At 42.7% G+C, this 144,179-nt stretch overlaps 1 protein-coding gene across 6 annotated transcripts; it reads left to right on the forward strand.

The window, feature by feature from the left end:
- Positions 1 to 7,902: 7,902 nt before the first annotated feature.
- Positions 7,903 to 117,804, forward strand: LOC121538214 (voltage-gated potassium channel subunit beta-2). 6 transcript variants are annotated; one of them, XM_041846040.2, is made up of 16 exons: positions 7,903 to 8,103; positions 18,732 to 18,884; positions 20,680 to 20,733; positions 99,573 to 99,616; positions 99,982 to 100,019; positions 100,676 to 100,755; positions 101,384 to 101,428; positions 106,666 to 106,710; positions 107,560 to 107,603; positions 107,995 to 108,081; positions 112,335 to 112,420; positions 112,562 to 112,682; positions 113,199 to 113,293; positions 114,339 to 114,459; positions 114,906 to 114,994; positions 117,109 to 117,804. In XM_041846040.2, the coding sequence occupies exons 2-16, from the start codon at positions 18,808 to 18,810 to the stop codon at positions 117,196 to 117,198; spliced, it is 1,116 nt and encodes a 371-aa protein (XP_041701974.1). In that variant the 5' UTR covers positions 7,903 to 8,103; positions 18,732 to 18,807; the 3' UTR covers positions 117,199 to 117,804. The 6 variants fall into 6 exon arrangements, with proteins under 6 accessions (XP_041701974.1, XP_041701971.2, XP_041701969.2 ...); XM_041846037.2 differs by lacking the exons at positions 7,903 to 8,103; positions 18,732 to 18,884; positions 20,680 to 20,733 and adding exons at positions 43,079 to 43,229; positions 47,547 to 47,920; positions 108,661 to 108,705; XM_041846035.2 differs by lacking the exons at positions 7,903 to 8,103; positions 18,732 to 18,884; positions 20,680 to 20,733 and adding exons at positions 47,227 to 47,920; positions 108,661 to 108,705.
- The last annotated feature ends 26,375 nt before the right edge of the window (positions 117,805 to 144,179 follow it).

A 144,179-nucleotide genomic window follows, 5' to 3' on the forward strand; every position in this document is an offset into this window, starting at 1 on the left:
ACACATGGTCAGACGAGGAGAGAGCAGTAGGAGTAGCAGTGTTTTCAATGGTAATCCATGTTTCCGTCAGCGCCAGGTAGTCGAGGGACTGGAGGGTAGCATAGGCTGGGATGAAGTCAGCCTTGTTGGCAGCAGAACGGCAGTTCCAGAGGCTGCCTGAGACCTGGAACTCCAGGTGTGGGGTGCGTGCAGGGACCACCAGGTTAGAGAGGCAGCAGCCACGCGGTGTGAGGCGTTTGTGTAGCCTGTGCGGAGAGGAGAGAACAGGGATAGGCAGAGGCATAGTTGACAGGCTGTAGCAAATGGCTACAATAATGCAGAGGAGATCGGAATGAAATGAACTAAACATCTGGGAAAGGAGAGAGTAAAAACCAAAACTCCCAAATATAACTCTCCCAACTTCACCTCAGAAACTATAATTGTTTCACTGAACCACCCGAATAAAACTCTCCCAACTTCCACTTTAGAAATTAGAATTGTTGTGAACTACAGCGGTTCAATGTTTCAAGGAATAGACTCAACTTACTTTATTCAGCTAGCTAACTATGACGCTATAGCTAACTAGCATGCTAGCATCCAATAACACACAGTTTAGCACCAATACTTGGTTACAACAAACTACCAATAGTGTGTTAACACACTAAACAGATAATTCGTGTCCGTGTCTAGTTCCTTTCATAACGCAGCAATAATTAAACGTTGGCTAGCTAGCACAAATATATTGTATTTAGCTGCTACAGTACAGCTAGCTGGTCGTGTTGGCTAGCTAGCAATGGCTGCTGTGTTGACTTTGTTTGAAAAACGGCGGCACTGCGAACAAATGTAGCTGGCTAAAAGGATATTGTATTTAGTTGCTACCGTTGCTAATAGCTACTCGCCAGCTAGTCCAGGAGGTGAGTTAGCTAGCTAGCTAGCTTCGTGCTACACCCGGCACCGCCGAATACAATGCTAACCTACAATAACTACCCACAACAGCCCACGATGCCTACCTATAGTACCTAATAATATACAGCCCACGATGCCTACCTATAATACCTAACTACAATCTAAATACTGAATACATAGTTTAAGCCTTACTCGACAAAGCCCAAGCTATGTATAAAGCCAAACTTACCCGACGCCAGCTGTCTGGGTGGCAGACAAGAAGACATCGGTCTTCTGCAATCAGTAGCTGTAATTAAGTACAGTAGGTACTAACTACCTAACGTTAATGCCTCGGATAATGAGGTTAGAAAAACAGCTGAATGGTAGGTAGCTAGCTCGCTTAATTACAGGTACTCTTAAGCGTGAAATAACATTCCAGTGCTAATGTGCGGCATTGACCTTTGTTGGTCTCAGTTCAATGTGATGCCATGGTCTCAGGGAAGATTATCAGGTAAGATGTTAATGTCAGGGTGATTGTTAGTGTGTTAAGTATGTTGCGCTCAAGAGGCCCTGAAGCAATATCTTGGAATATCAACACCAAAATGAAAACCTGAAAAGCCTCTGCATGTTCGTCAGGCATCTCTATTACTAGCTAGATAGCAGATTGGCCAAACCTATGAGTCTTGTTCTCAGCCAAGCAGAGCCCATGCTGCCAGCACTGCCCAACATACCCTGCACCAGATGCTCTCACCACATGATCTGCCACCTCAGCATCAGTGGCGGTCTGTGCCTTTTAAGATGAGGGAGGACGATCAAATAATTGTTGGCCTTATTTCTATTACAGCACATTGGTTGATTGTCATTCATATTCCATTCACCCAGCTCAATGTAACATTGATAGGTTTAGGCTACTACAGTGGGGGAAAAAAGTATTTAGTCAGCCACCAATTGTGCAAGTTCTCCCACTTAAAAAGATGAGAGAGGCCTGTAATTTTCATCATAGGTACACGTCAACTATGACAGACAAATTGAGGAAAAAAAATCCAGAAAATCACATTGTAGGATTTTTAATGAATTTATTTGCAAAATATGGTGGAAAATAAGTATTTGGTCACCTACAAACAAGCAAGATTTCTGGCTCTCACCGACCTGTAACTTCTTCTTTAAGAGGCTCCTCTGTCCTCCACTCGTTACCTGTATTAATGGCACCTGTTTGAACTTGTTATCAGTATAAAAGACACCTGTCCACAACCTCAAACAGTCACACTCCAAACTCCAAACTCCACTATGGCCAAGACCAAAGAGCTGTCAAAGGACACCAGAAACAAAATTGTAGACCTGCACCAGGCTGGGAAGACTGAAATAGGTAAGCAGCTTGGTTTGAAGAAATCAACTGTGGGAGCAATTATTAGGAAATGGAAGACCACTGATAATCTCCCTCGATCTGGGGCTCCACGCAAGATCTCACCCCGTGGGGTCAAAATGATCACAAGAACGGTGAGCAAAAATCCCAGAACCACACAGGGGGACCTAGTGAATGACCTGCAGAGAGCTGGGACCAAAGTAACAAAGCCTACCTTCAGTAACACACTACGCCGCCAGGGACTCAAATCCTGCAGTGGCAGACGTGTCCCCCTGCTTAAGCCAGTACATGTCCAGGCCTGTCTGAAGTTTGCTAGAGTGCATTTGGATGATCCAGAAGAGGATTGGAAGAATGTCATATGGTCAGATGAAACCAAAATAGAACTTTTTGGTAAAAACTCAACTCGTCGTGTTTGGAGGACAAAGAATGCTGAGTTGCATCCAAAGAACACCATACCTACTGTGAAGCATGGGGGTGGAAACATCATGCTTTGGGGCTGTTTTTCTGCAAAGGGACCAGGACGACTGGTCCGTGTAAAGGAAAGAATGAATGGGGCCATGTATCGTGAGATTTTTTGAGAAAACCTCCTTCCATCAGCAAGGGCATTGAAGATGAAACGTGGCTGGGTCTTTCAGTATGACAATGATCCCAAACACACCGCCCGGGCAACGAAGGAGTGGCTTCGTAAGAAGCATTTCAAGGTCCTGGAGTGGCCTAGCCAGTCTCCAGATCTCAACCCCATAGAAAATCTTTGGAGGGAGTTGAAAGTCCGTGTTGCCCAGCGACAGCCCCAAAACATCACTGCTCTAGAGGAGATCTGCATGGAGGAATGGGCCAAAATACCAGCAACAGTGTGTGAAAACCTTGTGAAGACTTACAGAAAACGTTTGACCTGTGTCATTGCAAACAAAGGGTATATAACAAAGTATTGAGAAACTTTTTATTTGATCTAACGTGTAATCATTAGTCCAACAGTTGCAAACAAGAGTTTCTATTGGAAGAATGTAGGTATGTTTCTCCCCGTTCCGTTTTGTTTGCTTCCGTTTAAGAAATGTTTTTCAACAGAATCGGCAGAACGAATACACCGCTAATCACACGCAAACACAGTTAACTTTCATAGCAGCCACATACAAACAGCATGATCACTTTGCTCCGTCTCACATCTATGCGCTCTCCTCCTCTCTCACCTTTTCCCTTCGCTTGTGGACTTCAGTGCACAATACATCAGCTGTCTGTGACCAGGCGAAAAAACCTTTCAAAGCCCAACCTTCATATCATAACTGCTAACGCTACACTCAGCCTATATCGTTGTCACCATATTATCTAACGTCTTATTCAACATAGCTATTAGAACTAACGCATTAGTAAACCCTCTACAATCATGCAGTACAGTGTACAGTTAGCAAGCAGTTTAGCAATAAATTAATAAAACCAAAAGCTTACCTTGACTTGGAAAAGTTCCAGTATTGGATAGCCATATATCCATTTAGGTAACATACACTACATGACCAAAAGTATGTGGACACCTGCTCCTCGAACATTAATTCTGCCAGAGGGTGAAGCGTGATTCATCACTCCAGAGAATGCGTATCCACTGCTCCAGAGTCCAATGGCGGCAAGCTTTACACCACTCCAGCCGGCGTTTGGCATTGCGCATGGCGATCTTAGGCTTGTGCTCCCGACAAACAAATATTGTGCTGATGTTGCTTCCAGAGGCCGTTTGGAACGCAGTACTGAGTGTTGCTACGCGCATCAGCACTCGGCGGTCCCATTCTGTGAGTTTGTGTGGCTTACCACTTCGCGGCTGAGCCGTTGTTGCTCCTAGACGTTTCCACTTCACAATAACAGTACTTACAGTTGACCGGGCAGCTCTAGCAGGGCAGACATTTTGACTTGTTGGAAAAGTGGCATTCTATGACGGTGCCACATTGAAAGTCACTGAGCTCTTCAGTAAGGTTATTCTACTGCCAATGTTTGTCTATGGAGATTGCATGGCTGTGTGCTCGATTTTATATACCTGTCAGCAACGTTTGTGGCTGAAATGGCCAAATTCACTAATTTGAAGGGGTGTCCACATACTTTTGTATATATAGTGTAGCATCCCTCTCTGTTTGAGCCGGGTGTTTGAGTAGGCTAAACTAGCTAGCTAGCTAAGTTAGTTAAGTAAGTGAAAGTGAAAGTGAAAAAAATTATACTAAATATAGCTAGCTCTCTCACTCTCTCCCTCACTCTCACTTTTCCTTCATTTTTGAAGAAATGCATTTGAAAAAAAAAATTCTGCTATTGTTTGTCTCTCTCTTTGAGTCAACTTACCACATGTTATGCACTGCAGTGCTAGCTAGCTGTAGCTGTAGCTTTCAGTACTAGATTCATTATTAGTTCCTTTGATTGGGTGGAGAAAATGTCAGTTCATGCTGCAAGAGCTCTGATAGGTTGGAGGACATCCGCCGGAAGTAATTACTGTGTAAGTCTATGGAAGGGGATGAGAACCATGAGCCTCCTAGGTTTTGTATTGAAGTCAATGTACCCAGATGAGGACGGAAACTAGCTGTCCTCCGGCTACACCATGGTGCTACCCTGCAGAGTGCTGTTGAGATTACTGCAGACCTTTATTGCAAAACAGTGTGTATTAATAAATTATTTGGTGACGTGAATATACACTGCTCAAAAAAATAAAGGGAACACTTAAACAACACAATGTAACTCCAAGTCAATCACACTTCTGTGAAATCAAACTGTCCACTTAGGAATCAACACTGATTGACAATACATTTCACATGCTGTTGTGCAAATGGAATAGATAACAGGTGGAAATTATAGGCAATTAGCAAGACACCCCCAATAAAGAAGTGGTTCTGCAGGTGGTGACCACAGACCAGTTCTCAGTTCCTATGCTTCCTGGCTGATGTTTTGGTCACTTTTGAATGCTGGCGGTGCTTTCACTCTAGTGGTAGCATGAGACGGAGTCTACAACCCACACAAGTGGCTCAGGTAGTGCAGCTCATCCAGGATGGCAAATCAATGCGAGCTGTGGCAAGAAGGTTTGCTGTGTCTGTCAGCGTAGTGTCCAGAGCATGGAGGCGCTACCAGGAGACAGGCCAGTACATCAGGAGACGTGGAGGAGGCCGTAGGAGGGCAACAACCCAGCAGGAGGACCGCTACCTCCGCCTTTGTGCAAGGAGGAGCAGGAGGAGCACTGCCAGAGCCCTGCAAAATGACCTCCAGCAGGCCACAAATGTGCATGTGTCTGCTCAAACGGTCCTCTGTAGCTCAATTGGTAGAGCATGGCGCTTGTAACGCCAGGGTAGTGGGTTCGATCCCCGGGACCACCCATACGTAAAAATGTATGCACAGATGACTGTAAGTCGCTTTGGATAAAAGCGTCTGCTAAATGGCATATTATTATTATTATTATTAGAAACAGACTCCATGAGAGTGGTATGAGGTCCCGACGTCCACAGGTGGGGGTTGTGCTTACAGCCCAACACCGTGCAGGACGTTTGGCATTTGCCAGAGAACACCAAGATTGGCAAATTCGCCACTGGCGCCCTGTGCTCTTCACAGATGAAAGCAGGTTCACACTGAGCACATGTGACAGACGTGACAGAGTCTGGAGACGCCGTGGAGAACGTTCTGCTGCCTGCAACATCCTCCAGCATGACCGGTTTGGCGGTGGGTCAGTCATGGTGTGGGGTGGCATTTCTTTGGGGGGCCGCACAGCCCTCCATGTGCTCGCCAGAGGTAGCCTGACTGCCATTAGGTACCGAGATGAGATCCTCAGACCCCTTGTGAGACCATATGCTGGTGCGGTTGGCCCTGGGTTCCTCCTAATGCAAGACAATGCTAGACCTCATGTGGCTGGAGTGTGTCAGCAGTTCCTGCAAGAGGAAGGCATTGATGCTATGGACTGGCCCGCCCGTTCCCCAGACCTGAATCCAATTGAGCACATCTGGGACATCATGTCTCACTCCATCCACCAACGCCACGTTGCACCACAGACTGTCCAGGAGTTGGTGGATGCTTTAGTCCAGGTCTGGGAGGAGATCCCTCAGGAGACCATCCACCACCTCATCAGGAGCATGCCCAGGCGTTGTAGGGAGGTCATACAGGCACGTGGAGGCCACACACACTACTGAGCCTAATTTTGACTTGTTTTAATGACATTACATCAAAGTTGGATCAGCCTGTAGTGTGGTTTTCCACTTTAATTTATAAATTTGATTTCCATTGATAATTTCTGTGTGATTTTGTTGTCAGCACATTCAACTATGTAAAGAAAAAAGTATTTAATAAGATTATTTCATTCATTCAGATCTAGGATGTGTTGTTTAAGTGTTCCCTTTATTTTTTTGAGCAGTGTATTTAGTGTTGTTTTATCTAAAAAAGTATAGCTTTTTTTATGTTTCACTATTTTTATGAAATTCACTGAGGAGGCTGGTCCTTCCCTTCCTCCTCTGAGGAGCCTCCACTGCTCAGCATGCTGAGACTTTTACACTGCAGGTTGTGACGTCTGTCCCCCGACACATGGTCTAGTCTTCTTTCACCAGACTATAGTATCGCTACATCCTGGAAAGCAAGGGTAACCAATTACTTTCTTGACTCATGGCATGTGCCCAGTTTAGTTATAAACCCACTATCAGAGCTATAAACAAACAATTAGAAATACGTTTGCAAATTAATTATTGCGCAACAGAGATAGACACCCTTGAGGTGTCAAACGTTCATTATTGGTGCATACTTTTTTGAGGGAATGGCCAAGCTAGTGTTTTTCCTCATGGCAGCAGTCCTTTCCTTTGACAATGATGACCTTGGGGCAGAGTTTCAGCAAAGTGCTGAATGTTTGAGTCTGATGGAAAAAAACCTACAATGCAGTGTGACCATATACACCTCTGTGACAGAAACCTGAGCCTCTCTAGAAGAAGTGCTCCTCTCCCTTTTTGTGACCCTGCTTTGAGAGGTGACAGGTTCCATTCAAACCTCCAGTCACTTTGTGTGGCAAGACTAACTTTGCTTTGAGCCAGTGTGTCAGAGTGGAGGGATCTGAGGAGAGGAACTAGCATGATGAGCAACCTTGTCTGAGACCTGAATACTTGTGTTAGCTCGCGAAGCTTAAGCTCAGTAGGCTAACACAGTGTGCAGAAGACCTGGGTTTGATACCTTGTCCGTCAAACAAGGAACAAAATTAGAGCAATCACTTGAGGTTCAAGATACTATCCAGTCAAAAGGTTCCCACTGGGCACATATGTCAGTTTAACCTCTAGTTTTGATTTACATTTGGTTGAGTTGTCAACTAACGTGAATTCAACTTAAAATCAACAAAATAATTCATTTATGTGAAAGAAATATGAAATTGTTGTTTCAACGTCATCATATTTAATTTATTTGTTGAAATGACGTGGAAACAACATTGATTCAACCAGTTTTTGCCCAGTGGGTAATGTGTATTGTATCATTTGATTGAATATCTTGTTAGGTTAATGTATTTCTAGTTTCTATAGTAGATCTGATATTCCTGAAGTGTGTGCACGTGTCGGTAAGTGCTCCATGGAGTAAGAGGGAATGCTCCTCCTCTATGAATCTCAGTTTCTCTCTGAGCTTCTCATCTCATTACCCCCCCATACACACACACACACACACATACACACACACACTGACTCCAGATATGCTGTTGCGCAAAGGCAGACTCTGCAGGGAAGAATACAGCAAGTGAAGGCTAGCCACCGGCATCCCTCTGCTGACATCCCCCCTTTTTCTCTCCTTTTGTCCCTCTCTCACTCTCTAAAAGAGATCTCCGCTTACCCTTCCATCACCACCCCTCATCTCCACCATCTGAGCCAGGTTGGGGTTAGCTAAACTGGGCATTGGCAAAGACAGAGGTGGGTACTGAAGCTCAATGACATTGCTCAATAACTAGTGTTCTGTTTTAGTCTAATAGCTTGCAGTAGCACTGTGCTGGAGGACGGAGCAGAACAGATATCGGTGTGCTGAATGTGCGTATGGCTGGTTGCTGTATAGGATCTTTGCAGGGCTGCAGTGGTCTCTAGTAGACGATGATATCATCTTAACACATTTATCTTTTCTTGCTGTGCAAACCAGACTTGAAAGTTAACTGTGTGATTGCCTCACTAGAGATGGTCTGCCACCAGTAGAAATCAATAATCTTCAGTGAATGTCCTCTTTGAGATATCTCTTAATTATGATGAACTATTTGTTTGATATTTCTGCATATGGTTTAGGTGTCAATTTGATGCATGCTAGAGGACACTTTTAGTTTCCGTGGCTATGAAACTAGTTTTTTTTGTGCAGAGTATATAGCCTCCCTACTGTATATAGTCTCCCTACAGTTGTTATATTTTACTGCTGCTCTTCAATAATTTGTCATTTTTACTTATCTATTTTTTACTTAACACTTATTTTTCTTAAAACTGCATTGTTTGTTAAGGGCTTGTAAGTAAGCATTTCACTGTAAGGTCTACCTACACCTGTTGTATTCGGCATACATTTTGATTTGATTTTAGTCTTAAACATGCAGTTTAATACTGCAATCTGCTCTTGCCAAATTACTGAAGGGTTTAGCTAGAGTATTTTGTTTTTGCGCATTCAATGGGGGGCATTGCATGTAAGATTGAGATTCAGTCCAAAGCTGGGTTTAAGACTGTTGCATTGTTTGGTGCAGTAAGGTGTTGAATACAAGCGAGTGTCCTGGATCTGTGAGTTTGAATACGCTTTTAGAGAACAACATTTATCCATTGATCACAAATCTCAGTTTATACCATTGTCCAAATTCTTGACTCAGCAATTATAGACCAGGCATTAGCAATATATTTTAAAATACCAGTAGAAGAATGACTACTAGTCATACACAACTTTGTACCATACATGCTCCTGTTTTGTCAACGAGATGCTTGTGTATCTACTGTTTGATAATACTTAAATAATTTAATCCTGGGGCAAGCGTATTTGGCACAGCTGTCAGTGGTATCCTCAGTTCAGCTAAGAAATTGATCTTTATGCTCTGCACACTTACAGCGCTGTTCTCTGAACATTGACACGATGTGTCCAGCGATGATGTCAGGAAGTGGGGATTTGACTTGTTGCAAGGCGTTGCTCCCTCCCTCTCTTGATCGTATATTAAGTGCCCTCTGACCTGGGGCGCTATAGACCCATTGGGTTATGACAAATATTAGATGATGGATCTGTCCTTTGAAGGAGCAACCATTTACTATAGGCTATTTGGGTCATAGAATTATCAGGACATTATTTTACCTCAGTAATAGTAGAAAACGCTGTGTTGTCTGCTGAAGTTATTGCTTGTGAATTATGTATGTATTTATGCACTTACAGTGAGGGAAAAAAGTATTTGATCCCCTGCTGATTTTGTACGTTTGCCCACTGACAAAGAAATGATCAGTCTATAATTTCAATGGTAGGTTTATTTGAACAGTGAGAGACAGAATAACAACAAAATCATCCAGAAAAACGCATGTCAAAAATGTTATAAATTGATTAGCATTTTAATGAGGGAAATAAGTATATGACCCCTCTGCAAAACATGACTTAGTACTTGGTGGCAAAACCCTTGTTGGCAATCACAGAGGTCAGACATTTCTTGTAGTTGGCCACCAGGTTTGCACACATCTCAGGAGGGATTTTGTCCCACTCCTCTTTGCAGATCTTCTCCAAGTCATTAAGGTTTCGAGGCTGACGTTTGGCAACTCGAACCTTCAGCTCCCTCCACAGATTTCCTATGGGATTAAGGTCTGGAGACTGGCTAGGCCACTCCAGGACCTTAATGTGCTTCTTCTTTTTCGTTGTTATTCTGTCTCTCACTGTTCAAATAAACCTACCATTAAAATTATAGATTGATCATTTCTTTGTCAGTGGGCAAACGTACAAAATCAGCAGGGGATCAAATACTTTTTTCCCTCACTGTATGTGGTGATGCTGTGCTGTGTTTTGTTGAGATGCAAGACACATTTCCCGAAAGGGACTAAATAATTATAGTAATTATTCCTGGAAGTAGGAACTGAGTAATAATAATAATAATATGCCATTTAGCAGACGCTTTTATCCAAAGCGACTTACAGTCATGTGTGCATTCATTTTGTTACGTATGGGTGGTCCCGGGGATCGAACCCACTACCCTGGCGTTACAAGCGCCATGCTCTACCAATTGAGCTACAGAGGACCACAATACAATTTGGATCAATGGATTTGTATCTGAAGCAACCTACATTCTCAAAATGTTCTGTTCTTAGAGGGAATATTAGCCATGCTTTGGTAATTTGGCAATTTTGTTAAACTCCATGATAGCAAACTTCTAACTTCATAGAAACCTTCTAACAGCCATTTCAGAATTGTTACTAATCCAAGTAGTTAATGATAAATGCCCGTCCTCTGTTGATAATAACCTCCCATCCCTCAGAGCATTGCCTCTGGTAACTGCAGTTTCCATCTGAGTTAACACCATTAAATATTGATGATTGTGAAACGGAATCACGCTCTGTATTTAATAGTCACAACGGTTTACTCAGTCAGAGCAAGGATATTGATGGTCCAAGGAACATTGGAGAAAGAGGATGATACAAAAACATAGTCCAATTCAAAATGGGTGGAGAGCTTCAGTCAAGCTTAGTGTTTTGGTCTTCTCTTTACCAAATCTAAAAGTCAAAATCACATCTGGATTTACATATTTTGTTCTAAATGTTTAGTTACAGAAAGGTAGCACAACTGAACGTCCTCTCCTCTCTGCCTTCATAGTCCAGGAGTTATCTCGCACCTTTGCTGATGCTGATGCTGATACAATGCTGATGCTGATGCTGATTCAGAATGTATACCCCTTGTGATGCTTGTGTAATATCAATCAATCAATCAAATCTATTTATAAAGCCGATGTCACAAAGTGCTATACAGAAACCAAGCCTAAAACCCCAAACAGCAAGCAATGCTGATGTAGAAGCACAGTGTAAAAACTCCCTAGAAAGGCAGGAACCTAGGAAGAAACCTAGAGAGAAACCAGGCTCTGAGGGGTGGCTAGTCCTCTTCTGGCTTTGCCGGGTGGAGATTATAAAAGTACATGGCCATTTAAGGCCAGATTGTTCTTCAAGATGTACAAACGTTCATAGATGACCAACAGGGTTAAATAATAATCACAGTGGATGTAGAGGGTGCAACAGATCAGTACCTCAGGAGTAAATGTCAGTTGGCTTTTCATAGCCGAGCATTCAGAGGTCGAGACAGCAGGTGCGGGACAAGGTAGCACGTCCGGTGCACAGGTCAGGGTTCTCTAGCCGCAGGCAGAACAGTTGAAACTGAAGCAGCAGCACGACCAAGTGGACTGGGCTGATTGCATCTTCCCACAGGCAGATGGTGTAGTACCACTGCACTCTGATTGATTTTGAACTGAGGGAGATAAAAACATATAGAGGTATCTAGAATCTCGAATGAAACGTGGAGTCACTACCACTACCGTGTCCATTCAGGCGCTTTAAACTGCCTCTGGTACCAGTGGACTCAACACACAAAGGACTCACAACATACTCACCGAACACAGACAAAACACACAGTATGTGGAGGATAGATGGATAGATACAGGGGATGTAAAGAAAAATATCTTGGAAGTTCGCTGACAATGCAGATAATGCCGGATGAGGGAATGTTTGCAATACCTTACTAAGTGGTTGCTGCTCCAACAAGCACTCGGGCCGCAGTATGACCTAACATTAACTCCATTCCATTCATATGAGTGCTTAAAATGTCTTCCAAAAGTTGCTTGGAGCAACTGCAGTCAAAACGAGCTTCAGACTTATATGATATACTGAGATAATCTCTGTTAGAGGAGGTTTGAAGAAGATACCTGCAGTATATTATGTAGCAGAAATAGTAACATACTGTAGGGGAGAGTGGGGTAAGTTGAGCCATTTTTTATATTCAGCATCACTCCATCAAGGGAAATATAGTATTCTTTTCAACAAGTAAATATATTGTAGGATGTTGCATATCCCTGGAAATAATCAGGATTCATGTAAACATTACAGTTTTGAAAGCATAGCTTGTCTAAAAAAAGTGGTCGCTTGGCACAACTTATCCCGGGTATGGGGTAAGTTGAGCCACGAGACAAGGTAAATTAAGCTGCCTACAAATTTATTAACTGAATTAAATAGTAACACTACCTTTTTCTTTATTTCCCAAACACAATTCAACACAATCACAATTGCTTTTTTGTCTTTTAATCATTTAAAGAATATTTTAACATATGCTTAACACCTTGCAAACACTTTGTACTTTTTCTTTTACACTTTTAACATAGGCCAGGCCCTGTTGTTACCTCATATCCCCATAGATAATGCCTTGCATTACGCCTGGGAAGAAAACACTTCAATTTACTCAACTTGTCATTGGCTCAACTTACCGCAAGGCAAACATTTTGACTACAGTATATTAGCCCACACAGCTACAAGGATGCACTTTTATGCTAGGTTTAGGACCTCATATTGAAGCTTATAGAGACCCCAACTAATGTATAGCATAATCTTAAAAGTATCTACTTTGGTTTAGATACAAGCATCATGAAACCTCTAACACAATAAATTCATTTGACTTAGTGAAAATAACTTAACTTGGACTTAACGTGCTTAACACTTTTTACATTTGGTTTCTTCCTTCACAGACTCCATGAAATGATGACCTCTTCCTAAATATTTGGTAAAATGATTAATTTTGTGTATGGTTCCCAAGAAACAAGGGTGGCTAAATTTACACCATCGGCTCAACTTACCCCACTCTCCCCTATCGGTGATAAACCCACCATTGAATTGTTAGATACTATTGAATTGTTAGATACTACTGCACTATTGGAGCTAGGAACACAAGCATTTCGCTACACCCGCAATAACATCTGCTAAATATGTGTATGTGTCAAATACCTTTTGATTTGATTTGATTTTATCAAAGTCAGCCGAGCCTCAGGTTTCAATACATTGTGATAGGGCTGGGGGAGATGGAGTTTATAGCCTAACATTAGCCAACCCTCTCCTGTCTCCATGCCAGTCCATCTCCCCCAGGACAGCTCCAGATCTATTTACACATCAAGATAAAACATGCACAGATTTTCTGTCTGATTCCAAACATCCACACATATGACTCAGCCCCTCTACCAACGGCCATGCTACAGACCGTATGTATAGCTGACATGCACTCCATTCTGCTACGTTTTACTACAGTGATATTAGTCTCTTATCACTATTTGAATGTTTCAATGTCTCCTTGTTAATCATGGTAATGCATCATACCCTGTTTGGATTCAATTGGGACAGAAACAGTGCACATAATGCAGGTTCCACAATGACTGGTATAAAGGATTGTGATATGATATTTAAATTATGTCATACATTTATATACAATGTAAGTATTGTGACTCGTAGCCCTCTGGGTTGACTTGACCTGCGATAGGATAGGATAATGTGAACATGTTATATAGTTTATCAGTGCTTATATAGCTTATTTATGACATTTTGGCCTTACCTAGGCCTCCTTGAAGACTCCATAGTTTGTTATCTATAGGTGCTACAATGCAACAATTGGTGTCATATGAAGCTTTACTGCTTGCTCTGGTAATATGAGTAGTGTTTTGATTTCAGTAAAACAATTTTTACATGAATTTATGAATATAGAAAAATATAAAGATGAATATTGAAAAAACAGAATTTTCGATTTGGCACATTTTGTAATATATTGTTGAGCATAATATACTGTACGGGCATATCAAAGTTCCAGAGTGGGATCTCTGCTACTTTAAGAGTTAGGATCCAATTTGTAGGCATTACCAACAGAGAGAATGTGAAAATGAATTCAGAGAGGTCGCCCTCTGCTGGTGATTTTCAGGATATGCAATGATACAAGTAACAGCAGGGCTATGATTGGTTACATTGCCTACTATACCATTTTCTCTTTATAAAATAACTTTTAAACTGTTAGAGATCGCATTCGGAAACTTTGATCTGCCCATAGAGTATATTATGTTCAACAATATATTGAAAAAGAAGCCAAATCTAAAGTTGAGTTTTTTCAATATTCATGTTTATATTTGTCAATATTCATAAATGAATGTATTACTTTTTTTATTGAAATAAAAAAACTACTCATTATCATGGTGTTTTTTTCTCCTCGTTTCATATGGAAACACTCAGTAAACAATTTATTTTCATCACACTAGTATTATTACAATGTTTTACATTTGAGTAATTTAGCAGATGCTCTCATCCAGAGCGACTTACAGCAGTGAACACATACATTTTCGTACGTGTCCCCCGTGGGAATCGAACCCACAACCCTGGCATTGTAAGTGCCATCCTCTACTAACTGAGCCACACAGGACCTGATTATAATTTAGTCGTAGATTGTCTGCTGATTGGTATTGTATCAACTGTCCTCTCTCTAGCTGCATCCCTGTGTGATCCAGGCTCTAGTCTTTCCAATCAGTGTCACCTCCTTAGGCATAGCTGCAAAGTGAGCACTCTCCCTCCCTCCCTCCCTCCCTCCCTCGCTACCTTGCTCCTCTTGTCCCTCCCTCTCTCCTTCTGCTGAAAGCCGATGATGATGGCATGAGACAGCAGAAATGTGAGCTGAGGGTGATACATCAAACGTCCTCCGACGGGCCGACGATCCTCTCGGTTGGAGTTTGTCCCAGATTAGTTGTCATTGGCTGAGAGCAAGCTGCAGAGTCCCCATGTGTTGCTCCACTATATACTGTTAGTCAATGCATTCCTCTTCCCTTTGCCGTCTCTCCTTTATACCTCTTTCTATACCCCTTTTTGTTTGAAAAACCTGCTGATTTCTCACAATGTGTTTACCCCCTGGGGTCTACCTGTTGGAGATTCATTTAGAGTTTTGGTAATCTTGCTCACTTGTTTTTGACATCTGGTTTACGGTTTTTATATGTCATATCACCTCATTCAGCACTGACTTCAGAGAGCAAGCATGCATTTTGTTGACCACATCCAGCAAAGCACTAAGACATGGATACATTGGACTCCTTCCCGTCTCACCTCTTGGTCTCTAGCTCTTGGGAGTTGTTGATCCACTATCATGGCTTGTGTTCGGTTCAAAGGCAGCTGCAGTCGGAGGGCTGTGGTGGGTTGTTTCAGTTGCTCTATAGCAGGGTTCTTCAATCCTGGTCCTGGAGGGCCGAAACACTTCTGTTTTTTATTTCTACCTGGTAGTTAATTGCACTCACCTGGTTTTCCCAGGTCTGAATTAGCCCCTGATTAGAAGGAGAGGATGAAAAACAGAGGTGTTTCGGCCCTCCAGGACCAGGATTGAAGAACCCTGCTCTATAGGCTCAAAGAGCTACAGGAACGGTGGAACGCAGACTCTTCACTTTCTCCGTCACTCCATTCCCTCTTGTTTTATGGCACCATGTCTGTCGTGTTTCATTTGGTGCCAGGAAAATTGTTCTTGGCTCGCTCTCTGCTTCCTTGGCCGGAACAAGGACGGGGGCAAGAGGCAGGAGTAGGTCGGCCTCCCTGGGCTCCTCGTCAGCACAAACACACGCTCACACACACACATACAGACACACACGCACACACAGGGAAAAAATTGAGAGGGCATCTGGGATCTATGTATTTTTAGAGTAGAAACCAGGTTACTGCTTAGTTTAATGCCTACAGCTATGCACTACATTTTAAATACCAAACTCCATGTGTACATTGGCAGTCAATTTCTCTTCATCTGAAAGGATTGGATAGGTATTAGCAATATGGTGAAAATTTCACCCAGCCTATCAGAGGGAACGGTGGAGCAACCCCCATATTGCTTACACTTTTAAATTATTTTATTAAAATTATTTCACATTCTACTCAAGTGCCTAAGGGGCAAGGGGTTCTTTTTGGACGGGGCCATAGTCTGAATTGGTCCATGTCCCTCTTGGTTGCCATCTCCCTGCTCATCCTTCTATGTAATCTGTTATTCTTGGATTCATCAGACCTTTCCATTTTTTAATGAACTTCTATTCTTAGATCGAGGGAGTATACATTTCCAATTACACGAGCGTTTTAGGCTGATTTATCAGACCAAGGGCAAGGGACGGGTTTAACAGTGAAGCTCTATGACAGTGGGAAAACTATGGTTGCATTCATTAGTGCACAGTGGAAAAGGGAAAAAAGTTCAGGTAGTCCCTCCCTGTTTCAGTCTGTTTTCCTCCATTTGCTGTCTGGTGAATACGACCTAAATTATATAATAAAAGAAAGTGCTCCATCTACTGTTTGTACAGCGACATCAACTAATAGGCCTATTTATGTTACATTCAATGGATGGTGATGCCTATGTGTGACACAATGCAGAGTTGTCCGAAAGTACTGTATTACACGGACACCATAGTTCACATATCTATATTAAATTCAGATTCTTCTTGCCAACCGATTCCTCATGACGATTTAGAAAGGAACATTGTCACAGATGACTAATACTGAATCTGAAAAGACTAATGTTGGATGTGTCTGAAATGGCACCCTATTCCATACTGCATATAGTGCACTACTTCTGGTCATGGCTCTGGTAGTGCACCATTTAAAAGGGTGCCATTTCAGTCACATCCAAAATGTGCATTTTCTGATTCAGCATTAGTCATCTGTGACAATGTTCCTTTCTAAATCGTCAAGAAGAATCGGTTGGCAAGAATAATCTGAATTGGATATAGATATGTGAACTATGGTGCCCGTGTAATACAGCACTTTCAGTAGACGGAGCACTTTTTTAATTGTATAGTGTCTCTTTTCCCTCCTAAATACAGAATACCTATTTTTTTATTTATTTTTATTTAACCTTTATTTAACCAGGTAGGCAAGTTGAGAACAAGTTCTCATTTACAACTGCGACCTGGTCAAGATAAAGCAAAGCAGTGCCTGGCTGACGCGACCCACGTGACCACACAGCGAGGAAGAGCTGTGACTCACTGGTCTGGAAAGGAGGCCGTTTGTTAATGCAATATTCGCTCAGAAATTGAGCGGACGCATTGATTGGATCTCTCAAATGTATTTTTTTTCCTGGGGGGTTGAGACCTCTCGTTGTTTAGATTTGAAAATCCAACAGTTGCAATGGAAGGGGGCGGCGCTCGGGGGCTGTGTGTGGCTTTGCCTGTGGGTGTTTGAGTGACAAAGACATGGAGGAGAATCAACCAGTAAAAGCACAGCCCCCTTCATTATCAACGCATCGTGCAGATAACATCAAAACAGGCTTTCCAGACTCTGAAGTCAGGAGGATTTCGAGTTTGGTATCAGCCAGAGTACAGAATATCTACCAGAAACTGCTCAATGGCTAGTAGGCAGCCATTATTCCTGTGGCCAGCCCTGCTCTGCTCTGTATCCCAATGAGTTGGAGGAGGGAGTTGGGAGTCACCTTCACATGATCTGCCCCTGCTTTATCATGACCGCTCCCTTACAATGCTGAGGGTAATGAGTCGTAACATTGATACGCTTCAGCCACAGTCACTGGCACTGAGACCACACCAGAGCATGCAACAGCCCTCCTTTAACAGTGGCTTGAGTCTTATCTATGACCTGGAAGGTGAACGACTCTCTTGGTTTTACAGTGGATTTTAGTTCAACTGTGGGTTTCAGAGTGGCATTTTTTTTTTTATTGTTTATCATACTCAGTGTATGATACTGTAGGACATGACCTTCACTAATGAAAATGTGACTGACCTTTCGAGTTGGCCATTTTATTCAACAGCCATGGCCCACTCCTTGCATTTGGATGAGCATTTTTGGATCTGAACCAAATCTCTAACAGTGATACCACATCATATGCTACATCAGATTGTGTTTATATCAGTGATCCTACAACATAGTTAGGGTAAACAGAATCCAAATGGGGGACAGAATCAGAGAGAACACTGGCCTTTAAAGTAGATTGGATCAGAAAATGTATCTAGGGATGGGGGATGATTGTCACATTTTGGCTGATAGAAATGTGTAAGAAGCAATAATGAAATGGGACTTATAAAGTGATTTGCTTGCTTTGTTCTGATTGAAGATGGTCAGATATTGTTATAGAACAGCACCATCTATTGGAGGGTTTGTCCGTAGAACATTATAAGACTAATGATACTTCTGATGCTTCTAGAAACATTATCAGATGGGCAAACATTTTATTAATATTTGTTCCCCTTTGGCTATGTGCAGAAACCCTTAAAATAACCCGTCTGACTTTAGAAATCATTTCATGAAGGGTTTGGGCTAATGCTTCTCCCCCTCTGAAATTGTGATGCACCCCACATAAACACTATGTGACAGATACAACCCTTCAAAATACCCTACATTGTCATGAAAACCCCTTAGCAGACTCTAGGATGCACTATAGAAAAATATCAAATTGAGAGCGCTGAAGCCTCTGGAAACACTATCTATTTCAGATATTGTATTTATTTAAAGACTTTATGGAAACTCACCACACATTCTCTAAACCCAGCAAGTTCAGTCTTACCATGTTGTTTCTTGTCTGTCCACAGAGGTGAGAGATCATAGGTGAGAGCGTGACCCCACAGCAGGCGTTCCATTCCGCCACGCCCCCCTCCTCGTGACCTCATGTATCCTGAATCCAACCAGGACTCGCCGGCGCGCCTCTCCCATAAACAGCATGCCTCCCCAGGCATGATCTACAGGTACAACACATACACACACTTGTACACACACACACACACACACACATACACACACACACATACACACACACAGACACACACACACACAGCTATGACTTATCATACTTGTGAGGACTTTTTGGGGACCAACAACTGATTCCCATGCAAAATCCTATTTTCTCTAACCCCTAACCCTAACCCTAAACCTAACCTTAACCCTAACCCTAACCCTAACCCTAACCCTAACATTACCCCCTAAACCTAAAACTAACCGCAACTCCTAACCCTCTGAGCTCTCTGCCTCCACTGATATCTCAGGCAAATAACCGCCCAATGTTCTCCCACCCTCTCCAGACCGGACTGATGTGCAATATGCAGACAGAGCAGGAAGTTGCAAAAGGCCAGTGCAAACCAAGGTTTGATACCATTACAAACAGAAACCCTTTTAATCCTAACCCCTAAACCTAACCACTAATCCCTAACCCTAACCCTAAACCCTAATTCAAACCATAACCCTAATTCTAACCCTAACCCTAAACCTAACCCCTAAGCCTAAAATAGCCTTTATACAAGTGAGACCGGCAAAATGTCCTCCCTTCCCTGAATTTGAGTTGGTTTACTATTCTTGTGAGGTCTTTTGGTACTCACAAGTATAGTAAAAAGTACACACGCACACACAAACACACACACACACACACAAACACACACACGTGTTACAATACTTGTGAGGACTTTTTGGGAACCAACAATTGATTCCCATTCAAAATCCTATTTTCCCTAAACCTAACCCTTACCCTAACCCTAACCTTAACTCCTAAACCTAAACCTAACCCCAACTCCTAACCCTAAACCTAACTACTATCCCTAACCCTAACCCTAATTCTAACCCTAACTCCAATTCTAACCCTAAACCGAACCCCTAAGCTTAAAATAGCCTTTTTACAAGTGAGGACCGGCAAAATGTCTTCATTTCTCAGAATATATGTTGGTTTACTATTCTTGTGAGGACTTTTGGTACTCACAAGTATAGTAAAACGTGCGCACACACACACCACAAACACACACGTTTGTTTTACTATCCTTGTGGGGACCAAACAATTGATTCCCATTCAAATCCTATTTTCCCTAACCCCTAACCCTAAACCTAACCCTAACATCTAACCCCTAATCCTAACCATAACCCTCATTCTAACCCTAAACCTAAACCTAACCCCTAAGACTAAAATAGCCTTTTTATAAGTGAGGACCAGCTAAATGTCCTCACTTCCCTGAATTATTATTCTTGTGAGGACTTTTGGTACTCACAAGTATAGTAAAAATACACACACACACACACACACACACACACACACACACACACACACACACAGCTAATTCTAACCCTAACTCCAATTCTAACCCTAAACCTAACCCCTAAGGCTAAAATAGCCTTTTTACAGGTGAGGACTGGCAAAATATCCTAATTTCTCAGAATTTTTGTTGGTTTACTATTCTTGTGAGGACTTTTGGTACTCACCAGTATAGTAAAACGTGTACACACATACACACACACACACACACACACGCACACACACACACACACACACACACACACACACACACACACACACACACACTCACACACAGAATCAACACTAGGTGGAGCCATACACGCATGGCTGAAAGATTAAAACCTCACATCAGCAGAGAAAATTGGCTTAGTGTGTTGTATTGTAGTTCTGTATTTGCTTTACCCTTGTGTTACTTGTAGGTTGCCTTGTATCTTGCTTGCTTGCTTTACAATGCTCTCTCGCTCCTTTTCTCTTTTTCTCTTCAGTGCTCGGTATGGGAGCCATGGGAGTCCCAGCAAGCGACAGCTGCAGTTCTACAGGTACAATTTGACTGTCCTATATCCCTCCTCCCTGGATCTACAGTAATTTGTCTGTCCTATATCCCTCCCCCCTGGATCTACAGTAATTTTTCTGTCCTATATCCCTCCCCCCTGGATCTACAGTAATTTGTCTGTCCTATATCCCTCCCCCCTGGATATACAGTAATTTGTCTGTCCTATATCCCTCCCCCCTGGATATACAGTAATTTGTCTGTCCTATATCCCTCCTCCCTGGATCTACAGTAATTTGTCTGTCCTATATCCCTCCTCCCTGGATCTACAGTAATTTGTCTGTCCTATATCCCTCCCCCCTGGATCTACAGTAATTTGACTGTCATATTCTTGGTCACTCCTCGGTCAATGTACCACAGTGGTATGCCTGTGGAACCAGCTCATAAAATATTAAAGATGCACTATGCAGAAATCGCTCCGAAATTTCCTGGTTGCTTTAATTAATGTCAGTTTATGTGACAAAACAAGCAAGTATAGTGTAGAGAATCATTGTACCATCTTAACCGCTGTGAAATATGTTTTCCATAACCAAAAATGTTGTATTTTCAGTTGTTTGAAGCTCGTGTAAAAAAAACGAAAGTAAAAGACACTTAAGAACGGGAAGCATAGAAAGAGCGCGCATAGAAATGATCTAAAGCTTCTTAGACTTGCTTTCACTGTGAATGACAGATCTATAACACACAGCGTTGTCATGACGTGACTTTCATTAATATGATGACTGTTATTTATCAAATCAACTAACTATGTTTAATTGTTACTCGATTAAATTAATCATGTAACAATTAACTCATTAGGATTTGGGGCACCTCGGAATAAGTTGTTTATAGAGTTACCATCTCCCGAATTAAACTCTAAAGGTCTTTACCTATCAATATGTATAAAACAGTCAACGTATTAATCATTAACTCTCATCAGTCGTCATTCTGAACGGTCGTAGACTTCTTGGATCTGCAGGAACTCCAGCTTTACTTATGACTCAGCACTACGCAAATTGGTTTAATTATTTATTTACTAGCTAACTAAATAATAACACAGAATAGCATACACACTTAATACATGAGAAAAAGCCACTGGCGGACTAACAACAACATGACTGCTTGGTTACCAAAAGAGGGAGGGGTAGCGAGCGAGAGAAAGAAAGAGAGACACAACACTTATCGTACATTTGGAAACTACACTCACAGTAATCATTTACTTTGCACATGAACCACTGCCCGTTTAGAGTAAGAAATCATGAATGTATTTACGTGTTTGAATGCCTTCATTCGCCATTTATCTCTGTCGGACCAAGCCTTCTTGAAAAGGGTTTGGCTGGTTCTCCGGTGGGTCACTTGTAAGGCTCTGATTGTCCACAAGAGGTCACAATGTCCTTTTTCTTAGTTGTCCTGGTCTGTAGTGGAGTCGCTCCAGAACAGCTACTTAGCTGTCCCAGTGATTGTCTGAGAGGGGAGCTTTCTTCTCTAATTCGTGTGGTTAGTCAGAGTTTGAACCACTTTACACGCACAGCTGCAGCCTGGCAAAGTTTGGGTCTAATCTGAGAGTTGATTTTCTTCACCTTGTGTTGAGGTTCAACATTCCAACCATTTTCAGACGTGTAGCGACCACTCCACGTCTTTCTGGTCTGATATGTTAATTCTTAACTCATGCTTTATACACTCTGGTCAAAAGGGCGTTCCATCATGCTGACACGATCTCTGAGCTCACTTGGGGCGTGGCTAGTTACTGGTGCAAAGCATCATCAAAAACTATGATCTCGTTAGAAAACTAAAATCACATTCCTATCTTAACAAAACTACTCTCATCATTTTTCATATACAACGTAAAAGGATGAATATTTGACATATATATTGTGTATACTTTTCAAGTTACAGTATTTTCTTGATGCCATTCTTAATGACATCACAAAATAATTAACAATATGACATGATTATTCTTTAGGTTCCCACTGACTGTTCCCCACATTCTTACCTTAGAAATATTGTTCCAGCGTTTACTTTTTGGACGTTAGAGTTTTGGCGGCAAAAGTCTTCTGGAGACAAAAGGACATTCCAATCACCAATACTGGACGGGTAGAAAGAGATTCCCCTCCTGCCTAATTTACAACAGGGTGTGAGGTGTCAAAACCGGCCCAGTCCCCCCTCCCCTCTTCTGTGGGTGAGAGAGGGTCTGGTTATTGTCAGTCATTGCCAAGTTAATCTGAGCCCTTGGATCCTCACACAGGACAGTCATGACAGCATGAAAAACGCAGCAGTGTTGCAGTTCTTGACAAACCGGTACACCTGGCACCTACTACCATACCCCATTCAAAGGCACTTACATTTTTTGTCTTATCCATTCACCCTCTTAATGGCATGCATGCACAATCCATGTATTATATGTCACAACGCTTAAAGATCCTTCTTTAACCTGTTTCCTCCCCTTCATCTACACTGATTGAAGTGGATTTAACAAGTGACATCAATAAGGGACCATAGCTTTCACCTGGGTTCACCATCTGGTCAGTCTACGTCATGGAAAGAGCAGGTGTTCTTAATATTTTGTATACTCAGTATATATAGGTACAGTGCCTTTGGAAAGTATGCATACCCCTTGACTTATTCCACATTATGTTGTCTAACAGACAGAATTCAAAATTGATTAAATAAAAAAAAATTCTCTCACCGATCTACATGCAATACTCCATAATGACCAAGCAAAAACATGTTTTTCGAAATGTTAGCATTTTAAAAAAATTAAAAATACAGAAATATTAATAGACAGTATTGCTAGACAACCATTTTCAGGTCTTGCCATAGATTTTCAAGTAGATATAAATCACTCTGGAACTTTCACTGTCATCTTGGTAAGCAACTCCACTGTAGATTTGGCCTTGTGTTTTAGATTATTGTCCTGCAGGTTTTCTTCTAGGATTTTGCCTGTGCAGCTCTATTCCGTATTATTATTTTTTAATCCTGAAAAACTCCCCAGACCTTAATGATTACAAGCATACCCATAACATGATGCAGCCATTACTCAAGAGTGGTACTCAGTAATGTGTTGTATTGAATTTGCCCCAAACATAACACTTTGTATTCAGGACAAGAAGTTCATTGCTTTGCCACATTTTTTGCAACATTACTTTAGTGCCTTGTTGCAAACAGGAAGCATGTTTTGGAATATTTGTATTCTGTACAGGCTTCCTTCTTTTCACTCTGTCAATCAGGTTAGTATTATGGAGTAACTACAATGTTGATGATCAATCCTCAGTTTTCTCTTATCACCGCCATTAAACTCTGTAACTGTTTAAAAGTCACAATTGGCCTCATGGTGAAATCCCTGAGTGGTTTCCTTCCTCTCTGGCAACTGAGTTAGGAAGGACGCCTGTATCTTTGTAGTGACTGGGTGTATTGATACACCATCCAAAGTGTAATTAGTAACTTCACCATGCTGAAAGGGATATTCAATGTCTGCTTTTTTTTTACCCATCTACCAATAGATGCCCTTCTTGGTGAGGCATTGGAAAACCTCGCTGGTCTTTGTGGTTGAATCTGTGTTTGAAATTCACTGGTCAACTGAGGGACCTTACAGATAATTGTATGTGTGGGGTACAGAGATGAGGTAGTTATTATTATTGCACACAGAGTGAGTCCATGCAACTTATTATGTGACTTGTTAAGCAAATGTTTACTCCTGAACTTATTTAGGCTTGACATGACAAAGGGGTTGAATACTTATTGACTTAAGACATTTCAGATTTTAATTTTTAATTAATTTGTAAAAATTCGAAAAACATAATTCCCTTTTTACATTATGGGGTATTGTGTGTAGGCCAGTGACAAAAAAAATCTCAATTAAGTTTAGGCTGTAACACAACAAAATGTTGAAAAAGTGAAGGGGGGTGAATACTTTCTGAATGCACTGTGAGCTCCAAAAGTATTGGGACAGTGACAATTTGTTGTTTTTGTTTTGGGTCTGCACTCCAGCACTTTGGATTTGAAATGATACAATGACTATGAGGTTGTAGTGCAGAGAGATTTAATTTGAGGGTATTTTCATCCATATCGGGTGAACCATTTAGAAATTACATCACTTTTTGTGCATAGTGCCCCCATTTTAGGGGACCAAAAGTATTGGGCCAACATTTTTTGGATTAAAGTAGTAAAAAGTTAAGTATTTGGTCCCATATTCATAGCACACAATGACTACATGGAGCTTGTGTGTGACACTCTGGCTCCATGGACTTTGATATTTGAGCCAGGGTTGTTCACTTTCATTTGTTTGGGTGTATTTCATTTGGTGGTGTTGGGGATGGGTGAGTTTCATTTTGTTTGTGTTTAGTGGTGATTGGTCAATGACTCCCAATCGGAGGTAACGAGTGTCAGCTGTCGGCTCGTTATCTCTGATTGGGAGCCATATATATACTGTTGTGTTTCACTGTTTGTTTGTGGGTTTTTGTTCTATGTTCAGTCTATGTACTGAGGACGTTACGGATCGTGTTTTGTTTTGTCGTTATTTCAACATTAAAGTCATGTTCACTCCCAACGCTGCGCTTTGGTCGTATTTCATAGGCGATCGTGACATTGTGGCTCTACCAATTGTTTGGATGCATTTGCTGTTTGTTTTGGTTGTGTTTCAGATTATTTTGTGCCCAATAGAAATTAATGGCAAATAATGTATGGTGTCATTTTGGAGTCAGTTTTATTGTAAATAAGAATATAATATTTTTTAAACACTTCAACATTAATCTGGATGCTACCATGATTACGGATAATCATGAATGAACCGTTAGTAATTATGAGTGAGAAAGTTACAGACCCACAAATATCATACCCCCCTAACCTTCCCTGTTAATGTAATGATGAGAGGTTAGCATGTCTTGGGGGTATGACATTTCAAAGTGCTGGAGTACAGAGTCAAAACAACAAGTATTCAGACCCTTGCTATGAGACTCTAAATTGAGCTCAGGTGCATCCTGTTTCCATTGATCATCCTTGAGATGTTTCTACAACTTGATTGGAGTCCACCTGTGGTAAATTCAATTGATTGGACATGATTTGGAAAGGCGCACACCTGTCTATATAAGGTCCCACAGTTGACAGTGCATGTCAGAGCAAAAAACAAGCCATGAGGTCGAAGGAATTGTCCGTAGAGCTCCGAGACAGGATTGTATTGAGGCACAGATCTGGGGAAGGGTACCAAAACATTTCTGCAGCATTGAAGGTCCCCAAGAACACAGTGGCCTCCATCATTCTTAAATGGAAGAAGTTTGGAATCACCAAGAATCTTCCTAGAGCTGGCCGCCTGTCCAAACAAAGCAATCGGGGGAGAAGGGCCTTGGTCTGGGAGGTGACCAAGAATCCGATGGTCACTCTAACAGAGCTCTAGAGTTCCTCTGTGGAGATGGGAGAACCTTCCAGAAGGAAAACCATCTCTGCAGCACTCGAACAATCAGGCCTTTATGGTAGAGTGGCCAGACGGAACCCACTCCTCATTAAAAGGCACATGACAACCCGCTTGGAGTTTGCCAAAAGGCACCTAAAGGACTCTCAGACCATGAGAAACAAGATTCTCTGGTCTGATGTAACCAAGATTGAACTCTTTAGCCTGAATGCCAAGCAGAGGAAACCTGGCACCATCCCCACGGTGAACATGGGTGGTGGCAGCATCATGCTGTGGGGATGTTTTTCAGTGGCAGGGACTGGGAGACTAGTCAGGATCGAGGGAAAGATGAACGGAGCAAAGTACAGAGAGATCCTTGATGAAAACCTGCTCCAGAGCACTCAGGACCTCAGACTGGTGCAAAGGTTAACCTTCATACAGGACAACAACCCTAAGCACACAGCCAAGTCAATGCAGGAGTGGCTTCGGGACAAGTCTCTGAATGTCCTTAAGTGGCCCAGCCAGAGCCTGGACTTGAACCTGATCGAACATCTCTAGAGACCTGAAAATAGCTGTGCAGCGACGTTTCCCATCCAACCTGACAGAGCATGATAGGATCTGCAGAGAAGAATGGAAGAAACTCCCCAAATACATGTGTGCCAAGCTTGTAGCATCATACCTAAGAAGACTCGAGGTTGTAATAGCTGCCAAAGGTGCTTCAACAAAGTACTGAGTAAAGGGTCTGAATACTTATGTAAATGTAATATTTAAGTTTTTTATTTTATATACATTTGCAAAAATTTATAAAAACCTGTTTTTGCTTTCACATTATGGGGCCAGACTGCAACATTTTAGTGGCCTAGCTAGGACTTTGGCATGTGTCTGTTCACTTTCCCTCCGCTGCACACTGCGAAAGCAGCGCAATTGAAGATTAATTCACTGATGCAAGCGCATCAGGCTGTAATTTCATAAAGTAGATGACTCAACTGTTGACTAATTTATACTCGATTGCAGAGCATATGAGCGGAGTGGAGCGGTGAGAATCTCAGCTCCTCGCTCACGGAGCTGTTCACCCCTCCGCTCCCACCACTCAAAGCCACATCAGGCCAGTCCGCTCATTATCGCTTAGCGCTCAACGCAGTTTGCATCGCACTCCACTCAAATCGCCCCCCGCTCGCTCCAAAAAAGGAAAAAAATCTGCATGTATTTCACTTTTTGCTTAAACCACAGCCTTGCTTTATCTCCCCGAGTTTGTTGCAAACAGACTCATCTCGGATTATCCATTCTGTCTTGAAACGGGGATCTAACACTGATGTTAATCAGTATAGTATATTCCATAGCGAATTGTCACGTTGTTTGCCAATGTTTCTGCAAAAGCAGCGATGCCCATTGGAAGTGCAGCGTGCATCCATTGGAAGTGCATCGGTGAGCAGGGATTTGCCTACCATTCAGCTGTTTTTCTAACCTCATTGTCTGAAGCGTTAACGTTAGGTAGTAAGTAGCTACTGTGCTCGAAATGTAGCTAGCTTGTTGCTACCTGGATAGCTACTAAACAATAGCTGGAACGACCTAGCTAACAGACGCGAACTGGCCGAATCGATTCAGTGGCTAGCTTTGCACTTGGCTAGCTAACAGTAGCTGCTAGGAGTAAGTTATAACCTACATTTGTGTTTTGTTTTTACATACTGGTAGCCAGAGTCGTTCAACCTTTGACTCATTTCTCTCTGCCTCCTTCTTTCCACTCCTCTCCTCTTTTGACCTCACCCTCTCACCGTCCCCCCCTACTCACAAGGCAGGCAATACGCTTGACCTCATCTTTACTAGATGCTGTTCTTCTACTAATCTCACTGCAACTCCCTTCCAAGTCTCCGACCACTACTTTGTATCCTTTTCTCTCTCGCTCTCCTCCAACACTACTCACTCTGCCCCTACTCAGATGGTAATGCGCCGTCGCAACCTTCGCTCTCTCTCTCCCGCTACTCTCTCCTCTTCCATCCTATCATCTCTTCCCTCTGCTCAATCCTTCTCCCTCCAAAATCCTGATTCTGCCTCCTCAATCCTCCTCTCCTCCCTTTCTGCATCCTTTGACTCTCTATGTCCCCTATCCTCCTGGCCGGCTCGGTCCTCCCCTCCTGCTCCGTGGCTTGACGACTCATTGCGAGCTCACAGAACAGGGCTCCGGGCAGCCGAGCGGAAATGGAGGAAAACTAGACTCCCTGCGGACCTGGCATCTTTTCACTCCCTCCTCTCTACATTTTCTTCATCTGTTTCTGCTGCTAAAGCCACTTTCTACCACTCTAAATTCCAAGCATCTGCCTCTAACCCTAGGAAGCTCTTTGCCACCTTCTCCTCCCTGCTGAATCCCCCCCCCTCTCTGTGGATGACTTCATCAACCATTTTGAAAAGAAGGTTGACGACATCCAATCCTAGTTTGATAAGTCAAATGACACTGCTGGTCCTGCTCACACTGCCCTACCCTATGCTTTGACTTCTTTCTCCCCTCTCTCTCCAGATGAAATCTTGCGACTTGTGATGGCCAGCCGCCCAACAACCTGCCCGCTTGACCCTATCCCCTCCTCTCTTCTCCAGACCATCTCCGGTGACCTTCTCCCTTACCTCACCTCGCTCATCAACTCATCCTTGACAGCTGGCTATGTCCCTTCCGTCTTCAAGAGAGCGAGAGTTGCACCCCTTCTCAAAAAACCAACACTCGATCCCTCTGATGTCAACAACTACAGACCAGTATCCCTTCTTTCTTTTCTCTCCAAAACTCTTGAGCGTGCCGTCTTTAGCCAACTCTCTTGCTATCTCTCTCAGAATGACCTTCTTGATCCAAACCAGTCAGGTTTCAAGACTGGTCATTCAACTGAGACTGCTCTTCTTTGTGTCACGGAGGCTCTCCGCACTGCTAAAGCTAACTCTCTCTCCTCTGCTCTTGTCCTTCTAGACCTGTCTGCTGCCTTTGATACTGTGAACCATCAGATCCTCCTCTCCACCCTCTCCGAGTTGGGCATCTCCGGCGCGGCTCACTCTTGGATTGCGTCCTACCTGACCGGTCGCTCCTACCAAGTGGCGTGGCGAGAATCTGTCTCCGCACCACGTGCTCTCACCACTGGTGTCCCCCAGGGCTCAGTTCTAGGCCCTATCCTATTCTTGCTATACACCAAGTCACTTGGCTCTGTCATATCCTCACATGGCCTCTCCTATCATTGCTACGCAGACGACACACAACTAATCTTCTCCTTTCCCCCTTCTGATAACCAGGTGGCGAATCGCATCTCTGCATGTCTGGCAGACATATCAGTGTGGATGACGGATCACCACCTCAAGCTGAACCTCGGCAAGACGGAGCTGCTCTTCCTCCCGGGGAAGGACTGCCCGTTCCATGATCTCACCATCACGGATGACAACTCCGTTGTGTCCTCCTCCCAGAGTGTGAAGAGCCTTGGCGTGACCCTGGACAACACCCTGTCGTTCTCCGCTAACATCAAGGCGGTGACCCGATCCTGTAGGTTCATGCTCTACAACATTCGGAGAGTACGACCCTGCCTTACACAGGGAGCGGCACAGGTCCTAATCCAGGCACTTGTCATCTCCCGTCTGGATTACTGCAACTCGCTGTTGGCTGGGCTCCCTGCCTGTGCCATTAAACCCCTACAACTCATCCAGAATGCCGCAGCCCGTCTGGTGTTCAACCTTCCCAAGTTCTCTCACGTCACCCCGCTCCTCCGCACACTCCACTGGCTTCCAGTTGAAGCTCGCATCTGCTACAAGACCATGGTGCTTGCCTACGGAGCTGTGAGGGGAACGGCACCTCTGTACCTTCAGGCTCTGATCAGTCCCTACACCCAAACGAGGGCATTGCGTTCATCCACCTCTGGCCTGCTGGCCCCCCTACCTCTGCAGAAGCACAGTTCCCGCTCAGCCCAGTCAAAACTGTTCGCTGCTCTGGCACCCCAATGGTGGAACAAGCTCCCTCACGACGCCAGGACAACGGAGTCACTCACCACCTTCCGGAGACACTTGAAACCCCACCTCCTTAAGGAATACCTGGGATAGGATAAAGTAATCCTTCTACACCCCTTACCCCACCCCAAAGAAAAAATAATAATATATATTGTAAAGTGGTTATCCTACTGGCTATAATGTGAATGCGCCAATTTGTAAGTCGCTCTGGATAAGAGCGTCTGCTAAATGACGTAAATGTAAATGTAATTTGATTTCTGTGACAGCAGGGAGGATCATCCCCAGGTTCCCCAGCTTCTTCTGCATTTTGTCTGTGAGGTCTGCCAGTGGTGTCAGCACACTGACAAGGTGCGTCAGCTGCCGTACTTGATTCAAGGTGATGTTAGCAACATTCGACTTGAGTTTGTTTTGCCATAACGGGTATTTTTGGAACAACCGGATGAACGACTGAATCATCCGCAGCTGGCTGCTCCATCGAGTGGTGCAGGCATTTGTGGGGCGGACACCTAATTGGTCGGTTTCCTCTGTGTTCAGGGTGCTCTTGTGTACACTTTTCACCAGGTGCCCGACTTTCACTAACAGCCTATTAATGTTGTCGTGCTCGTTAATGGCGTCTTTGATCGCCAGCTGAAGCATGTGAATGGGGCATCTCAGATGTAAATTTGACACAGTAAAGTACTGATTTATCATAGTTTCTCATCCTCCTCTTCATGTTCTGCGCTGCTGCTGGCATCCGCGGTCACTTCACACTCCGCCTCCTCTTCAGTGTCACTGAGGAGGTTAAACGCCTTGATCATGTTGCTGGCACTGTCAGTGACGACCCGAATCACACGTCGTTGCACGTTCCAATATTTCAGTACACTTTCATACTTTTGGTAAATACGATCTGCGGTATGGTGCCCCTGTATGTGCTCACAGCCCAACAAAACCGTGTGCCCCCGGAACGTCCCATCAATGAAACTGGCCACGATGCCAAGGAAGCTGTGCCCTCTTCTACTGGTCCAAATGTCCGCTGACAGAACGAGCCCATCACCATTTTGCAGTAGGTCTTGCAGTTTGGCTTCCATCTCTTCCAGGGCAAGTGGCATGAGCGTGTCCCGTACAATCAATCAATCAATCAATTTTATTTTATATAGCCCTTCTTACATCAGCTAATATCTCGAAGTGCTGTACAGAAACCCAGCCTAAAACCCCAAACAGCTAGTAATGCAGGTGTAGAAGCACGGTGGCTAGGAAAAACTCCCTAGAAAGGCGAAAGCCTAGGAAGAAACCTAGAGAGGAACCAGGCTATGAGGGGTGGCCAGTCCTCTTCTGGCTGTGCCGGGTGGAGATTATAACAGAACCATGCCAAGATGTTCAAAAATGTTCATAAGTGACAAGCATGGTCAAATAATAATCAGGAATAAATCTCAGTTGGCTTTTCATAGCCGATCATTAAGAGTTGAAAACAGCAGGTCTGGGACAGGTAGGGGTTCCATAACCGCAGGCAGAACAGTTGAAACTGGAATAGCAGCAAGGCCAGGCGGACTGGGGACAGCAAGGAGTCACCACGGCCGGTAGTCCCGACGTATGGTCCTAGGGCTCAGGTCTCTCAGTTGGCTTTTCATAGCCGATCATTAAAGAGTTGAAAACAGCAGGTCTGGGACAGGTAGGGGTTTCGTAGCCGCAGGCAGAACAGTTGAAACTGGAATAGCAGCAAGGCCAGGCGGACTGGGGACAGCAAGGTGTCATCATGCCCGGTAGTCCTGACGTATGGTCCTAGGGCTCAGGTTCTCAGAGAGAAAGAGAGAACGAGAGAATTAGAGAGAGCATACTTAAATTCTCACAGGACACTGGATAAGACAGGAGAAGTACTCCAGGTACTCCAGGTACAGTGTTGTAGCATGGGGGGGTGTAGCCCGGTTGAGCTGCGCTGGCGAAGTGTTGCATCCCTTCGCGTTCTCCTTTACTCAGTGGTTCATAGTCCATGAAAATCATTTTAAAAAATGCTACATCCAGCTCTCTTTTTCTCTCCCTTGTTATGGTTGGGCCTTTGCGTGCAGTGAAGAAACTTTTGAATTCCTCAACCCTTTTCTCTTGCTGCTGCTGCTGCTCCTCTCGCTCTATAAAATACAAATTAATGGACGACACTAATTAAATTAAACAGATGGATTCTGGGTCAGGCTTGAGCATGCTTCAGACTCGTGGTGTGAGCGAGCGAAATTGGAGCGGGACATAGGGCGACGCTCCGTCCTTTTAAAAATGCCGCTCTGCGCTCTGTCCAAAATCCGGCCACTCGCGCTCCGCTTGCTCCCGCTCCACTCCGCTCACATGCTCTGCTCGCTTGTGTGTTCTATTCAGCCAGTGTGCGCTAGCCTATTAGCCATGTTATGACTGACTTGTGATCATTGCCCTTGCTAGTTTGATTGTATTGACATTCCCAGCCTTAGTTACAGTCGTCTGTTTTTGAAACTGAAACAGTGCATCCCAAATGGGTGGAGGCAGCAAACAATGTAGCAAGCCTGCTGTGATTTACATCCTGATATAAATATTTTTGGGACTACCAAGAAAAATATAAGAGAATTATATTAATAATGCGTTAAACTGCATCCTTCTATTCTGACAACAATGCCTTAGTGCATGTCATGGAATTTTAAGAAAAATATAACCTTTTTTTTTTTTTTTACTCTTATAAAGTTGGTTTTGTAGCATAAACTAGGAAATTGATATTTGTGACTGATATCATGATTCTGTTTGTTTCATATCTGCAAAGTAGTTCAAACGCTGTCAGTTCCACTTTAAGAACACCTGCTCTTTCCATGACATAGACTGACCAGGTGAATCCATGTGAAAGCTATGATCCCTTATTGATGTCACTTGTTAAATCCACTTCAATCAGTGTAGATGAAGGGGAGGAGACAGGTTAAAGAATACGTTTTAAGCCTTGAGACAATTGAGACATGGATTGTGTATGTGTGCCATTCAGAGGGTGAATGGGCAAGACAAACGATTTAAGTGCCTTTGAACGGGGTATGATAGTAGGTGACAGGCGCACCGGTTTGTGTCAAGAACTGCAACGCATCTGGGTTTTTCACTCTCAGCAGTTTCCCGTGTATATCAACAATGGTCCACCACCCAATGGACATCCAGCCAACTTGACACAACTGTGGGAAAATTGGAGTCAACATCGGCCAGCATCCCTGTGGAATGCTTTCGACACTAAAGGAGGGGGGGTGCAACTCAATATTAGGAAGGTGTTCTTAATGTTTTGTACACTAAGTATATTCACATATGTCAAACACATATACAGGTAACTGCTCAAATAAAGGAAAACCTTCAGTAAATGAGGGATACAAAGTATATTGAAAGCAGTTTCTTCCACACAAGTGTGGTTCCAGAGTTAATTACATGTAAGCAATTAACATCCCATCATGCTTAGGGTCATGTATAAAAATGCCATGTTACCCATTATTTTGGCTACCATGGCTAGAAGAAGAGTTCTCAGTAACTTTGAATGTGGGGTCTCAAAGGAGCATAAGGTGTGTGTGTGTGCGTGCGTGTGTATTTGTGTCTCAGTCACCAGATCTCAACCCAATTGAACACTTATGGGAGATTCTAGAGCGGCGCCTGAGACAGCGTTTTCCACCACCATCAACAAAACACCAAATGATGGAATTTATCGTGGAAGAATGGTGTTGCTTCCACCCAATAGAGTTCCAGACACTATGCCATGGCACATTGAAGCTGTTCTGGCTGCTCGTGGTGACCCAACGCCCTACTAAGACATTTTATGTTGGTGTTTCCTTTATTTTGGCAGTTACCTGTATATGTACTGTATACATATCTCAAGCACAATGTAAAACCACATTCTCTCTGATGACCTGTGAATTAAAAGGGACTATGTCCCCTTTGATTCCAATGAAACCCTTAGGCCCTGTCTACAAACAACCCATTGCCCCTAGGATTGGAGAGCTAAGCAATATGGCAAAATTCCATGTAGCCTAACGGAGAGCAAAGTGGAGCTATTATATTGCTTATAACTATGCCAGTCTTTCCGATCTATATGAATTGCATAACGGCCCAGAGGGTAGCAGGTACCCAAGGAGCATGCGCACACACGCATGCACACACACACACACACACACACACTTTTTTCTTACCCTCTACCCGTGGGAAGCACTGGGATGTTACAAACTGACACATTCCGACAGCAGTGAGCTTAGAGACTCCATTAAAAAGTACCAAGCAGTAAACCAATGGATATCAGAGTTTTCTATTTAGAGTTTGCTGGGGCTTGGCTGGCAAATGGTTGAGCCTAAATAATAGATAGGACTGTTTTCAGACAAGCCTGATCCTGTTAGTTGTGTGGAGAAACACAGCGTTGGAACTGCAGACTTTATGCAGTCGTGCTTTTGTACAATGTCGATGGCTATCTTTGTATCGATGGGAAGGGGACAGTAATTTCAGTTTGAAAGAAGAGCTAGTGAAATGTGTTTGAATGTTTCCTCTTCTCCTTGAGTTGATCACTGATCAGTATATGGTTGGATAAGTGACAGTGAAGTTCAAAGTCCTATTGCTTATACAATTCCAACCTTGTTGGATGGATGGAAGGAAGATTTTGAAATGATTCACAGTGCCAATGAGTTATTATGGGTGATTAAACAAGCCAATTCGTATGGAGAAAGAGCAGTTCATGCACTGGTGGAAAAATTGTGTTTTAAATCAAATCAAATCACATTTTATTTGTCACATACACGTGTTTAGCAGATGTTATTGCGGGTGTAGCGAAATGCTTGTGCTTCTAGCTCCGACAGTGCAGTAATATCTAACAAGTAATATCTAACAATTTCACAACATATACCCAATACACAGATGCAGTAAGGAATGAAATTAAGAATACAGTGGCTTGCGAAAGTATTCACCCCCCTTGGCATTTTTCCTATTTTGTTGCCTTACAACCTGGAATTAAAATAGATTATTTGGGGGTTTGTATCATTTGATTTACACAACATGCCTACCACTTTGAAGATGCAAAATATTTTTTATTGTGAAATAAACAAGAAATAAGACAAAAAAACTGAAAACTTGAGCATGCATAACTATTCACCCCCCCCAAAGTCAATACTTTGTAGAGCCACCTTTTGCAGCAATTACAGCTGCAAGTCTCTTGGGGTATGGCTCTATAAGCTTGGCACATCTAGCCACTGGGATTTTTACCCATTCTTCAAGGAAAAACTGCTCCAGCTCCTTCAAGTTGGATGGGTTCTAGTCTGGGCTTTGACTAGGCCATTCCAAGACATTTAAATGTTTCCCCTTAAACCACTCAAGTGTTGCTTTAGCAGTATGCTTAGGGTCATTGTCCTGCTGGAAGGTGAACCTCCGTCCCAGTCTCAAATCTCTGGAAGACTGAAACAGGTTTCCCTCAAGAATTTCCCTGTATTTAGCGCCATCCATCATTCCTTCAATTCTGACCAGTTTCCCAGTCCCTGCCGATGAAAAACATCCCCACAGCATGATGCTGCCACCACCATGCTTCACTGTGGGGATGGTGTTCTCGGGGTGATGAGAGGTGTTAGGTTTGAGCCAGACATAGCGTTTTCCTTGATGGCCAAAAAGCTCAATTTTAGTCTCATCTGACCAGAGTACCTTCTTCCATATGTTTGGGGAGTCTCCCAAATGGCTTTTGGCGAACACCAAACGTGTTTGCTCATTTTTTTTCTTTAAGCAATGGGTTTTTTCTGGACACTCTTCCGTAAAGCCCAGTTCTGTGGAGTGTACGGCGTAAAGTGGTCCTATGGACAGATACTCCAATCTCCGCTGTGGAGCTTTGCAGCTCCTTCAGGGTTATCTTTGGTCTCTTTGTTGCCTCTCTGATTAATGCTCTCCTTGCCTGGTCCGTGAGTTTTGGTGGGCGGCCCTCTCTTGGCAGGTTTGTTGTGGTGCCATATTCTTTCAATTTTTTATAATGGATTTAATGGTGCTCCATGGGATGTTCAAAGTTTTTGATATTTTTTTATAACCCAACCCTGATCTGTACTTCTCCACAACTTTGTCCCTGACCTGTTTGGAGAGCTCCTTGGTCTTCATGGTGCCGCTTGCTTGGTGGTGCACCTTGCTTAGGGGTGTTGCAGACTCTGGGGCCTTTCAGAACAGGTGTATATATACAGTGGGGAGAACAAGTATTTGATACACTGCCGATTTTGCAGGTTTTCCTACTTAAAAAGCACGTAGAGGTCTGTAATATTTATCATAGGTACACTTCAACTGTGAGAGACGGAATCTAAAACAAAAATCCAGAAAATCACATTGTATGATTTTTAAGTAATTAATTTGCATTTTATTGCATGACATAAGTATTTGATACATCAGAAAAGTAGAACTTAATATTTGGTACAGAAACCTTTGTTTGCAATTACAGAGATCATACGTTTACTGTAGGTCTTGACCAGGTTTGCACACACTGCAGCAGGGATTTTGGCCCACTCCTCCATACAGACCTTCTCCAGATCCTTCAGGTTTCGGGGCTGTCGCTGGGCAATATGGACCTTCAGCTCCCTACAAAGATTTTCTATTGGGTTCAGGTCTGGAGACTGGCTAGGCCACTCCAGGACCTTGAGATGCTTCTTACGGAGCCACTCCTTAGTTGCCCTGGCTGTGTGTTTCGGGTCGTTGTCATGCTGGAAGACCCAGCCACGACTCCATCTTCAATGCTCTTATTGAGGGAAGGAGGTTGTTGGCCAAGATCTCGCGATACATGGCCCCATCCATCCTCCCCTCAATACGGTGCAGTCGTCCTGTCCCCTTTGCAGAAAAGCATCCCCAAAAAATGATGTTTCCACCTCCATGCTTCACGGTTGGGATGGTGTTCTTGGGGTTGTACTCATCCTTCTTCTTCCTCCAAACACGGCGAGTGGAGTTTAGACCAAAAAGCTCTATTTTTGTCTCATCAGACCACATGACCTTCTCCCATTCCTCCTCTGGATCATCCAGATGGTCATTGGCAAACTTCAGACGGACCTGGACATGCGCTGGCTTGAGCAGGGGGACCTTGCGTGTGCTACAGAATTTTAATCCATGACGGCATAGTGTGTTACTAATGGTTTTCTTTGAGACTGTGGTCCCAGCTCTCTTCAGGTCATTGACCAGGTCCTGCCGTGTAGTTCTGGGCTGATCCCTCACCTTCCTCATGATCATTGATGCCCCACGAGGTGAGATCTTGCATGGAGCCTCAGACCGAGGATGATTGACCGTCATCTTGAACTTCTTCCATTTTCTAATAATTGCACCAACAGTTGTTGCTTTCTCTCCAAGCTGCTTGCCTATTGTCCTGTAGCCCATCCCAGCCTTGTGCAGGTCTACAATTTTATCCCTGATGTCCTTACACAGCTCTCTGGTCTTGGCCATTGTGGAGAGGTTGGAGTCTGTTTGATTGAGTGTGTGGACAGGTGTCTTTTATACAGGTAACGAGTTCAAACAGGTGCAGTTAATACAGGTAATGAGTGGAGAACAGGAGGGCTTCTTAAAGAAAAACTAACAGGTCTGTGAGAGCCAGAATTCTTACTGGTTGGTAGGTGATCAAATACTTATGTCATGCAATAAAATGCAAATTAATTACTTAAAAATCATACAATGTGATTTTCTGGATTTTTGATTTAGATTCCATCTCTCACAGTTTAAGTGTACCTATGATAAAAAATTACAGACCTCTACATGCTTTGTAAGTAGGAAAACCTGCAAAATCGGCAGTGTATCAAATACTTGTTCTCCCCACTGTATATATATATATATACTTAGATCATGTGACAGATCATGTGACACTTAGATTGCACACAGGTGGACTTTATTTAACTAATTATGTGACATCTGAAGGTAATTGGTTGCACCAGATCTTATTTAGGGGCTTCATAGCAAAGGGGGCGAATACATATGCACGCACCACTTCTCCGTTAATTATTTTTTAGATTTTTTTTCATTTCACTTCACCAATTTCAACTATTTTGTGTATGTCCATTACATGAAATCCAAATAAAAATCAATTTAAATCACAGGTTGTAATGCAACAAAATAGGAAAAACAGCAAGGGGGATGAATACTTTTGCAAGGCACTGTATATACATATATGGACAAGCAATGACAGAGCGGCATGGACTAAGGCACAGCAGAATATTATAGAATACAGTATATACATATGAGATTAGTAATGCAAGTATTGTAAACATTATTAAAGTGACTAGTGTTCCATTTCTTAAAGTAGCCAGTGATTTCAATAGGCAGCACCCTCTGCTGTTTCCTGAAGTCCATGATCATCTCCTTTGTTTTGTTGACGTTGAGTGAGAGGTTATTTTCCTGGCACCACACTCCCAGAGCCCTCACCTCCTCCCTGTAGGCTGTCTTGTCATTGTTGGTAATCAAGCCTACTACTGTTGTGTCGTCTGCAAACTTGATGATTGAGTTGGAGGCGTGCTTGGCCATGCATTCATGGGTGAACAGGGAGTACAGGAGGGGGCTGAGCACACACCCTTGTGGGGCCCCAGTGTTGAGGATCAGCGAAGTGGAGATGTTGTTTCCTATCTTCACCACCTGGGGGTGGCCCGTCAGGAAGTCCAGGACCCAGTTGCAAAGGGCGAGGTTCAGACCCAGGGCCTCGAGCTTAATGATGAGCTTGAAGGGTACTATGGTGTTGAATGCTGAGCTATAGTCAATGAACAGCATTCTTACACAGGTATTCCTCTTGTCCAGATGGGATAGGGCAGTGTGCAGTGCGATGGCGATTGCATCGTCTGTGGATCTATTAGGGCGGTAAACAAATTGAAGTGGGTCTAGGGTGACAGGTAAGGTAGAGGTGATATGATCCTTGACTAGTCTCTCAAAACACTTCATGATGACAGAGGTGAGTGCTACGGGGCAATAGTCATTTAGTTCAGTTACCTTTGCTTTCTTGGGTACAGGAACAATGGTGGCCATCCTGAAGCATGTGGGGACAGCAGACTGGGATAGGGAGAGATTGAATATGTACGTAAACACACCAGCCAGCTGGTCTGTGCATGCTCTGAGGACGCGGCTAGAGATGCCGCCTGGACCAGCAGCCTTGCAGGGGTTAACATGCTTAAATGTCTTACTCACATTGGCCACGGAGCTGGAGAGCCCACAGTCCTTGGTAGTGGGCCGCCTTGGTGGCACTGTGTTATCCTTAAAGCGGCCGAAGAAGGTGTTTAGGTGGTCCGGAATCGAGACGTCGGTGTCGGCGACGTGGCTGGTTTTCCGTTTGTAGTCCGTGATTGTCTGTAGACCCTGCCACATACGTCTCGTGTCTGAGCCATTGAATTGCGACTCCACTTTGTCTCTATACTGATGTTTTGCCAGTTTAATTGCCTTGCAGAGTGAGTAGCTACAATGTTTGTATTCTGCCATATTCCCAGTCACCTTGCCATGGTTAAATGTGGTGGTTCGCGCTTTCAGATTTGCGCGAATGCTGCCATCTATCCACGGTTTCTGGTTAGGGTAGGTTTTAATAGTCACAGTGGGCACAACATCTCCTATACACTTCCTGATGAACTCAGTCACCGTTTCAGTGTATTCGTCTAAATTATTTTCGCAAGCTACCCGGAACATACAGTGGGGAAAAAAAGTATTTAGTCAGCCACCAATTGTGCAAGTTCTCCCACTTAAAAAGATGAGAGAGGCCTGTCATTTTCATCATAGGTACACGTCAACTATGACAGACAAATTGAGAAAAAGAAATCCAGAAAATCACATTGTAGGATTTTTAATGAATTTATTTGCAAATTATGGTGGAAAATAAGTATTTGGTCACCTACAAACAAGCAAGATTTCTGGCTCTCACAGACCTGTAACTTCTTCTTTAAGAGGCTCCACTCGTTACCTGTATTAATGGCACCTGTTTGAACTTGTTATCAGTATAAAAGACACCTGTCCACAACCTCAAACAGTCACACTCCAAACTCCACTATGGTCAAGACCAAAGAGCTGTCAAAGGACACCAGAAACAAAATTGTAGACCTGCACCAGGCTGGGAAGACTGAATCTGCAATAGGTAAGCAGCTTGGTTTGAAGAAATCAACTGTGGGAGCAATTATTAGGAAATGGAAGACATACAAGACCACTGATAATCTCCCTCGATCTGGGGCTCCACGCAAGATCTCACCCCGTGGGGTCAAAATGATCACAAGAACGGTGAGCAAAAATCCCAGAACCACACGGGGGGACCTAGTGAATGACCTGCAGAGAGCTGGGACCAAAGTAACAAAGCCTACCATCAGTAACACACTACTCCGCCAGGGACTCAAATCCTGCATTGCCAGACGTGTCCCCCTGCTTAAGCCAGTACATGTCCAGGCCCGTCTGAAGTTTGCTAGAGTGCATTTGGATGATCCAGAAGAGGTTTGGGAGAATGTCATATGGTCAGATGAAACCAAAATATAACTTTTTGGTAAAAACTCAACTCATCGTGTTTGGAGGACAAAGAATGCTGAGTTGCATCCAAAGAACACCATACCTACTGTGAAGCATGGGGGTGGAAACTTCATGCTTTGGGGCTGTTTTTCTGCAAAGGGACCAGGACGACTGATCCGTGTAAAGGAAAGAATGAATGGGGCCATGTATCGTGAGATTTTGAGTGAAAACCTCCTTCCATCAGCAAGGGCATTGAAGATGAAACGTGGCTGGGTCTTTTAGCATGACAATGATCCCAAACACACCTCCCGGGCAACGAAGGAGTGGCTTCGTAAGAAGCATTTCAAGGTCCTGGAGTGGCCTAGCCAGTCTCCAGATCTCAACCCCATAGAAAATCTTTGGAGGGAGTTGAAAGTCCGTGTTGCCCAGCGACAGCCCCAAAACATCACTGCTCTAGAGGAGATCTGCATGGAGGAATGGGCCAAAATACCAGCAACAGTGTGTGAAAACCTTGTGAAGACTTACAGAAAACGTTTGACCTGTGTCATTGCCAACAAGGGGTATATAACAAAGTATTGAGAAACTTTTGTTATTGACCAAATACTTATTTTCCACCATAATTTGCAAATAAATTCATAAAAAATCCTACAATGTGATTTTCTGGAATTTCTTTTCTCATTTTGTCTGTCATAGTTGACATGTACCTATGATGAAAATTACAGGCCTCTCTCATCTTTTTAAGTGGGAGAACTTGCACAATTGGTGGCTGACTAAATACTTTTTTTCCCCACTGTATCCCAGTCCGCGTGATCAAAACAATCTTGAAGCGTGGATTACGATTGGTCAGACCAGCGTTGAATAGTCCTTAGCACGGGTACTTCCTGTTTGAGTTTCTGCCTATAGGAAGGGAGGAGCAAAATGGAGTCGTGGTCAGATTTGCCGAAAGGAGGGTGGGGGGGGCCTTATAACCATCCCGGAAGTTCGAATAGCAATGGTCGAGAATTTTAGCAGCCTGAGTACAACAGTCGATATGTTTATAGAACTTCGGCAGTCTAGTCCTCAAATTTGCTTTGTTAAAATCCCTGGCTACAATAAATGCAGCCTCAGGATATGTGGTTTCCAGTTTGTATAAAGTCCAGAGAAGTTCTTTGAGGGCCGTCGTGGTATCGGCTTGAGGGAGATATACACGGCCGTGACTATAACCGAAGAAAATTATCTTGGGAGATAATACGGTCAGCATTTGATTGTGAGGTATTCTAGGTCGGGTGAACAAAAGGACTCGAGTTCCTGTATGTTACTACAATTACACCATGAGTCATTAATCATGAAACACACACCTTCTGCTTCCCGGAGAGATATTTATTTCTGTCTGCGCGATGAACTGAGAACCCATCTGACTTTGTTATCCAAAGACTGAACATTAGCGAGTAGTGTACTTGGAAGCGGTGGGTGGTGTGCGCACCTCGAACCAGCAGGCCGCTCTGAGTGCCTCTCCTCCGCCGGCGATGTTTTGGGTCAGCCGCTGGAATCAGTTCAGTTGCCCTGGGGAGAGCAAACAAAGGATCTGCTTCGGGTAAGTCGTATTCCTGGTCGTAATGCAGGTGAGTTACCGCCGCTCTGATATCCAATAGTTTTTCCCGGCTGTATGTAATGATACAAAACACTTTCTGAGCTAATAATGTAAAAAAAATTATACATAAAAAAACAAAATACCGCAAAGTTTCCTAAGAGCTAGTGGCGAGGCCGCCATCTTCGTCGGCGCAAGTTACAAACTTTAAGAAACTTTACAGAGCAGGCATGAACATGGTTTATGTCTAAGGCACAATGTGATTGACACACACACACATTTGTTTTACTATCCTTGTGGGGACCAAACAATTGATTCCCATTCAAAATACTATTTTCCCTAACCCCTAACCCTAAACCTAACCCTAAACCTAACCCTAACTTTTAACCCTAACCCTAACCCCTAACCTTAGCCCCAATTCTAACCCTAAACTGAACTCCTAAGCCTAAAATAGCCTTTTTGCTTGTGGGGACAGGCAAAATTAATTTTCCTTGTTTTACTATTCCTGTGAGGACTTCTGGTCCACAAGGATAGTAAAACCAAACACACACACACACACATACACACCGTATGTGCCCCCAGACCGCAACTTACGATGCAACATCCCATTAAACACTTTAATAAGATTGTAATCATTGGCCCCTCATAAGAGATGGACTTGCAGTCCTACAAAATATGTTCTTTGCCCCTTGTCTGTAGGTTATCCTCCTCTAGCCCCTTAGTATGCATGGAGCCAGTGAGGGTGTGTTTTACATTTTATATACACACACATACCCCGGAACAAGCAAGCTTTCAGTATTCTTTCTAGTGGTTCAGACAATCAAAAGCTTTTAGTGCAAAAGCGACCTGAATAATTTACTTGTGGGATTATTTTGCTGGGGTTTGCAGAACAGAAAAGCTTCCTCTGATAGGCACAAAAAGCACTTCCTGTCTGACATGTGATGGTGAGGGGCGGAGGGGAAAAGGTGGGGGTGTAGTGCTGGCCGTTGCTCACTGGCTGGCACACCACTGTAACTGCTGTAACTGTCCTGGACAATTAGTTTAGCAGCTTGACACATCTGCGCTTCTTCCTCTTGTCTCTTTTGGGGCGGTGACAAGAGATCTTCATTTTTGTTAGTTCGGGCCGCCATCAGTCGTCTGAATGACTAGCGCTAGCGTGGTGCAAAACCCCTACATGAGTCGGCCCCCTACCCGGAACAGGGTAAGTGTTAGCTTCACATGAGCTAATGTTGGGAAGAATGGATGGAGAGATAGATGGAGAAGGAATGGAGGGATGGAGGAAGGAAGGAAAGGGGTGGATGCTGCATGGAGATGCTGCCCCTGGCCTGGACTGTGTGTGGGACCCTGTGTCCTGCCAAGAGCACGCTGGGTAGGGAGAGCAGGGTGGTGGAGGGGAGAATGGATGGATGGATTTATTTCCCATTCCTGGGACACTGACTCCAGCATTACTGCTGCAAATCCTCAGTCAGCCAGTAAGGCAGACTCGCTGCTGCTGTTCTATATCTTAGTCATGAAGAAGGAGAGGGAGAGGAGGCTGTTGAAAAATTTAGTAGATTATTTCCCGTTGCTCAGTAGGGGCTTGTGTTGGCTACTGGTCGGGAACATGGAGGCTGACTGTCATGGAGGGAGAAACACAAAGATGCTCTAGATTTGTTTGAGAAGGACATCGTACGGCATATGTGCTTGTGTATTACCGTACTGTAGGTCCTCCGTTAAGATTTGGTGTGGTTGGTGAGTGTAGTGTTTTCTCTAGTTGGACTGAATTCAGTGTATACGTGCTATGTACTGTATCAGAGGAGGTGTGAACAGTCCTGATGGCAGCATATTTGATCTGGGGCCTGTTCAGAAGGGTGCAACGTTACAAAACTTTCAGATAGATACAGTGTCTAGTGAAAGTTTTCACATTTTGCTGCACTAAAACTAAATCTAAAAAGGGATTCGATTCAATTAAACCTGCTCCATATTCTCAAAGTGAAAGAAAAAATATAAAAATGTTTCTTAATAAAAATATATATATATGTCTTGATTGCGTATGTCTTCACACCCCAGAGTTAGTACTTAGTGGAAGCACCTTTGGCAGCAATTATAGCTGTGAATAATTTTTAATACCGTAAAACTTTCATTAAACGCTGAGTCTCAAATAGCCGCCTGCCCCTTTTAATAGCTGGGCAACGGCACACATTTCAGCAAATAAACCCATTTCAAATAAACGCCGGGTCTAAATGAATTGTTTACGAGGTTACCATTAATTGTTTTACAAGGTTTAATGTTTAATTTGTTACATTAAATAATTCTGTAATGATTTGAAAAAATGATGGCAATCATCCGTTTTTATTGCCAGTAAGAAACTTCTAGCCATTGGCTGCTAACAGCTGAGAACTGCTAGCTAACTTGCAAGCACAAAAACAGTCAAAAGACCCCCAGAAATCGATTAAAATGCTGGAAGTGAATGCTGGAATGAAACAATTAACTATGAAAATATGCAATAATCTGTGAGCATTAAGGAAATTGACACCTGGCTCAAATAGAAGCCTGTCTCTAATAAGCGTCTGTTGTGTTCAGTGATTTAAGTAAATAAACGCACATGCTATTAATTGAAGTTTTTCGGTAAGTGGCTATTCTCCTTTAGAAACATTTAAAGAGAGGCAGAGCCATGAGATTTCAATTTACATAATATGTACATACACTTTTCAATTTACATGACATCCTTGCCTTACCTTTTGTTGTGGCTGGCAACGTGACATTCTTGCTCTGCAGCTCCAAATTTACCATAAATATCAGTATCACAGTAGCCACTGAATAGCCAGTAAGCTTGCAAATTATTCAACAATGCAAGCAACTTTTCTTCTAAAACATATTAGCTACACTCTTGAATAATTCAACCAAACCATACTACACTCTTGAATAATGCAACAATTCACAAGCATGTACAGACAATTAAAGGGTTAATTTTCTCATTCATACACACATTAAATGTAGCTTGCAAGATAATAACACTGCTAGCTAGCTATGCTAGCCAGTAATGTTAGCATATGAAACATTAACATTTACCCCTCTCATACGAATATAAAAGTACTGTTTCAGCGTATTAAAGTTACCTAATTTGATCAATATTATGGATGTCATTATATGAGGTAAAAGCTAAATTGCGAGTGAAAACGTTGATAATTCGCAGGTGAGTTGATCAGCTTTTGCTGCATTCTTCTTGCCTGGACGATGACTCAGAGCAGCATGAGCTTCGCTTTCTTAAAGACAGTTTCAGAATGTAGCAGGTGAAAACGAAATAAAACTAAACTAAAATATAATTAAAATGTCTATACATTTCAGCTGTTTCAAAAACATTGCTCTGCTATTAGTATTTTTACAGTATGAATGTTGGGCTCAACAAGACAATTCTGTTTACTCTGGCCTGCTTAGAGGGGGGCAACTGTTTGGCATTACAGTAATGTCTCTCGAGAATCTCTCTAAACCGTCTGTAATTTTTAAGTATTGTGGTGGCAGCATCATATTATGGATATGCTTGTCATTATCAGAGACTGCGGGAGTTTGTCAGGATAAAAAGAAATATGAAATGAGCAAAGCCCAGGTGAAAGGTTAGAGGAAGACCTGCCTCAGTCTTCTGAATACCTAACCCTGAGATATCGTTTCTTTTCAGCTGGACAATTACACAAATGTGTATGCCAAAGACACACCAGAATGGCTTTCCAAGAGGTGTAATTGCTGCCAAAAGGTGCTTCCACCAGATATTAACTCTGGGGTGTAAAGTCATACACAATCAAGACAACTTCATTTTCAGATTTTTGATTAATACAGCTTTTTTTATATAGTGTTTCTTTCACTTTGAAAATGTGGTGCAGGTTTTGTAGATAAGTAGGGAAAAAATCTAATTATATCCCTTTTAGATTTCAGCCGGCAAAATGTGAAAACTGTGTAAGGGGTGTTATTTCACTAGACACTATTCTGTAGAATGGATATGATTGTCTGTTGTGAAGAATAGGGAATTAAGTCAGTTATATCTATAACATTTATATTTGCAACATTCTGAAGTTTTATGTCATCGAATACACCCCTGTATTCAGTAGCATTATACAATACTTCAGTTATGTTCATTTGTTCACTTTAACTGATAATGGAAACATTTGCCTGAGTAGAGTTCTTGAATCATATAAGTTGATTGTATTCAGAGGATGATATACCGTTTAAAGGCGCACTCCTTAAAATCTGTTTCTCCTGACCAAAAAACAATAAGAGTGAATGGGGCAATGTTATTAAGTAAAACAATCCATGACCAGATCAACTCAAATTTACTCAATGATTTGAAGTTACCTCGAAGTGATTTATCTGCAAACGTGAAACATTCCCTACCATTGTTTTATGGTAAGCAGTGGCAAACGATAGCTGAAGTAGGCAATGGGTATTTAAACGAATGAGAAAGACGGATGACTAAATATAAAATGAATGTGAATCTAAAAATAGTGAGCTTGTCTTTTAAAATAGCATTCCACAGGGCCTGAAGCTATGAAAGAGAGTAGTAATGTAAACACACACTTGAACATGAGGGCTACATGCAGGGTCTCTTTGTAAACATTTCACACAGCATTTCTTTACATTTCAATGGCCAAAAGCATTGCCCTGTGCATTTGCTGTTGACGTTTGTATGTTGACATGTGCCATTGCAATGTAGTTCTCCAAAGACGGACCATATCTGAAAGTTGATTTGATTAAAAGGCCAGCAGCCCTCTCTCTCTCTGTGTCTGTCTATTTTTTGACAATCCCACAATCCCAAATTAGTGGACAGCTTTAGATAATTGGGTGCTGGCTAGTTCTCAAGAGAGTTGTCACTCAACTTGCCTCTCCCTCCCTCCTGCCACGGCTGGAGGTGGCATAATGCTATGCCCTCCTCTTTCCCCCAACATTCTCATTGCATGCCACAGTACCCACAAACGTTTGCTCCTGCCACCAGAGAGTCTCTGACTGTGCCACACTCGAGTAACACCACACACGTTTCACCTCACTTACTGGACCACACCCACCCAGGAAGAGCCCCTATATCAGTTTTAAATGGCGCCATTGTGTTTGTGTCTCTTACACAATGGGGCGAGGGGAGTGGTGGCGGTGCTGGTGGAGGGGATTGCCTGCCAGCTCTGATTACAGGCTGTGATGCATGGGGTTGGGGGTGTTTTTGTCCTGTCACCCACTCAGAGCAGAGGAACAGGTGCTATTTAAAGCCACTGCTTTGTCCCACTCCCCTCTGCCTCGCCTCGGGGGCTAAGTGGCCACACACAGCACCACCACTGCACTCTCTGCATCCGTACAGTCTGTCTGTCCTGTCCGTCCGTTTGACGACACTGGTTCGGGTGGCAAACCTATACAGTCTCTGACCGGGGGTGGGCACTGGCAGTGCTGCCTGGGCATGTTTGGCACACACAAAAGCAGCCTGAGCGAGGTGCGGGGCGGGCACGGGCATGGGGGGGCCGGACGTCGCATGAGCCGCCAACAGAGTGTCCCTGACCACCAGATGCCCAAGCCGGGTGGCAATGGAGCCGGCAGCGGTGGTGGTGTCAGTAGCGGTGGGCAGGGGCCTCCTGTAGCCAGCATGAGGCGGAGCAGCAGCGTCAGCAGCGGCGGCGGTAACACCGGCAACTCCGGCACGGGTAAGATGCTGTCCCTGTCTTCGATGAGCGAGAGCGTGCGCAGTGGCCTGAGCTGCTTCCTGTCGGAGCAAGCCCTGGATAATGAGGAGCGGCAGCAGCGCAGCGACCAGCTGGCCGAGATGCAGCGGCTGAGGGAGGTGCGTGCCGCCGCCCAGCTCAAGAACCTGGAGGACTTTCTGAAGATGAATGCTGTGTCACTGCGGGAGTGTGTGTCCTACACCACCGGGATGAGGTACAGGTAAGGGCTAAGTGGAAATTGGGATGGGAGCCTGGCATGATCCACAGGTTAGCGATGAGGTAGGGATAAGGTACTGAACAGGTACGGGTTTGTATGGAAGGCTGTGGAGAAAGTAGAATGGTGCTGCAATCCAGGAGCTAACAATCTTTAGTAAACCAGCACCTAAGGAAATACAATCCATGTAGCTCTCCTAAACAGAGCTAAAGGCCTTGGTCAGGCATAATATTGAGGTTGAAGTTCTCAACGGTTTGGCAAGATAAGGGCTAAAGGTTAGCAATGAGATTGGGATGAGGTTAAGGTGAAAGGGAGGAGATTATCCTCAACCTCAAGCCAGGCCCAAGGTATGAGATCAGAATGGTAGATGGTTCTATTGTCCAAGCATTCTTGACATTATCCTGAAGAAGGCACAGTGATGACGAAACGTTGGTGTTTTACCCAATAGATTACTGGGAGTTAATTTAAATATATATATATATATAGAGAGAGAGAGAGAGAGAGAGAGAGAGAGAGAGAGAGAGAGAGAGAGAGAGAGAGAGAGAGAGAGAGAGAGAGAGAGACTCTCTATATTTATTTATATAGCTTACAGTGCATTATGGACGAAAACAGGTTCAAACTCATCTGAGACACTTAATATTTGTATACAACTGGGCTAAAATGTTCACCTTATTCTGATAAAGAGTACATTTACCTTGTTCTTGTTTCTTATTCCTCCTGCTAGCTGGCTCACTCCAGGCTGTCAGTTGAACTTCTCGTAATGTGCTGCGTGTGGGCCACAGTGTGGGAGCGTGGCATAGATGCACAATGAAGTCGGATCTGCAATGTGATTGGTCAATAATCAAACACATTTAGGGTGTGTTGTATGGTTTTCAGCTTTTTACACATTAATTGCAGGAACTGACACAAAATGTGTAAGAGTAGACATTACACATAAATTGTGTTGTTCAACAACACATTTTCTAAGAGTGTATACACTGGCAATGGTTACCATTCTCTGCATGACAGCGGACACCAGGGTTGGGGTCAATTCTGAATATTCTGAGTTTAATTAAATTCAAACAATGTACAGTTGAAGTTGGAAGTTTACATACACCTTAGCCAAATACATTTAAACTCAGTTTTTCACAATTCCTGATATTTAATCCTAGTAAAAATTCCCTGTTTTAGGTCAGTTAGGATCACCACTTTATTTTAAGAATGTGAAATGTCAGAATAATAGTAGAGAGAATGATTTATTTCAGCTTTTATTTCTTTCATCACATTCCCAGTGGGTCAGAAGTTTACATATACTCAATTAGAATTTGGTAGCATTGCCTTTAAATTGTTTAACTTGGGTCAAATATTTCGGGTAGCCTTCCACAAGCTTCCCACAATAAGTTTGGTGAATTTTGGCCCATTCCTCCTGACAGAGCTTGTGTAACTGAGTCAGGTTTGTAGGCCTCCTTGCTCGCACACTCTTTTTCAGTTCTGCCCACACATTTTCTCTAGGATTGAGGTCAGGGCTTTGTGATGGCCACTCCAATACCTTGACTTTGTTGTCCTTAAGCCATTTTGCCACAACTTTGGAAGTATGCTTGGGGTCATTGTCCATTTGGAAGACCCATTTGCGACCAAGCTTTAACTTCCTGACTGATGTCTTGAGATGTTGCTTCAATATATCCACGAAATTTTCCTTCCTCATGATGCCATCTATTTTGTGAAGTGCACCAGTCCCTCCTGCAGCAAAGCACCCCCACAGCATGATGCTGCCACCCACGTGCTTCACGGTTGGGATGGTGTTCTTCGGCTTGCAAGCAACACCCTTTTTCCTCCAAACATAACGATGGTCATTATGGCCAAACAGTTCTATTTTTATTTCATCAGACCAGAGGACATTTCTCCATAAAGTACAATCTTTGTCCCCATGTGCAGTTGCAAACCATAGTCTGGCTTTTTTTATGGCGGTTTTGGAGCAGTGGTTTCTTCCTTGCTGAGCGGCCTTTCAGGTTATGGTGATATAGGACTCGTTTTACTGTGGATATAGATACTTTGTACATGTTTCCTCCAGCATCTTCACAAGGTCCTTTGCTGTTGTTCTGGGATTGATTTGCACTTTTCACACCAAAGTACGTTCAACTCTAGGAGACAGAATGTGTCTCCTTCCTGAGCGGTATGACGGCTGCGTGGTCCCATGGTGTTTATACTTGCGTACTATTGTTTGTACAGATGAACGTGGTACCTTCAGGCGTTTGTAAATTGCTCCCAAGGATGAACCAGACTTGTGGAGGTCTACAATTATTTTTCGGAGGTCTTGGCTGATTTCTTTTGATTTTCACATGATGTCAAGCAAAGAGGCACTGAGTTTGAAGGTAAGCCTTGAAATACATCCACAGGTACACCTCCAATTGACTCAAATGATGTCAATTAGCCTATCAGAAGCTTCTAAAGCCATGACATAATTTTCTGGAATTTTCCAAGCTGTTTAAAGCCACAGTCAACTTAGTGTATGTAAACTTCTGACCCACTGGAATTGTGATACAGTGAATTATAAGTGAAATAATCTGTCTGTAAACAATTGTTGGAAAAATTACTTGTGTCATGCACAAAGTAGATGTCCTAACCGACTTGCCAAACTATAGTTTGTTAACAAGGAATTTGTGGAGTGGTTGAAAAACGAGTTTTAATGACTCCAACCTAAGTGTATGTAAACTTCCGACTTCAACTGTATTTGAATTGGCCAAAACGTATTAATGCAAGGAATACACCTACCATTTCAAGTATTAGTTTGATTACAACTCAAAGATGTCAAACAGTATGTGTCTTTGTCATGAGGTGTTACAGATGTCGGATCTTAATATGACCCATTTTGTCACAGGAGGAAAATAATCCTGCAGCAGGAGGATTTGAAAGGATATTTCATATTTAGAATCGCCGCCAGAGGGTAGCTGGGAGTGTTGTTTGTAGGCTATACAATAACTTAGACTGCAGGTCCACTGGGCGTCAGTTCAAGTAGCCTATGTAAGTTACGTGCAGGCTACAGCGCATCTCGTGTGAATACTTATGTGGATTATAATAAATTGACCATATTTGTAGGGGGGTAGATATATAGATATATAGATATATTTTTCGAAAATCCATGTTTTTAAATCAATAATTTTATCATATGTTCAAGGCAAGCATAAGGTAAAATAAATGAATGTTTATCTCAGTGCCTGTATGGTCCAGCTTTTACAGCTGCTGACAACGGCACACATATGCCACCATAGGCATTGGTTTGAAATCGGCCCATTATTGACCTTTTTTCCGTACACATGTGGGCAACCGCGGCATTCAAACGAGACTGCAATGAAAACGAATGGGACTGTGTTGGCATCAAAATCCGTGGTGTGAACTAAGTTTCGATTCATCGTTGATTGATATGGTAATGGACCAATATTATTGGAGAAAAGTTGAAAAAACTGACCCAGCTGACACTGTACGTTAAAGTGTGACATGTCACGACGTAACGTACGGCGCGCATTATTCAGTCATTCTGTTCCGTACAGCCTCTTTCCACCAGGTGTAGCACTTCTCTCACAGATTAAAAACAAGAAATGATCAATGGTGAGTGTAATGGTGAGTGTAAAGTTAATTACTTGTGAGTTCATCAATAGTTAATTCAATCAATTGTTTATTTTTTTGCGTAATCACTGCGAGCCATCCTTACTTTCAAAACCGTGACACCCACAGTTTAATTGTGAAGATAAATTTAGCGCCACCCTAAAAACCCTATTCAAATTCAACACAAACCTTAAATTAGGTATGTAATGAGACATTATATAAACTCTTTATAGTGTTTTATTTACATTTTAGAGGTGATAAGTTGGACAAGTCGGGTGAAAAAAGCCAGTTCCCCACATGACATATCTCCCCCTTTCACTATGACGCAGTAGCTTTCGCTTCCCCACCCGCCATTTTTAAAAAGACCCGGCGGAGCGCCATTGCTTTCTTCGATCATGCAGAGACGGGCAGCATGAAGGTCTCATCATTTACTTTGCTAGAAAGGGGAGAAATTGTGCTTTACAATGGTATTCATATTACAGTTGACCTGGAAGTATTACGTTTTTTGGGGTGCTAAAATAAGGTCAAATGTACGGAACAGCACGATGTACAAAAGTGCGTTACTTTTCTACTTACTCTCTGTGGGCTGTACTTGTACACTCACTCAAGTAATTCCTGAGGATTTTTTTATTCTTTGGTTCTCAGCCAGACGCAATCTGAGGTAAGTTGCACTTTAATTACCTTCTGCCTTTGTAATATTATATATTTCTGGAGTAAAATAAGTATTTCTAAAATATAATTCTGCTGTTGAAATTGTGTTTTGAGAACAAGTACAACACAAATGACTAGGTATCTAACTAGCTAGCTAGTTAGCTAACTTTGGCTAACCCAGAATCCGACAGAAAAAGTTTAATATGCGTTTTTTAGCTCCCCATATGATCTCTGTTTGTTGGCCAACTAGCCACCTTGTCATTGGCATAAAGAGTGAACAGATTAATTAGATGTGTGTGGCAATAGGTAACTAGCTATCACATTCGGTTGCCACTAAATAAACTGGCTAAGCTAGCTAGCTAGTTGCAGTGTCAACCATGTAGCTAGCTAACGTTAGCTAGATCAATGGGTCAGTCCACCGCAGCATCCTCTCACGCATTGCTCTCTTTCACTCTCTGTGTGTGTGTCTAAATGTCATTCTGTTTTTATGGGTCTATAAGCACCTCTGTCATACAGTCAGTGTATCATCTCAGTAAACATTTTGTGCCATATACTAGAAATCAAGTTTTTTGTGTGTGTCATTTTATTTACAGCTTGTAGCGGCACAACCGAAGGGGAGGAGAATGGGCCAGCCAAGAATAGAAAATACCCTTCAAAGTGGAAAGGAGAGGTTCGGAAGAGAAGGAGGATGATGTGTAAATCCGGTTTTGTCTAGAAGGGACCAAAATTTACTTTTCGTAGCCGGTAAGTATAATTAACGTTACAGGTTAGGAGGAGTAGGTTAAGGTTAGGAAAAGGATTAGGGTTAGCTAAAATGCAAAAATAAAATAAAAAATTTAATTCCATGGTGAAATGTGCCTGATTTCCATACCAGTAACATGATTGATATTGACATTTTGGTATTGATTGTTGTTTGACTTAGCTGTTCATTCTGAGTGAAAAATGTAACATCAAACTTGGTGTAAATCTTTTTAGTGTGCATTCACTGTCATATGTACTTGTGAAATGATATTGTGAGAAGATGGCGCCGAGGGGATGGCTGCCGTTTTATGGACTCTTAACCAACCGTGCTATTTTGTGTGTTTTTTCATATTGTTTGTAACTTGTTTTGTACATAATGTTGCTGTTACCGTCTCTTATGACCGAAAAGAGCTTCTGGACATCAGAACAGCGATTACTCACCTTGAACTGGACAAATAATTGTTCTTTAATGAGTCGGACGAGAGGGATTTGCTCCAGACATCTGACAGGGCCCTCATCCCCGTCATTCGCAGTAGAAAGAAAAGGAGATATCGCGGAAGGAGATCGGGGTGCTTGGTAAGGAGCCGGAGACGAGTGCTACACCTGGTGAAAAGAGGATGTACGGAACAGAATGACTGAATAATGCGCGCCGTACGTTACGTCGTGACATATCACACTTTAACGTACAGTGTCAGCAGGGTCAGTTTTTTCATTAAAAACTGTAATATCTTATGTTACACAGAGTCGTGGCTGAATGAAGACATGAATAACATACAGCTGGCGGGTTATACACTGTATCGGCAGGATAGAACAGCAGCCTCTGGTAAGACAAGGGGTGGCGGTCTATGTATATTTGTAAACAAAAGCTGGTGCACGATATCTAAGGAAGTCTCAAGGTTTTGCTTGAGTATCTCATGATAAGCTGTAGACCACACTATCTACCAAGAGAGTTTTCATCTATATTCTTCGTAGCTGTCTATTTACGACCACAAACCGATGCTGGCACTAAGACCGTACTCGATGAACTGTATACGGCCATAAGCGAACAGGAAAACGCTCATCCAGAGGCGGCACTCCTAGTGGCCGGGGACTTTAATGCAGGGAAACTTAAATCTGCTTTACCTCATTTCTACCAGCATGTTAAATGTGCAACCAGATGGAAAAAATCTCTAGACCACCTTTACTCCACACACAGAGATGTGTACAAAGCTCTCCCTCGCCCTCCATTTGGCAAATCTGACCATAATTCTATCCTCCTGATTCCTGCTTACAAGCAAAAACTAAAGCAGGAAGCACCAGTGACTCTGTCAATAAAAAAGTGGTCAGATGAAGCAGATGCTACGCTACAGGACTGTTTTGCTAGCACAGACTGGAATATGTTCCGGAATTCTTCCGATGGCATTGAGGAGTACACCACATCAGTAACTGGCTTCATCAATAAGTGCATTGATGACGTCGTCCCCACAGTGACTGTACGTACATACCCCACCCAGAAGCCATGGATTACAGGCAACATCCGCACTGAGCTAAAGGGTAGAGCTGCCACTTTCATGGAGCGGGACTCTAACCTGGAAGCTTATAAGAAATCCCGCTATGCCCTCCGACGAACCATCAAACAGGCAAAGCGTCAATACAGGACTAAGATCGAATCGTACTACACCGGCTCCCACGCTCGTCGGATGTGGCAGGGCTTGCAAACTATTACAGACTACAAAGGGAAGCATAGCCGCGAGCTGCCCAGTGACACGAGCCTACCAGACAAGCTAAATTACTTCTAAGCTCGCTTCGAGGCAAGTAACACTGAAACATGCTTGAGAGCATCAGTTGTTCTGTACGACTGTGTGATCACGCTCTTCGTAGCCGATGTGAGTAAGACCTTTAAACAGGTCAACATTCACAAGGCCGTAGGGCCAGACGGATTACCAGGACGTGTACTCCGAGCATGCGCTGACCAACTGGCAAGTGTCTTCACTGACATTTTCAACCTCTCCCTGTCTGAGTCTGTAGTACCAACATGTTTCAAGCAGACAACCATAGTCTCTGTGCCCAGGAACACTAAGGTAACCTGCCAAAATGACTACCGACCCGTAGCACTCACATCTGTAGCCATGAAGTGCTTTGAAAGGCTGGTCATAGCTCACATCAACACCATTATCTCAGAAACCCTAGACCCACTCCAATTTGCATACTGCCCCAACAGATCCACAGATGATGCAATCTCTTTTGCGCTCCACACTGCCCTTTCACACCTGGACAAAAGGAACACCTATGTGAGAATGCAATTCATTGACTACAGCTCAGCATTCAACACCATAGTGCCCTCAAAGCTCATCACTAAGCTAAGGACCCTGGGACTTAACACCTCCCTCTGCAACTGGATCCTGGACTTCCTGACGGGCCACCCCCAGGTGGTAAGGGTAGGTAACAACACATCCGCCACGCTGATCCTCAACATGGGGGCCCCTCAGGGGTGCGTGCTCAGTCCCCTCCTGTACTCCCTGTTCACTCATGACTGCATGGCCAGGCATGACTCCAACACCATCATTAAGTTTGCCGATGACACAACAGTGGTAGGCCTGATCAACGACAACGATGAGACAGCCTATAGGGAGGAGGTCAGAGACCTGGCCGTGTGGTGCCAGGACAACAACCTCTCCCTCAACGTGATCAAGACAAAGGAGATTATTGTGGACTACAGGGAAAAGAAGAGGACCGAGCACGCCCCATTCACATCACCAACAAACTAACATGGTCCAAGCACACCAAGACAGTCGTGAAGAGGGCATGACAAAAACTATTCCCCCTAAGGAGACTGAAAAGATTTGGCATGGGTCCTCACATCCTCAAAAGGTTCTACAGCTGCACCATCGAGAGCATCCTGACTGGTTGCATCACTGCTTGGTATGGCAACTGCTCGGCCTCCGACCGCAAGACACTACAGAGGGTAGTGCGTACGTCCCAGTACATCACTGGGGCCAAGCTTCCTGCCATCCAGGACCTCTATACCAGGCGGTGTCAGAGGAAGGCCCTCAAAATTGTCAAAGACTCCAGCCACCCTAGTCATAGACTGTTCTCTCTGCTACCGCACGGTGGTACTGGAGCGCCAAGTCTAGGTCCAAGAGGCTTCTAAACAGCTTCTACCCCCAAGCCATAAGACTCCTGAACATCTAATCAAATGGCTACCCAGACTATTTGCATTCCCCCCCTCTTTTACGCTGCTGTACATATTACCTCAATTACCTCGACTAGCCGGTGCCCCCGCACATTGACTCGGTACCGGTACCCCCTGTCTATAGACTCGCTATTGTTATTTTTACTGCTGCTCTTTAATTATTTGTTACTTTTTATTTCGTATTATTTTATATTGTATTTTTTGTGAATTTTTTGGGTATTCTTTCTTAAAACTGCATTGTTGGTTAAGGGCTTGTAAGTAAGCATTTCACTGTAAGGTCTACACCTGTTGTATTCGGCGCATGTGACAAATACAATTTGATTTGATTTGAAATCCATTTGCATTAATGCTATTCAAATTGTGTAATTATTCCAATGTCTTGAGTACCATATACCTTTTTATGAAATTGTGCACATTGATAGATATTAATTCAACATTGAATGACCGTAATTGAAACTGTACAGCCTATGGACTTTGTTTGATGTCAGTCTTCATTGAAGACTACCTGTGCTGGGGGACATCTGCAAGATGGTGCTGGCAGGCTTTAATAATAAATGCATGTCAAATCAATTGCACTAAGTTGTTTGCTGTCACAGTTTACGATAAGGTGTAAAAACAAAATTGTAGTTTTCTGATCGGATACGACCAATCTACTGTGGCAATTTATCTGACACTTTGTATGAATGGAAGCTAATGTTGCTGTACTTTTATTATTTTATTTGTTTACTATTTATGTTATACAAAAGTGTCTGGTATGGTCATTTCTTATCAAGATCGGGGTTAAAATAACCCTGGACTGTCTATATTTGAAATGTGTTAATACTTGTGTTATTTGTGCCAGAAGGACTTGGGCTGGAATAGAACCCACAGTGACACGGTAAGCCTATGTGTGTTCGCTAGAGGCAGCTGCCCTAACCGCTAGACCACCCCAGGCCACAATTGAACTCAATTTTGACAGTTCATTTGTAACCTTAGGATACACTAGACCCCTCAAACTCAACTCTGGACCTCGAAGCAAGCTCCACTGCATTTTTTCATTGTTCCCCTCTAATCAGGGACTGAATTAGACCTGGGACACCAGGTGTGTGCAATTCATTATCAGGTAGAACAGACTACCAGCAGGCTCCGAACCTCGTAGGGTAAGAGTTGAGTACTGTCAAAGTCGCGTCAATTCAAATCTGGTATTAGGAACAAAAGAGGTCAACACGACTTCTAAGATATACTAGTTATTTTAATTAATGCAAAAACCTTCAATGGTAAATATGATGTTTCGTATATACGGGCTCTCTGAGATGCCTCGCAGGACACCCCAGAGAACTAAAGACATTGTTCCAGATCCAATACTCAAATACTCTGACAGAGGGAATTTCCCACTTCTCTGCTGGCCAATTAGAGTAGAGACTTGAGCGTGGTTTAAACTTACTCAGCCAATCCGTTGGTTCAGGGGTTGGTCTCATCTCCTCGGCGCCATTTGTTGCACACTTCAGCCAGGCACAAGTTTATCATAACAACCTATCATAGTGAGAAGAGCCAGCTCCCTTAGACATCATTCCTACGTCCAAGGAAGGCTCACAGATCACAAAGAACCAGTATAGTCTAGCATTTGGAGGCAAATCCTTATCTCCCTTTACCCCCTAAAACAGCTCTTCACATCAATCACAGCCTGCCAGGTGTCACAGCCTACATTAGCCCAGTCAAGAATGCATTCTTTCTAAATTAGTCATCCCATCAATTTAGGAGAATAATAAATCCCCAATAATCCCCCTTTTCACACCTGTGTGTGATTCAAAAAATAAGAAAACACAGATTGTCATTCATTATAATACAATACAAACAAAAAATCACACTTTTATTAATAGGCCATAATGATACTAAAAAATTCAAACCCTCAGTTCATCTACACCCCACTTGCAAATTGTTACCAGTCATCAAAGAACTTCCAACCATCACATAAGGAAAGACAAACATTCACATGATTAACTTGATTAATAAAGCATAAAACACAGGATTAATAGAACACAAAACATAAGACTATTACAACATAAAACACAAACAGAGAAGTATATTTTGGCCCCCTTTAGACACCCTCTAGTGTCACTCCACCAAGCCTGGTAGGTCATATCCTCAATTCCTTGGTTGGAGTCCAAGATTGGGCCGTATCTCACCATCTGTTGGGAAATCACCTTCTCCATCTCCTTTCTCACCAAACCTCAGACACAGGAAATAAGACAACATCCACAAAGAACAAGTATACCCATAGAAGCTATAACTTCACCCAGAATAGTTACAACAATAGTTTTCCATTTATCAAATATGTTATCAAACCAACCGTTTATGGAGCTATCAATACCAGAGTTCTCAGCCAGTTTGTTCGTCAGTGTAGTTACTCCCCTGAAGCTCTTTTGTCACTGACCCGTCCGGTGCTATATTGTTTGAGGATGAAAATACAGCACATAGATCCAAACAGAACACAAACTCCGCCCCGCTCAGCCAAAAGCATATCTAAAGCTATTCTATTCTGCCCTGTCATTAAGCTAGTTGCCGCTGTCTGCTCATCTAATCCCTTTATTGCATCACGAGTGTGGTTTATAAATCTTTGCTGGTTATAGTAAATATAATTGATCCAATCTACGTTTTTATTAATTGTTGACCACCAAAAAATACTTGATTCAAACTCAACTGCGATCTGATTCCTAGCTTTGAATTGTTCTGGAACCCCTCGAGGTGCTCCTATCCCATCACAGGATCCTTTCATCAAAGGATCCCGGGAGGAGGTCCTACTTTCTACGTGACAACTCACCAGTCTCTGACACGTTTGACTGTTTGCGTATGTAGGTGAGTTCACAATCAGTTATCACCACACAACCATCAGATGTCAGCACAGGCCTGGTTTTAGTTCCTAAAATCCTCTGGCTGCAACAAAGAGGAGAGATTAGTCATGGTCTCTTTCAGTTGTGATATTCTCTGTGTAGGAGCAGAGCTAAGATGCCCTACTCTGTATCCTATCTTACTAGTCCTAGAAAAACAATTAGAATCCCCTGAGTCCTCAAACGTAGGCAACCTAGGTCGGAATGACCTCGTTATCGGGGGACACAGATAGTTCAAGTTACTACAAGACTCCCCCACCACACTCCCAGGCGGCCCGCATGGAGGACAAACCCGTTCCTGTGCACTTCAGACCCTCAGACAGTACCCACCCCTCTATGGGTCGCACTGCCACCTCTGGCAATTCCCTACCCTCACAACACTACACCTGTCCCCAAACTGTGCACGGAGACCTACACATCCCCCACGCTCTCGACATGAGCAACTACATAGTCCCAGGATGTACACGGCGACACACATACAGTGATGTCCTCCCCTAAAGTCCCTAATCTTCCCCTTTCCCTACGTCTAGCTGTCTCCTATGCCTTCATAGACTGTGCTCAGGTATTATTTTATCAACTTGTTTTAGGTTAACTACTACTTTTGGCTGATCAGAAGGGTTTGAGTGTGTTAGGAATATGGCCCCCACAATCAGACAGCTACCTACCGTCAGGAGACCTGTGAATCCCCACCCTCGCCCTGAGAACATGTCAGACGCCAACCCATTACTTCACCTTCTACCAAACTCACACAGGGATGATCAGACAGGGTAAGGGAATCTTCGTTAAGGAGCCAACCCCTGAGCCCTAATGGTGATCGGTTCTTTCTCCTAACTCTGTGTTTGTTCATCAGGTGTAACTGGGTTTACCTTTTTGCAGTGTGTGACATGCACCCAGGTGGATCTAATAGGACTTGATAGGGCCCTTCCCAACAGGCCTGCTTCCAGTTTTTCTTCTTTTAGGGACTGGATCCACACCCAGTCTCCTGGTGAGATAGAGTGGGTCACCTTCTCCTTTAGTTCACCTGTGGGGCACAAAACCTCTGACATACGGGTGTGGTTAATAAACTATCTTCACACATACATGTTGAGCTCTCAATTTCTATTGTTGTTTTTTATTTTTTATTTTTTATTTAATCCTATCATTATTATTTAATCCTATCACTCCCCCTTTTTGACACATGATTTGCCCATGTGTCAATATTACCACCTTTCTAAACCATCCTTATGTAATTTATCATCCAATTGCCATGCCTTTCATTTTTGAGATTATCTTTTGCGTCTTTATTGCTCCTCCCACTTCCTTTTTCTTTTATGGCAGCTAAATTCAACTTTCATCCAGTTCAGAATCAATTAGTAATCCAATCAATCAATCTCTTATCTTGTAAAAACACTTATGTTTAGTTCAAACTCTGTTCTACCAAGTCTATTTTTTAGGTCACCTAAGTCTTCTGTCTAGCAACAAAGAATAAAAATCTCTATGTTCATGATTAACCCAGTTATATCTAATAGCTCACCAAAAAACCTCATCATCTGTAAATCACTACCAATGTCATATCCCTCGTTACTCTCTACCATTTGGATAACATCCCTGATGTATGTATGCCTCCTTAGAGTTCCAAATTACTTTACCATGGGCTACCATTGCCTTCCCATAGATAAGATCACTTAATTTACCCGTATGCAGTACATAATGGAGTATCCAAACTTTACAGCACTTTATCATTACCAAAAAGCTCATCATTAGTTTTTTGTTTTAACGGTTTTGGCGCTTCAAATATAGCAGTTTTCCTGGATGAGTTTAACATTCGCCCCTCCTGTGTTATAGTGTGTCCTAGGTAAATGACCTCGCTCTACCAAAGTTGAAGTTTATTTTTGCTCACTTTGTGTCCCTGTTCTGCCAGGAAGGTTAACAATTGGATTGTATCCCTCTTACATCCCTCCTGAGTGGGATTAGCCAATAGAATAACATCTACATATACTAACATTTGGCTTCCTTCCCTAGGTTCAAACTTTCCCAAATTCCTAGTTATAGCCTGGACAAAGATTGTAAGACTTTCCGAGTAGCCTTGAGGTATCCTAGCCTAAGTCCATTTCCTTCCCTGAAAAGTAAAGCCAAACCACCCCTGACTATCCGGATGAACTTGGATACTAAAGAAAGCATTAGCTAAATCTATCACTGTAAAATAGGAGTTCTCTGGTTTCAATTGGTTCAGCAATGTATGTGGATCTGGTACACATGGAACTCTGGGAATAATATTTCTATTAACCCCCTGCAAGTCCATGACCATCCTCCAGTCGGCGCTAGGTGCCTCCTTTCTAACAGGAAATACTGGAGAGTTGCATTGTACCTCATCTCCAGGAATTATCACCCCTCCCTTAAGTAAATGCTCAAATGTGGGTGTTATCCCTTTTATTGCTTCTGGTTTCATAGTATATTGCTTTTGGTATGGTCTATTATCGAATCGAGGAATCACTTGTACTGGAGCTACCCCCTTAATTAGTCCTACATCTGCTGTCCTTGTGACCATAATTTGAACGGAATTGCTTCTAACTCAGCCTCCTGTTCCTGAGTTAAGAAAATCTATTCCTGTCATCCGTTAAAACTTATCTCCAGATGGACACTGGGCTGGGTTTTTTGCTCTCCAATTTAACTTTCTTCTATATCTCCCAGTGGAGTGGCCATACTGATCCCCATTTGGTGTATTCTGCCAGTCAGTAATGCTTTTCCCCTGTTTTATCCATTTACCTAGTGATAACCATTCCTCTGAATGTTCTTTCACTAGGGCAACATGGGGGCTCCACCTTTCTCTGTACAGCCTCTGGCTCTGTGAACCCATTTTAACCCAATTTGAAAAACAACAATCACAAATAGCCAGGCCTCACTCAATTTGATAGCTCACTTTTATGACCTAAATACTGCCTAACTGAGATGAGCTAATCACTTTCTCCTAGTTATAATCTAAAGATGGTAGTACACACAAAACATGATAGATATTCCCAGTCTTAACCCATCAATAATTGTTTGTATCATTCTAATTCCTCCTAACTAATCCATTAAACCACTCAAAATTCCTCGAGTATACAATGATTATTTAATTGATTACCCTAACTCTGCTACATGTGATCTCATCTCAAATGATCCATTTATCAATTATTTATTCAACCCCCTAGGAAAATCTGTCTCCCCTTATATTGTTCCTGTCTCCCCTGTAAATGTCATATTTGAGTTTTTAGCCAATACAATCACGGTTACATCAAATGTTCCCTCATTTAATGGTATTTTCTTCCTAATATAACTTCCCTAAATGAGATTAAATCCCCTGCCTTCCTCTACTATCCTTATATCATTACTGGATCAATGATAATAACTGTAATAACTATCAATAATAATTGTAATAACTATTTCGCATTAAATTGTGTCTTTTTTCTGATAATGTTATAATTGTAGTCTATTCCATCACTTTAATTTAAAATATAAGTTTGTGTAACAAATCCATAACCCACCACAGGCTGGCGCTATTCCCCAGCACAACAGCCAATGCATACTTTCATCCTAACCAAAATAAATTATCGTTCTAAAATCGTCCAATTATCTTGTATTTTCCCGCTAACCCATTTCAGTTCGCTATTCAATTTATTTAACTGTTCTCTCTGATTAGGCCCTAATTAATAAAACAAATACTTGCTATCGTTGGTCAGCATACGCTTAATGACATTCCTACCATCTGAACTATACTGTCTCTCACCCTCCCCTTGCTCCTTCGGGGAGAGCGCATGGTAACCTTATAACATATTTTCATAGACTTTTCTAGAATACTTCTATTTAAGCTATCTAATTCAACCTTTCACATTTCTCAATCCACATAGTAATCTAGGTATATAGCCCCACTGCGAAAGCTTTGTCTACTGTCCCTACCTGTGTTCGAACCAGGGACATCGCCAGTCACTCCACACCATCTGCGATACTCTCAATGTAACTACTCCCAGTTCATAGAGCAAGTGACGTCACCAAATGAAAATCGCAGTAGCTTTCACCTCAGCAAAAACAACTCTCTCTCTCTTACCCATTCCCTATTGAATATGTGAGTTTTTCTATTTAACCCCTAAACACGCTACAAATAGTCCATTCAACATTACCAAACTAAATACTCCATCGTACTCATTCAATCAACACATCAGCCGTGGAATTTACACTCATAAATGCAGATTGTTACTCCATGCCTTGAAATGATAAATATATTTCCACCAATAGTACCATTAATGATCTCATCTTACCCTCTGACACAAAATGAAGTTCCCTCACTGTACTACGTTAGCTCTACCATGATAATTAGTTCAATTTACCCCTCCATCTGCTTTGTACTATATTATACATTACGTCTAAAACAACATTACTTATGGTCAGTTTATTCCAATCACATTATCCAACCACGCCACAATCTTAAACTCATATGGGGCGGCTGGCAGTTTAGTGACCAATAGCGCCACGCCAACAACCGAGAGGTCGCCGGTTCCAATCCCCGAGCCGACCAGGCGAAAAATCTGCCGATGTGCCCTCGAGCAAGGCACTCAACCCCAATTGCTTCCATAAATCGCTCTGGACAAGAGCGTCTGCCAAATTACCGCAAATGTAAACATTCTCTACTTTCTCACCTATGACGCTCGGGTGAGCAAGTTTAGAACATTCTCTCGTCAGATACCCACATGCGTTCCCAGCCATCTCCCAGTCTTTTCATGGCTCTCTCCAGCCCCTCCCCTCGCAACTCTACCTTTTTTCTCGTCCAGGGGGAACAGGCTTTTTGAGGAGCTGTGAGGAGCTGTTTTCTCGTCCCAGCGCGCCTCCAATATTCCGCCGTTACTCAAAGTACTCCAGTCCATTTATTTAAATCAAATAATTCCCACCTAATTAGTTAAAGTTGGTGCACGTTTATAAACCGAATTATTTCGGTCTAATTGTTTAACCAGTATTTTGCACGGTCAAACTTTAAACGTTAAATCAAATAATAAACCAAATAGCCCAAACCAAGCACCTAAAACCAGTATTATGCTATGTCAAACATCAAACCTCAAATCAAATACTAAACCGAATTGCTTCGACACAACTATTCAAAAGCAGTATTATACTATGTCAAACACCAAATGTTATATTTCAAATATATCAGTTCAAACGTTTTAGTTCAGTCACACTCATTCATCACTTTTCATTTCATGTTTTCGATTGTCACTGACGGGTTATATGGTTTGAGTAACCACAAATCCAACATTTATTCCCAAATTATACCGTTTGAACAGCCACAAACGTCTTTTGATTCCCAATTTGTTTTCTATCAAGGTATACAGGTTTATCATTCACACTTTCATGCATACGACAACACTTTCGCACTGTCTAACTTTTTTATAGTACCTCCTATGGGTGTCTTTTGTTAACGTTTGCACAATTTAAACCTTATTTCCTATTTGTAATTCTAATTATTTACTGTTTTAAAATATTCTTTGTATTCACAGCCAAAAATGGTACACAGTTAAGCGTAGTATACAGTTATCACACAGCAAAAATAGTACACAGTTATCGCCCTCACTCACAATACACAGTCATAATCCTATCATACAGTTAAATATGTCACACAGTCATAAATGACACACTTATATTCCACACACAATCTATTTGGGCACACAGCCTCTTCTACTATCTTTAAAAAATACTCCGCTGAACCTAGCCATATCCTCGAAGTTATGGACCTTGCCAGTCGCTAGTATTTATCTAAAATTTCCCGAACCTAGCCGTATCTCAGTTACGGACCTTGCCGGTGTAATTCCTCGAACCTTAGTCGTACTGTCGTAGTTACGAACCTTGCCGATAGCAATTACTTAAACCAATTATTCCCTATATCTTCCGAACCTTAGCCGTATTGTCGCAATTACGGACCTTGCCGGTAGATGTCAGTATTGTCTCCTGAACCTAGCCGTATCTTAACGGACCTTGCCGGTAGAACCAACACTCTCTGGTACCATGGTTTTAAACATCACATTTAGCAAAGGTTTGCATGTCACAATATTGTGCTTATCTACTCATAATAGTTTCATAATTTAGTTCACTTACATCAGACAGGTGTTTCACAAAATTAATTTGGATAAAGCCAATGTGCAGATCTTCAGTTATTTAACAATAGGTATCTGCTTACCTTTTTAGAAGCCCGGGCAGTTTGTGAAACATACGGTTCGATGAAAGAGGTGACCAAATGTGCCGGACATTACCCAGCGAAGTCCCTTCTACCAGACCGCGTCGGGGTCACCAATTGTCAAAGTCGCGTCAATTCAAATCTGGTATTAGGAACAAAAGAGGTCAACACGACTTCTAAGATATACTAGTTATTTTAATTAATGCAAAAACCTTCAATGGTAAATATGATGTTTCGTATATACGGGCTCTCTGAGATGCCTCGCAGGACACCCCAGAGAACTAAAGACATTGTTCCAGATCCAATACTCAAATACTCTGACAGAGGGAATTTCCCACTTCTCTGCTGGCCAATTAGAGTAGAGACTTGAGCGTGGTTTAAACTTACTCAGCCAATCCGTTGGTTCAGGGGTTGGTCTCATCTCCTCGGCGCCATTTGTTGCACACTTCAGCCAGGCACAAGTTTATCATAACAACCTATCATAGTGAGAAGAGCCAGCTCCCTTAGACATCATTCCTACGTCCAAGGAAGGCTCACAGATCACAAAGAACCAGTATAGTCTAGCATTTGGAGGCAAATCCTTATCTCCCTTTACCCCCTAAAACAGCTCTTCACATCAATCACAGCCTGCCAGGTGTCACAGCCTACATTAGCCCAGTCAAGAATGCATTCTTTCTAAGTTAGTCATCCCATCAATTTAGGAGAATAATAAATCCCCAATAGTACCCCTGCATTAGACACTTGTATGCCGTAGCCAGGGCTGCCCAACCCTCTTCCTGGAGATCTACTGTCCTGTAGGTTTGCAGTCTAACACTAATTTAGCGTATCTGATTCAGCTAGTTAAGGTCTTGTTGAGCAGCTAATAAGTAGAATCAGGTGTGTTAAATTTGGGTTTGACTGAAAACTCACAGGACGGTAGATCTCTAGGAAGAGGGTTGGGCAGCCCTGTGTGTGGCCTATAGCCTAGTGGAGACCAATATCTATCTTGTGTTATTAAGCTATATAAAACGACGGTTGTTGATGTGTATGGATGCATTTCAGATACATTTTTGTACATTTGAATATTGCAGTAATAGGACCTAGGCCCTACAGCGTTTCCCAAACTCGGTCCTCGGGACACCAAGGGGTGCACGTTTAGTTTTTTGCCCTAACACTACACAGCTGATGCAAATTATCAAAGCTTGATCATTTGAATGAGCTGTGTAGTGCTAGAGCAAAAAACTAAACTAAAGCATTTGAGCAAGTGGGAGAACTGCTATTTTTTTTAACATTCACAAGGCTAATTTGAATGTCCTGATTCTCCACAACAAAAGAGTGATCAAGTTAAAATCCAACATCTGTAGATTGTTCCCTTCCATACTGCAGTGTTTGTTCTAATGCATTCTGGGAAGTAAAATTGATATTTTAAAACATTAAGGAAATAACCCACAACATGATCTTATAATATTTCCAGACCACTGTTTGAGAGAATGAGTTTGAAATGCTATTGGTAACCATACATTATGTCAAAATAAGCATTACTATGGTGATGTGTAGAATATTTAAGCCATTTGAATTTCATTGAATTTCATTTAATTAAAGGGTGGCTGAACTTCCTGATTTGGCCTCATTTTTCATTTGGTTAATTAAGAAATGCTAGCGGCCATGACTGAATTCAAATGTGTGTTGGTTTTGGCGTGTGGTTTGAAGTGGGTGTCTCGTGTGTGTTTGCAGGTGGGAAGAGTTAGACAAATTATTTTGCCAATTAGCTTCAGCCGGCTGGTATGCGACTGTACCAAAGTTGGTTTGACCTTGGATAGCCTATCTCCAGGGCTAGTTAGGGACCATCAATTAATTGCACAATGTAAACCAGAAAATATTTTCATGTTGTACACCTTTTTCCCTCATTAAATGCTTTTGATATTTGTATATGAATTTCTACAATTTATAGTTGGTTTGAAGTTTCTAAAGCAGCAATCAGCAGTAGAAAAAATAACAAAGCGGACTCCTCGCCCCTGGTTTGGTAAAAAGCTGAGGGATGTGGCTGGAGAAATTTAACCACTTTTGAATTCATAGACAGAGCTATGGATGCAAAGACTGAAAATTATAGCTTTGACCATGTTTTGGGGCTATATAGTGTTTGTTTACATTTTCTTTGTTTACAAACGGAGTAAAACAAGCTTATATTTTAAGTTCTATTGGGGTACAACAGCTGAACTAAACTTATGAGGCATTTATAAGTTACATTCTTCAAAAATCAATGGGTACATATCATTAAATTATAAGTCCAAAAATGGATGTTGCAACTGCTGATTGCCCCTTTAAGTCATTGAAATTTGGAGCTATTGGAATTTTTACATATTGTCCCATGTACAATGTGTAATTTACCGATGGTCCCTAACTATATATATACTATATATATACTACAGTGGGGAAAAAAAGTATTTAGTCAGCCACCAATTGTGCAAGTTCTCCCACTTAAAAAGATGAGAGGGGCCTGTAATTTTCATCATAGGTACACGTCAACTATGACAGACAAAATTAGGAAAAAAAATCCAGAAAATCACATTGTAGGATTTTTAATGAATTTATTTGCAAATTATGGTGGAAAATAAGTATTTGGTCAATAACAAAAGTTTCTCAATACTTTGTTATATACCCTTTGTTGGCAATGACACAGGTCAAACGTTTTCTGTAAGTCTTCACAAGGTTTTCACACACTGTTGCTGGTATTTTGGCCCATTCCTCCATGCAGATCTCCTCTAGAGCAGTGATGTTTTGGGGCTGTCGCTGGGCAACACAGACTTTCAACTCCCTCCAAAGATTTTCTATGGGGTTGAGATCTGGAGACTGGCTAGGCCACTCCAGGACCTTGAAATGCTTCTTACGAAGCCACTCCTTTGTTGCCCGGGCGGTGTGTTTGGGATCATTGTCATGCTGAAAGACCCAGCCACATTTCATCTTCAATGCCCTTGCTAATGGAAGGAGGTTTTCACTCAAAATCTCACGATACATGGCCCCATTCATTCTTTCCTTTACACGGATCAGTCGTCCTGGTACCTTTGCAGAAAAACAGCCCCAAAGCATGATGTTTCCACCCCCATGCTTCATAGTAGGTATGGTGTTCTTTGGATGCAACTCAGCATTCTTTGTCCTCCAAACATGACGAGTTGAGTTTTTACCAAAAAGTTATATTTTGGTTTCATCTGACCATATGACATTCTCCCAATCCTCTTCTGGATCATCCAAATGCACTCTAGCAAACTTCAGACGGGCCTGGACATGTACTGGCTTAAGCAGGGGGACACGTCTGGCACTGCAGGATTTGAGTCCCTGGCGGCATAGTGTGTTACTGATGGTAGGCTTTGTTACTTTGGTCCCAGCTCTCTGCAGGTCATTCACTAGGTCCCCCCGTGTGGTTCTGGGATTTTTGCTCACCGTACTTGTGATCATTTTGACCCCACGGGGTGAGATCTTGCATGGAGCCCCAGATCGAGGGAGATTATCAGTGGTCTTGTATGTCTTCCATTTCCTAATAATTGCTCCCACAGTTGATTTCTTCAAACCAAGCTGCTTACCTATTTCAGATTCAGTCTTCCAAGCCTGGTGCAGGTCTACAATTTTGTTTCTGGTGTCCTTTGACAGCTCTTTGGTCTTGGCCATAGTGGAGTTTGGAGTGTGACTGTTTGAGGTTGTGGACAGGTGTCTTTTATACTGATAACAAGTTCAAACAGGTGCCATTAATACAGGTAACGAGTGGAGGACAGAGGAGCCTCTTAAAGAAGAAGTTACAGATCTGTGAGAGCCAGAAATCTTGCTTGTTTGTACGTGACCAAATACTTATTTTCCACCATAATTTGCAAATAAATTCATAAAAATCCTACAATGTGATTTTCTGGAGAGAAAAAATCTCAATTTGTCTGTCATAGTTGACGTGTACCTATGATGAAAATTACAGGCCTCTCTCATCTTTTTAAGTGGGAGAACTTGCACAATTGGTGGCTGACTAAATACTTTTTTTACCCACTGAATATGCATATCCAAAGGAACCCAAATTTACCACAGGCAATACGATGCACGCTATACTCCGAATTGATGAATACTTGTGTGCTGCCAGCTGTGGGCAGGATTGAAACAAACCCAACCATTTACGTTGTGATGTGGTCACGACCAGAAGTCTGACAAAACTCTGACTGACTAAAAAGTGTGAAATTATCATATTTATACTTTGTAGTCAATTTTGACAGAAGAGTAAATGTGTCTGACTCATATCAATGCCCCAAAGGCTGCTTTCTTAATGAGAAGTTGTTTTTTAGGGGCAGTTGCTCTCTAAATTCTACTTCCTTTGATTCAAATTCAATTCAGATTTTGCTTCCTGTGGGGTGATGCCAATTCAGATTATACTGAACAAAAATATTAACGCAACATCTAAAGTGTTGGTCCCATGTTTCATGAGCTGAAACAAAAGATCCCAGAAATGTTCCATATGCACAAAACGCTTATTTCTCTCAAATCTTGTTCACAAATTTGCTTACATCCCTATTACTGAGCATTTCTCCTTTGCCAAGATAATCATTCCACCTGACAGGTGTGCATATCAAGAAGCTGATTAAACAGCATGATCATTACACAGGTGCACCTTGTGCTGGGGACAACAAAAGGCCACTCTAAAATGTGCAGTTTTGTCACACAACACAATGCCACAGATGTCACAAGTTTTGAGGGACCATGCAATTGGCATGCTGACTGCAGGAATGTCCAACAGAGCTGTTGCCAGATAATTGAATGTTCATTTCTCTACCATAAGCCGCCTCCAATGTCATTTTAGAGAATTTGGCAGTATGTCCAACTGGACTAAAAACCGCAGACCACGTGTAACCACGCCAGCCCAGGACCTCCACATCCGGCTTCTTCACCTGCGGGATTGCCTGAGACCAGCCACCTGGACAGCTGATGAAACTGAGGAGTATTTATCTCTGTAATAAAGCCCTTTAGTGGGGAAAGACCCATTCTGATTGGCTGGGCTTGGCTCCCCAGTGGGTGGGCCTCGCTCCCAAGTGGGTTTACTCTGCCCTCCCATGCCCACCCATGGCTGCGCCCCTGCCCAGTTATGTCAAAGCCATAGATTAGGGCCTAATGGATTAATTTCAATTGACTGATTTTTCTTTTTTGAACTGTAACTCAGTAAAATCTTGAAATTGTTGCATGTTGCGTTTAGATTTTTGTTCAGTGTAAATTAAAATTAAAGAATTGAATTGGAATTAAAGAGCAAGCCGCAACTCAATTCAGAATTGACCCCAACCCTGGCAGACAACCTCATAATGTGGGAGGTTAAGACTGCAAACAGTACTATTATGTGAATTTACATGTTAATGTGTCCTTGAGTATAGACAGCACAGCATTGGAACATTGTATGGCATTATAGGGTGGGATACAAATGAACCAACCCCACTTTGGAAATCAGGTGAACTTGCCTCAGTGCAGGTGAACTTGCTTCAGGGTGTGTTCCTCGGCCCAGGCGTTGCTGACACCTGCCAGATCTTACAACGCCTGGATAGTTATTTTAAGTGACATCTAACCACATTATATGTTATAGCAATCTGTCAGTCGATAACATCTGAAGAGTCTGGACAGGTGTAAGCAGTGTAGTGGTGGAGCTTCCACAATATATTGCTTCACTATGCAGATCTGCAAACATGGATGGGGTTAGGGCCAAGGGGGAGGGAGCAAACTGGGACCGGCTGGAGTCACATAATCACCAGTGGTGTCACCTGACCTTATTATGTTGAGAGTGTAAGATGACAAACAATCAAAACCCATCACGTCAAGCATTCATTAAAGGAATGTACTCTGGGGACATCACAAGCAATGTAAACTACTTTCAGCGCTGTTCAAAATAAGAGATCAGTTACTTCGCGTGTCACTGTTCATGGAAGAAGCCATAAGTCATTGTCGCCACACAATTGGTGATTGGTCAAAAGACAGTTGCTGTTTTGACCTGAAGACGTGCAGAATAGACTCGAGGATATCACATGACTGTATGACACATGACATCCCGTGATCCCCGTGACCCATTGTCTCAGAACAAGGTTTTCTTCTGTGAGCGATCACTTGAGTGTGACAGGTCATTGTGCTCTCGAGTTACAAATTGCTTATGAAGATGGCTCTCTCTGACTGACTGGCTGGAGTTTGGCCTGGCCTGTGCGTAGCACACCTGGGTTCAAATACTATTTGAAATCATTTCAAATCATTTTGCTGTGCCTGATTCAGTTTGTCTGGTGCAATGGAACCAATGGAATGGTCACAAAATGACAAACCCTGCCCATCTGGCGCTCCAAGCCGGCTAAAGCAAATGCACAAAGCATGTAAACGATTTCAAATAGTATTTGAACCCAGGTCTGGTGAGTAGTTTGTTGGCCGTCCTCTGATGTTCCCCCCACTAAGCTATAATTACTTTCTGTTATCAACTCATCTGGGTGTAATTGGAGCTTTATCACAAGTGCTAAGTATATATCTAATGCTGTCATCGGCTCTGATATCTAATTGACGGCAGTTGTGACTTTTTGTTTCTCCTTATTTGTGAAAGTGTGTTATGGGAAGATGCAGTTAAACTTTGTTATGTGAGTACTTTCCTTCACTAAAATGTAATCATGTATTTATTTACAAAGAAGCTCTAATTTTTCCTTATCTTGAAAGTATGTTATTTACAGTCAGACAAAGTGGAGTCCTGATCATTGTTTTTCCTCATCATGTTTCATTCTTTAGGTTTTACATTGATGGTTTTCCGATGCAGAGCAGTGCTTACCAGGGCTGTGCACAGACCTTTCAGGGAGCAGGTGCTCAAAATAAAAAAGGGCAACCCCCGCTTGATGTTATTTTGACTTTTATAATTCATATCTTGAAATTCCTAACATACCAAATGCCTCTGTAGCAAAAAGTTTTACTTTTTTGAGCATAGGCCTATTCATTTCTGCAACAGCACACTGACACATCATCACAAATTGTAAGCAAGCTAGTTACAGTGCCTCTTAAACACATCGGGAAAAGATCAGCTGATCATTGATGTTGATGATTGATGTAAATCTGCTAGTTAGCTAGCTCGATTTCATTTACTGATTGTGATTTATCTTTAATGCTCGTATCAAATAATAACTTCATAATACAAAAATCATATAATTTCTAACTCATAATATATGGCTGGCTGGCCAGTGGCTTGTGTGGATATTTTAGTATGGTGGTTAGCTAAAGCATAGTTTCCCAAACTCGGTCCTACACTCCAATGTATTTTGTAACAAGATACTTCCGAGAGCTGTAATTTGTATTTTCAAAATACAAAATACTTTTCTATACAATTATTTTATAAAGGTTCACCATTTTATGGTCCCCTTTCATCCTGCATTGGTATCAGAAGTCTGATGGCACTAATGTGTGATAAGAGTGTCTGCTAAATGAACTACACTGAACAAAAATATAAACGCAACCTGCAACAATTCCAAGATTTGACTGAGTTATAGTGCCATCAGACTTCTAATACAAATGCAGGGTGAAAGGGGGCCACAAAATGGAAATAAATTCATTTAAATAAATTCATTTAAATAAATTCATTAGGCCCTAATCTATGGATTTCATCGCCTGTCCGGTTGGCTGGTCTCAGATGATCCCGCAGGTGAAGAAGCCGGATGTGGAGGTCCTGAGCTGGCGTGGTTACACGTGGTCTGCCATTGGGAGGCCGGTTGAACATACTGCCAAATTCTCTAAAATGACGTTGGAGGCGGCTTATGGTAGATAAATGAACATTAAATTCTCTGGCAACAACTCTGGTCCTGCAGTCAGCATACCAATTGCACACTCCATCAAAACTTGAGACTGTGGCATTGTGTTGTGACTTTTATCAATATATTCGGCTCTATTTACTCTCAGATTCGAAAATGCTATTTAGCATAAAAGTAGACATAATGCAAAACTTCAAATCCCTGCAAGCTCCTGCATGTCATCTCTAGCTGACACATTTACTAACAGGTATTGTGTCAATTTAAAACTTGGACAAGACAGTTCACAGAATTGTCCACTTAATGAAATGTGGCCAATTTATTCATTATTACATTACATTTAGCTAACATTAGATAGTTAATCCAGAGATTCTTACCTTTGCCACGATTCGGCAGGCTCCTCCAGATCATCATGGCATTTGTAGTTCTTTATGATAGCCACATTAGCAGCTAATTAGCTTTTCATTTTTGGCAGGTAAATACAGGTGAATATATTCATAAAAGTCACCTTGTCCAATCTGTCGCTGTCATGCTGACTTCTATTGAGTACAATAATACAATTATTGTAGATAGTCAGATAAATATAACAGTTTGTTTAAAACGTTTATATGCTTTTCAAGAATAACAATTTCCCTACTAATCCTGTTTACATGGACACATCTGAAATCAAGCTACCTGATGGGACTTAAATAAATGCAGAAAATCACCAATCAAAATAAACGTCCTACCACATGTTATTTTTGCGAAGCCTATTTGATTTTGAGTTTGGATATATAAAGTTTGTATGCGAAAGCTATTTCTAAGATACATACTTTCAGTTTTTCCAATTCACTTCACTTGTATATGTTGCCCCGTTTACATTACCATTACGCCATATGTCATCTTCACGGAGTCTTGCCCTGCCACTTGAACGGACAAGTGTAGCGTTTGTAATGCAAGATGGAGGAGAGCCTGTTTCTCGCCAGAGATCGCATTTATTTTGGGAGATTTCAAAATTGTGACCTTTTCATTCAGGACAGGATAAATATATTGTTTCAGGTGATAAGAAAACATGTTTTGTTTAGTTACTTTTTCCTCAACTTGTTTCTCTAACTTTATAGCAGGTCAAGCTAGTTTGAACTGCAGAGCAGCTAGCTAGCTAGCTAAAAGCTAGGTTATGTTGAAGACACTACTGTAGCTAGCGACCTCCACCAGCGGAGATTCCTCAGAGGAGGAAGGGGAGGACCATCCCTACTCAGTGAATTTCATTTTTTTTTGCTGAGTGAAACATTCAAAAAGTTATCCTTTTTAGATAAAACTATACTAAATATATTCACGTCACCAATTAACTGATTAAAACACACTGGGTGCTTCTTAAAATGCATCAACCGTCCTCCGAGCACGCAAATTGGAGCAAAGGGGGGTCGGAGTGTGAGTCCAAATCAAAGTATGCTAAATGGAGGGCACTTCTCGAATGCGTACTCTGTTTGAACATACTGTATTTTGAAGCATGCATCGATGCAAACTTCAATGGAAAGTATGCACAGAAATATAACGCAACCACGTAAAATATGACGCAAGATTTCTTGAAATCAATGTCGGCCATTATTTGAACTGAAGCAAAAAAAATACACTCCGACTTCGGAATGAAACGTTGCCTACTCACATCTCATATGTTGCCTAACTACAATATTTGATCTTGATACGTTAATAAATACATGCTGTGTTAATTTTGGCATGTTTACCTGCCTACAATGCCCACTGTAGTGTGCGTAGATCGCAAGCCCATAGTAAGTCAATAGGGCTAACTGGCAAGTTACTACTACAGAAGCACCCCCCCTCCCCATGGCCTACTGCCATAATCACTTTAAATCGAATTGTTAATGTGAATGTAAACATACTCATTGAGAACTGCTCTGGCATATTGCAATGGCACTGTAGTCCAGCAGATGGCAGCACATTTACACTAATGTTCCACTGCAGATTAATGCACACATACAGTAGATTCATATTGAGTTCCATTGTTTCTTAGATTGAAACTGATGTCTTTAATAACTGATGTGGAAACATTCCACAGTTTTTTAACAAGGAGTTGTAACTAGAGTTGTATTTGGGGGCTAACACAGGGATCTTTAGGTATCAGCTCAGTGCACTGCTTTTACTAATCAAATTGTAGCATGATCTAAAGACAAGCACTCCTTCAAATGTTGTTCTTTGCTTAGAAGTGATTTGAAATGACATACAGCACTGCAGCAAGAATTGCTTAACCAACTTTGGTGAGTTTGTAAAAAGGCTATGCGCCAGCAACGTCTGCCCTACCGCCTGTGACACTGATGACGAGTGATGTTCTTTTTCTAACATCAAGATCCAGTTGGCCTTATTTTGGCCCAATGACTCACCATGTTAAATCCATTATTCAACACTTGAAAAACTATTGAATTAAACTTTTCCCTTGAATTTGAATAATAGTGCTGATAGTAATAGATTGCATTTATTCAGCACTTTCTATAGGTGCTTTAGGCTTGCATTGTGAGTAGGTGACAGTGATTCACCACATCACTACTAATGTAATGTCTGTTACTAGTCTATCTGCCTGTCTGCTTGTCTACCTGTCTGTGTGTGTGTGTGTGTGTGTGTGTGTGTGTATGTGTGTATGTATCCTCCTGTTTCGCCATCCTTGTGGCAGACCTGATGAGGTCCTCCTCTTTTCTGCTCTTTAATTAAAAGCTCCTGCTGTATTTCCTGTTCTTTTTTTTTTTTTTTTTGATGGTGGTGGTGGGGGTGGATTGGCCTCTGGGGAGAATGTTCCGAATTAAATTTGGAAGGATTCTCTTAGAACTTTCTCCTATGTAACAAACTCAAAATAAACTCCCCACAAAAATACATTAAGGTACAAAGTACTAAGTCAAGCATGTAATGAATCAAAACATCCACATATACACTGCTTTTCCTCCACCAAATAGCCTGAATAACTAATAGAGGTTTAAAATGTTTTTGTTACTTTTCAAGCAATTTTTGGTCTCACAATGCAGGTTAGAGCTCTTTTACACAGATCCACCACATATTTTAAGGAACACGAGTCGATACAAGTCAATAGGAGTATAGACTGCGCGCCATGGTAATAAAAATCTAATGTCAGATTTGGCTGACTTGGTTATGTTATAATCCATTCTACTCTAGTTTCCCCCGGTAATAGGAACTGGTGATGGATTTTGTCTGTAAACATTTGTCTGTTTTTGACTGGCACAATTACTGATTTGATATTGATTGACAGCTTTTTAATTGACACATTCGGAGTCAAATCAGTTTACTGTTGTCAGTGAGGCCAGCTCCTGATGTTAGGGAGTTGTTGAATGAGAAGAAAGAAGGTTCTTGAGTGGATAAACTTAATTGATTGTTCATCAATGTAGATTAATCTTTTAGAAGACACTGAGATCCTTTATTTGACAACAATGCTGTCTGGCCTGGACCTAAACCAGGAATTCATTCATTCATTCAACATTTGACCATGACCAGGAATGCCTGTATTCCCTTGGCTATAGAATCACAGGAGACTCTTCCTTCAGTAACACAGATGGCACTATAGTCCCCAGTCCCCAACAGGTCTGTCTTACAAAACCAAGGAACTTGGTGAGGACAAGGCTGAAAAGCAAAGCCATGCGAGGCCATTAGAGAATAACTATCTGGCTAATGGGTGCCCTGAGCTGTTTGATGGAAAGGAGAAGCAATTTATGTGTACGTGTGCGTGCAGGCGTGTGTGTGTGAGTGTGCATTGACGTGTGTGCTAGGGCTTGCACGATCATTTTATAAACGTGTAACCGACGATTATGGATGAATGTGAACAAAAAATGTAAACGTCATAAACGTTGTAATCCATACATTTCTTTCATATTTGGTGATCAACTTAATTTTCAAGTAGATATACTTCATCCAATAGTGTAAATTAATGATTATAAACAATTGTTTTGCTACCTTCATTCGTGTATATCAAACTGTCTTCATCTCCTCCCTCAAACATGCGCTGTCTCCTTCAAAATGCACTCCCTTTGCTGCTGTAGCACGGTGATGGCAAAGATTCTATCTGTAGTGATAGTCTGTACTACTGAACTGGTTTTATCCAGTTTGGAAAGTTGTAAAAATAAACTCAAATCTTGAGCTAAATCACCACTCTGTCTGCTAATATTAGCTACCTATTGTCATCCTATTGTCATATTTAAAATATATATTTTTAGATAAATTTTTTAGGATAGATGAAATATTATTAGTAAATCCTCACCCTGTACTTGCTTCCTGTATCCCTGCATGTGTAGTTACAAAAAATTAAGAAAAACACTTGAATGAGTAGGTGTTCTAAAACTTTTGACCGGCAGTGTATGTTTTACTAATCACAATTTAAATTATATCATTGCCAAAGTTTTGGCTTGGTGGCCCAACAAATGATCTTCATTGATCAATATGCCAATAGTAATTTAAGAAGCCGAATGAGGAACTGCTTTGGCCACTCTGTAGACTAGATGTCATAGCCATGCATTTCTGGAATATTGTCAGGCATTACATGCATTTGAGCAAAGATGAAAATGTACCAACATGTAGTTGAAATACATTTCACGTGACGTAAAAAATATTGAAATATCCATGCAAGGTTGGCGAACGTCAACTAGGTGCATGCCTGCTCCGCATGATAGTTTACTGCTGCTGCTAGGCTAGCGGAGAGGAGAAGCGTGACTGGGAGGAGGGGAGGAGAACATTTGTATTTTTCTTGTATTTCAAACAATTCTAACAGTGACCGTGGTCATTTGCCTGACAAAAAAACGTCCCCCCAAAATTCCATGATCGTCACAGCCCTAGTGTGTGCGTGTGATGGGTGATTTCGAAAGAGTCCGGCGGAGGAGGGTAAATCACAATAACAGGATTTATTCCGGAACACAGAGATACGCAGTAATGCGTCAAAACACTCCAGTGAGCAAAAAAAGGCGAACTGGAAGCATCAAGGCACACAGGGAAATATCCTGGCGATACAAAATACCAGGAGCTCCACCTAGCTTCACTAACCTCACAAAAAACAATCACACACAAAGACAAGGAACACTTATACAGGTACTGATGAGGGGATATGACCAGGTGTGTGTAATAAACAAGACTAAACAAATGTAATGATGAGATGAGGAGCGGCAGTGGCTAGAAGGCCGGTGACGACGAACGCCGAGACTAGGCAGCTTCGGAGGAAATCGTGACAGTACCCCCATCTTGACGCGCAGCTCTAGCAGCGCGCCATCACCGGCCTCGGGGACGGCCAGGAGGACGCGGAGCAAGGTGAGCCGGATGGCGACGGTGGAAATCCCTCAATAGGGAGGGATCGAGGATATCCCTCACCGGAACCCAGCACCGCTCCTCCGGACCATAACCCTCCCACTCCATGAGGTACTGAAGGCCCCCACCCGATGCCTCGAATCCAGGATGGAACGGACGGAGTAAGCCGGGGCCCCCTCGATGTCCAGAGGGGGCGGAGGAACTTCCCGCACCTCAGACCCCTTGGAGCGGACCAACCACCACCGGAATAAGGGGTTAATACGGTAATCTGGAGGGAGTAATCCACCTCCACTATGAACGGTAGTGATGGATCGGGGTGGGCCAGTACCGGGGCTGAGGTGAACAGAATCCTCAGGTTACTGTAGGCCCTGTCAGCCTCAGCAGACCAGCGGAGTTGGTACGGCCCACCCTTCAACAGAGAGGTGATGGGAGCTGCGACCTTGCCAAAGCCCCGGATAAACCTCCGATAGTAGTTGGCAAAGCCAATAAAGTGCTGCACCTCCTTAACCGTGGTTGGAGTCGGCCAATTACGCACGGCTGAAATGCGATCTCCCTCCATCACCACACCTGAGGTGGTAATGCCATATCCGAGGAAGGAGACGGACTGCTGGAAAAACAAACACTTTTCTGCCTTGGCAGAAAGGTCATGTTCCAACAGTCGGCCAGCCCTTTGCGAACCAGGGACACATGCTCGGCGTGCGTAGAATGTAATCGATGTAGACCACTACACCGCGACCAAGCATGTCCCGAAACACCTCGTTCACAAAGGACTGGAAGACGGATGGAGCATTCATCAAACCGTACGGCATCACAGGTATTCATAATGCCTCATGGTTGTGCTGAATGCTGTCTTCCACTCGTCCCCCTCTCGGACACTCACCAGGTTGTACGCACTCGAGCAAATAACCTATCCATAAAGTTCCCAGCTGCGCCTGAATCGACCAGCGCCTTACACTGGGGAACTACTGTGTAATCAGGGAAGTGGATATGTATGGTACAGTGCACAGCAGAGGGCTCTGAACGAGTGTGGGTGTTCGATACCTGGGGTGATGCGAGAGCGCCCTGCCTGCCGCCTCCAGACCCAAAAGAACGCTGACATTAGTGTGCAGTGAAATGTCTTCTCGTGCCACCAGAATGACACTGGCGCTGTCGTCCTCCACTCTCCCGGATCGCCGCACCACCCAGCTCCATCCTCTCATGATCCGGGTTGGGGGGGGGGGGGCAGGCCCCTTCCAGGACATCCTCTAGAAGCCAGCAGGTTGTCCAACCGGATGGCCATGTCCACCAGTTGATTAAAGGAAAACGTGGTGTCACGGCAGGCTAGCTCCCTTCGGACGTCCTCACATAGGTGGCATCGGAAATGGTTGATGAGGGCACGCTCGATCCACCCGGTCCCAGCCGCTAGAGTACGAAACTCCAGGGCAAAGTCCTGCGCGGTCCTTGTCCCCTTCCTGAGGTGGACCAGCCGCTCGCCGCCTCTCTACCTTCGGGCGGTGATCGAAGACAGCCCGGAAGAGTCTAGCGAACTCCCCGAAGTTGTCCTAACGCGGCTCCTCCTTCACTCCAGACCGGTTTGGTCCACTCCAGGGCTTTCCCCGAGAGGCAGGAGACTAGGGTGAACACCTTCTCCCGCTCCGATGGAGCCGGGCTGATGTTCGAGAAGTATAGATCCAATTGCAGGAGGAATCCCTGGCAGAGGGCAGCTGTCCCGTCAAAATCCCTAGGTCGGGATATATGAATCCCTCTGGGTGCTGGGGTGTGGGTGGCTGGATCTGGTCGCTCAGCTGGTCCTGAAAGATTGGGTCCTCTCCAGGCGTTGGACGACCTGGAGAACCCGATCCATCGCTTCTCCCAAGCTGGCTAGCATCGTCGAATACTCCCGGACCCGCCCCACGACTCCAGGCATGTGCTCCTCTCCTGCTGACTCCATGTCTTGGTGTGTGATTCTATGATGGGTGATTTCAAAAGAGTCAGGCATAGGAGGGTAAATCACAGAATAACAGGATTTATTCCAGAACACAAAGTTACGCAGTAATGCGTCAAAACAAGGCACACAGGGAAATATCCCGGTGATACAAAATACTAGGAGCTCCACCTAGCTTCACTAATCTCACAATAAACAATCACACACAAAGACAAGGGGGCAGAGGGAACACTTATACAGGTACTGATGAGGGGATGTGAACCAGGTGTGTGTAATAAACTAGACAAAATAAATGATGAGTGATGAATGATGAGATGAGGAGCGGCAGTGGCTAGAAGGCCGGTGACGACAAACGCCGAAGCCTGACCGAACAAGGAGAGGAGGCAGCTTCGGAGGAAGTCATGACAGTGCGTGTGCGTGTTGAAGTGAATAGAGCTCTTTAAACCCAGTGAAGAGGACAAGCATTGCTGGCATTGTTTTCCCCCAACTCTCCGCCGGCCCCTTTAGAGGAAAGGCTATTTCTGGCCCTGCCTGAATTTGTGAGGCAGCAATGCACACCCCTCCCACTGTGTGTATGTATCTGTGGGCCAATGTATGTGTGTGTGTGTGTGTGTGTGTATCCTTAGCCCAGGGTTAAGGATAACTCTGGGCTAAGATAATGCAGTGTGAAAAGGCGTAAATATTTTAGCATTATTATTTGTTTCAGAACAAGAGTGAAGACCATCGTGTGTTTGTTTCAAGTTTCAAGCTTTATTAGTCGTATGTACGGGATACACATGGTATACACCGTCCAATTAAATGCTTATGTGTGTGTGTGTGTGTGTGTGTTTGTGTGTGTGCACTTGTATGTATGTGTATACGTGCCTGTGTGTTTGTGGGCCATGTGTGAGCCTCTCTATGTGTGTCTCTGTGTATGTGGTATGTGCACTCGTCTGTTTGTGTGTGACTGAATTTCACATTCATGTAAACTGGAAACACTGCGTCAGCCTCTGTGGATAAAGGAACACAGGCCAGCACGGGGACAGCAGTGTCTTACAGACCATGTTACAGTAGCACGCTAGTTCTAGACTCAGTGACTAATATTGAATTCCCCCTCCAGCCATTCTCATGACCTGCCTTGCACTGTAGGATACCAACATCTGCACAGAGTTCCTTTGGGCTCTGCACAGGGTGGTTGGGAAATGTAGACTGTGATATTAAAAACGGATATAAAATAATATAAAAGAGGATTACATACAGTATCAGTCCATCTGTCTGGCCAGGGACATGAACCTTCGTCAGGAATGTTTTCAGACCAATTTCTCAACTTCCCAACCGTTTAGACATACTGCAGTGTCTTACTATGTCTTATAAGAGATGAGAAAGGAACAGCTCATCTCGAACATTGTTTGTCTGACTGTGGCCCTTTGATTTAAATACACACATACACATTTTACGTGTTACATTTGACATTTTAGTCATTTAGCAGACAGTCTGCAGAATGAGTTGAGAGAGAATGACTGTTTAACTCTCCCCTCCATCTTTGCAGGCTCCCCAGTGGTGCTCCCAGTGCTCTGCAGTCAAGGTGCTCATTATTAATTCAGCGGATTTACTGCCGCAATGACTGCTAGCATTAGCTGGGAGCCTGCATTCAACTCACAAATGGCTAGCGTTGCATGCTATGTCGAAATTAGTATTTTAAAGCTTTACATCAAAAGGAAGAAGGGATGACTGAGATGATTGAGAGTTCTAGTTGTGTTCTAACTGCACTTAGCCCTAGGTTAAGAGAGATTTTAGCCCAGGACTAAACAACGTCACACTTGCACATTCTAAAGTATGGCTGGGCGCCGATGTATTGCAATTCTCATGATTCTATATGTATTGCGGTTCGATACTGTGATTTTATTGCGATTTGATGTTGCAAACATATTGCTCACTATATCTGTGCTGCAGAGAGACAAGAGAGAGCATGAGAAAATTAGTTTTGATCAGTCATGGAAATAAAAGTGCTGAAAACATGTTGGTTCACTATTTAAAAAACGGAAATGAAGAACAAGCTATAGGATGAAAATTACCAGAGTTTTGGCACAGGTACACCTGACTAGCGCTAGCCTAGGATCATGTTCCTAGGCGCTAGCTAAAGCTACCTACCTAAAATGTCTTAGAGGGATAGTTCGGGATTTTGGCAATGAGTCCCTTTATCTATTTCCCCAGAGTCAAATGAACTCATGGATACCATTTTTATGTATATGCATGCAGTTTGAAGGGACTGGCGTTAGCGCAATTGCTTACTAGCGTTAGTGCAATGATTGAACGTTTATTGGAACATATAGCACAATGACTGGAAGTCTATGGGAACAGCTAGCATGCAAGCTGTTCCTGCAGACTGCCAGTCATTGCACTAATGCTAGTTAGCATTGGCTCGTGAAACTACCTCTAACTTCCTTCATACTGGACACATATATATAAACATGGTATCCACAAGTTCATCTGACTCTGGGGAAGTAGATAAAGGGTGTCATTGACAAAATTCTGAACTATCCCTTTAAGGATAGCCCTGGGCTAAGATAATGCAGTGTGAAAAGGTATGTTAGCATTATTATTTGTTTTAGAAAAGGAGTGATGACCATCGTGTGTATGTGTGTGTGTCTGTGTGTGTATGTGTGTGTGTGCACTCAAGTGCACGCGTGTCCATGTATGTGTGAATGGCAGTTTTCTGTCATTTATTTTGGGTGGGTGAAAAAACACACCTTGTCCACCACAAACCCGGTTTCAAACTACGTGTATGTAAAATGGCTCTTAGAGAAAAGCAGTGAGGGAGAGATTGGCCACGAGGGGAACCCATTGAACATTTTTGAGGGATTGAAAATTATTTCACTAGCTTACCAAACTGGGGATGCTAAGTCTCTGAACCAAAGAGTGAGGCCTTGACAGATTAAATCTTACATTTTAGTCATTTAGCAGACGCTCTTATCCAGAGCGACATACATTATTTTTTTTAATTTATTTAATTTTATTATTATTAATTTTTTCATACTGGCCCCCCGTGGGAATCGAACCCACAACCCTGGCGTTGCAAACGCCATGCTCTACCAACTGAGCTACATCCCTGTCGGCCATTCCCTCCCCTACCCTGGACGACGCTGGGCCAATTGTGCGCCGCCCCATGGGTCTCCCGGTCGCGGCCGGCTACGTGTTTGAAATACTGAGAGGCAGAGAGCAGAGACCAATCTGGGATTAGCACTTTGAAAGTAGTCAAGAATCATTGAGGGGCCGAGTATGATCTAAGGATTGGAGGTCTTGGTTGAATGGCTAGGATGTGAATGTGATGCTGTGGCTGCGTAAATACTGAATGAATAAATACCGTATCTGGTCTATTGACAGTATTCCTCAGACAGTATACACAGTAGCTAATTAACATGCATCATGTTTTTAAGTGTGGGTGAGCAGTTCTGTCTGTTAGATAAGGATATACACACACTGTCAAGTGTGGTTAACACACATGCATGCGGATGCGCACACACATGTGTGTGCAGTCATAAAGAGGGCAGCCAGTCAGCCTTGCAAACTGAGGCCAGAGGAGATGAGCTCGCCTCAGCCCACTCACCCAGCTCTCGGTCTATGTGACTGGGTTGTGTGTCAGAAACATGGGGGACGTGCCTTTGTGTGTGTGTGTGTGAGTGTATGAGTGTGTGAGTGAGTGAGAGAGAGAGAGACTGTATTGTGTGTGGGTGCATACATGTGTTCACACTCATGTGTGCTAGTGTTTTCTCACACAACCTTTCCCATCCAGTCAATCAACTTATGACAGGTCAATCTGGCTGACATGACACACAATATTCCAGGACACATGTAAATACAATCCCCTGTCTTTGTGAAATTGTCCAGTTAGCATGTGGCATCCCCTTGATTGGCCCGTTACTCAGAACCAAGTGGAAACCCGAATCTAACTTGTTCCATCTCCAACTGGCAACCTCAGTTAGAGTCTAACTGCTCTGTCTGTCTGGCTGGCTGACATTGACTGTGCTCACACAGAGGCAGATGTGACCGCTGAAATAGTGTAGTGTGTGTGTGTGTGTGTATAGGGGGGGGTAACTTGCCTAGGGACCCTGTTAGGAAGCAGTTAGCTAGGGGCTGATCCAGGAACAGAGATGTCAGTTGCAGGTCACTGCTGTGTGTAACGCATACCTATCGCCTGTGTGGAGGCTGTTTTTCTATGACTCACACATTAACAGACACATTAACACATATTATACTGTTCACAGTGCACACACATACACTCCTATTGTGAGAAAATAAAAGGATAAGGGTCACCGTTACACACACAAGTTTGTTTTACTCTCCTTGTGGGGACCAAACAATTGATTCCCATTCAAAATCAAATTTTCCCAAATCCCTAACCTTTCACCCTTTCACACTGTGGTCAACAGAGGAGAGGACACAGGGTTTGACATTGACAGTGTCTGTCTGTACCGAAGCAGCTGAACAATAATCTAAGACAATAGTCTTGTCCAAAATGTGAAAAAGAAAGCCTTTTTTTTAACCTGGTAAAATACAAGTAATAGCATGGAATGAATGAATGAATGAATGAATGAATGAATGAATGAATGTGGAAAGGGGTAGGGAGGAAAAAGAAGCAAAGAAGCAAAATAGTAAAGAAATGACTGTGTTATGAACTCTCTGAAATCTGCTTGAAGGAAGGAGGCAAGTGTGTGTTTTACTGATCAGTGTATGTTTGTGCATTGAGGAGTATTAGCTGATCCAGAACAGAATAGTTGAGGCGATCTCTCGCTCTCGCACTCTCTCTCTCGATCTCTTTCTCACTCTCTCTCTCTGTGGCGTGCACTCTGAAGAGCAGGGTTCCAGACGGAGACACATCATTGCGCTGAGTTGGACTATACTACACCACTGGACACTGAGCTGCCGCGGTCTACTCTCTGTCTAAATCTTCTTTATCTCATAAACTACTGCCACTAGTAGTTTGTTCTCCTTAATCCTGTTCTTCGGGGGGACTTGAGATCAGTCAGTCTGGATCTGAAAAGTCAGTTTTTGTCACTGCTCTGCCTCTGAAAGCCACAGTGGATACTGTGGACATACTGGACACTGAGCTACAGTAGACCACCTCTCTTTTCTGCTCTGCCGGTCAGTTTGCCACGCAGTATCGAACTTGTAGTTCAACTCCTAGTAGTTTGTTCTCTTTCACCCTGTACTTTTGGGGGAGGTCGGCTAAGACTTGAGACAGAAAGCTAACTGTTTGTTGACCACCCCACTCGGAAGGTCTCCCTCTCTGTTGTCATCTTTGTCGTCTCCTTCAGTGGGTTCCTCCAGCTTGTTTGAGTGCTTCTTTTCCGTCCGAGTCGAGTCTAAGCTGCCCTACAGGGCTGCCATCATTGGGCCACCACCATGCAGGTGTCGTTAGTGTGCTCGGACAACCACCGTGGCGGTGGCGTGACACGCACCACGGAGGAACGTCTGAACCAGCGGAACTCCAACAGCCCCAGTCTGGGCACCAAGAGCAAGTTCCGCGCTGTGGCCATGGTGGCCCGCAGCCTGGGACAGCTGTCCGTCAACATCCCTTCGTCCAGCGACCAGAGCATACGCACTGGCATGAAGTATAGGTAGGAGTCTAAGAAAGACCCCATGCATGCACCTGGACAAGAGCTGGGGAGCCATGTGTATGAAGCGTCTTAGAGAACGAGTGCTGACAGGATCAGTTTTGCCTTTTAGATCACAACACATAAGATCATATGGACAGGGAGGACCTGATCCTAGATCAGCACTCCTACTCTGAGATGCTTGATACAAATGGCCCCAGACCCTGATACTGTACCATCTGTGGGTTAAATAGTTATCTGTGTTCTGTCAAGACTGGGGTGTATAGATATGACACCATGACCCTGTACCTTAGCAAGAGCGTAAGATACTGGCTGTACTTCTATAATGACGAGACCCTATACCTGCAACCTTGCAAGAATGGCAGGCATGAGCAGAAGATACCTTGTCGCTTGTCTCTCTGTTCAAGTGTGTAGAATAGTTTGAGACATTACCTTGCTCTCTGATGTGCTGGTGCACATGTGTATATGCCTGTGCAGGACAGAGAGAGAACAGATTTCATGGATGACAGATTGTAATTGGCTATGAATGATGCTCATAGTTCTGTCTATTGTTGACTGTGAAATGAATAAGACAGATAATCAACTTTATGCCAATCAACTAAGTGGAGAGTGAATACGTTTTTAGCTGAATTCAAGCGGGATGATATACTTTAGAACGAGTCTATAGCTAGTATTATTGCTTTGAGACACAACATTATTGTACACCTTTGGGAGAAACGTTTCAAATGATGTATGCTATGTGATGGATTCAATAGAACTGTACTTGTAAGAAAAGTTCAAGTGACATTACAGCAGCTCGTCCTGATGCTGAATCTTATAATCAGCAGTAAAAGGAAGCTGACAGCTCAAACAACTTCCCGTCACTACTATACTGCTATGAATGAGACGAGCAGAACGGTATTAGCGCTATCAGTCTTAATGAAAAAGACTTTGAAGTGGAAATAGAGCTTAAAATTCCTACATTTTACTTTTAAGGTTAAGACTGAGGGATCAAGCATTTTGTCATTAAGCTCTGGTGGAGCAGGAGGTGGCTTTGATGATAAAGCGCCCTTTAACATTTAGTGACAGTTGTGTGTTTTGTCTTTTTTTCTACTTCCTCTATTGAATTTGTGAGTCGCGCAAAACCCCTAGCTAAATCTTCTCCTCCCCACACACACACACACCACACACACACACACACACACACACACACGCACACACACACACATTTTCGTGAAATTTCAGGACTTTTTTGGGAGTAAAAATGTTTCACCATAAAAAATATGATTTACCCTAACCCCTAACCATAACCCTAACCCTAACCCTACCCCTATCCCTAACCCTTAATCTAACCTTAACACACACCACCCCTCAGCCCTAATTCAGCCACAGTAGTCCATCTCATAAATGGATACATGGTCTATGATGCAGGATGGAATCTCTGAAATGTGTTTAATGTATTCTGACTATAGACAGAATATACAGTCTACTCTATATGTCACTGTACCTTTGATGAAGCTTTCAGTACAAGCAGTATTACTGATTGCTAACATTACAAATTCGAAGTGTCCTGATATGACTTTAATGGACTGTAGCTTTCAGCACAAGTTGCACTGACATTTCTAATATGTACAGTGCATTCGGAAAGTATTCAGACCCCTTCACTTTTTCTACATTTTGTTACGTTACAGCCTTATTCTAAAATGGATTTAAAATATATATATATCCTCATCAATCTACACACAATACCCCATAATGACAAAGCGAAAACAGTTTTTTAGACATTTTTGCAACTTTATTACAAATGAAAAACAGAAATGCCTCATTAACATAACTATACAAACCCTTTCCTATGAGACTCGAAATTGAGCTCAGGTGCATCCTGTTTCCATTTATCATCCTTGAGATGTTTCTACAACTTGATTGGAGTCCACCTGTGGTAAATTCAATTGATTGGACATGATTTGGAAAGGCCCACACCTGTCTATATAAGGTCCCATAGTTTACAGTGCATGTCAGAGCAAAAACCAAGCCATGAGGTCAAAGGAATTGTCCGTAGAGCACTGAGACAGATTGTGTTGAGGCACAGATCTGGGGAAGGGTACCAAAACATTTCTGCAGCATTGAACGTCCCTAAGAACACAGTGGCCTCCATCATTCTTAAATGGAAGAAGTTTGGAACGCCTGGCCAAACTGAGCAATCGAGAAGAAGGGCCTTGGTCAGGGAAGTGACCAAGAACACGATGGTCACTCTGACAGAGCTCCAGAGTTCCTCTGTGGAGATGGGAGAACCTTCCAGAAGGACAACCATCTCTGCAGCACTCCACCAATCAGGCCTTTATGGTAGAGTGGCCAGACGGAAGCCACTCCTCAGTAAAAGGCACCTGACAGCCCGCTTGGAGTTTGCCAAAAGGCACCTAAAGGATTCTCAGACAATGAGAAACAAGATTCTCTGGTCTGTTGAAACCAAGATTGAACTATTTGGCCTGAATGCCAAGCGTCACGTCTGGAGGAAACCTGGCACCATCCCTACGGTGAAGCATGGTGGTGGCAGCATCATGCTGTGGGGATGTTCTTCTGCAGAAGGGACTGGCAGACTAGTCAGGATCGAGGGAAAGCTGAACGGAGCAAAGCAAAGTCATTGATGAAAACCTGCTCCAGAGTGCTCAGGACCTCACACTGGGGCGAAGGTTCACCTTCCAACAGGACAACGACCCTAAGCACACAGCCAAGACAATGCAGGAGTGGCTTCAGGACAAGTCTCTAAATGTCCTTGAGTGGCCCAGCCAGAGCCTGGACTTGAACCCAATCTAATATCTCTGGAGAGACTTGAAAATAGCTGTGCAGCGATGCTCCCCATCCAACCTGATAGAGCTTGAGAGGATTTGCAGAGAAGAATAGGATAATCTCTCCAAATACAGTGGTGCCAAGCTTTTAGCGTCATACCCACGACGACTTGAGGCTGTAATCGCTGCCAAAGGTGCTTCAACAAAGTACTGAGTAAAGGGTCTGAATACTTATGTAAATTTAATTTTATATTATATATTTTTTTTATTTGCTAACATTTCTAAAAACGTGTTTTTGCTTTGTGATTATTTACATTTTAGTCATTTAGCAGACGCTCTTATCCAGAGCGACTTACAGTTAGTGAGTGCATAAATTTTTTTCATACTGGCCCCCCGTGGGAATCGAACCCACAACCCTGGTGTTGCAAGCGCGATGCTCTACCAACTGAGCTATCCGGGCTATTATGGGGTATTGTGTGTAGATTGATGAGAACAAAAAACAATTTCATCCATTTTACAATAAGGCTGTAACGTAACAAAATGTGGAAAAAGTGAGGGAGTCTGAATACTTTCCGAATTATGGCTTTGATGAAGCTTTCAGTACAATATATTATAGTGAAGGCGATAGATTAAATTTACTTTTTCCTCTCCTCTTTTCTCCATCAATCCTCAATATTCCCTAATGAAAATGTGCATACCCGACCATACCTTCTCATTCAAATATTGCATTGTGTCTTGATCTATGTGTCCTGTTCTATGTTCGGCGTTGTGACATATCAAAAAGCTACAGTACTGTATCAGGTGTCAAAGCTGACTATGCTGAAAAACCTTTTTAGTGCATAGGTCAAATTTGCTTTTTGATGCTCATTTGAATTTCCTGTCTTTTTGGCTTCAGACAAATGTTAAATATTTCACTTAAAACAAATTGTTTTGTATTAATACTGTTCCCCTCTCATAGACAATTGTTATAGCACAGTATGTTTTGCATATGTATTGTTGCTTGAATTTTTCTGTGAAAATTGGTAGACGTTTTTTTATTGTATCTGACAGTCCAGAAAGTCCTAATTTAACCACTTGAATGGCTTGATGCTTGATAATGTAGCTACATACTTAACTTTGATTAAATATTGAAATATTAATTATTCACAGATTTAATCTTTACCTACTTAGGTCAGGGAGTACAGAGGGGATGTTGTGTAACACACAAACACACACAAACACTACACTAATTTAATGAGCTGTGATTATGTTTATGATGATGATGATGATGATGATAATTATGATACTATCTGTATAAATAGATGGAAGGTTAATTGAAGAGCCGGCCAGCCAAGTTCTACTGTTAGTCCCCAGTGTCAATTCAGATAAAATGATTAAACCATGTTAATTATGCATAGTAGTACCACACATACAATGTATGTGTCTGTGTTTGCGTGCGTGTGTGTGTGTGTGTGTGTGTGTGTGTGTGTGTGTGGTGTGTGTGCATGTGTTGTTGTGAATGGTACTTAGTAAGGTATAAGGATTTCACCATTTAGTTACTGACTGGATTGGTCTGGAATTTCACCTTTTAGGTATTGATTGGATTGATCTGGATCAGTTATTGACTGGATTTGTCTGGATCATGGGGTCAACCCGTCTGGTTGTTTTTCAGCCTGTTTTTCAAGAATGGCCAGGATCATCATTGACTCTTTTGGTATGCATTTACCCATGATTTCAAAGTAAGAAAATAGGATTGCTTTATTTTCTTTTATCGCAACATAGTTACTCACCCTGACACACCTTTGACAACTACTGTTCCTGTCCTCAACAGTAGCTCAATTTCTTCTAAAATGTATTCTAAATATGTTCCTTCAAGATATATATTATATAATGCATTATATGTTAACAGCGATGTGTATGTGGGTGAAGGGGAAGTGGAGAGGCGGGAGTAGGGGTGGAGCGTTGCTACTCGGTCCTATGTTAATGTGCATATCCCTCAAATAGGCCAGAGCAAAATAAGCAACCCATTTGCTCAGATTAGCATTCCGCTAAACATGCTACAGTGCCAGATGGAATCTGGGCAACCATAGACATTGTAGCGGGTGATTCTGGACGGAGTCAGGCACAGGAGGGTAAATCACAGAATAAATTGTATATTCGGCAAATACAGCGGTACGCAGCAATGCGTAACACACTACAGTGCGGTATAATGGTGCACTGGAGAAAACAAGGCACACGGGTGAATATCCCGGCGATACAAATATAATATAGGTCCACCGAGCTATAGTAACCTCTACAATAAACAATCACACACAAAGACATGGGGGGGCAGAGGGAACACTTATACATGTACTGATGAGGGGATATGAACCAGGTGTGTGTAATAAACAAGACAAAACAAATGGAATGATGAGATGAGGAGCGGCAGTGGCTAGAAGGCCAGTGACGGCGAATGCCGAAGCCTGCCCGAACAAGGAGAGGAGGCAGCTTCGGAGGAAGTCGTGACAGACATACTGTACATACACACACACCACACCACATGTACTCAAATACAGTACAAACATACCGTACACTCACACAAACACGCATGCTCATAAATGTATGCACACACATGCACACGCACACACACAGGGTTTTTTCTAGATCAAAAAGGGGCTTAGGTGGTGGGCATGGAAGGGGAGTGGCAATTGGCACGGACGGCCTGTCGGTGAGGCTCAATTTTAGAGAACATTTTAAAAGCCCCAATCTTGGCCGTGTAGAGACATATTAGCATTTTTAAGCCATATTCTGCCATGGAGCTGAGAGAAAACGTTGCAGTTTTAAAGATAATTTCCTGCAATTCTATGCATATTTCCATGGCTAATGCTGTGCTCTTTTGCTCAAACATTGGAAACGTTGCTTAAATGCAACATTGGGCTTCAATGGTATGAACATTTGTGTTAAGAAACTGTGACATTCTATAAAAATCACATCAAAATGGATTAAAAGCAGTGAGATGTGATAGAACATATTGTGTAATGGTATATACATCTGAAATGAAGTCATATTTATTCTGAAATAGCTAAATATATCAACTTGACCAATCCATATTTTAGTATTTTGCTATCAAAAACATATATTTTTGAAAGCATCAACTGTTCTGTGGGTTTTCTATGTATTGTATGGAGAACATCTAACTTACTTTTAGTAATATTTGGTTGTCATTTCTGGCTGAACTTGGAAAGTAACCTCTCTTACTTCTCTACCATAAAATGAATGGTCGTCAATGGCAGTATTCTGACCTCATAAACCACAATTGTTCATGAAATATATACATTTTTGTTCTATTGATGTGCAGGAGGAACATAAAAGTTATCTTGAAGTATTTGGTTGTCCATTATGTGCAGATTTAGGAAGAAAAACAATCTCTCTAATGTGTCTATCAATATATGAATGTGGCCCTATGTCTCAGTTTGGCAACACTTTAAGCCAAATGTTGCCTTTTTGCAACACATACAAAACTACCTCCAGCTCTGGCTCAGAAAGTTTTTCTTTCTTTCTACATAATCACTACATCTTAGAGAAGACAGGAAAAAACAATTTCAAGTATTATTTCAATGTCTGAAACCCTACCTCTTTGAAGAGTGTCTAAAATAAATCTCACGGCGCCCCCCCTCCCAAAAATAAATAAATAAGTACAAAATAAAAAGGTACATTTTTCCTACTAGCACTGACTTTGCTGATTAATACTTTGTTGAGGGAAAATGTACTTGATACGATTGTGATGTGTTGTTGTCTCACCTAGTTTAAGATGAACGCACTAATTGTAAGTTGCTCTGGATAAGAGTGTTTGCTAAATGACTAAAATGTCACGTACTTGCATTGATGGCTTACAATATATGCTTGTATAGAGTACCAGTGTGGTCTCAGACGAGTGGAAAAGTTTCTAATGTTTCTGAGTATACTGATACCACAATAATCATACTGACACACAACAAATACTACTAAGAGATACAGCTGGGTCTAAGGAGATGCACTATGTAGTGTTTGACATGTAAAGGATGCAATTTAGGAGATGTTGCATTTTTGCAACCGTGGGTCTCACAGGGTTAAAAACGTGCCAATTTCAGGCAGTGTTAGTGGGGATATTTAAGATCAACCAAAAGCTGGTCTTAGCGGTAACACAGTTGGTAATGGCATGGATTTTGAGAGCAGTAGTGCAACCTATCCAGCCGTGAAGCACAGTGCTTCTATACTCATAGAACAAGAGAGAAGATGTGCTTTTTGTGCCGGTAGCCCTCGGATTTAGAAACATACAAAACAAATATTTTTCCATTTTGTTTCATTTGATTCAAGCATAGCCTCCCCTCCCCTCATTAAAGGCTGTTTTTTTGTCCTGCCCAATGCATTCGCCAAGTAGGCCTACTAGTAGCCAAGCCTATCAATAAAGGCTTTGCCTCGTGAGACTGCTTTGGAAAAAAAAAAGTCTGGCAGCAGCAAAACAGTGAGAGGACATCCCGTTTTTATCTTTGTAGGTATTGTGCATTATTTCACCCAGCTCCCATTATTTTTGGGGATGTGCGTAAAACCCCCTCCATGGCCATATGCCCATCATGAAACAAGAGGTGAGATGATGCAGGTGACCCTTGTATTTAGAAACATTTAAGTGAAAAGAAAACAGTTGCTTGTTTTCGTTTCACTTGATTAAATACAAAGCCCTCAGTAGGCTACCCTTACCATACTATAACAAAGTCTAGTTCAACAGCAATGCATCGTCGTGTATCTTTTTTATCCTGGCCTTTCAGCCAAGTAGCCTATCCACAAAAGTTGTTTAAATGGTCCATTCGTGAGAATGCCTTGAATTGAAAATATACTGCACATCCTAAAACATACACTGAGTGTACAAAACATTAAGAACACCTTCCTAATATCGAGTTGCCCTCAGAACAGCCTCAATTCGTTGGGGAATGGACTCTACAAGGTGTCGAAAGCGTTCCACAGGGATGCTGGCCCATGCTGACTCCAATGCTTCCCACAGTTGTGTCAAGTTGGCTGGATGTCTTTTGGGTGGTGGACCATTCTTGACACACACAGGAAACTTTTGAGTGTGAAAAACTCAGCAGCATTGCAGTTCTTGACACAAACCAGTACGCTGGCACCTACTACCATAACACGTTTCACATTCACCCTCTGAATGACACACATACACAATCCTTGTCTCAGTTATCTTAAGGCTTAAAAATCCTTCTTTATCCTGTCTCCTCCCCTTCATCTACACAGATTGAAATGGATTTAACAAGTGACATCAATACGGGATCATAGCTTTCACCTGGATTCACCTGGTCAGTCTGTCATCGATAGAGCATGTGTTTTAGATCTATAATTTTCATTGAAAGCAAGTCTAAGAAGCGGAAGATCTGTTCTATGTGCCCTATTTCTATGCTTCCCGCTCTTCGGTTTCGTTTTTGCGTCTTTTACTTTGGTTTTGTACATCAGCTTCAAACAGCTGAAAATGCAATATTTTTGGTTATGGTAAATATATTTCACAGCGGTGTAGACTGTACAATGATTCTCTACACTATACTTGCTTGTTTTGTAACAAACTGAAATTAGGCGAACTATTAGAACTTTAGCAACCAGGAAATGGTGGAGGGATTTCTGCATAGTGCTTCTTTAATTTATCTTGTTCAAGTAAGCTATCCATCCCCATTTTCAAAGAACGTCTCTCACCCGGTTACCAAAGACGGGCTCCTCCAAACGTATTTAAATTATTCAGTCCTATAATATAGTATCAACGATAGGCCTAGCCAAGGAGTCTCCAACGGGAAGATCACAAGCTACCAGTAGCTCGCAGCCCACCTATGAGTAGCTCGCCAATCAATTCTGAAAGTACATGCATTGGTAACAGATGCTCTATGGACTATAGGAACATTTCAACTAACTATCTACTAAACCTAACTCTAGCTCTAACCCTAACCTTAACCCTTATCCTAACCCTAAACTTAACCCTAACCCTAGCCCTAACCCTTATTCTAAACCTAACCCTAACCTTAGCAACCAGTTGCTTATCAAAATATAATTTGTTGATAGTATGACCATCTGTAGAGCATCTACAGGTGGAAAATCTGGACTATCCAAATAAAGTGTGACCCATTTTTTCATGTGTTCCATCACAAACTTTCATGATAATAATCAAAGCCACATTGACATTATCCCTCCCCTGGTTAAAATAATATCTGCCAATTAATTTCCAGCAATATTGCCCATCTGTCTGTTTGGTGCGCATTTGTCTATCACTGTATGCAGCCACTTATCGATACTAATGATAACTGTCTTGTTGGTAGACAGAAAGACTTTCCCAAAAAATATTCTCAATTAAATGCAAAGTAGGCTTACCTGATAGCACTACCGTAAAACTTTAATTAATAGCCCGGGCGTTTATTTGCTTCAATCACTGAACACAACTGCCGCTTATTAGAGACAGGCTTCTATTTGAGCCAGGGGTCTATTTCCTTAATGCTCACAGCTTTTATTCATTTGTATAGTTAATTGTTTATTTCCAGCATTCACTTCCAGCATCTTAATCAATTTGTTCATTCACTGTGTTATCATTTACACACTGCGTCAATCTAAGTAACATAATAAAAAAATCCACATCAAAATCTGTCAGTTTAAGCTAGAGATATCAGGTGGTGTTTGTCAGACCATGAGACATCGTACAGGAGTGGACAGCAGTTGAGAGAGAGGTAAAGAGGGCAACAGTGAGAACCAAAGGCAGAAAACATGTGGTTAAGAGAATGATGGGAGAGGTAGAACGAGGGGAGCGACAGCGCTTTGGAGAGGTTGACAGCCAGAGATAATCATGGTGAGCCGGTGAGCGAGTGAGGATGAGAGGGAAATTGAAAAGATAAGAGAGTGAGACAGACTGAAGAAATGATTCATTTAGACGGTCCACTGTGGAGGAATTTATTCTCCATTATTTGCTCAGAGCAGAAAAAGAGATAGAAAGTTCTGCATTAAAGCTAAAACCCTTAGATGCTACATCCATTTTTGGACTTATAAATTAATAATATACCCATTGATTCTTGAAGAATACAATTTATAAGTGCCTCTTGAGCTTAGTTCAACTGGTGTACCGCATTAGAACCCAAAATATAAGCTTATTTTACTCTAATGGTTGTAAACAATGTATATGTCAACAAACACTGTATAGCCTCAAAACATGGTTAAAACTATAATGTTGTTATCATATATGGTCAGTCCTTGCATCCATAGCTCTGTATATGCATTTGAGAGTGGTTACATTTCTCCAGGCCCATCCCTCAGATTTTTAACAAAACAGAGGCAGGATGATCCGTTTTGTTATTGTTTCAATTAAGGATTCTAGCTTTAAGAGGTGATTACATAAACACCAATGGAGGCTGCTTACAGGAGGACAGCTCATAATAATAGCAGTAATGGAGCAAATGGAATGGCATCAAAACATTTGTATGATGTAATTGACACCATTCCACCTATACCGCTCCAGCCATTACCACGAGCCCGTCCTTCCCATTTAAGGTGCCACCAACCTTCTGTGATGAACACTAAATGCTCTGCACTATCCAGCCCTCTTTTAACTCACACTGGGGCCAAGGCAACAGCTCGGAAACACTGCTGGCAGTATGAGATAAGTATGGGGTGAGAGAGAGCGAGAGAGATAGAAAGAACTGCTGTTTGTTTGTATACGCTGGATGTGGCCGAACCTGCCACTCCCCAGTAAACAAGCAAATGTATACCGTAGCTTCAGATGTTTCGTTTTTTTAACGTCATGTCATCCCTTTACCACTACACATATATAAGAATGTGGAAATGTTATGTAATGCACCTTTAAAGGTCAAGCTGTGTAACCTTTCGTCATTGGAGCTCAATCATTCTTTCTGTCCATATTCAGTACTTGTAGGTGGATGTGAACTCTATCAAACTGCCCATATAAGGATGTAGCCAAGCTAAAAGGAATGAGGAAATTGAATATATTTTCCCGACCCACCACTATATCAGGGTTATGTTTTTTGTTTTTGTTTTTTTTGGTCTAAGATTGGAGGCAGGCTTTGGTATTTGGGAATGGCATTCCTTTGGTATTCGCTGTGTCTACTGTTGGGAGACTAGTTCCTTAGCTTCAGGTCATCATTCTAAATAGGAATTTGCTCTTAATTGACTTACCTGTATAAATAACAGTGAAATAAAGCTTGCCCTCTGCGGTAGCTCTAGCAAAACTAACGTCCGCTCTTTGTCCTATCATATCCAGATAAGCTTTTTCACTCTCATAGCATTACCTTCTTGTATATCTACTGCTTATACCTCACACTTTCTTGTATCTTATTTCTCATAATAATGGCCCTCTCATATCTCATTGCACATATCTCTCCACCTCCTCCCCTATACATTACATTACAGAGGCACTTGAATAGTCTTGCATAACCACACACTCACCCCAGTTACTTTATATGTTCAAGAAACACAGGGTCACTTACTAATTCAGATCTATTAGTTCTACACCAGCTTGCTAACTAAAAGTCAACACTGCTCTGTCAGTGTATGAGCTGTGTTATGGTGTGTGTGTGTGCACGCGCGTGCATGTGTGACTCAGAGTATGAGGTGTCTGAGTACTAGGCTGTTTTGTGGTGTGTATGTGTATGCATGTGTGTATGTTTATACACTACATGACCAAAAGTATGTGGACACCTGCTTGTCGAACATCTCATTCCAAAATCATGGACGTTAATATGGAGTTGGTTCCCCTTTTGCTGCTATAACAGCCTCCACTCTTTTGGGAAGGCTTTCCACTAGATGTTTGAACATTGCTGCAGGGACTTGCTTCCATTCAGCCACAAGAGCATTAGTGAGGTCGGGCACTGATGTTGGGCGATTAGGCCTGGCTCGCAGTCGGTGTTCCAATTCATCCCAAAGGTGTTCGACGTCGTTGAGGTCAGGGCTCTGTGCAGGCCAGTCAAGTTCTTCCACACCGATCTTGACAAACCATTTCTGTATGGACCTTGCTTTGTGCATGGGGGAATTGTCATGCTGAAACAGGAAAGTGCTTTTCCCAAACTGTTGCCAAAAAGTTGGAAGCACAGAATCATCTAGAATGTCATTGTATGCTGTAGCATTAAGATTTCCCTTCACTGGAACTAAGGGGCCTAGCCCGAACCATGAAAAACAGCCCCAGACCAATATTCCTCCTCCACCAAACTTTAGAGTTGGCACTATGCATTGGGGCAGGAAATGTTCTCCTGGCATCCGCCAAACCCAGATTTGTCCGTCGGACTGCCAGATGGTGAAGCGTGATTCATCACTCCAGAGAATGCGTTTCCACTGCTCCAGAGTCCAATGGCGGCAAGCTTTACACCACTCCAGCCGACACTTGGCATTGCGTATGGTGATCTTAGGCTTGTGTGCGGCTGCTCGGCCATAGAAACCCATTTCATGAAGCTCCCGACGAACAGTTCTTGTGCTGACGTTGCTTCCAGAGGCAGTTTGGAACTCGGTAGTGAGTGTTGCAACCGAGGACAGACGATTCTTCCGCACTAGGCGCTTCAGCACTCGGCAGTCCCGTTCTGTGAACTTGTGTGGCCTACCACTTTGCGGCTGAGCCGTTGTTGCTCCTAGAAGTTTCCACTTCACAACAGCACTTACAGTTGACTGGGGCAGCTCTAGCAGGGAAGAAATGTAACTAACTGACGTGTTGGAAAAGTGGCATTCTATGACGGTGCCACGTTGAAAGTCATTGAGCTCTTCCGTAAGGCCATTCTACTTCCAATGTTTGTCTATGGAGATTGCATGGCGGTGTGCTCGATTTTATACACCTGTGGTGTGGTAGAAATAGCCGAATCCACTAATTTGAAGGGGTGTCCACCTACTAAGTATATATAGTGTATGTGTGTGGTCTCTGTCAGTGTATGAGCTTGCTGTATCTGCTGCTCAATGTGTACAAGCCGAGGCACTCGACCTGAGCACAGCCAGTAGCGTTGAGTCATATGCTGGGCTAATGAAGTAATGTGTTGGGGAAGGGAATTGCTTAATGAACACAGCTGCCTTACTTACCATGTGGCTTGGCTGAGGGGAAACTGAGTCTCCCTATGACTACTGCTGATTCCACAGTACCACTTTTCCATAAGCCCCTTTATAGGGTGGATGTGTTACTCATGACTTCGTTGAGATCACCAACAATGGAGCAAATCAGGAAGCTAGTCTATCACAGGGCCATACCCCTGATCCATGTCCTTATTGCTGAGTGCCGAGCAGAGAGGCATCGGGTATTTGGTATGACCGGGGATCGAATCCCCAACCTTCCAATCTCAGGTGGCCACTGAGTTGGTCGAAAACACCATAGCAAAACACCAGAGCTACTGAACAGTCCTTAAGTCCTTAGCAGCATAGAGATTGGTAGAGGGTGCACAAAAAATATGGGTGCCCTCTTTCCATCTCTATGTTTAGCAGATGGTTGTATCCAAAGTGACTTACAGTTAATATACAGTACATTCAGTTGCCTATGTGGGATGTAGTCCGGCAATCGAACCCACAACTTTGGTGTTGTGAGCACTACTCTCCTACCAACTGAGCCATCGGATCCATCAATCAATCAATTTGCATAGCCCTTTTATTAGCAACATTGGTCACACACACACACACACACACACACACACACACACACACAATGCTTTGAGTAATCTTGTCTCCATGGCATATCCACAAGGCATTTTGTATCTCTCACACTTGCAGTGAAATAACTGGGTCTTCTGCTGTAGCTGCAGTTATAGGACTTCACTGTCAGATCTCTATCTCAACCAGCAGATAGCAGAAAGCTGCTCTTGGGCCCTGAGTTGTTCATCCTCGCTTTGATCTGAACACATGGGACACTATCCTACCACAGGACCCCAGCGGTCTGTTGAGAAGTCTGCAGAGAATCAATGTTTCCATTTATATACTGTGTACTCTATGACGTAAAATCAACCATAGAAACCCATTTATAGAAACCTATTGCTAATAGTATTTCATATGGCTCTGGTCAAAAGTAATTCACTATATAGGGAATAGGGTGTCATTTGGGATAGAGAGTCTTCAGTTCATGCTATTCCTCTTCTCCTTCTGTCACAGCACAGGTCAGTGAAGTCCCTTTTCACAGCCGAACATGTTCTCTTTGTTGACAGAAACCTGGGCAAGTCTGGATTGAGGGTGTCCTGCATGGGATTAGGTGAGTGTGATGATCCATTCAATTGAATGCAATGTCATATTCATTGTCCTGGTAGAAAATGCATTGTGCAGCCAGGAGTTACAAAAGATGCAACATGTATGTTCGCCACATTCTCTGCAGACAATGGACTTCTGCAAATGCATGGATGCTCGCGTACACACACACACACACCACACACACACACACACACACACACACACACACACACACACACACTCATAGGGGCACATATGAAAACTAGTCCTGGAGTAAAAAGCAAACGAAAGGGAGAATCTCCATGAGAAACTATTTTAAGTCCAGGACTAGGTTTGATCTGTGTACGAGAAACCACTCCATAGAGATCTAACGCTCTCTGTTCTCCACAGGCACGTGGGTTACCTTCGGAGGACAGATCACAGATGAGGTAGGCGGAGACTCCATACTCACAACATCCATTCTCAATGTCCACAGTGTATGTGACATAGTGGAGTCAATATGTGCGATATTAAAGTGACATCCTAATTCAACCATGAATCCAGCTGTCAATATCCAGTTTAGTTGCTTGATTGATTCATATTTTAATTAAAATAACATTTTAGGTGTAGACTAACAGTGAAAATGATTTCTTACGGGTCCTTTTCCAACAATGCAGAGTTATAGATAAAGATACAAAAAATAATAATTTGAAATAGTGACACGAGGTAATGTATAAATACACAGTGAATAACGACTAACAATATTGAGTAAAAACAACATGGCTATATACAGGGAGTACAAGTACCGAGTCGATGTGCAGGGGTATGTACATATAGGTAGGGGTAAAGTGACTAGGCAACAGGATAGATAATAGACAGTAGCAGCAGCGTATGTGGTGAGTGTGGAAATGTGTGTGTGGCGTCAGTATGCATGTGTGCACAGCGTATGTTATCCATGTGTCATTGCTTTATGTTAATCAACTAAAGCCTTTTCACTTTTCAGACCTTCTATTAGAACTGTAGTACATAATACTGTTGACAGACACAGACACCCATGTCACCTCTTTCTCGCTCTCTCTCTCTCTCGCTCTCTCTCTCTCTGTAGATGGCAGAGGAGATAATGACATTGGCCTATGAGAACGGGATCAATCTGTTTGACACAGCAGAGGTCTACGCTGCAGGGAAGTGAGTGCACACACACACGCACGCGCAGACACACACGTGCACACACACACACACACACACACACACACACACACACACACACACACACATCCATTCCATCTCCATCTGTTTTACTGGGCCTCAGTGGGATAACCACATTGAGGTCACTGTAGCTTCAGCACGTGGTTGAACTCCCATCCCCTCCAACTGCATAAGAACATCTTCAACTGCATTACGTGTGTGTGTGTGTGTGTGTATGTGAGTATACGTGTGTGAAATTATTGCTAATAACACACACACACACCACAAATACACACTAACAAAGCTGTGTTTGATAAGAGCTGTCACATAGAGGAAGATGTGCTTGATGGGAAATGATAAGAGCCATTCATGGAGAACACATTGGTCCTTGGGGCAGAGATGTAACATCTGTCAGCGATAGACAGAGCATTATTCTCTGCTGTCACGTTTCAGTAAATCGCCTGCTTCATTAGCCTTGACCTCATAGACCAGAAGTCCCCACTGCTCTCCTATTTCACAAATAACTGTGCTCAGTACTTCCCCCATTCACCATTTGTCAATAGCATCCAAAGAGTAGTATTCATTCAACTTCCCATGTTTGTAAGAATTTGTTGTTCTTCTCTTCCAGGGCAGAGGTCGTATTGGGGAACATCATCAAGAAGAAAGGTTGGAGGTGCGTAGAGTTTTATGGGATTTTTGTTGTCGTCCTGAGCCGTTTTCATGCATGCCCCAGTGTGTGTGTGTGTGAGAAATTATTGCCAATGCCATCCATGTTGGAAATGATAGTAACTACACCAGTGGCGGTCGGTGCTGTTTAAGATGAGGGAGGAAGATAATTTTTTTAATGAGCAGGGCCTTATTTCTATTACAGCATATTGGATGACTGTCTTTCATATTCCATTCACCCAGCTCAATGTAACATCGATAGGTTTAGGCTACAACATGATCCCAAAAATATTCCTATACCCATCATGAGGTTGCTACAACCTAGCCTATGAATGAAAGTTTACAACGTAGGTGCACAGGTCAAGAGAAGAATTTGAGTAATCAAGGTGACAGACATTGACACATTCAATACCACCTTAAACGCTCTTGCCTGCATCTAGCTGCTCTAGGGTCTAATCATTATGTCAGAAGCGACGTGTCTGTGGTGAGTGAAGTCAAGCGCAGGACACAGAGATACTAGCAGACATACTTTACAGACGTACTTTACTCATGGCGTCTTGGTGGATTACGCGCTCCTCCAGTGATCCCGTTGGCACCGCTGATCCTGCTGACTCCATGTAGGTGTGTTATTCTGTCAGAAGCGACGTGTCTGTGGTGAGTGAAGTCAAGCGCAGGACACAGAGATACTAGCAGACGTACTTTACTAATAGTAAAGAACAAACAAAACCTCCGAACCGGGAGGAAAAACACAACACACGTAAAACGACAAAAGCGATGCCGATACCGCCTAGACACAAACAATAACACACAAATACCAAACGTGAGACATGGGTAAATATAGGATCTACAATCAAACATAATAGACAACAGGTGTAACCACTCAAGACAGAACAAGACAAACACCGAAACATCGATCGGCAGTAGCTAGTACTCCGGGGACGACGAATGCCGAAGCCTGCCCGAGCAAGGAGGAGGAGCAGCCTCGGCAGAATCCGTGACACATTAGTCCAACAGTTGCAAACGAGAGTTTCTATTGGACAAATTAATGTATGTTTATCCCCATTTCGTTCCGTTTGCTTCCATTTAAGAAACTTTTTCAACAGAATTGGCGGAATGAATACATCCCTGATTACACGCAAACACAGTTCACTTTCATAGCAGCCACATACAAACAGCATGATCACTTTGCGCGTTGTATAATTCCTTCTCGCATCTACGTGCTCTCCTCCTCTTACCTTTTCCCTTCGCATGTGGACTTCAGTGCACAACACATCAGCTGTCTGTGACCAGGCGCCAAACCTTCATATCATAACTGCTAAACACTACACACAGCCTACATCGTTGTCATCATATTAGCTAACGTGATAGACAACATAGCTACTAGAACTAACGCATTAGTAAACCTGCTAGCTACAATCATGCAGTACAGTGTAAAGTCAGCAAGCAGTTTAGCAGTTACACTGGCGGGCCCCGTTGGCAATAAATTAATAAAACCAAAAGCTTACCTTGACTTGGAAGAGTTCCAGTGTTGGATAGCCATAGCCAGCTAGCTAACATAGCATCCCTCTCTGTTTGAGCCAGGTATTGGGTAGGCTAAACTAGATGGCTGCATTCACTAGCTAAGTAAGTGAAAGCGAAAAAAATATAACAAAATATAGCTAGCACTCTCTCTCTTGCTTCTCCTTCATTTTTGAAGAAATTAATTTGTTAAAAACTGTTGAACTATTGTCTTTCTCTCTCTTTGAGTCAACTAGTCACCACATTTTATGCACTGCAGTGCTAGCTAGCTGTAGCTTATGCTTTCAATACTAGATTCATTCCCTGGTCCTTTGATTGGGTGGACAACATGTCAGTTCATGCTGCAAGAGCTCTGATAGGTTGGAGGACGTCCTCCAGAAGTTGTCATAATTAGGGCTGTGGCAGTCACGAAATTTCATCAGCCGGTGATTTGTCAAGAAAATAACTGCCGGACTCACGGTAATTGACCGTTAATTAACATAAACACATTTAGCATCTCCTGGCTTCCACACATAGCCTACAAGCCACTGATGCAGACCATTGGAACATCTACATTTAAAAAAGTATAATAAATCAATTTAATATAGCCTACACCTTCACAATAAATCCATTATTTATTATAGACAGGTCTAAAAAAACATGATATAAAGAAAATGTAGTTTATTTCAGAAGAACAGAATAGCCTACTCTGAGTTGTCCTTATGTTAGGTCCTGATCTGGCTATGCCATATGGCTGTGGGCTACACTAGTTAATTTAGCAGACAAGATTTGCTTAGAATTCCGTGGCATTATTTTATATTATTTTATAGTATGAAGAATACAACTGAACAAAGATGAATAAAATAGAAAGCATATTTTCTCCAAACAATTTGAGGGAGTGCGCACATGCAGCTATTCTGTGTTGAGCGGTTTACAAATAAATAGGAACTCCTTTATGCTTAATTTAGAGTTATTAATGTAACTTTAGTTGTTCTACAAATGTTGGGCTATATGTTTAGATTTTTAATACATTGTAAGGCTGCATGATGCGACTCTAATGATGATTTGAAAAAAGTTGCTTGAAAGGCATGAGCTCTGCTTTGTTTTTTTGCACAGGCTGTTCACACTTCATCAGTCTCTCATTCACAATTTGAGAAGCACTTGATAATGCCTCGAATTCCCCGGCGGCATCCCTAAAACAATCCATGCCTTTAGCTGCCCTTCTCCCTGAGTGCTGCCTGATCCTGACCTCTCATCTCACTCACACGGCTCTCCATCACATGATCGGGTCTTTCTCACAGGCTACAAGTGAAGACAGACACATCGGGGACGCAACTGCGCGCGTCCTTATCCAATTCCGAGGTGCATATTGAAGATATTGGAAGAACTGTCCAAATTTACTTTTCGTCAACCAACAAGATGAGTAGGCCTAACGAACAGCAAAAGCACTAGCCTATGTCAATTTACTATCTCCCATAGTACAAAAGTTGACCTATTCTGTGCGAGAAATAAATATTCCAAACATAGTCTGGGACAGTTGTGGGATACGATAGATCCCAAATTAATATAACCACTAGCATCAAAAAAACATTTTTACGCAATGAGGTCAGAACGTTTAGCTTAAAATGTTGATAAACTATTAGGCTATTTCTTCACATTATACGCGCAGCAATGCGCACATGGTAGTAGGCTATAAGCGCAAATGTTCCATTAGCTGAAAACACCATTATCAAAAGTGACCGCAAATGCAGTTAAGCATGTAATGCTTTTATTATAAAGGTGCCTTTTTATGGTGAAAATGATCTTCCCCAAACTTGAAACTCACACGCTGTATGCCAGTTAGCCTCTACACCCGTAGTAAAGCGGATTCATGTGCTTCATTTGAAGAAGTTATTTGGCCACTTTAGTTGTGATACAAACCTTATCAAAACATATAGGCCTATGGGCTAGGCTACATGAGGTGTGCGACTATGATTAGAAAAAGTCACAAAAAAAGACATTGTTTCTTGCCTTAAGCTGGGCATCATTCACAAGTGATAATATATAATTCACAAATGATAGGCTAATATTGTCACCCATCAGACAATTCTTGATTTAATCTTATCTTTACATATACTAAATAATATATGTATGAAATTCGTTTTGATTTAGAATGGACCATTATCATGGACCTGTCTTGAAACAGGGGCAGGGGAAAAAATTTATGTAATCTCTGCACTTAAATAGCAAATGGAGGACGCTTTTCCTGTGGTTAATTTTCATACCATCCAGGTAGGCTATACTCCTGTTGTAAAGATAAGCAATGTACTTAATATTTGCTTAATATTAGGAAAGTTGAGAAATAAATATAGTAGGCCTAGCTTATAGAAAGTTGATGGGATCCTCCTCTTTTTAATAGAGTCCATCACTCTGTTTTCTCACGCAATTGCATAGCCTATAGAAATGTTGCACAACATGAGCTCATGGGCTCTCATGAAGTGTTTGATTAGATTTTCAGAGTGATTAGTACCAGGCATTTAGCAAGTTTGGTAGGCTACTAATGACCATCAACAGCATCAGAGCTTGGAGGAGCCTAATTACCTTGACTAAGTGGTCATGTGGAATTTGACTGTCTTCATGACTCGTGACCGCCAGTGTGGTGGTAATAAGGTCACCGCAACAGCCCTAGTCATAATTACTGTGTAAGTCTATGGAAGGAGGTGAGAACTATGAACCTCCTAGGTTTTGTGCTGAAGTAAGAGGAGGATGGAAACTAGCTGTCCTCCGGCTACACCATGGGGCTACCCTACAGAGTGCTGTTGAGGCTACTGTAGACCTTCATTGCAAAATAGTGTGTTTTAATCAATGATTTGGTGACATGAATATATTTAGTATAGTTTATCTAAAAAGGATAACTGTTTCACTATTTTTATTTTCTGAAATTCACTGAGGAGGATGGTCCTCCCCTTCCTCCTCTGAGGAGCCTCCGCTGATCCACACACTGCTTAGATACTCCCCTGATGTTGCAACATTTCAAACATTGTAGGTCTTTGAGGTAAAACCACTGACTTTGGCTGATTTGAAGTATTGCTGCTACGTTAAAACATTGGTTTAAAATCCACTGAACACATTGTCTTGAGCATACAAGAACACCAGTGTCTAGTCCGCCGCACCTGTCAATTCTCTCTCTCTCTTTCAAAAATGTTCTGTCTCAGCAGCTAGACTCACTCTTTGTGAGGGAGGATGGAGGAGATTTCTAGTGGCCAGACTTGCTTGTTACTCCTGTGTTTTGTTATTTTATGAATGGCGAAGTGCACTTAACGCTAGCTATCTAGCCTGCAGGGGTAGCCGGCCTCAGCAGCCCCAGTCAATGGCATTGGATGGGAGCATTGAGGTGAAACAAACATGCTTCTTCCTCACATCTGAAGAAGTACCCTGCTAAAGCCCCCAGCTCTTCTCCTGTTTGGTAATCATCCCAACCAGCAGCAGGAATCAAGGTTTTCATAAAAAGGGCTATTTATATCCTGATTTTTATTTGTTTACGTAATCAGTCACATAATCAGTCAATAATTACAATTAATTAATTACTGCAAGCAAAAAAATAGCAAACCAGATGAAGTAGGTTAAGCATTAATGGTTTTTCTTTCAAATCGTCATTGGGGCCAAGGGAACTTAAGTGCAGAAGAATTATAATGCACTGGATCTCCCATTTTCAAGTCAGAATGCTCACCATGCACCTGTCCCTCATACACTGCTCTCTCCTGACAGGCGCTCCACTTTGGTCATCACCACCAAGATCTTCTGGGGAGGAAAGTACGTATTATACTGGAGCCTTTTTCTCTCTGTGTGTGTGTGTGTGTGCGTGTGCGTGCGTGCATGTGCGTGTTTGTGTGTGTATGTTAGAGGCAGCATTGAGGCTGTATGACTCTTAATTGTTTTCCTGCAAGGAAACAGGGTCAATCCCCTCCTATGAGAATGCCCTTTCACTGACGACCAATTAAAGGGGCAATCATTAGTTGCTACATCCATTTTTGGACAAATAAATGAATGATATGTACCCATTGATTCTTGAAGAATATAACGTATAAATGCCTCATGAGCTTAGTTTAACTGTCATACCCCATCAGAACTCAAAATATAAGCTTGTTTCACTCTGTTTGTAAACAAAGTAAATGTAAACAACCACTGTATAGCCTAAAAACATGGTTAAAACTATAATTTTGATATCATGGATGGTCAGTCCTTGCATCCATGGCGTAGTCTATCGATTTGAGAGTGGTTCGATTTCTCCAGCCCCATCCCTCAGCTTTTTACTGAAACTGCGGGGAGAACACATAGTTAATGTTTCGATTAAGGATTGCTGCTTTAATGGTCTTGCCTAACACTGACAGGAGGCACCCATTCAACTTGAATACGTTTATGTCTTGCATCATACAGATGGAAAGAGGGCACATGCTGCCCCTGCTAAGACATGCTGTGTGTCAAGTGTGCCCTCTATTTATCTCTATGTCTCACATTCAACCCACCAATATGGATCCAATACAGTGAACATCTGTACTGTATCAGCTACATTATGACTTGTGAAACTGTGAATTGTAGCAGGGAGTTGTTAAACGTCACGATTTTATATCCTGACAAGGGCATTTGTTGTTTGCTTTTCAGAGCAGAAACAGAAAGAGGGTTGTCCAGAAAACATATAATCGAAGGTAAGCCATTTTAAGCCACTTTTATACAGAGTTATTATTGCATGTACAATGTGGTAGCCTATATACTTGCAGGATATCAATATGACATTTGCGACCAATCCAGTCATTCACTAGATTCAGTACCTACTGTATATACAGTGCATAAATGAAAGCATTTAAGACAAACAGGATTGTGGCTTTAATGTAAAGTACATTTTACATTTTAGTCATTTAGCAGACGCTCTTATCCAGAGCGACTTACAGTTAGTGAGTGCATACATATTTTTCATACTGGCCCCCCGTGGGAAACGAACCCACAACCCTGGCGTTGCAAACGCCATGCTCTACCAACTGAGCTACACGGGACTAAGTATTACCGTTATCTTGATGGTCTTTGCCCTATATAATGCAGGACTAAGGGCATCGCTAGACAGACTGCAGCTAGAGTATGTGGATGTCGTTTTCGCAAACAGACCGGACCCCAACACACCTATGGAAGGTAGGCAGCACTCTTCTTTGAATGCTGTTTGTTTACATTCATCTGTGGTATTTTCAGTGCTGCGTATCTGCTGCACAGTGACATATTCTTGCGATAAACAGACCACCTTGCATCCAGTGGTGCAGCGGTGCATTAATAATGCTCAGTCAGGCTAGCATCTCATGCGTATATATTATCTACAGACAGATAAATGGTTCTATGCTTTGGACCTTAAGGTTACATTTACTTTCATTGGGTACATAAGTCTAAGTTTTACGAATCCTAACTGTAGAGATAGGACACAGTTGACAGCTCAAACATCCTCTTTGCGTACGAACTGCGGTAATATATGATTGTCTAAACACAAACCTACCGAACAGGGGCATGGGCAATGGATGATAAATGTATATTCCTGTCACCGATTTAAATGGTCAGTAAAGCATTGTGAACTTTGAACTTGAGCTCGAGCTCAGTCAGTGCATGATGGGGCTCGCTGTATTGAGCTGTGGCTCCCACCCTGCTGCCCCTTATGTATACTTCCAGATGTCATTTCATTCACAGACTGGTCAACGTCTTCACTTTCTTTTTGTTTGTCACCAGGAGACCCATTTCACACCTCAAAGTCCAAGACATTCATCATAGAAGGTACATGGTACCCTTAGTCAAAACAAAGTGTTCAATCAACACCCCTTCAAACGAAAGGCATTTTATGGCAGTGACTTGATAGAAGTAGTCCTCCCTCCATTATCCTACCATTCAAAAACCCCTTTGAATCCATAAAATGTTGGACTTTTCGTAGTGCTAGCAAAAAAAGGGTGGTCTACTGTAGTGGATTGATTCATACTTGGTAACGTTACATCTTGCAAGTACATTTTGGAGAAGTTCACTGAATTTCATGGATCCCTCATTCATTGTAAAAACGAAAAATCCTTAACTTCAATTTCCTTTCTCATTTTCACTTCAAAGCCAACATTTATTTTTGAATCTTTTTTTTTCTCATGTTTTCTCAATCAGTTCATCAGTATAACAGATATGTTTATTTGTCAGAAATAAATTAATTATTTCTGGGCTTATAATGCCAATGCGGGCAGTTTCAGATACCCTTGTCGTCTTGAAAAGGCCATTTCCACTTTTTGTTGTTGGAAGAAATGACACTTAAAGATGTCCATTCTCTCCGGCTGACAATTGTAACCAGAATATGATGTAATCCTTCCAGAATCCTTTGATTTACTCAGTTTGGTGTCTTTCTGTTTTATCTCTCTCTCTCTCTCTCTCTCTCTCTCTCTCTCTCTCTCTCTCTCTCTCTCTCTCTCTCTCTCTCTCTCTCTCTCTCTCTCTCTCTCTCTCTCTCTTTTTTTTTTTTTTCTCTCTCTCTCTCTCTCTCTCTCTTTCTCTCTCTCTCTCTCTCTCTCTCTCTCTCTCTCTCTCTCTCTCTCTTTCTCTCTCTCTCTCTCTCTCTCTCTCTCTCTCTCTCTCTCTCTCTCTCTCTCTCTCTCTCTCTCTCTCTCTCTCTCTCTCTCTCTCTCTCTCTCTTCAACTGTAACTTATAACAGATCAATGCAATAAAGTAGAGTTCCATACCATGTAGAAAGAGGAGCAGGATATGAGGTGTACACAGTCACATGTACCTTTACAGTAGCCATAAAGCATTGTGAAAGCCAAAGTACCCCATGCACAAACCCCTCCTGACCATTACTGTTTTTGTTGGCATCACTCACCCCTCCCATTTCTCAGACGACTGGCTTGGTTTCCTTTTATTTTGCAAGATGTCCGCTGCCGGTGCTGCTGCAGCCTCCTTTGTGAACGCTGTCTTGACTGCAGTGTGTCTCTCTAGCCTGAGCATGCAACCCATCAGGGTTTTGTTCCAGCCAAGCAGTAACCTGATTATACTAATCAGAGTCTTGATTAAATACTAGTTAATGGGTAGAATAGGTTTGATACTTGCCTGGAACAAAACCTTGCACCCACATGTGCCATAGGAGGTAAAGAATGCATACCCCGGGCTAGATGATGGTTTTGGGGCCACTGAAGCCTTATTCACAAATCTTCCTTTTTTTCTCTTTACAACAGTTAAAGACGGTACAAATATAACAGCCGAGACAAGACAAGACGTTTTTATGCAGTTTTAGAACAAAGTTTGCTTGATCTGAATGTTCTAGTTTTAGAATGTCTCATTTCAGCTGCTGGAGTTTCCAGAATTCAACCTGTCAAAACTTAGCTAAAGACTTGAGACGAGACGGGTCTGTTTAGCCAATCAGAGAGCAGTATGCTGACGTTCTGTGTTAGCCAAGCAGCTAGGTAGCTAGCCAAGCAGACAGCTAGCCAGCTATTTTGCTCTAGCTAGCCTAGTTTGCTGATATATCTCTGACAAGTTACAAAGTGTGCCCTATTTCTGGTGCATATATTTCATGATACTTGTTTGCTACAACACCTTGCTACAACAAGTGGTAACTGTCTCAAAGTTTTTGTATCTGAATGTGCATCTTTAGTCAGCTGTTCTACAACACATAATTCTAAAACGATCTAGTTTTTTTCTTGTCTCGTCTTTCCATATGTCAGAGTTATATCTCAAATAAAATAACATTTTACAGCAAGTATAAAAGGTGCAGTGAAATGCTTGTGTGCTAGCTCCCTCAACATTGCAGTTCAATAATCAATATCAACTAGAATAAATAAATGGGGATACAACAAGCTTCATAGTTTATAAAGTATGAATGGTAGCAAAAAGCTGTGTTGAAGCCATCTAAGTTGAGTCAGTCTGCACATGTCAACATTGGGGTGGTGTTTGTAGCTGAAACGGATCAAGAGCAGTGGAATCCAAAATTTGCCTTTGAAGTCTATGGAGCTTTTATGCAAACGTGAAACTGTTATAGTTCAAAAAGTACAAATAGCATCAACAATCTCTTGACATGCAATCTAAGTTGAGTCAGTCTGTACATGTCAGCGTTGGTTTGTGTTTGTAGCTTTAATGGTTCAAGAGCATTGGTTAATCCAAATACTTTGCCTTCAAGCCTATAGAGCTTTTATGGACATTTAAAATGGTTATAGTTCAAATAGTATAAATGGTATCAAAAAGCTGTATACAAACACGCTATTCCAGAACGGTCTGAACGTTTTAGAGTTTGAATGGCGTTTCTAGCTTAAACCATTGAAGACTAGCAGCGACCGGTATTTCTTCCATTAAAGTCTATAACCCCTGAAATATGTTGGGGTTTATGCAAATATGGTTGTAGTGTGAAAAGTATAATTAGAATCAAACGTTTTTTTCAAGCAACAGTACCAGTGCCAGTCTGCACGTTTTAAAGTTGCTTTGGTGTTGGTATATTTAACGGTTCAAGAGCAGTGGCGAATCCAAATACTTCCCATTTAAGCTTAGGTATCACCTTTAAAACAGTAATAGTTCAGAAAGTATACATGGTATCAAAACGCTGAATACGAGCAACCTATTCCAGACCAGTCTGCACATTTGAAAGTTTGAATGGCGTTTCTAGCTTAAATGGTTGAAGACTAGTAGTTAAGGGATACATTTTTACCATTCAACTCTATGGCCATTGAAATGCATTGGGATTTATGTAAATGTGGTTTTAGCAGGAAAAGTAGTATCAAACTTTTTTTTCAAGTGCACTGCGGACGGTCAGCCTACACGTTTTAAAGTTGTTTTGGTGTCGGTAGATTTTACGGTTTTGACGCTACAGGTCGCACAGAGCTGTTCTCTTTAAAACATGCTTTTAAAACAACCTGTTTTTAAAATGTAATGTTTCTTATATAAAGGGAGCATGAAAAGCTTTGAAGAAAACTCTGGGTTTTGGATTGACCCTACTGCTATTTTGACTCTGGCATGAACAGTGCTGTTTTTGCCCCGATAAAATTGGTCAGACAATGTATTTGACTGCCTGATTTGTGACTGTAAAACCTTAACGCATAAATACTTTTAAAAATGTCAATTGAGCGTCAAATCAAAACAAAAGCCTCAAAAAAAGAAAATCAGTGTGTTGATTGACTCCAAAAAGGAATGACATTTTCTTCCTTTTCTCCCCATATGTTTCACTGCTCATTATTTTCACTGATGTATACATTAACTAGGTAACTCCTTTGTGCTTTTACCCTTTGTCCAAAATTCTATGTGGACTTTCCTTCTATCTCCTCTTTCTCTTTCATTTATCATATCCCTCTCCTCAATGCCTTTTCACCCTCTCTCTTACTCTCACCTGTTCCCTCCACTCCTCTTCTCCAATGTCGGGGCCAATGGGTGAATGGTGTCTTTTGATTGGCAGAGACGGTGCGGGCAATGACCCATGTGATCAACCAGGGGATGGCCATGTACTGGGGAACATCGCGCTGGAGCTCCATGGAGATCATGGTGAGTTGGAAAACAGTTGAAACACAATTAAACCATGGATTACTTAAAATAATCAATTACTTATTCCCATCACTGTATTGTTACGAAAGTACATTGTTCGTCCCTGAGCCTGTTTGCTTCTGTTCCTTTTCTGTCCTATAGGAGGCATACTCAGTGGCCAGGCAGTTCAACCTGATCCCCCCTATATGTGAGCAGGCTGAGTACCACATGTTCCAGAGGGAGAAGGTGGAGGTGCAGCTCCCCGAGCTCTTCCACAAAATAGGTAAGTTACACAGCAACCGTCTGCCTCCCTTTGGTTCGACCCATAGAGGTGGATAGAGGGTGCACTTACAACAACGATAAAAGATAGGTGTGCCCTCTTTCCATCGTTATGGTTCCAGCGTTTAATAAGGGTAGACCCTGAAAGAGCTGAGGTCTGCCATTTTTGCCACAAACATACTCCATTGGCTGCTATTCATGTTTGGTAATGTGGCTAATGCTAGCCAGAAGTTGTGATAATACTAATGTAGCTAATATACAGTATTTGTATTTTGAATGAATCACTCTTAGGGGATGCTCTCAGTCCGAGTAACCTGTCAAGGCACATAAAGACCAAGGCATGGAAGTCATAATGGCGGTAAAGCTTGGTATTCATTAGGCACCAAATGGAAGAAAACAGACTAAAACATAGAGGGCCTACCTGAACTTGTCCAATAAGAAACACTTGTTTTCGGTTTCCGTTGCAAAACGTTTTGCTACGGTGTGCACTAATGAATATGATCCTGATGTCTCTGTGCAGGTGTGGGTGCCATGACATGGTCTCCGCTGGCGTGCGGGATCATCTCAGGGAAGTACGACAGTGGGGTACCCCCGTGCTCACGGGCCTCACTAAAGGTAACCTTTGACCCTTGACATGTGACTGATGCCTTATCCTCTCCAGCCCACATCTCGTCGCTTGTCTGTCACACCCCTTTGCTTGTGGTTGTAGTTGGTGTTGTTTTTTTGTCCTGCCACTGTGCCACCTTCCTTTCTGCTAACAACAGTTTATCCTGATAGCACATTGTTGTAGTACGTTCCTCTGACTTAATGCATGTCAATTGAGGATTGGGGACTTTAGAAAGTGTCAGGAAAGCCATTCGGTGTATATGGGTCACCCAGCTTCAGTGGAACATTCCTACACACCTACGCACAAATGCACAAATGCACACATGCGCACACACAAACACACACAGACACACACACACACACACACACACACACACACACACACACACTGTGCTCTCTCTTTCTGTGTGTTCTGTACCATGCTGTCTATCGCTCTCCTCCTCCTGTTCAGCGACATCTTTGGCTTAATGATCCTCAAATGAAGGGATCTATGCCATTGATTTCCTATGTCATACACTCCACTGGTGGAAACAGGCCATTTATGTCCACTCAGGCACACAAATGTGGAAGCACTGAACCAAGGTCTAAGACAGAGGGTGGCTGTGTGTGTGCGATAACCAGAGGCAGGCAGTTACAGTCTCTGTGTAGTTCCCTCACATAGCAGACATCTGCTCTGCCACTGGTGAGAGATCCACACACACTGTATGCGTTATGTATGATATCTCTATAACTTTCAGCCATTCACAGAAAGGCATCTCTGCACACAAGGGGTTTCTGGATACAGTAGTCCTGAGCTGGTGTGTGTGTGTGTGTGTGTGTGTGTGTGTGTGTGTGTGTGTGTGTGTGTGTGTGTGTGTGTGTGTGTGTGTGTGTGTGTGTGTGTGTGTGTGTGTGTGTGTGTGTGTGTGTGTGTGTGTGTGTGTGTGTGTGTGTGTGTGTGTGTGTGTGTGTGTGTGTGTGTGTGTGTGTGTGTGTGTGTGTGTGTGTGTGTGTGTGTGTGTGTGTGTGTGTGTGTGTGTGCACACGCATGCGTGTGTGTTCTGTGCTGTGACAGGGCTACCAGTGGATGAAGGACAAGATCCTGAGTGAGGAGGGGCGCCGTCAGCAGGCGAAGCTGAAAGAGCTGCAGGCCATTGCCGAGCGACTGGGCTGCACCCTGCCCCAGCTCGCCATCGGTAACACACACCTGCCACTCTCTCTTTTTCTCTCTGTCTGTCTGTCCTGTCCAGCCGTCCGTCTGTCTCTTTAGAGCTCCAGCGTCTGTTAGTCAGTCTGATTTATGCAATCTATCTAACAGGGACAGTGCACGTTAATCAACATATCAGTGTTCACATCAATGTAAAATTACCAGAATTAGCAAATGAGCTAACCGTCGTCCATAGTCTGTCTGTCTAGTAGAACCTCAAGTAGGAGGTTGGTCAAGTCCCTGGTAGTCAAATATTCCGATGTGTTGGTTCAGCTTAACGTCACAGTGCCTGAGAATGAGTCTTTGTGCTCACCTGAAGTCACTTAGTTGCACTGGACATGTGCGTGTGTGTGTGTGTTTCCTCACCCCTTCACTGTACTTTGTGCTTCCACACACACATTGTTCATTTTCCTGTGTGGTTGTTCCCTCCCACAGCATGGTGCCTGAGGAATGAAGGGGTGAGCTCTGTGCTACTGGGGGCCTCCAGCACAGACCAACTGATGGAGAATCTAGCAGCAATACAGGTCAGAAGTGAATACTCCACACACACACATTCACACAAGTACTCACATTCACACATACTGTACTTATGCATGCTTGCTCACATACCACATACACATGATCTCTCTCTCTCTCTTTCACACACACACACACACACTGGGTGTGAACCCATGTGTGCAAGAACTCACATTCACACATACTTATGGATACTTGCTCACATACCACATACACATGCTCTCCCTCTCTCTCCACACACTGAGAAAGATATTCTAACCGAGCATTGCCTCTAAGTGGTAAACACAGTGCCTTCGGAAAGTATTCAGACCCCTTGACTTTTTCCACATTACGTTACAGCCTTATTCTAAAATTCATTAAATAAATGAAACTCCTCAACAATCTACACACAATACCCCATAATGACAAAGACAAAAACTTTGTTTTGTTTTACATTTTTGCAAAAAAAAAAAAAATGAAATACCTAATTTACATAAGTATTCAGACCCTTTGCTATGAGACTCGAAATTGAGCTCAGGTGCATCCTGTTTCCATTGATCATCATTGAGATGTTTCTACAACTTGATTGGAGTCCACCTGTGGTAAATTCAATTGATTGGACATGATTTGGAAAGGCACACACCTGTCTATATAAGGTCCCACAGTTGACAGCGCATGTCAGAGCAAAAACCAAGACATGATGTCGAAGGAATTGTCCGAAGAGCTCCGAGACAGGATTGTGTCGAGGCACAGATCTGGGGAAGGGTACCAAAACATTTCTGCAGCATTGAAGGTCCCCAAGAACACAGTGCCCTTCATCATTCTTAAATGGAAAATGTTTGGAACCACCAAGAGTCTTCCTAGAGCTGGCCACGCGGCCAAACTGAGCAATCGGGGGAGAAGGGCCTTGGTCAGGGAGGTGACCAAGAACCTGATGGAGCTCCAGAGTTCCTCTGTGGAGATGGGAGAACCTTCCAGAAGGACATCCATCTCTGCAGCACTCCACCAATCAGGTCTTTATGGTAGAGTGTCCAGACAGAAGCCACTCCTCAGTAAAAGGCACATGACAGCCCGCTTGGAGTTTGCCAAAAGGCACCTAAAGACTCCCAAACCATGAGAAACAAGATTATCTGGTCTGATGAAACCAAGATTGAACTCTTTGGCCTGAATGCCAAGCGTCATGTCTGGAGGAAACCTGGCACCATTCCTACGGTGAAGCATGGTGGTGGCAGCATCATGCTGTGGGGATGTTTTTTAGCGGAGGGACTGGGAGACTACTCAGGATCAAGGCAAAGATGATTGGAGCAAAGTACAGAGAGATCCTTGATGAAAACCTGCTCCAGAGCGCTCAGGACCTCACACTGGGGCAAAGGTTCACCTTCCAACAGGACAACGATCCTAAGCACACAGCCAAGACAACGCAGGAGTGGCTTCGGGAGAAATCTCTCAATGTCCTTGAGTGGCCCAGCTTGAGCCCGGACTTGAACCCAATCGAACATCTCTGGAGAGACCTGAAAATAGCTGTGCAGCAACGCTCCCCATCCAACCTGACAGAGCTTGAGAGGATCTGCAGAGATTAATGGGAGAAACTCCCCAAATACAGGTGTGCCAAGCTTGTAGCGTCATACCAAAGAAGACTCGATGCTGTAATCGCTGCCAAAGGTACTTCAACAAAGTACTGAGTAAAGAGTCTGAATACTTATGTAATTGTGATATTTCCATTTATTTATTTTGTATACATTTGGAAACATTTATAAAAACCTGTTTTTGCTTTGTCATTATGGGTTATTGTGTGTAGATTGAGGCAAAAAAAGTTTACATCAATTTTAGAATAAGGCTGTAACGTAACAAAATGTGGAAAAAGTGAAGGGGTCTGAATACTTTCCGAAGGCACTGTACATCTGCGACATCTGCTTAATTTCCAGAACATTTTGTTGTTGTTGTTTTGTTTTTTACATTGTAGCTCAATTCTATTTTTTGCCTTATTGGGAAATATTTCAGTCTGGGGTGATAGTCTGTTTGCTTGTATTTGTTTACTGTTGTTGACGTGGATTTGATGACTTGTGTAGTGGCATTGAATTTGAATTCCAACTGGGGACATTGTGTTCATTATGTAATGTATGTCACTCTCCTTCTCTCACAGGTTCTTCCAAAGTTGTCGTCCTCCATCGTGCATGAGATGGATAGTATCCTAGGCAACAAGCCCTACAGTAAAAAGGACTACAGATCCTAGAGGCTGCCTGTGGAACATTGTTGGGCACTCAGCATCTTCCTACTTCCTCGTTTGCGACCAGCTTCAGTTGAACAAGACACCAGGCACCATGGGAAATATATAGCCATTAAACCACTTGGGAAAGTCAATCAGAGTATCTAAAAATATATATATTTCTCCCAACCCAAAGATTTTAGAGGAAACTTGGAGACGTGTCCCGTCCAAGGAACTGTATTCACCATTTCAGTGATTTCAGTGAAACACTTGCTTCAGCATGAAAAAAAAACATTTATTTCGGGTCAAAGGGAAAAACACAAAAAGTCACGCACATGTTTGCCTTGCATTAATTTCCTGCTTGGCCATCTTATTATTATTTAGAAAAGTAGATGGACCCAGAGCAAGTCCTTAAATGCACTTCATTCATAAATTATTTATTCTATAACAGATTCTTGATTTAAAAGGATCAGAATCCAGAACCCTTTTGAAAAGGTTTTTGTCTTGTATAGGTCCCATAAAATGAATTGATCCAGCACTCCATTAAAGATGCACTGTGCAGAAATCACTCCGCCATTTCCTGGTTGCTAAAATTCTAATAGTTCGCTTAATTTCACTTTATATGACAAAACAAGCAAGTATAGTGTAGAGAATCACTGTAACATCTAAACCGCTGTGAAATATATTTTCCATAACCAACAATATTGTATTTTCAGCTGTTTGTAGCTGGTGTACAAAAACGAAAGTAAGACACAAAAACTAAACTTAAGAACGGGAAGCATAGAAAGAGAGCACATAGAACAGATCTACAGCTTCTTAGACTTGCTTTCAATGAGAATGACAGATCTATAACTCACATTTCTATGTGAATTTGGTCAGGTCGCCCAAAAAGTTACATATTGCAGCTATAAATAACTAATACATTGGTCGTATTGAAGACTGAATAGTATAACTTTTGTTGAGATTACCAAAGCTGATACTATACCATGCATAGACAATATAAATAGAATGATGAGGAGTGGACATGATTCATTCTGTATCTGATATAAAGGGCATATGTCCCACTACCCTGATGATTAGTTGAAAAAAAGGACATTGAACACTTAAACACACATTGCACACAGAGGTGTCATGAGTTAGTATGGTTAAATCACACCCATTCAACTAAGGCAACTTGGGCTGCCATCTTTTCAACTGGCATAAAGTTGAAGCCTACAGTATATCTTCCAACCAAAGACAAACATTGGTATGGAGGAAGATTCATGCCAACATCAATGCACAAGAATATTAAAATTGAACACTAGCATGAACCATTCTCCATAAATTATTAGTTATTTCTGAATTTCACCTAGCTACAAGACTGTAAATCTGCCAGTCTGTGTGAATTTTTTTGTAAGCCTACCGAATGGCAGTGTCTATCCTATTAATTGTATTTCTTCACTTCTATTCCTTTACACACACACACTCCCTCCCTCTGCTTCAGTGTGAAGAGGGCTGCCCTCCCAGCCATATACAGTAATGGCTTTTCAGAGAGCACTCAGTGAGAAAACCCCTTGCCTCAATAACTCTGTCACATCCTTTAGTGACTGGATCAGGTTAAGTGTTTTTAACCTTTTACTCCCTTTATGGCAGAAGACAGGGTCCCGGGATTGGTCATGCAGTTTTCCCAGAGTGCTAAATAATACAGCTTCCTGTGTTATGAAGTGATGTAACACAAAACAGAACAAACTGGCACCATCTGTCAACAACTACTTCTCCCTTCCCAAAAATATATATGTTTCATGTAAGCGTAATGTTCTCGTTTCATAAATGCTTTCTGTGAGCAGACAAAGCTACGGAATAGTGAAGGTCCAGTGGGAAGGCATATTAGTGTGTGTGTGCGTGCGTGCGTGCGTGTGTGGACCTCACTTTACCTGGTCTTGGTCACTGCTGTAGTTGGACAAGAGACATGTTCACTCGTCTAAAGCCAAAAAGAACACCACAACACACATATTACTGTACTGTATAATACACAAGGCATCTAAGTGGTTTCTGCCAGTCAGAGTGACTGTGGTTCGTTTTGATTTCAGTCTCAACGTCGCTTGAGATTCATTTAGGGATGCTTTCACGCAGCCTAGTCTCCTTTCCTCTGTCATTGAAAATGTGGGAACATGATATTTGGGAAACACAGTTGCAAACATAGTATTTTCTGTGTTTGCAATGTCAAATTTTCTGCCTAAAGATATTGTGTCCCGATTCTAAACAATGTTCAAAAGCGTTTGTGAGATAGACACACTGGTTGTATCTCATTCTAAATGAGATAGAGATTGAAAGAGAGAAAAAGAGAGAGAGGGACATGTCAAAGTCAATGCTGCAAACCTCAGGAGTATCTTTGTTGGGGCTTTGGCGCCCCCCTCAGGTCTTAAAACATCAGTGGCAGCATTGATGTTGATACTTCTTGTCTGAGAAAACACCCATCCTGTCTACAATTGGTATAAAAACCTGATCCGTGCTTCACCTTAATATTTTGAGTTCAATATTTTGATTTGATAATGTCATTTCAATTTGGCAAGATAACTTGACATTTGCCATTATAATGACATGCTCTAACTATGGCAATGGATGGTTGATGGTATGATGCCATTTAGTAACAAGACAGTAAAGTCTACAGTAAATACAATTTTGTAACACCTTACCGCAAGTTTGCATAAGTATATATTCTCATTACAGTTGTGACACTGAGATAGTTGGCCCATATCAACTCTGCTGTCCAACCAGTTACTGAAATAAAAATGACTGGGACTGAAATGACTGGGACTTGAGCATTAGGTATGATGATAGTTTAAGGTAGGCTGATGGATGTGCTTCCAGGTTAACTTAGCCTGTAGTTCAACACAACACAGGCCTGCAAGATTGATGGGGTGTCCAGATTTCCAGTACACCAGACAAAAAAGTGACTGTTTATATATTGCATGGGCACCCACTTTGACACTACTCTTTAGCTAATGTGATACAAATACAGCATATTGTCTGAGTGTAAACATACAGCTTTTTTTATGTTGTATACCTATGTTTTACATGTAACATACCTATGTTTTGTTTGCTTAAATTATGTATTTAGGGATTACAACTGGCCTAGCCTGTAAGGCTTTTGGCTTTCACCAAAGCTCACAACTGAGCAACATGGAGGAAACATCTTATTTTAAAGCTAGGTTATATACTGTAACCGCTCAAATTGTACAGTTGCATATGCGTGTGAGTGTGTGCATGTGTTCATGAGTGCGAGCCTGTGTATGTGTGTGTGTATACCAGTAACCCACACTGCTCTCTTATGTTTTGTCCTGTGTGCTCTGATGTGGACTTTGGCAGGACAACTAAATATTTGTTGCATGTGCATTTCTCTAAGTTTGTGGTCACCAGGCTGGTTCTACCTAGTCCCAGGGAGCTACTGCACAAGGCATCTCTACATCAGACTGTCACTTAGAAACATTAAGTAAAGGAGTGTGTGGGAGCTAGCCTGGGTGCCAGGAGAAACAGAAAAGTGATTATTTAGCCAAGGATCATTCTTTCTCTTAGAATATTTGTCTCTTTGGGTGTGTTCTAAAGTAAAGTTACATTATATAACATTTCCATCCTTTGCAGATTGTTAGCATAGTGCTGGTCAGTCACAGGTAAATGCAGCCCGAGCATCTAGTTAAGGCACGCTATGAAGACACACACTATGTTGTAGATAAGACCAAACATAATCAACTAAGTAGAATATGCTACTGTGCATTTCATGTAAAGGGACTAATTGACAAGCTATTCTAATGGTCTTATTTTTTACACACACAAATACTGTGCAGCATAGGAATCTGTAATATAGTCAACTACTAGCTACTTGTACATTTGCAATGTCAAAATACAATGGATTCGCAGATTCTTTCTGTACTGTATATAATCTAAAGTATGTATATACTGTATGGCTGTTAGCTATCACTTTCTGCCTTTGTTTTATCTTCTGTTCATTTTGCAAGCATCGCTTACTGAATTGTGATTGAAGCAGACATTAGGTGAATTGTGTTTACAGCTTGAGAACGTATAAATATTCAAATAAATGCTATAAATAAAAATAAACGTATTGACTTCATACAGAACATGACTTGACTGTGTGGAGATTTGTTCCCATTGAAGATTATCAAGTTTGTAAAGCAAAGACACTTTTAAAGCGGTTTGAATTGTTTATTTTTAGTCGTAAACATATCCAATCTGATGAAATAAGCGATGATGACACAAGGGACAAAAATATCAGATTGTAAATTAGTTCGTTCATTTTCAATTTCAATTCATATCAAAATACAATGCTAATGTTTCCTCTTGACCAAGGCGCGCAAATTACATTTTGCTTATGTAACGTTTTTGTTGGTGCTGTCATCTTCAGGACAGGAATACCAGCTTACTTAACGGAGGAATAAACACACATGTTCATCGTTGGTGTTTCAACCAGAACGCGGGAAAATGCCCTTTGTTTATTTTCGCACATGCGCAGTTGTACATCTCTCATAGGGCATAACTGTACCAGTGTAAGAACACAATTTATAACATATTAGTCTATATGTTAACACCCCCACTTGCTCTTATACTGTACAAGTCGTATTCAACCTAACTATCAACACATTTAGCTTACAGTTATACATCTCACAAATGTCAGTTTACATTCCAAACATATAACCCAAGAATTTTTCATTTTTGAACTTCGTTACAGGTTTAGTCAAAACATCTGCAACCATGTCTGCCGTTGGACAATATTCAATACTTATTTTGCCATCACTGAGCGCAGATCGAATGAAATGATATCTGATGTCAACATGTTTACATCTCTGACGACATACTGGGTTCTTTGACAGAGCAATTGCACCTTGGTTATCTTCAAAGATTGTTACTGGTGCATATTAGCACTCACTATCCATCTGGCCCAATAACTGTACAAGGTACAAACTTTCTTGTGTAGTAGCAGCCAGTGCCATGTACTCTGCTTCACATGTAGATAAAGCTACTGTTGGCTGCTTCTTAGACCTCCATGAAATAACAGGTCCACATTTAGTTAAACTAAAACAATACCCTGTTATGCTTCATCTGTCACTTTGATCTGCTGCCCAATCAGCATCACTATATGCTACGAGGTTGTGTTTTTCCACCCCCCTTTTTGTAACACAACTCCTGATTCATTGTCCCCTTCAAGTACCTCAACACATGTTTAGCTGTTATCCAGTGTTGCTCTTTTGGTTCTGATAGGTATTGTGACAGCTTGCTGACAATCCAGCTGATATCCGGTCTTGTACATGTTATAACATATATCAAGCTGCCTATCACTTCACGATACCTTTTTGAATCAATAGGTTCACCATCACCATGAAAGTTAGTTTTTTTGTTCACATAGTGTTGACCTTGTTTTACAGTCTGACATACCAAACCTTTCCAGTATCTTGGTTATGTACCTTGTTTGGCTCATCTTTATTTTCCCTTCACTTTGTGTAAAATCGATGCCTAGGAAATGTCTAAGCCTCCCAAGATCTTTCATCTTAAATTTTTCACTTAACATTTCTTTTACACTTGTGAGTGAGTCACTATCACTAGCAGCGATAATTAGATCATCGACCCAAATTATCAAAATGATCCTTTCTGTTGCAGTTTGTTTGTTGTAAACACAGTGATCAGCTGGGTTCTGTGTAAAACCATTTTCACTAAGGTGATCATGCAACATTTTGTCCCAGTTCCTTCCTGACTGTTTCCGGCCGTACAGTGACTTGTTCAGTTTGCAGACTAGTTGCTCACCTGTATCTGACCTGACTTAAAAACCCTCTGGTTGCTCCATGTACACTTCACAGTCAATAGGAGCATGTAGATATGCTGTTTTGACATCCATCTGATGCAACTCTAAGTCATACTGAGCTGCTAGCTGCATCAAACAACGTACTGATGTCATATTTGCAGTTGGAGAAAAAGTATCCTTATAGTCTATTCCTGCCACTTGACTATATCCCTTTGCAACATATCTTGCCTTGTATGTCTCAGTCTCATCTGAATTGTTTTTTGACCGCATAGACCCACCTGCCCCCCACTGCATTTTTACCCTCTGGCAGTGTGGTCAATGTGAATGTATCATTTTCCCTAAGGGAATCCATCTCCTCCTTCATAGCAGTAGCCCAAATCTCTGATTTTGGTGAAATCATTGCTTCTTTGAAGGTTTGTGGTGCATTGCACATTACTCTGTAGCAGTAGTCAACACTAGGTGGTATCTGGTCATCACACTTCACTTTACACTCATAGTCTTTTAAGTACTGGGGCTTCTTCCTCTCTCTGTCTGGATAGCGTGGACTCTGACTATCTGAAGTCTCGATTTGCACATCTTGTGTCTCTTCGGAATTTTGATCTGCCATCTTGGCTTTTGGCATGGGGGATTGAAATCTCTCCCCATGAAGATCATCACTCATTTCCAAATCTGTCTGAGTTTGGCGTTCGACTACACCTTTTGTAACGAACTTGACTAATCTGTTTTTAAGAACTTTTCCAGTGTCTGGGTAGTAGACTAGGTATGCTGGACTATTTTTATCATACCCGACAAAAATACCCCTTTTCACATCTTGAGTCCAACTTTTTCTTGTTCTGTCTGTATGCATAGCAAACAGATCCAAATTCTTTCATCTTTGAAAGATCAGGCTTTCTCCCAGTAAACATGTAGTGTGGAGTCTGTCCTACACGCTTATTGTAACACCTATTGCGAATTACTGCAGCAGTCATTACAGCATATGTCCACAATTTCTTTGGTAGGTTGCTCTCAAGTAGCATGCATCTTGCCATTTCAAACAGTGTTCTCCAATTTCTCTCAGCGGTCCCATTTTGATGGGGTGAGTAAGGGGCTGAAGTTTCATGTCTTATGGCATTCTTACTGAGCAGTGACTGGAACTCTTTGGCTGTGTACTCTGTGCCATTATCTGACCTGACACACTTTATTTTTCCATAAGGGGCCACATCAGCAATAAACTTCTCAGTAGCTTTTACAGTATCACTTTTTGCTTTTAGGAAATACACAAAAACTGCCCCTGAATAATCATCCGTAAATGCTAGAGTATATCTGAACCCATCTTTCGCCTCTGGCTCAATAGGGCCAGCCAAATCAGTGTGCACAAGCTCAATAGCTGCTTTTGCCTTTTCATCAGGCTCTCTGTTTCTGCTCTGAACAAATTTTCCCTGTGTGCAGATTTCACAGTTGAGGGTAGATTTGTCAATCTTACCTGTGATTTTCATTCCCTCTGTCACATTTTCTAACTTTGACACATCCTCAAAATTACAGTGGCCAAGAATTTTGTGCCATGTGTGAATATCGTAGCACCCATGACATCCATCATCATTTTCATCACTTACAGTGTTAAGATAGTAAAGTCTATCGTACTCCTCGATGTCAAAAGTGGTACCGTTCTTGTGGATGAGCTTGTTACACCCCCTGTCGAAAGTTGACTGAAGCTCCGTTGGCTGTCGCTGCTTTAACAGAGAAAATGTCCTGTGGAAACGAAGGCACGCACAGCGCCTTCGCCAGCGTTGTTTTCACCCGACGACCCGTGTTGTCTCTCAGGTAAACCTCCGCTGCACCTCTCCTCTCCGCGACACCATTCGTTCTTGTTCCGTCAGCCAGCTCCACGGAATGTTTTTCCGGTTTGAAAGTCTCGTCAAACTCCTTAAACTTCCCGATGTCCGTGACTATATGTGACCGTTGCTCCCGTATCAACCATCAGCCCTTTATGTTTCAGTCCACGAACCTGACAGTCACTTATTTTGAATGCAAATGTGTGGCCTTCAGCATCTGTTGCTTGTTTCACATTGTCTCTTCTTTTTCGTCTGCAATTTGCGTCAGTATGAGTGGAGCGCTTGCAAAAACTACACCACTGTCTCCGTTCTCTGTGCTCTCCAGTAACACTACATTCCCGGGCCTTGTTATCTCGGTCCCTTTATCTCTTCCTCTTGGCCAGCTAACTTTAATGTTACTTGCCTTCATCACGTTGTCGTCAGTGGAAATGGCGCTAAACTTCTCGGTGCTTTCATAGCTCCTCAACTTGGTTTTGAACTTGCCATAAGTTGTCGGCTCGTCACTCTGCGTTATGTGGATGGCAAACGGCTTAAATGATTCGGGCAAACCTTTAAGAATCATTGCAATCAACAGCCCGTCACTTAAAGTCTCTTCAGCATTCCTCAGTGCTGTAATAGCCGTCTCAGCACGAATGATATAATCCGTAACACTTCTTTCGTCACTGGCTTTCTGAAGAGAAGTTAGCTCAGTGTAGAGGCTAATCACACGTGGCTTCCCTTTACCTGCATAATGTTCCCTCAATATCTTCAACGCTTTTCTCCCATCATCTGCTGCTTCTCTCATTATCAGGGAAATACTTTTATCATCCAAAACCTGTATCAATTCGGCGTAGGCTTCTTCATTTTTCTCTCCGTCTTCTTCATCTTCATCCACGCTCAATATGGTGGCCTTTAGCCCTAGCAAACGCAAGTGTCCCAAAAACTTAGTCTCCCATAACTCGTAGTTTTTTTCATCTCCGTCGAAACATAATCTATTCCATCGGCTTCCATGTTCCCTCCTGGGCCCATAACCTGTTGGTGCTGTCACCTTCAGGACAGGAATACCGGCTTACTTAAAGGAGGAATAAACACACATGTTCATCGTTGGTGTTTCAACCAGAACGCGGGAAAATGCCCTTTCTTTATTTTCGCACATGCGCAGTTGTACATCTCTCATAGGGCATAACTGTACCAGTGTAAGAACACAATTTATAACATATTAGTCTATATGTTAACAGTTTTGCTCGCAACACAACACAGGCCTCCAAGATTGATGGGGTGTCCAGATTTCCAGTACACGAGACAAAAATGTGACTGTTTATGTATCGCATGGGCACCCACTTTGACACTACTCTTTAGCTAAAGTTGATACAAATACATAATATTGTCCGAGTGTAAACATACAGCTTTTTTGATGTTGTATGGTTAAGAGTGTATACATTAGTGAGTGGTTACATTGGCAAAATTAGATCATTTAATCTTTAAACACAAAGTATTCCAATACGAACTTCAACAAAGACTCAAAAGTCTTCTCTGAAGGCCAAGATGGATAATGGTTGTAAAGGCAGTAAATTTGCCTTTAGAATAACGAGTATGGACCGCCGTTCGGGTCTTTGCGTGTTAAAAAAGATTCACGTCAAATAACACTATTTGACGAGTCAAATAACAAAATGTTAATTATATGCAAATGTTGGCCAATCATCACAAGAAAGGATTAAGACATGTTGAACCTTGAAAACATGAGTCCGCTTTGCCAGCCAAGTACAACCACCCCAGGAGGATCGGGTGGTTCAAAAGTAGGATTAATTCTGGTAGGTAATACCTGGCAAAAGTCAACATTGACCGGCACAGCTACCTAACGTTAACGTAACGCTCCCACCTTTCCATTATTAGGCTATCAAGCTACGGTAGCTATTGTCAAAGTCGCGTCAATTCAAAATCTGGTATTAGGAACAAAAGAGGTCAACACGACTTCTAAGATATACTAGTTATTTTAATTAATGCAAAAACCTTCAATGGTAAATATGATGTTTCGTATATATGGGCTCTTTGAAATACCTCGCAGGGCACTTCAGAGAACTAAAAGACATTGTTCCAGATTCAATACTCAAATACTCTGACAGAGGGAATTTCCCACTTCTCTGCTGGCCAATTAGAGTAGAGACTTGAGCGTGGTTTAAACTTTACTCAGCCAAACTGTTGATGCACCCCTGTTGCCAGCCTCTTCTGTTACCAGGCATACGTTCCTCATAACAACCTGTCATAGTGAGAAGAGCCAGCTCCCTTAGACATCATTCCTATGTCCAAGGAAGGTTCACAGATCACAAAGAACCAGTATAGTCTAGCATTTGGAGACAAATCCTTATCTCCCTTTACCCCCTAAAACAGCTCTTCACATCAATCACAGCCTCCCAGGTGTCACAACCTACATTAGCCCAGTCAAGAATGCATTCTTTTTAAATTAGTCATCCCATCAATTTAGGAGAATAATAAATCCCCAATAATCCCCCTTTTCACACCTAATAAGGTGTGATTCAAAAAATAAGAAAACACAGATTGTCATTCATTATAATACAATACAAACAAAAAATCACACTTTTATTAATAGGCCATAATGATACTAAAAAATTAAAACCCTCAGTCCATCTACACCCAACCTGCAAATTGTTACCAGTCATCAAAAAACTTCAAACCATCACATAAGGAAAGACAAACATTCACATGGTTAACTTAAAACACAGGATTAATAGAACACAAAACATAAGACTATTAAAACATAAAACACAAACAGAGAAGTATATTTTGGCCCCCTTTAGACACCCTCTAGTGTCACTCCACCAAGCCTGGTAGGTCATATCCTCCATTCCTAGGTTGGAGTCCAGGATTGGGCCGTATCTCACCATCTGTTGGGAAATCACCTTCCCCATCTCCTTTCTCACCAAACCTCAGACACAGGAAATAAGACAACATCCACAAAGAACAAGTATACCCATAGAAGCTGTAACTTCACCCAGAATAGTTACAACAATAGTTTTCCATTTATCAAATATGTTATCAAACCAACCGTTTATGGAGCTATCAATACCAGAATTCTCAGCCAGTTTGTTCGTCAGTGTAGTTACTCCCCTGAAGCTCTTTTGTCACTGACCCGTCCGGTGCTATATTGTTTGAGGATGAAAATACAGCACATATATCCAAACAGAACACAAACTCTGCCCCGCTCAGCCAAAAGCATATCTAAAGCTATTCTATTCTGCCATGTCATTAAGCTAGTTGCCACTGTCTGCTCAGCTAATCCCTTTATTGCATCACGAGTGTGGTTTATAAATCTTTGCTGGTAATAGTAAATATAGTTCATCCAATCTACATTTTTATTAATTGTTGACCACCAAAAAATACTTGATTCAAACTCAGCTGCGATCTGATTCCTAGCTTTAAATTGTTCTGGAACCCCTCGAGTTACTCCTATCCCATCACAGGATCCTTTCATCAAAGGATCCCGGGTGGAGGACCTACTTTCTACATGACAACTCACCAGTCTCTGACACGTTTGATTGTTTACATATGTAGTTGAGTTCACAATCAGTAATCACCACACAACCATCAGATGTCAGCACGGGCCTGATTTTGGTTCCTAAAATCCTCTGGCTGCAACAAAGAGGAGAGATTAGTCATGGTCTCTTTTAGTTGCAATATTCTCTGTGTAGGAGCAGAGCTAAGATGCCCTACTCTGTATCCTATCTTACTAGTTCTAGAAAAACAATTAGAATCCCCTGAGACTTCAAACGTAGGCAACATAGGTCGGAATGACTTTGTTATCGGGGGATACAGATAGTTCAAGTTACTACAAGACTCTTTCACCACATTCCCAGGTGGCTTGCATGGAGGATAAACCTGTTTTTGCGTACTTCAGACTTTCAGACAGTACCTACCCTTCTATGGGTCGCACTGCCATTTCTGGTAATTCCCTACTTTCACAATACTACACCTGTCCCTAAACTGTGTATGGAGATTTACATATCCCCCACGCTCTCGATATGAGCAACTACATAGTCCCAGGATGTACATGGTGACATACAAATGGTGATGTCCTCCCCTAAAGTCCCTAAACTTCCCCTTTCCCTACGTCTAGCTGTCTCCTATGCCTTCGTAGACTGTGCTCAGGTATTATTTTATCAACTTGTTTTAGGTTAACTACTACTTTTGGCTGATCAGAAGGGTCTGAGTGTGTTAGGAATATGGCCCCCACTATCAGACAGCTACCTACCGTCAGGAGACCTGTGAATCCCCACCCTCGCCCTGAGAACATGTCAGATGCCAACCCATTACTTCACCTTCTACCGAACTCACACAGGGATGATCAGACAGGGTAAGGGAATCTTCGTTAAGGAGCCAACCCCCGAGCCCTAGTGGTGATCGGTTCTTTCTCCTAACTCTGTGTTTGTTCATCAGGTGTAACTGGGTTTACCTTTTTGCAGTGTGTGACATGCACCCAGGTGGATCTAATATGACTTGATAGGGCCCTTCCCAACAGGCCTGCTTCCAGTTTTTCTTCTTTTAGGGACTGGATCCACACCCAGTCTCCTGGTGAGATAGAGTGGGTCACCTTCTCCTTTAGTTCACCTGTGGGGCACAAAACCTCTGACATACAGGTGTGGTTAATAAACTATCTTCACACATACATGTTGAGCTCTCAATTTCTGTTTTTATTTTATTTATTTTTTAAGTATCATTATTATTTAATCCTATCATTATTATTTAATCCTATTATTATTATTTAATCCTATCACTCCCCCTTTTTGACACATGATTTGCCCATGTGTCAATATTACCACCTTTCTAAACCATCCCTTAGGTAATTTATCATCCAATTGCCATGCCTTTCATTTTTTAGATTATCTTTTGCTTCTTTATTGCTCCTCCCACTTCCTTTTTCTTTTATGGCAGCTAAATTCAACTTTCATCCAGTTCAGAATCAATTAGTAATCCAATCTTCAATCTCTTATCTTGTAAAAACACTTATGTTTAGTTCAAACTCTGTTCTACCCAGGCTCTCCCGGGCTTGACCTGAAGACTAATTGTTGGACATGACAAGTCCATTCTTAGGTCACCTATGTCTTCTGTCTAGTAACAAATAATAAAAATCTCTATGTTCATGATTAACCCAGCTATATCTAATAGCCCACCAAAAAACCTCATCATCTTTTAATCACGACCAATGTCATATCCCTCTGTACTCTACCATTTGGATAACATCCCTGATGTATGTATGCCTCCTTAGAGTTCCAAATTACTTTACCATGAGCTGCCATTGCCTTCCCATAGATAAGATCACTTAATTTACCCGTATGCAGTACATAATGGAGTACCCAAGCTTTACAGCAGTTTATCATTAGCTCATCATTTGTTTTTTGTTTTAACGGTTTTGGCGCTTCAAATATAGCAGTTTTCCTGGATGAGTTTAACATTCGCCCCTCCTGTGTTATAGTGTGTCCTAGGTAAATGACCTCGCTCTACCAAAGTTGAAGTTTCTTTTTGCTCACTTTGTGTCCCTGTTCTGCCAGGAAGGTTAACAATTGGATTGTATCCCTCTTACATCCCTCCTGAGTGGGATTAGCCAATAGAATAACATCTACATATACTAACATTTGGCTTCCTTCCCTAGGTTCAAACTTTCCCAAATTCCTAGTTATAGCCTGGACAAAGATTGTAAGACTTTCCGAGTAGCCTTGAGGTATCCTAGCCTAAGTCCATTTCCTTCCCTGAAAAGTAAAGCCAAACCACCCCTGACTATCCGGATGAACTTGGATACTAAAGAAAGCATTAGCTAAATCTATCACTGTAAAATAGGAGTTCTCTGGTTTCAATTGGTTCAGCAATGTACAGTGGGGAAAAAAAGTATTTAGTCAGCCACCAATTGTGCAAGTTCTCCCACTTAAAAAGATGAGAGAGGCCTGTAATTTTCATCATAGGTACACGTCAACTATGACAGACAAAATGAGAAAAAAAATTCCAGAAAATCACATTGTAGGATTTTTTATGAATTTATTGGCATATGATGGTGGAAAATAAGTATTTGGTCAATAACAAAAGTTTCTCAATACTTTGTTATATACCCTTTGTTGGCAATGACACAGGTCAAACGTTTTCTGTAAGTCTTCACAAGGTTTTCACACACTGTTGCTGGTATTTTGCCCCATTCCTCCATGCAGATCTCCTCTAGAGCAGTGATGTTTTGGGGCTGTCGCTGGGCAACACAGACTTTCAACTCCCTCCAAAGATTTTCTATGGGGTTGAGATCTGGAGACTGGCTAGGCCACTCCAGGACCTTGAAATGCTTCTTACAAAGCCACTCCTTCGTTGCCCGGGCGGTGTGTTTGGGATCATTGTCATGCTGAAAGACCCAGCCACGTTTCATCTTCAATGCCCTTGCTGATGGAAGGAGGATTTCACTCAAAATCTCACGATACATGGCCCCATTCATTCTTTCCTTTACACAGATTAGTCGTCCTGGTCCCTTTGCAGAAAAACAGCCCCAAAGCATGATGTTTCCACCCCCATGCTTCACAGTAGGTATGGTGTTCTTTGGATGCAACTCAGCATTCTTTGTCCTCCAAACATGACGAGTTGAGTTTTTACCAAAAAGTTATATTTTGGTTTCATCTGACCGCATGACATTCTCCCAATCCTCTTCTGGATCATCCAAATGCACTTCAGACGGGCCTGGACATGTACTGGCTTAAGCAGGGGGGACACGTCTTGCACTGCAGGATTTGAGTCCCTGGCGGCGTAGTGTGTTACTGATGGTATGCTTTGTTACTTTGGTCCCAGCTCTCTGCTGGTCATTCACTAGGTCCCCCCGTGTGGTTCTGGGATTTTTGCTCACCATTCTTGTGATCATTTTGACCCCACGGGGTGAGATCTTGCGTGGAGCCCCAGATCGAGGGAGATTATCAGTGGTCTTGTATGTCTTCCATTTCCTAATAATTGCTCCCACAGTTGATTTCTTCAAACCAAGCTGCTTACCTATTGCAGATGCAGTCTTCCCAGCCTGGTGCAGGTCTACAATTTTGTTTCTGGTGTCCTTTGACAGCTCTTTGGTCTTGGCCATAGTGGAGTTTGGAGTGTGACTGTTTGAGGTTGTGGACAGGTGTCTTTTATACTGATAACAAGTTCAAACAGGTGCCATTAATACAGGTAACGAGTGGAGGACAGAGGAGCCTCTTAAAGAAGAAGTTACAGGTCTGTGAGAGCCAGAAATCTTGCTTGTTTGTAGGTGACCAAATACTTATTTTCCACCATAATTTGCAAATAAATTCATTAAAAATCCTACAATGGGATTTTCTGGAATTTTTTTTCTCAATTTGTCTGTCATAGTTGACGTGTACCTATGATGAAAATTACAGGCCTCTCTCATCTTTTTAAGTGGGAGAACTTGCACAATTGGTGGCCGACTAAATACTTTTTTTCCCCACTGTATGTGGATCTGGTACACATGGAACTCTGGGAATGATATTTCCATTAAACTAACTGTAAGTCCATGACCATCCTCCAGTCGGCGCTAGGTGTCTCCTTTCTAACAGGAAATACTGGAGAGTTGCAGTTTACCTCATCTCCAGGAATTATCACCCCTCCCTTAAGTAAATGCTCAAATGTAGGTGTTATCCCTTTTATTGCTTCTGGTTTCATAAGGTATTGCTTTTGTTATGGTCTATTATCGGATCGAGGAATCACTTGTACTGGAGCTTCCCCCTTAATTAGTCCTACATCTATTGTCCTTGTGACCATAATTTGAACGGAATTGCTGCTAACTCAGCCTCCTGTTGCTGAGTTAAGAAAATCTCTTCCTGTCATCCGTTAAAATGTATCTCCAGGTGAACCCTGAGCTGGGTTTTTTGCTCTCCAATTTAACTTTCTTCTATATCTCCCAGTGGAGTGGCCATACTGATCCCCATTTGGTGTATTCTGCCAGTCAGTAATGTTTTCCCCCTGTTTTATCCATTTACCTAGTGATAACCATTCCTCTGAATGTTCTTTCACTAGGGCAACATGGGGCTCCACCTTTCTCTGTACAGCCTCTGGCTCTGTGAACCCATTTTAACCCAATTTGAAAAAAACAACAATCACAAATAGCCAGGCCTCACTCAATTTGATAGCTCACTTTTATGACCTAAATACTGCCTAACTGAGATGAGCTAATCTCTTTCTCCCTAGTTATAATCTAAAGATGGTAGTACACACAAAACATGATAGATATTCCCAGTCTTAACCCATCAATAATTGTTTGTATCATTCTAATTCCTCATATCTAATTCATTAAACCACTCAAAATTCCTCGAGTATACAATGATTATTTAATTGATTACCCTAACTCTGCTACATGTGATCTCATCTCAAATTATCCATTATCAATTATTTGTTCAACCCCCTAGGAAAATCTGTCTCCCCTTCTATTGTTCCTGTCCCCCCTGTAAATGTCATATTTGAGTTTTTAGCCAATACAATCACGGTTACATCAAATGTTCCCTCATTTAATGGTATTTTCTTCCTAATATAACTTCCCTAATGAGATTAAATCCCCTGCCTTCCTCTACTATCCTTATATCATTACTGGATCAATGATAATAACTGTAATAACTATCAATAATAATTGTAATAACTATTTCACATTAAATTGTGTCTTTTTTCTGATAATGTTATAATTGTAGCCTATTCCATCACTTTAGTTTAAAATATAAGTTTGTGTAACAAATCCATAACCCACCACAGGCTGGCGCTATTTCCCCAGCACAACAGCCAATGCATACTTAAATCCTAACCAAAATAAATTATCGTTCTATAATCGTCCAATTATTTTGTATTTTCCCGCTAACCCATTTCAGTTCGCTATTCAATTTATTTAACTGTTCTCTCTGATTATGCCCTAATTAATAAAACAAATACTTGCTATCGTTTATCAGCATACGCTTAATGACATTCCTATTATCTGAACTATGTCCTGTCTCTTATCTCTCCTTTCCCTCTCCTGCTCCTTCCTGCATTATGGGGGAGGCGCGGGAAATGTCCCTACAATCTTCCTTCTTAGGAAATAATGTCATTCGTACCTGTAACATATTTTCATAGACTTATCTAAAATACTACTAAAGCTATCTTATGCAACTTTTAATACACATAAAAACTATCTCTCTTTCTAGAATACTTATATTTAAGCTATCTAATTCAACCTTTCACATTTCTCAATCCACATAGTAATCTAGGTATATAGCCCCACTGCGAAAGCTTTGTCTACTGTCCCTACCTGTGTTCGAACCAGGGACATCGCCAGTCACTCCACACCATCTGCGATGCTCTCAAAGTAACTACTCCCAGTTCATAGAGCAAGTGACGTCACCAAATGAAAATCGCAGTAGCTTTCACCTCAGCAAAAAAAACTCTCTCTCCCTTTGATTCCCTATTGAATAAGTTAGTTTTTCTATTTAACCCCTAAACACGCTACAAATAGTCCATTCAACATTACCAAACCAAATACTCATCGTACCCATTCAATCAACACATCAGCAGTGGAATTTACACTCATAAATGCAGATTGTTACTCCATGCCTTGAAATGATAAATATGTTTCCACCAATAGTACCATTAATGATCTCATCTTACCCTCTGACACAAAATGAAGTTCCCTCACTGTACTACGTTAGCTCTACCATGATAATTAGTTCAATTTAACCCTCTATTTGCTTTGTACTATATTATACATTACGTCTAAAACAACATTACTTATGGTCAGTTTATTCCAATCACATTATCCAACAACGCCACAATCTTAAACTCATATGGGGCGGCTGGCAGTTTAGTGACCAATAGCGCCGCGCCAACAACCGAGAGGTCGCCGGTTCCAATCCCCGAGCCGACCAGGCGAAAAATCTGCCGATGTGCCCTCGAGCAAGGCACTCAACCCCAATTGCTCCCATAAATCGCTCTGGACAAGAGCGTCTGCCAAATTACCAAAAATGCAAATGTAAACATTCTCTACTTTCTCACCCATGATGCTCGGGTGAGCAAGTTTAGAACATTCTCTCGTCAGATACCCACATGCGTTCCCAGCCAACTGCCAGTCTTTTCTGGCTCCAAAAACCACACTTTCGCTCTCTCCAGCCCCTCCCCTCGCAACTCTACTTCTTTCTTGTCCAGGGGGAACAGGCTTTTTGAGGAGCTGTGAGGAGCTGTTTTCTCGTTTTAGCGCGTTTCTAATATTCTGCCGTTATTCAAAGTACTTCAGTCTATTTATTTAAATCAAATAATTCCCACCTAATTAGTTAAAGTTGGTGCACGTTTATGTCAGCTTCCTGCTTCCCCTGTTTGTCTCCTGGCCTCTAGAGGTCAGCTGTGTTCCCCTTTGCCTTAGTTTTTCCTCATGTGTCCTAATTAGCTTATCTATGTCACCTGTGCCTTGTTTCCCCTTGAGTATTTTAGCTGTGTGTTTTCCCCTTGTTTCTCACTTGGTTATTGCGTCCTGTCTATGTGTCTCCTGCTTTGTCCCACCGTATCAGTCCTAGTAAGTTATTCGAAGTTATCTTTAGTTTGTTTTTTCCCCTCGGGGAGTTGTTTTGTTTTGCCTCCTGTTTTGAACATTAAATCTACTTACCTGGAGTTTTGCCTGGGGTGTTTCATTTGGGTCCTACAACATCTCCTCTGTGGCAAGGGGTAGTACCCCCAGCTCTACACATTTGAGACCGGAGTTCTAGCCCGGCTTGTGACAGAATAACCAAGTCAATCATGGACCCAGAAACACTCAGTTCCCAGGACCTGTTGGCGGTGATCATTCGACATGAGGCTTCTTTCCAGCGCCATGAAGCCGTTCTCAGCCGACAAGAGGAGCTGATGGCTAGACATTCTCAACTCCTGGCCGAAATGATGAGTTCCCTTCACCAGCTCTTTGAACGCCTCCTTGGTTCTCCCCCTTCCCCCGGTCACCTCCCAGTGACGACAGGCCTTCTCGGTTGGCGGAGCCCCCGACTACCACCTCCCAAGCCCTTTTCTGGGGATCCAAGCTCTTGTCAGGGTTTCCTCACCCAATGCTCCCTCACCTTCGAGCTCCAACCCTCAAGTTTTCCCACAGACCGTTCCAAGATTGCCTACCTCATTACCCTTCTTTCAGACAAGGCGCTCGCCTGGGCCTCTGCGGTGTGGCAGTCCCAGGAGGCCTGTTGTGACTCCCACGCTGCATTTGTAGAAGAGTTCAAGCGGGTGTTCGATCATCCTGTCAGTGGGCGGGAGGCTTCCAAGCGCCTACTGTCTCTCCGTCAGGGCCCCCGAAGCACGGCAGATTTTGCCATTGAGTTCGAACCATAGCAGCAAGGAGCGGATGGAATGATGAAGCGCTGAGGGTCTGCTTTCAGGGAGGGTTATCTGAGCCCCTTCAAGATGAGTTAGCCACCCGTGAACCAGCTGAAGATCTCGAGTCCCTCATAGCCTTGGCCATCCGCCTGGACAATCGTCTAAGAGAGCGGAGAACGGCTCGCCGTCAGGTGTCTCAGTCCCAAGTTCCTCTGAGCAGCTCTGTTTCTCCTGTTTGGACTCCGTCATTCAGAGCTGCCCCGGCTCCTGAACTGCCCCAGGATTCCCCGGAGAGCATGCAGTTAGGCCGTTCCAGGCTTTCTTCCAACGAAAGGGAACGTCGCATGAGGGAGCGTCGGTGCCTCTACTGCGGGGTTGCCGGCCACTTCCGCTCCACTTGCCCCGAGCTTCGGGAAACGCCTGTCCCCGCCCAGCTACAGGAGGGTTGTGATGGGGAAAATTAGAGCTCCTCCTACTAACGCGGTCCTAGCTATTCCAGCCACTCTGTCCTGGGAGGGCCACCAGCATCGGGTCCAGGCTATGATCGATTCCGGTGCCGCAGGTGATTTTATGGATGTAACCTTGGCTAAGGAACTTAAGATCCCTACCCAACTACTTCCTCAACCCCAGGCAGTTACAGCCTTAGATGGCAGACCTCTGGAACCAGGAAAAGTTACTGAGGCGACTCAGTCCCTGCGACTTACCATCTCTCAACACCAGCAGGAGGAGACCTTCTATCTCATTGACTCTCCCGAGTATCCTATTATCCTGGGTCACCCTTGGCTATGCAGACATAATCCCCAGATCGACTGGCCTACTGGCACCATTCTTAGCTGGGGTCCCACTTGCCAACTCACCTGCATGCTTCAGAGTTCCTCAGCCCCTAGTACCCAGTTTCAAGAGTCTGTTGACGTCTCCCGAGTCCCCAGTGTTTACCATCGGTTCAAAGCAGTGTTCAGCAAGGCCCGGGCTACTGCCTTACCGCCTCATCGCACTTATGACTGTGCCATTGATCTACTCCCTGGGTGCTGCCCTCCTAGAGGTCGGATCTTTTCCTTGTCCTCCCCGAGCACGCAGCTATGGACACCTACATTAAGGAGTCCTTGGCAGCCGGCCTCATCTATGCCTCTACTTCCCCCGGCTGGGGCGGGCTTCTTTTTTGTTGAAAAGAAAGACGGGGGTCTGAGGCCTTGTATTGATTACCGGGACTCAACAAGATCACGGTTCGGAATCGATACCCTCTTCCTCTCATGGCCACTGCTTTTGAGCTGCTTCAAGGGGCTTCCATTTTTACTAAGCTGGATCTCCGCAATGCTTACCATCTCGTAGCGGATCCGGCCAGGAGACGAATGGAAGACGGCGTTCAACACGCCCACGGGACACTATGAATATCGGGTGATGCCGTTCGGGCTCACCAATGCCCCCCGCAGTATTCCAAGCCCTGATTAATGATGTTCTCCGGGATATGCTTAATCTGTTCGTCTTCGTGTACCTGGACGATATCCTCATCTTCTCGAGGTCACTGAAGGAGCATGAGGGGCATGTTAGCCGGGTTCTCCAGAGGCTCCTTGACAATCACCTCTACGTTAAGCCTGAGAAGTGTGAATTTCATGTTTCTCAGACTCAGTTTCTCGGGTTTATTGTCACTCCCGGGCACCTAGAGATGGATCCCAAGAAGGTCAAGGCGGTCCACGATTGGCCCACACCTGCCACGGTCAAGGAGGTTCAACGGTTCATTGGCTTTTCTAACTTCTATCGGAAGTTCATTAAGAATTTCAGCTCGGTGGTAGCCCCTTGACGACGCTTACCAAGGGAGGAGGGACCAAGATTCACTGGGGTCCGGAAGCAGCAGGGGCCTTCGAGGATCTCAAGCGCCGCTTCACTTCTGCTCCGATTCTGGTGACCCCTGACCCAGAGAGACCTTTCGTGGTGGAGGTGGACGCCTCAGAGGTGGGGGTGGGAGCCGTCCTGTCTCAGAGGGGTGCGGATGGGAGATTACACCCTTGTGCCTTCATGTCTCGCCGCCTGTCTGAGGCCGAGCGCAACTACCACGTGGGGGATCTAGAGTTGCTTGCGGTTAAACTGGCCTTGGAAGAGTGGCGCCATTGGCTTGAGGGGGCTCAGCACCCTTTCCAGGTTCTCACAGACCACAAGAACCTGGAATATCTCCAACAGGCTAAGCGGATGAACCCTCGGCAAGCACGATGGTCCCTTTTCTTTAATCGATTCCAGTTCATCCTGACTTACCGACCTGGCACCAAGAACGTCAAGCCGGATGCTCTGTCTCGAGTCTATTCTCCCGAGGTACAAGAGAAGCCCTTGGCATCGATTATTCCGAGGTCTAGGATCGTCGCACCTCTTCAGTGGGAACTAGAAAGAGGGGGTACGAGAAGCTCTTGCCCATGAGCCCGATCCAGGCGGTGGTCCTGCCGGTCGCCTGTACGTTCCTCTCTCGGTTCGGGCCCGCGTCTTGCAGTGGGGTCATGAGTCGCCCTTGACATGCCATCCTGGCAGTGCTCGCACACTGGAGTTCCTCCGACGGCGGTTTTGGTGGCCGTCCATCAAGAAGGACGTGCAGGTCTATGTTGAGGCCTGCCCTGTGTGCAACCAGGGAAAGTCGACACGCCAGCGACCCCAGGGACTGCTCCATCCCTTACCTGTTCCTCGAAGGCCATGGTCACACCTTTCTCTGGACTTTGTTACGGGACTTCCTCTATCCCAGGGCAACACCGTCATCCTTGTGGTGGTAGACCGTTTCTCTAAGGCTGCCCGGTTTATTCCCCTGCCCAAGCTGCCCTCGGCTAAGGAGACTGCGGAGCTCCTCATGAACCATGTCTTCCGGATATTTGGCATTCCCCTGGACGTGGTCTCTGACCGAGGTCCCCAATTCTCGTCCCGGTTTTGGGGGCCTTCTGCAGGCTTATTGGGGCCACAGCCAGCCTATCGTCAGGATTCCATCCAGAGTCTAATGGCCAAACGGAACGGATTAATCAGGATCTGGAGACCACCCTGCGGTGTATGGCGGCCAGTAATCCCACGTCTTGGGCCACCTATATCATTTGGGCTGAATATGCCCACAACACCCTCCAGTCCTCAGCCACCGGATTGTCCCCCTTCGAATGCCAGTTCGGTTACAACCCTCCTTTGTTTCCAGAGGAAGAGGCGCAAGTTGGTGTTCCCTCGGCCCAGCGCTTTGTCCAACGCTGTAGGCGGACCTGGAAGAAGGCCAGGTGTACCCTCCTTCGGACCTCCCAGAGATACCAAAGTCAGGCTAATCGCCACCGCCGGACGGCCCCTAGTTTCCGAGCTGGTCAGAGAGTTTGGTTGGCCACTAAGAACTTGCCCCTCCGGGTCGAATCCAAGAAGCTTTCCCAGAGATACATCGGCCCTTTCCGCATTTCTAGAAAGGTTAACCCTGTGTCGTATCGTTTAGTTCTGCCTCGCTCCCTTAGAGTTAACCCCACTTTCCATGTTTCACTCCTTAAACCTGTCTTGTCTTCTCCTTTTGCCCCCCACACAGACCCCCGCCACCTCCCAGGATCATAGACGGCCAGCCAGCCTACACAGTCCGCCGGATACTGGACTCCCGGAGGGTCCAGAACTCTCTGCAGTATCTGGTGGACTGGGAGGGCTACGGGCCAGAGGAGCGCTCCTGGGTTCCGGCCAGGGACATCCTGGACCCAGGGTTGATCCGAGATTTTCGCACCCTGGGGCCAGGGTGTTCTGGAAGGAACGTCAGGAGTCGTTCCTAGAGGAGGGGGTCCTGTCAGCTTCCTGCTTCCCCTGTTTGTCTCCTGGCCTCTAGAGGTCAGCTGTGTTCCCCTTTGCCTTAGTTTTTCCTCATGTGTCCTAATTAGCTTATCTATGTCACCTGTGCCTTGTTTCCCCTTGAGTATTTTAGCTGTGTGTTTTCCCCTTGTTTCTCACTTGGTTATTGCGTCCTGTCTATGTGTCTCCTGCTTTGTCCCACCGTATCAGTCCTAGTAAGTTATTCGAAGTTATCTTTAGTTTGTTTTTCTCCCTCGGGGAGTTGTTTTGTTTTGCCTCCTGTTTTGAACATTAAATCTACTTACCTGGAGTTTTGCCTGGGGTGTTTCATTTGGGTCCTACAACATCTCCTCTGTGGCAAGGGGTAGTACCCCCAGCTCTACACATTTGAGACCGGAGTTCTAGCCCGGCTTGTGACAGTTTATAAACCGAATTATTTCGGTCTAATTGTTTAACCAGTATTTTGCACGGTCAAACATCAAACGTTAAATCAAATAATAAACCAAATAGCCCAAACCAAGCACCTAAAACCAGTATTATGCTATGTCAAACATCAAACATCAAATCAAATACTAAACCGAATTGCTTCGACACAACTATTCAAAAGCAGTATTATGCTATGTCAAACACCAAATGTTATATTTCAAATATATCAGTTCAAACGTTTTAGTTCAGTCACACTCATTCATCACTTTTCATTTCATGTTTTCGATTGTTACTGACGGGTTATATGGTTTGAGTAACCACAAATCCAACATTTATTCCCAAATTATACCGTTTGAACAGCCACAAACGTCTTTTGATTCCCAATTTGTTTTCTATCAAGGTATACAGGTTTATCATTCACACTTTCATGCATACGACAACACTCGCACTGTCTAACTTTTTATAGTACCTCCTATGGGTGTCTTTTGTTCACGTTTGCACAATTTAAACCTTATTTCCTAATTGTAATTCTCATTATTTACTGTTTTAAAAGATTCTTTGTATTCACAGCCAAAAATGGTACACAGTTAAACGTAGTATACAGTTATCACACAGCAAAAATAGTACACAGTTATCGCACTCACTCACAATACACAGTCATAATCCTATCACACAGTCAAATATGTCACACAGTCATAAATGACACCCATGTCACACAGTCATAAATGACACACTTATATTCCACACACAATCTATTTGGGCACACAGCCGCGTCTATTTTATTCAAAACACTGTGCTGAACCTAGCCGCAACCCTTAGTTACGGACCTTGCCAGTCACCAGTATTATCTAAAATTTCCCGAACCTAGCCGTATCTCAGTTACGGACCTTGCCGGTGTAATTCTTCTAACCTTAGTCGTACTGTCGTAGTTACGAACCTTGCCGATAGCAATTACTTAAACCAATTATTCCCTATATCTTCCGAACCTTAGCCGTATTGTCGCAATTACGGACCTTGCCGGTAGATGTCAGTATTGTCTCCTGAACCTAGCCGTCTCTCACGGACCTTGCCGGTAGAACCAATACTCTCTGTGGTACCATGGTTTAACATCACATTTATCACAGGTTTGCATGTCACAATATTGTGCTTATCTACTCATAATAGTTTCATAATTTAGTTCACTTACATCAGACAGGTGTTTCACAAAATTAATTTGATTTGGATAAAGCCAATGTGCAGATCTTTAGTTATTTAACAATAGGTATCTGCTTACCTTTTTAGAAGCCCGGGCAGTTTGTGAAACACATGGTTCGATGAAAGAGGTGACCAAATGGGCCGGACATTTACCCAGCAAAGTCCCTTCTACCAGACCGCGTCGGGGTCACCAATTGTCAAAGTTGCGTCAATTCAAATCTGGTATTAGGAACAAAAGAGGTCAACACGACTTCTAAGATATACTAGTTATTTTAATTAATGCAAAAACCTTCAATGGTAAATATGATGTTTCGTATATACGGGCTCTTTGAAATACCTCGCAGGGCACTTCAGAGAACTAAAAGACATTGTTCCAGATTCAATACTCAAATACTCTGACAGAGGGAATTTCCCACTTCTCTGCTGGCCAATTAGAGTAGAGACTTGAGCGTGGTTTAAACTTTACTCAGCCAATCCGTTGATGCACCCCTGTTGCCAGCCTCTTCTGTTACCAGGCATACGTTCCTCATAACAACCTGTCATAGTGAGAAGAGCCAGCTCCCTTAGACATCATTCCTATGTCCAAGGAAGGTTCACAGATCACAAAGAACCAGTATAGTCTAGCATTTGGAGACAAATCCTTATCTCCCTTTACCCCCTAAAACAGCTCTTCACATCAATCACAGCCTCCCAGGTGTCACAACCTACATTAGCCCAGTCAAGAATGCATTCTTTCTAAGTTAGTCATCCCATCAATTTAGGAGAATAATAAATCCCCAATACTATGTTATCGTTTGTTATTTAACAGTATGTCCGTTAGAGCAAACTAGGCCTTTCTATTGCTGTTATGTTGTGTTATAGCTTGTGAATGATTTCGTTGACTTTTTCTTCAAATATGTCTTGAACATGAAGCATCATTGGACTGGACTGAACTAACTAGCTGGCTAACGATAGCAGCAGCTATCGTGGGGTGCGCGAGAATGGGCGGATTTGATTATGCTCAGTGTCATTATTGTAACTTTTATAACGTTTGCACCTGTCAGATTTCAATCATTCAGGGGACGGAATAATGCTGGAGTCCAAAGGCGGCAAACAGGGAGAAGCCGGCTGATAAATATGAGGGTTTGCCTGATCGCGGACCCTACCATCCTGCTGAACAGGATAGGTGAATTTGCCCTATATCCATGCAATACATGAGGACGCTCACACAAGCACTGTGCACTGCTTTGTAAGTAAGCTAGGTGTGAATCTACCTTGTGATTAAACATAGACTTATTTATGGTTATTTTACTGATTAAAGATCATGGACTGTTTCCCAGTGTATATTCGGATAATTATTATTAGATTAAATAATGTTTCTCAGTATCTTTACAGTATCCTGTGAGGCAGATCAAAGTGCCCTATGGTCAGGAGGAGAGCAGCTGCTTGAAGGTTTTAGTGGAAACATTCCCCCAGATGAATCCAAATGTAGAGGCCTTTAAGACAGACAGGTGGAGGAGGCTGGTCCCCCTGCAGCTGGGCAGCATGTGTCCAGCTGCAATCAAGTCAGCTGGGCTAGAGGGGTCAGCTGGGCTAGAGGGGTCAGCTGGGCTAGAGGGGTCAGCTGGGCTAGAGGGGTCAGCTGGGCTCGAGGGGTCAGCTGGGCTAGAGGGGTCAGCTGGGCTAGAGGGGTCAGCTGGGCTAGAGGGGTCAGCTGGGCTAGAGGGGTCAGCTGGGCTAGAGGGGTCAGCTGGGCTAGAGGGGTCAGCTGGGCTAGAGGGGTCAGCTGGGCTAGAGGGGTCAGCTGGGCTAGAGGGGTCAGCTGGGCTAGAGGGGTCTGCCCTGTACTTAAGATTGAAAGTATTTGATAGAGTGTGTGTTAGAAAGGGGGAGGTAGATTGAGCTTTATTATGTCACGTGATAAATGCCAGAGGTAATTTTTTAAGAAACTGGATTCCCTCTGTATACAAAAGTAATAAAGTATTTGAGTAACTAGTGTTTTCTTGTATTTTTATGTTAAAACTGTAAGAGAGGAGACACCCTCGGAGGCAGAGACTCTGCCTATGGAGATAGGCTGCCCTGTTGCCTCACCACAAGCTTCAGTGACACTAGAGGTTTGGAACATTAAATGACCTTTTCCACTTTTATCATCAAATTATAAAGTATAATATTAGTTATAGGATTCTTTTTGTAACTTAACAATCCTAATGGCTTTATTTATTACTGTCCCTGTATTGATTTAAGTCTCAGGGAAATGCGGGAGATACGGCGGATGCAGACCAGGAGAAAGTATGTATATAATAAAACTTGGCAAATCGACATCTTTTCAAATCACACATCATTGGAATTCCAACAGGAAACACTTACTTTTTCATACACAAAACATATTAATTCAATACTTATTTTTGCCACAGGAGATGAAACATTGTCGTTTTGAGGAGTGGGAGAGCAGGCGGAGGAAGATAAGGGATTTCACCAAGTTGATATCATCTGTGTATTATGTAAGGGATAAACGCCTCCGTTCTGTACATTACCTTGGAAATAATGGACAACGCAGCGGGACAAGGCGGAGTCGAGTCCCTTTGCGGAGTTCATTTTTCCAAGGTAATGTACAGAACGGAGGCATTTATCCCGCTTATACCACAGTTGCCAAAGAAAATAATACTAAATCACACATTTATCGGCAGAAGTCCTGCTGCTGCTTGCTGCTACTGCTACTATGCACT

The sequence above is a fragment of the Coregonus clupeaformis genome, chromosome 24 (assembly GCF_020615455.1).
Source record: "Coregonus clupeaformis isolate EN_2021a chromosome 24, ASM2061545v1, whole genome shotgun sequence".
Taxonomy (NCBI): domain Eukaryota; kingdom Metazoa; phylum Chordata; class Actinopteri; order Salmoniformes; family Salmonidae; genus Coregonus; species Coregonus clupeaformis.

Bases quoted from the DNA above. Each gene is read 5' to 3' on its own strand.
- LOC121538214 (XM_041846035.2), top strand. From the start codon at position 47,442: ATGTTTGGCACACACAAAAGCAGCCTGAGCGAGGTGCGGGGCGGGCAC. The intron at 101,429-106,665 runs GTGCGTAGAGTT...CTCTCCTGACAG, and splicing joins ATCAAGAAGAAAGGTTGGAG to GCGCTCCACTTTGGTCATCA. The intron at 108,706-112,334 runs GTACATGGTACC...TTTGATTGGCAG, and splicing joins CAAGACATTCATCATAGAAG to AGACGGTGCGGGCAATGACC.